At 42.0% G+C, this 144,179-nt stretch overlaps 5 protein-coding genes across 10 annotated transcripts in view; 3 read left to right on the top strand and 2 right to left on the bottom strand.

Annotated features, from left to right (window-relative positions):
• Positions 1-1,811: 1,811 nt before the first annotated feature.
• Positions 1,812-66,094, top strand: mia2 (MIA SH3 domain ER export factor 2). Of its 3 annotated transcripts, XM_068039265.1 has the most exons (29): positions 1,812-2,129; positions 4,992-5,180; positions 6,396-6,529; positions 8,550-8,636; positions 11,400-15,801; positions 17,443-17,847; positions 17,943-18,046; positions 29,376-29,519; positions 30,033-30,054; positions 30,160-30,248; positions 32,290-32,367; positions 44,137-44,247; positions 44,395-44,466; positions 44,554-44,658; positions 45,498-45,620; positions 45,702-45,768; positions 46,932-46,987; positions 49,175-49,265; positions 51,269-51,407; positions 52,613-52,714; positions 52,792-52,852; positions 53,769-53,804; positions 54,497-54,564; positions 56,776-56,888; positions 58,078-58,209; positions 58,458-58,610; positions 60,705-60,775; positions 61,011-61,239; positions 65,366-66,094. In XM_068039265.1, the coding sequence occupies exons 2-29, from the start codon at positions 5,066-5,068 to the stop codon at positions 65,533-65,535; spliced, it is 7,479 nt and encodes a 2,492-aa protein (XP_067895366.1). In that variant the 5' UTR covers positions 1,812-2,129; positions 4,992-5,065; the 3' UTR covers positions 65,536-66,094. The 3 variants fall into 3 exon arrangements, with proteins under 3 accessions (XP_067895366.1, XP_067895367.1, XP_067895365.1); XM_068039266.1 differs by lacking the exon at positions 1,812-2,129 and having other exon boundaries at positions 4,834-5,180; positions 45,498-45,614; XM_068039264.1 differs by lacking the exon at positions 1,812-2,129 and having other exon boundaries at positions 4,835-5,180.
• On the bottom strand, positions 66,028-76,819 carry LOC137373834 (F-box only protein 33). The gene is made up of 3 exons (XM_068039267.1): positions 76,175-76,819; positions 70,251-70,942; positions 66,028-69,485 (listed from the first exon to the last, which is right to left on the bottom strand). Exons 1-3 carry the CDS (start codon positions 76,609-76,611, stop codon positions 69,214-69,216), a joined length of 1,401 nt encoding a protein of 466 aa, XP_067895368.1. The 5' UTR covers positions 76,612-76,819; the 3' UTR covers positions 66,028-69,213.
• Positions 76,820-85,198: 8,379 nt separating this feature from the next.
• fam177a1 (family with sequence similarity 177 member A1) lies at positions 85,199-96,869 on the top strand. The gene is made up of 5 exons (XM_068039273.1): positions 85,199-85,418; positions 90,955-91,131; positions 91,222-91,288; positions 94,223-94,320; positions 96,356-96,869. Exons 1-5 carry the CDS (start codon positions 85,335-85,337, stop codon positions 96,560-96,562), a joined length of 633 nt encoding a protein of 210 aa, XP_067895374.1. The 5' UTR covers positions 85,199-85,334; the 3' UTR covers positions 96,563-96,869.
• ppp2r3c (protein phosphatase 2, regulatory subunit B'', gamma) lies at positions 96,827-135,850 on the bottom strand. Of its 3 annotated transcripts, none has more exons than XM_068039269.1 (13): positions 135,696-135,850; positions 123,624-123,751; positions 115,708-115,812; positions 110,776-110,888; positions 109,969-110,066; positions 109,797-109,867; positions 109,555-109,687; positions 108,191-108,246; positions 108,016-108,091; positions 107,781-107,917; positions 106,746-106,883; positions 99,009-99,068; positions 96,827-97,143 (listed from the first exon to the last, which is right to left on the bottom strand). In XM_068039269.1, the coding sequence occupies exons 1-13, from the start codon at positions 135,805-135,807 to the stop codon at positions 96,955-96,957; spliced, it is 1,416 nt and encodes a 471-aa protein (XP_067895370.1). In that variant the 5' UTR covers positions 135,808-135,850; the 3' UTR covers positions 96,827-96,954. The 3 variants fall into 3 exon arrangements, with proteins under 3 accessions (XP_067895370.1, XP_067895371.1, XP_067895372.1); XM_068039270.1 differs by lacking the exon at positions 135,696-135,850 and adding an exon at positions 118,399-119,069 and having other exon boundaries at positions 123,624-123,708; XM_068039271.1 differs by lacking the exons at positions 123,624-123,751; positions 135,696-135,850 and having other exon boundaries at positions 115,633-115,720.
• Positions 135,851-135,899: 49 nt separating this feature from the next.
• prorp (protein only RNase P catalytic subunit) overlaps positions 135,900-144,179 on the top strand; it is a 120,194-nt gene continuing 111,914 nt past the window's right edge. For both annotated transcript variants that reach the window (XR_010975713.1, XM_068039268.1), the window contains exons 1-2: positions 135,900-137,126; positions 139,820-139,867. Coding sequence is in view for 1 of the 2 variants with exons in the window: in XM_068039268.1 (XP_067895369.1) it covers positions 136,150-137,126; positions 139,820-139,867 (1,025 nt within the window). In the remaining variant the exon portion in view is untranslated. The remainder of the gene's footprint in view (positions 137,127-139,819; positions 139,868-144,179) is intronic.

Here is a 144,179-nt window from a genome sequence, read left to right on the forward strand (position 1 = left end):
GCATCTTTTTATTTTTGCCTGTCTAAACGTCTCACTTGTGCAATAATGATTAGAATGTATTGCAGGCTCAATATGGCGGCACAGTGGCTAGCACCGCAGCCTCACAGCTCCAGCGAATGGGTTCAGTTCTGGGTACTGCCTGTGTGGAGTTTGCAAGTTCTCCCTATGACTGCGTGGGTTTCCGCCAGGTGCTCCGGTTTCCTCCCACAGACTTGCAGGTTGATAGGTAAATCGGCCATTATAAATTGCTCCTAGTATAGGTAGGGGAATTGAGCGAAGGTGGGGATGTGGTAGGAATATGGGATTAATGTAGAATTAGTATAAATGGGTGGTTGACGGTTGGCACAGACTTGGTGGGCCGAAGGACCTGTTTCAGTGCTGCATTTCAAAATAAAAAATAGTGTTTTATAACAAATTAAACAATAAACTATCCAAAAATCAGTGATACAGTTAGTGTCGCAAAACTGTGAATAACTATCAGACCCACCCACCCGTTCGATAATCCAATTCAGTTTTTGTTGATGTCATCTTCTTCCCAGAAGATTGACTGCCATGGATCTCCAACTCTCTCTGTCCTGTGGTGCCTTCACACATTTCGCATAGATCAACTGCATCTAATCCATTATATCCGTCTCCATTTTCTCCTTTGCTTCCCTCTCCTATGTTTTCCGTTGATCTTTCCTTCCAATAATTGTCTCTGTCTACCTTCTGCTCTAATAATGACCGAAATATTGCTTTCTCTCTGATGTTATGCACTAATATTTTCTTTTCTGCAGCCATTTCCAGCACTTCCTCATACGTCTTTCTGTCTGTGTAGGATATGCGGAACATCCTCCTGTATATTCACATCTCGAATGCATTCAGCTTATCAATAGTCACTGTTTGTTGTGCATGTCTTTAGGTATATAACATAGATGACAAAATGTAACACCTCAGCATCCTTAGATTCATGTTCAGTTTCTTTGATGTTAACACGTCCTTCATTCTGACAAAGCTTGTCTTGGTTATCTCAATTAAAGGCCTTCTCAGGTCAGGGGAAAAAAAACCAACCCGAACCCGGCAGAACCACATCGGACCTGAGCCCGACCCGGCCCAAGTCCATCCATTTTTTCCCACGCCCGACCCAACCCAAGCCCGACCCGATCCAAGCCCGACCCGACCACCGGAATGTTCACCTATCTTCCAATTCTGAATCTGTTTATTTTTAAACAACCTTTCAAGTCCAATTAATACTGTGCATGTCCGACCCAGACCCAGCCCGACCCGAGCCCGGAAGCCGGACCTGGAAGAGTGACCCGACCGAACCCGACACATGTAGCAGGCCTTTAATCTCAATTCTCCTACAGATCTCATAATCAAATCTCCCGTGGTCTGTGATAAATCTGCCCAAGGGATGTGAACCTTTTCACTTGTTCCAGGACCTGTCCATTTACTTCAATTTTCACTTCTGGGGTTAAGCCAATTGGGTCTTCCAGAATGAAAGGAAATTTGCACACCCTTTTTATTATTTAAATCAGAAATAGTAAAAATAGAGTGGATCTTGATCTATCTTTTAAGATGCAGACGATTCCGAAAGAAGGCTGTGAGCGTGAATTCAATGGCATTTGAGGGCGATGACCTCACTATCAGCACAGGTCTGCATCGTCCGATCGTGGACTGAGGCACCTCGCAGGTCCGCCTTCAAGCACCGCCCAGTTGATTGATAATCAACAGTGATTGGCAGGAGTTCGAGCCCAGCTCTTCTGTGATTGGCTTATCCGCACAAAGGTTAAGCGTCCAATTGAAAAATAGCATTCTCAACTGTGACGGATGGAAGCCAGTCTTGAGGGTTACAAGTCAATGTGAAAACATACTAGAGAATTTTATTTTTCCGGACCATCTTAGTTTGAATATTTTATTCTGAATGAAAATCTTTGTGATAGAGCCCAGTTGCAGTAACTGTTTAGAATGTAAATGACTTCAACTCGCTCAATCCCACTGCGATATTTGCATGTTGCTGCTTTCCGGAAATACTGAGGAGTTTCCCTGTGGTTCACCTACAACGATTTAACCAGAAGCCCGTTCAGGCAGAGATTTCTCCGTATTTGGCAAAACAAAACCTATGCTTGTGATTGGACACGAGAGCTTCTGTAAATCTTTAAGTATAATAATTAGCTGTTAGAGCAGAAGCGACGGATTTGCTGAGAACACTTGACAGTCCGAGGTTACGTTTGACAGTAAAATAAAAGCAAAATACTGCAGATGCTGGAAATCTGAAATAAAAACAAAAAATGCTGGAAATACTCGGCAGGTCTGGCAGCATCTGTGGAGAAAGAAGCAGAGTTAACGTTTCAGGTCAGTGACCCTTCATCAGAACTGGCAAAGGTTAGAAATGTAATAGGTTTTAAGCAAATAAAGCAGGGGTGGGGCAAGAGATAATAAAACGGAAGGTGTCGATAGGACAGAGGGTCATGGAGAATAACTGACAAGAAGGTCATGGAGCAAAGACAAAGGGTGTGTTAATGGTGTACTGAAAGACAACGTGTTAGTGCAGAGAGGGTGTTAATTGACAGAAAAATGAAAAGCCCTGTCCAAAGCACAAACATGAAAAAAAAACAGTGGGCAGGCACATGGTAAAAAAAAAATGATGAAACAAACTAAAATAAAATAAAGAAAAAAGAAAAAAAATAACTAAAAAGAAAAAAGGGTGGCCTGTCATGCTCTGAAATTATTGAACTCAATGTTCAGTCCGGTAGGCTGTAGTGTGCCTAATCGGTAAATGAGATGCTGTTCCTTGATGTTCACTGGAACACTGCAACAAGCCCAGGACAGATGTGTGGGCATGAGAGCAGGGGGTGTGTTGAAATGGCAAGCAACCGGAAGCTCGGGGTCATGTTTTCAGACTGAGCGGAGGTGTTCTGCAAAGCAATCACCCAATCTGCATTTGGTATCCCCAATGTAAAGGAGACTGCATTGTGAGCAGCGAATACAGTATACTAAATTGAAAGAAGTACAGGTGAATCGCTGCTTCACCTGAAAGGAGTGTTTGGGGCCTTAGATAGTGAGGAGAGAGGAGGTAAAAGGGCAGGTATTACACCTCCTGAGATTGCATTGGAAGGTGCTGTGGGAAAGGGACGAGATGTTGGGGGTAATGGAGGAGTGGACCAGGAGTGTCAAACACTCCTTTCAGGTGAAGCAGCGATTCACCTGTACTTCTTTCAATTTCGTAGACTGTATTCGCTGCTCACAATGCAGTCTCCTTTGCATTGGGGAGACCAAATGCAGATTGGGTGATTGCTTTGCAGAACACCTCCGCTCAGTCTGAAAACATGACCCCAAGCTTCCGGTTGCTTGCCATTTCAACACATCCCCTGCTCTCATGCCCACACATCTGTCCTGGGCTTGTTGCAATGTTCCAGTGAACATCAAGGAACAGCATCTCATTTACTGATTAGGCACACTACAGCCTACCGGACTGAACATTGAGTTCAATAATTTCAGAGCATGACAGACCCCACTTTTTTATTTTTAGTTATATTTTTTCTTTTGTTATTTTATTTTAGTTTGAGTCATCATTTTTTTTACCATGTGCTTGCCCACTGTTTTTTTCATGTTTGTGCTTTTGGTCAGAGCTGTTCATTTTCCCGTCAATTAACACCCTCTCTGCATTAACACTTTGTCTTTCAGCACACCATTAACACACCCTTTGCCTTTGCTCCATGACCTTCTTGTCAGTTATTCTCCGTGACCCTCTGTCCTATCAACACCTTCCCTTTTGTTATCGCTTGCCACACCTCCGCTTTATTTGCTTAAAACCTATTACATTTCTAACCTTTGCCAGTTCCGATGAAGGGTCACTGACCTGAAACGTTAACTCTGCTTCTCTCTCCACAGATGCTGCCAGACTTGCTGAGTATTTCCAGCATTTATTTTTTTCTATTGTTACGATTGACAGTGTTCAGTGACATACATTGAGCTCTAACATGAAAGAGAACACTGGAAATTCAGTGAAGGACCATTGACGATCTTTGTGAGAATGTTGTCCTGCAAAGTCAGTTTTTGACGTAGTCCGTTCTTTGAAAACAAACGATTGTTTAATGACTGAATTAGTGTTATTTTCCGTCATAATCGCCATCGTATTAAACTTGTTATAGTTTAGTTTTAGTTTAGTTTAGAGATACAGCACTGAAACAGGCCCTTTGGCCCACCGAGTCTGTGCTGACCATCAACCACCCATTTATACTAATCCTCCACTAATCCCATATTCCTACCACATCCTCACCTGTTCCTATATTCCCCGACCACCTACCTATACTAGGGGCAATTTATAATGGCCAATTTACCTATCAACCTGCAAGTCTTTTGGCTGTGGGAGGAAACCGGAGCACCCGGAGGAAACCCACGCAGACACAGGGAGAACTTGCAAACTCCACACAGGCAGTACCCAGAATTGAACCCGGGTCGTTGGAGCTGTGAGGCTGCGGTGCTAACCATTGCGCCACTGTGCCGCCCTATCCATATTCATAATCAGTGATCTGCGCACAGTTTCTGTCAGATTTGCAAATATTGCTGTAAAAATGAAAAGAGCTAGTCATATAAAGCTCCGAATCTGTAACAATTCTTACCATTTTGTAGCCTACAAGGGAACAAAATCCAATAATTTAATCACAGGAATGATGGAGGTAAATGAAGATCAGAATAAATCAATAACTTTGACTGTGATTTGTATAATGATTGTTAAATCTAACCTAAGTACCTTGAAGTTGTTGAAATGGACAAATCACAAGGTATGTTTCTGATTACAAATACTCCCCATACGTTCGAGGTTTGCTGATTTACCTGACCGATACAGTTTTTAGAGTTAATCATTAAGCTCTTTACTGTGACCCACAGTCCACGGACACGTTGCGGTTTTCTTTACAAATAAAGACTGTAGCTTGTTGAAGGACAACGGGGGCATTGCCTTTTTGGGGAAACTGGTTGGCTGTAGAATGAAGTTTTCTTTTTCTTAGTTCCAATGCTGTGGAGGCCATTTCGACTTCTTAGTGCCCAAGTTCTGGAAAGTAGATTGGAAAGGTAGTCCAACATGGCGCAAGCTGCAGAATTCAACATTTTACTTTTGCTACTTCTACAATTGATTCCAAGACACATGGGTTCAAAAATATCTGACCTGAAAATGTGTGGAGATCCTGAATGTGAAAGTAAGTGACTTTCGACATAAACTGTTGATGTTAACCAATGGAGTACATCTAGTTTCAAAGATTAAATAGAGATTCGGAAGGCCACTTGACAAATTTTAGCACATCTAGCAATTCCACGAGTTGATTGTTGTTTATGTGATGAACTTCCTAATATCAGTCTTAAATTTGCCTTTTTCTGATTTGAGCCTGTGTTCCCTTGCCCTATTCTCATTGTTTTGAAGTTGATCTATCTTCTCTGCTATTTATATATCTCTGTATGATTACCTCTTTGCTGTCGCCTTTCAAGGTTGAAAAGTCTAAGATTCTCCAGTACTTCAATCCCCTGATGCTAGAATCAGCCTCATATATTTTCCCTGCATTATGCTCCGTGCTTGAATTTCTGCCATGACCAACGTGGATGAACTTCCTTGAATCTCTCTCAATGTTGGGGTGGGGGAGGGTGGAATTTCATTGGAGCTTCTCTCGCAGCGTTACTGTAATTTAGGCTGAAATCCTGCTTGCACATGTAAATGCAGTTTCCACTGAAGTTACGGCAGTAGAGAGAGAAAAGCTCAAGGAAATTTACTATCAATGTGGAGTTTGACTAGAATTTCAGCTCGACTTCCTCCTATTTTGGCTTTAGAGTTCGGCATCCTATTGACTAGACACGTAAATCTTTCCCATAGCCCAAGCTTTCTTTCAGTTTAGGCTTGGCTGTTATGGCACTACTTATGAAGGATTTATGTCACCCTCTTTCTCTTTCTATATCCAGTACTTTGTATTCATATTCCTCTGTGAAATGCTTTGGGACATTTTTTTATTTTTAAACTATCTATATAAATGCAGGTTGTTGTAATAAGTTTAATCGACTATTCTTCCATCCACTTATATATTTTGTCTAAATTACTTTGTATTTCCTAAACTACTAGATTCAAATATCCTTTCTAGTTTTGTATGGCCAGATGTACTGCCAACTCACATTGGTTACTTTGTGTAACCATTTTATTATAAAATTCCTTAGGTTAAGATAGGTGCTCTTCAGTGAATTATGAATTCATAAAGCATGTACCAGGACAAGTTTCCTTAACTAACAATTTGTATTGTAAAAAATTAACAATTTAAACAGTGTGTACCTTTTAGATAATACTAAAAGAACAAACTATTTATGATTTATTGAGGGAATTATTTTGTCTATTTTTTACTTTTTGATCCAATCTGCTCTTGGTGTTTATACAGGGTACCTGAGTAGAGTAAAAGCTACAATGGACTACACAGGACGTGATTGTAGATTCCTTACTTTCAAGTCTGGAGACTCCATATTTGTTTATTTTATGTTGACTGGGAAAAGAGATGATTTATGGGCTGGAAGTGTAAGTATTGAATTCTGTGATGCATTGTTTTGTTTCAAAATATATTCTCGTGTTCCATTTTTGTGGATTAACAATCTTTGCATTTGTTTCATTATGCTCCCACATCCTCAAGTCATTTTTCTTTCTTGATTGTCCTATTGATAAATGCATGCAGTGCATCACTTCATGGCCTCACCCCTTCCTCTCTAACCTCCTCCAAAACAACAACAACATTTATCTAGCACCTTTAATGTGGTGTAACCTCCCAGCAATTCTCAGAAGCATAATCTGACAAAATTGACACCGAGCCAAAGAAGGAAATATTAGGATGGGGTACTAAAAGGTTTGGCCAAAGAGGTAGGTTTAAAGGAGGGAGAGGTGGAGAGGCAGAGAGGTTTAGGGAGGGAAATCCGTGGCTGAAGGCATGGCTGCCCATGGTGGTGTGAAGGGAGTGCTGAATGCACAAGAGGCCAGAGTCGGAGAAAAGCAAAGTTTATAGAGCTGGAGAAAGTTACAAAGATAGGGAGGGGTGAGGTTATGTAATGATTTTAACAGACGAATGAGAAGTTTAAACTCAAGGCATTGGTGGAACAGGAGCCAATGTAGGTCAACGATCACAGGGGTAATGGGTGAATGGGATTTAATGCAGGTAAGAATATGGGCAGCAACAGCAGAGTTCTGGATACGCTCAATATGGAGGGTGGAAATGGGAGGCAGTCTACAGCCTCCGTTCCTCTGACTTTGGTCTGTTGTGCAATCGCTTTCTTCCCTTGACGGCCATTCCTTCAGACACATACCCCTACGCTCTGGAATCTCTCCCTAAAAGCCCTCTATGTCTGAAGCTCCATCCTCTTCAAGATCCTCCATAAAACGACCACTTTGGCAAAAGTTTTGGTCACCCCTCCTTTTAGCTCCCTCTTTGCTCAGCCTCTTTTCTGACTACATCTGTCCCTGGGATATTTTCTAAGTCACACCTTCACCTCAATCTTTGATTCTCTTGTCCTCAGTGAAACTCTTACTTTCTCCCACCCCAGTCAATTCCCCAAGGTATGGCCCCCATTTTCACTCCCTTAAAGCCAAGGGACTCAGATCTCAGATCTGAACATTTATAGCTCACACTGGTTTAGCCCTTCATTACCAGATCTGGTTGAACCACATCAAACATTATTGGGCTCTGCTTTCCTCTGCCAAAACTGCTCACTATTCCACAGGATCATTCTGGAATGCAAAGATAACCCCTGGCTTCTTGTCACCACTACTAATCATTTCCTTAAAGCCCTTTCTCAGACTCCCTCAACCCTTACCTTTTTGCATCCTCATGTTAAAATCCCTCCTGTGCTTCCCTATCTATGTAAGCTCCTCCAGCCCTCCAAGAACTCTGCATTTCTCCAACCTTGGCCACTTGTGCTTCACATACTTCATTCGCCCCACCGTTGGTGACTGTGCCTTCGGCCAGCAAAACTATGAGCTCTCAAATTCCCTCCCTGAACCTCACCATCTCTCCATCACTCTGTCCTCCTTTAAGATGTTCCTTAATACCTATCTCTTTGACCAAGCTTTCAATCACCTGTCCTAATATCTTCTTTGACTCATTGTCAATTTTTATTTGATCATGTTCATCTGAAGCAATGTAGAATATTTTACTACATTAAAGGCATTATATAAATGCAAGTTGTTTTTATTAAACAACATGAACCTGATAGAAGTCCTTCTTGCTGTTACTTACCAATTCAGTGGACTTAAATAATACCCAGGTGAATTTTAATTCTTACGTAGGTCAGATTTTAAAAAAAATTGTACTGCTTTGTTTATACAATGTTTTCAGTAACTAGAAATGTGTTGCTGAGCATTAACTGAATTTGGTAAGTATGAGCCTAAACTACAGTACATGTCACACAATGGGACAATAGATGTATGACCATCTCTACTGTGTGATTATTTTTGGTCACCAATAGAGTGCACACACAAAATGCTGCTTTTCCAATATGCAGACCTTTATGATGCTCCTAAGCTAATTTGTAATGACTTTGTTCTATTTTAGATAGGAAAACAATTTGGGTATTTTCCGAAAGATGCAGTTAAAGTTGAAGATGTCTTAGTATCAACCGTAATAGAACTGCCAACCAAGGTAACTTATGAATTGATGTTCTTAAATGTAACTTCATGTTTGATCATATTCAATTCAGGGGGAAGGTGGCATAGTGGTAATATTACTGGACTAATAATCCAGAGGCCTAGACTAATGCTCCAGAGACATAAGGCTGGAGTTTACCATAGGTAGACGGGACTTCGCCACTGACCTAAAAGTTGGTGGCGAACCCACTTCCACCTAGCCCAGGACTCCAACCCGTATTTTACGGGTCCCCGGGCTTTAATTGTCCCGAGGCGGGACTTCTACCTGCTTGAGGGAGTAAGTTCCACCTCAGTGAGCTGCCAGACAAACACCGGGAGCAGTGGCCACTGCTGGGACTGCAGCCCAGTTGATGACATGGAGCCAGGGGTGAAGGTAAGTTGGACATGCCTCACCAGGGGGATCGGTCGTGCCCTGGTGAGGGTAATCATTTGGGGGGGGGTGCGTCTTGGATCCCGGGGGTGAGTTGGAGGTGGGGGCGGCCCTCAATCAGGCACCCTGTGCCTGACTGCCATGGCACCGCCCCCGGCACATGGAAAGGCTGGCATCTATCGCTGGTCAGCGTTTCACGTCACCTGTACGCCCGCTTGCCATGGGTAAAATACCCGTGGAGGCATGTTAAGTAGCCACTTAAGGGCCTCGATTGGCCTGGGGCGGGCAGGCGGTTCCCCCCCCCCGCCCCACCAGCCCCGCGGACTGCAGTAAAGTTGGCCGGAGGCGAAAGCAGGGCGGGAAGGTCTCCCGGAGCCTCCCGCTCAATTTTACACCACCCCATCCACCCCCACGCCACGATCCGACCTGCTGGGGCGGCGTAAAATTCAGCCCATAAGTTCAAAACCCACCATAGCAGCTGGGGGAATTTAAATTCAATTAATTGATTAATCTGGAATAAAATGCTAGGCTCATTAATAATAATAATCATGAAACTACTGGATTTTCATTTAAAAATCCATCTAATGTCCTTCAGAGGTGGAAATCTGCAACCCTTCCCTCGTCTGGCCGACATGTGACTCCAGACCCACAGCAACAGCCCTCTGAAATGGCCTATCCAGCCACTCAGTTGTATCAAACCACTACAGAAAAAAGCACTGTGGGTGTACCTATACCACATGGATTTGAGCAGTTCATGAAGGTGTCTCACCACCATCTTCCCAAGGGCAACTAGGGATGGAAAATAAGTGCTGGCCTTGCCAGTGATGCTCACGTTCCAAGAATGAATAAAAGAAAAAATTTTCATGACAATAATCTGTTACAAAGAATCAAAAAAAGGCAATTTTTAGTTCCACCCAAATAACTTTTAATTGTGGTAGAATATGGTTTAGTGTGGAGAAGAAATATTTGAGAGTTATTAAAGTAACCTTGGTTGTCTATTTTGGAATGCAAAACTAAAAGAATATGCTACATAAGGAGGCTACAAAGTGATATAGATAGGTTAAGTGAGTGGGCAAAGATCTGGCAAATGGAGTATGATGTGGGAAAATGTGAAATTGTCCATTTTGACAGGAAGAATAAAAAAGTATATTATCTAAATGCTGAGAGATTGCAGAGCTCTGAGATGCAGAGGGATCCGGGTGTCCTAGAGCATGAATCGCAAAAGGTTTGTATGCAGGTACAGCAAGGAATTAGGAAAGCTAATAGACTGTTATAATTTATTGTGAGAGGAATTGAATACAAAAGTAGGGAAGTTATACTTCAGTTATACAGGGCATCGATGAGACCACATATGGAGTACTGTGTACAGTATTGATCTCCTTATTTAAGGAAGGATGTAAATGCATTGGAAGCAGTTCAAAGAAGGATTACTAGACTCATACCTGGAATGGGCAGGTTGTCTTGTAAGGAAAGGTTGGGCAGGCTAGGTTTGTATCTGCTGGAATTTAGAAGATTAAGAGGCAACTTGATTGAAATATATAAAATTCTGAGGGGTCTTGACAGGGTGGATGTGGAAAGGATGTTTCCCCTTGTGGGAGAATCTAGAACTAGGGGTCACTGTTTAAAAATAAGGGGTTGCCCTTTTAAGATAGAGATTAGGAGAATTTTTCTCTCTCACAGGGTTGTGAGTCTTTAGAACTCTCTTCCTCAAAAGGCAGTGGAAGTAGAGTCCTTGAATATTTTTAAAGCAGAGGTACTTAGATTTTTGATAAGCAAGGGGGTGAAATGTTATTGGGGGTAGGTGGAAATGTGGAGTTAAGGTTGCAATCAGATCATCCATGATCTTATTGAATGGCGGAGCAGGCTCAAAGGGCCGAGTGGCCTACTGCTCCTAATTCGTATGTTCGTAATTCTGAGCACTTAACCCTGAAACTGATGGCAGGACAGGGAAGTAGCAGGCTCCCTGGGCAAAACTCATTTACATTTTTCAGTGGACACTGAAACAAACACTAATATCGCAGAAATAGAAATACATTTATTTCTTATCAGATCTAGCTTTTTATTGTAATAGTAATCCTCACAATACAAACATACGATTTTTCCTATTTTATATCAGTTTTCATTTTTAATTTTTTAATCCAATCTATATTTGTAGTATTATTCAGAATATTCCTTCTCAAAATAAATTCTTCAAATTAGAATTTCTTAAACGTCCAACTTCAGCACATATTTTCCATCCTTTACCTTTACCTCAGATGTACTTATTCCACTGTCAGTCCATACCTCCAAATTAAAACAATCTACACGCAAAAAGTACAGAATAACAAAAAGTTAACTATAGATCCTAAATCAGAAATGTAAACTTAACACTGTGAATGTTTCTTTCAGGAAAGTGATTTCCTTTGCCTTGATGGAAGTGATTATTACATTGAAAGTGAAGAAAGTGATTCAGTTAGTGATGAATATGGAGAACATTCATTTTCAAAGCCAGAAGAAATAAAGGCCTCATTAGGACATGCATCTAAGCCTAACAAATACAACCAGGATTACAAAGGTAATTCTGCTAAAGATGAACCCATGGACCATTTAATTAATCTTTATAAACAGCAGTTTCAAAGAACACGTCATACTACAGATGATGCTGAGTTAGAGATGAATTCTGGTAAAGAACAATTTCAACAAAGTCTAGCAACTGATGAGATTGCGCAAATAAATGAGTTTCTTTCACCAGCTGATCACCTGAACCAATTAAGTGAAGAAAGTGTCTCCAAACATACAGATAATGAATTCAACTTAGCCACAGGTCCTGAATCTCTATACAGTGAACATATTGGTAAAAAAGATGAACATGCAGGGCAGGAAATCAGTGAAGACACTGCTATTGAATCTGAAAGTAATGAAGAATCTAAATTTGTGCAAGAGGAATCTAATTGGATTGGATCTAGAATTAGCAGGTGGTTTGGTTTGGAAAGTAATCAGGATAAAAAGGTTGTGGAACCTACTGACCAGTCTTTACAGCTAAATTCCTTTAAAAGTCGAAAGATCGCATTAGACTATGGTGAGTACACTGCAATGTCTGAAGTGATTGAAAATCAAAATAATGATGTGCATTATAAGCACAAAGAAAACCTTGGTTCTGAAAAGTCAGGCTGGATTGGAGGTTTGTCAAAATTGTTAAACTTCATCAGTGATTCACCAAAAGATGTTTTATCCACCAATGATGATAAAAAAGATAAGCATGAAAATGTAAAATCCTATTCTGTTGATGACTCAACAGACCCAAGTAAAACTATGGTAACTAAGTTGGAAAACAAAATGTCTGAGCTTTCAGTTGGCATATCCGAAGAAACAGAAAACGTTGGGGAAGCGAATGCAATGGATAATGATGAGTCAAAAATATGGTGGTTTCATTTTAATAAATTAAGTGACACATTCAGATTTGGTGAAAACAGTGGAGATCAGACTTCCAGGACATCAGAAGAAACACAAAACATTGGTGGCGATAATAAAGATTATACAAGAGACACAGATGGATCAAAATCGCGATGGTATCACTTTGGTTTAAGTGAGATATTAGGTTTTGGTCAAAGCAATGAAGATCAGGCTTCTTCCTTGCCAGAAGAAGTCAAAGAAAATATTGATGAAACGAAAGAAAATACACTGGATAATGATAGGTCAAAATCCCAATGGTTTCATTTTGGTTTAAGTGATATATTAATGTTTGGTCAAACCAATGAAGATCATTTGGCTTCTGATCCACTAGAAGAAACAAAGAAAAGCACCATTAAAGATAATGAAAACACAATGAACAGTGAGTCGGGAGAAAGTTCTCCCATACTTGTAATGAACCAGGCTCCAAGGGAAGAAGATGTATTGATTGTTGATTCATTAATAAATGAAGAAACAAGCCAGTCACCAGAACTGAGTCTATTTACAACAGAGAATGATATTAGTTGCCAGTCTGAAGGCTTGCAACAGTCTGCAAAGGAAAATAGGGAAATGAAAAGTGAAAACACACAGTCAGTATTTTCCATAAATGGTTTAAAAAACAGTTTTGGTTTTGATGGCATGACATCAAAGTTAGAAGATGGTCGGGAATTAAAAGCCCAAAATTTACAAGAGCAAACTTTAATGCCAGTTTCAAAATTCATGGGCCATAATAAGCCTTTGACTCAGGAAAATCTCCATGAAGAACAAAATTTGCAAGAACATTTAAAATTTACTTCAGAAATTAAACAACCTAGTTCAGGTTACACGAGATCTGTGACACATGAAAGTCTACATATTGAAGAAAAATTGCATGGCGAACAGGAAGTTTTGCACAACCAGGATCTAATCTCATCAGTGCAACAATTTAGCATCATGAGTAAAGATGAACCTTTAGTACAAGAAAATTTGTACGAGGAAGAACAACATTTAACATCGGATTCTGAATTGACACCTGCTAGAGATCCAAATTCAGAAACTACACTTCTTACAGTAGCAAACACTGCAGAACTTCCAGCACGGGACAAATTACAAGCTGAAGAAAGTTTACAACATAATTTAGTATCCAGATTGGAATCAGAACAGCTTATTTCAAATGCTACTGATTCTATGCCACTGAATTCCTTACAGAATAAAGAAAAGTTTTCACAAGAGCACCTAGTAATAAAATCAGACCTCCAACAAATTAGTATTACAGATAATGATCAATTGCCAGAGGAAAAATTGCACCATGAGCAACAAATATCACAACAGCAACATGTTACATCAACCATGGAATTTGAACAGCTTGACATTTCAGATGATAGGCTTTTATCCCAGACACAAACTTATAATGAACAGCAAAACTTTAATTCTGAATTTCATGAACTTACTACTTCTGGTCAAGTTATCCATTCTTCACAGGATGGATTGGGGAACAAAGAAGCCATCACACAAGGACAATATTTAACATCAGCAAAGCAGCAAATTTTAGATCATTACAATCCTTTTTCAAAGAAGGATAAAGAAGAAGTTGTAGAGGAAATGTATCTGTCAAGTTTGAAAGATGAACAGATCAAAGTTACAAATACTGATGATCCTTCATTACAGAAGCAACTGTGTGATGAAACCCAGAGAGTACAGACCCTGCAGCCTCCCTCAGATCATACTAGGGATCTGTTACAGGAAAAATTATACAGTGACAGAAATGCCTTGCAACAAGCCCTAATATTAGACTCTGAATCCAATCAGCTTACTTCGGATCCTAGTGAAGCCAAATTACAGGAATGCTTACATGGAGAAGAACATGTTTTCAAAGAATGTCTGCTCTTACAAGAATCTAATCAGGCTGCTCCAGATGCTGATAAATCTTTTTCACTGGAAAAGCATGATGGAAAAGACTTGCAAGAACACCAAGCAACTTATAGTTCTGAATCTAACTGGCTTGCTGTCTCAGATCATAGTAATCATGCTTTGTCTGAAAAATTGCATGTCGAAGAAGAAATTCTCCAGGCAACTGTTTTGACACTTCTACAGTCTGAGCAACATACTGGTTCAGATAAAGATAAACTTCTGTTAAAGGAAAAAATGAATGAGAAGGACAGTGACTTACAGAAACAATGTATAACATCAGATTTAGCATCAAAACTGCTTACAATAACAGACAACACTGAATCCGTACTGCAGGACAATCTGAAAGACAAAGAAGAAACTTTATCAGATCCTTTATCAAGTTCACAATCTGAAGAGCTCACTGTTTCAAACGATGGCAAAACCTTGACTCAAGAAAACTCTTTCTTTCAAGATAAAAACTTAGAAAAAGTTAAAGAGGTAATTTTAGAATCAGAAAAACAATCTGTTGCTTTAGGCAGCACAGAGGATTTGTCACAGGAAGAAACAATTGTAACCAAAGTCAGTATCAACACCATAAATACTGAAAAAAGAAACAAGATACATAGATCCATGGAACCTGAATCTCTGGTAGAACTTGTGAATTCACTGCTTTCTGAGAATATGAATCTTACTGGAGTGCATTTTGTTGGAGATGAAGATACTGATACTAAAATTGAACCACAGCAGGTTGTCAAAGAAACAAGAAATAAAATGAATGACAATTATAGAGAGACTAATAACATAAATTTATGGAAAGATGAAGCACAGAGTAATTCTGAAAAGCTAACAGTGACCTCCACTCATAAAGGCCAAGACACAAGCCAGTTAAGCACAGAAGTTAAGGCTGGTCCAGATGCTGCCACTGAAAATATAGATGAAGATACTTCTAAAAGTACAGAAAATAAACATGAAACAGGAGATGTTGCTGATAAAGAAATGCCAAAAGCAAGAGATATTGAATCCAATGACCACCAAATTGGCAATTTCTCATTCTGGGGAATAGGGCCCCTTTTAGACGAAGAGAAAAACCAGTTTGAGAAGCTCAGAGTAAAAGATACATCATTTGACAGTACAAACTTTTACAGTAATCTTAAATTCTTGAGAAAGCACATGAGTATAGCCCATCTGCAGTATTTGGAAAGATGCTTTGAAAAAGCCAAGCTCTTATGGTTGGAAGAAACTCTTGAACATTTAGAGAATGAGAATAGTAGCAATGGTTTTAATAACATTCTCCAAAAAGTAATCACTTTTGAAGAGAGTTTCTGGCAAAACAAAGACTTCAGATGTGACAAGAATGATGCAAACATTGAATATAGAAATATTGAAAGAAAACATACTGAAGATACAGAGATGTTTCAAAAAGTACAAGATATTCTAACTGCTATCAAAATGAAATGCACCTCAAATGTCTCTGGTTCAAGCACCATCAAAGGTATTGGATACTGAGTTAATGGGAGTAATACATGTTCCAACATATATGTGTGTATTTTTAAAGAACAAGAACACCCACTTTTTATAATGTATATTTAGTTTATATTTTTGCACATTCCACTTGTGCAATGATAGCATTGTGAAATGAACCCCTTCTCACTTTGTTCACAGTGTCAGCATCAACTCCAGATCAGGTATAACACAACCACTTACAGTGCTCCAACAATGTGCCTTAAGCACAGTATCAGAAGACCTCCCTTACTACAACAGTGACTTTTTTTTTCCAGTTTTCCAAATCAGGTGTTCTTGTATCTTCTCTGAGTAATTCACTTGCCAATTCACTCCTGTAGATCAACAAGCAACAAGAGCTGGGTTGCACACCATTGTCACCAGTTCAAGCACCATACCCTATTTCAGGTACTGACTTTGGATTTAATGTGATTTCTTTTTACTTCAATCCTCTCCCCTCCTAAGCTGGTGACTCTTGCTGGTATGGTTCCATTGGTACCACCGACCATTCTTGATGTGTGAGCTCAAATTGTGAGTGAAGACAGGCTAGTTGACCATGGAAGTGATCACAGCTAAGTCTAATCCTGTTCTCACACAACATCCAGCACATTGGTTCTGTTTACAACATAAGCAATGATCAAGAACAGGAAACTTGGAAAATTTTTCCCCAGCCTCGCGCAGAGACTTGAAGAAAATGCCCCCATTGCCTGCTCAACAAAGATCAACCAACAGCACAGTCTAGCAATTGGATCTGAGACTTTCATTTTTAAGGCTCAGTAACACTACCGGACACTTACCTATTGAGTTTGGGAGAAGCTAATGACTTACTGTAATCCAAGCCAATATGAAAATATTTGGTATTTTAATTATTCAGGAAATCCAAATTTAAATAACATTATATTCAATAGAAGGTACTGGTCTGGCATGGTGTCATGGCACTGGAGCAGTGACGTGCAGTGGTGTAACACAGGTCTGATTTTAAACTGCATGAGTACTCAGTGTTGCCATGTTTCTGTAGAGAGGTCGAAAGGACAATTGCTTCCCCTTTTGGGATAGACGATAAGTCAGAGATGGCATTGCCCAGGCCACTCTGATGCCTGATTTGGAGTGGCATTGGTAGAAATCCAGTAGAGGGCCTTGCTTGATCTCTCATCACAGAGGTGATAACTGGCTTGGAGTCACCTCGAGGAGAGAAAACTCAAAGTATAGAAGATATGTAGTCTTCAGAAGAAAATAGAAATGGAAATAGTATATTAGCATAAGAATTAAGTCTTCATGAATCAACATAACAGTAAATTTTGAAGGGTAGATTTTATGGTTTCATGTTCCTTACAATGATGGATGCCCTACCATTTTTTCCTGTATTGATGTTACAATGCATCTACTGGAACTGTATGTTTTCTTTGTTGTTCACCTCAAAATTTCTATCCAAAAACAATGTTTATCTTTAATTCACCACATCAGTATCAGAATGTATTATGCACTACAGGATTAACTGTGTTGATACTTTCTCTGCTGTTTTTTGCTATCAATCTTCAGGCCCTCAAAATCAGGTTGAGCATCCAAAAGCCTATATCATTACATCACTGCAGATAATTGGAGACAACAAACATTTTAATTCTTTATTTTGCAGGTGCTTTCAGTTCAGGAGACACTTCAGAGGCTGGTCTTACAAACAATGAACAAAGTTCAGAAATCTTTGGTAAGAATGGTCAAATGAGCAAAGATGTGCAGGAGCAGAAGGGGACCCAAGACATTATTTCAGAAGTAACAGAGCACCAAATACTGGAAATGCCTACCTTAAACCTGTCAGATAAAATGCCTGATTTAGAGAAAGCAACTATCAAAGCTGTGGAGGAAAGTATATTAGGAAATCAATTACAGAGGGAGGCACATGATATAAACAACAAGAAAACAAGTTACCTCAAGACAGAAGAGAAAGTAATATCCTCAACGTTAAATAAAGATTTTGATGAGGTTAATAAACAATCAGTAACTGCTGATTCAAGAGTTGAAGTTGCAACTGAAGATAATAATGGTAAGTATAAATGATGAAACCTGTTGGCGTGCATGGTTTTAGGTAAAGTCTAAAGCCTGTTTGAATTTTTTTGCTTTATTATTTATTCTGAACAGAATGTGAGATGAGTGTTAAGGAAATAGCTGCCCACAAAGTAGGCAACAGCTTTGACCTTGATTTACAAACCATCTGGACACTAGCTGATCATTTCATCAAAAATGTAAGTAACACTTTATATTGTAAAGTAGAAAAAGTTGGAGCTACACTTTCAATACTTCTGTTGCACATTGTTTTAGTCACATGAACACAATTTAATTTATCGAATGTTTGACTTATAGGACTTATAAACTTTTCTTCTTTTTGATCTTCTCTCCTTCCCTGTTTTAATTTATACTCGCATAAGTTCCATGGGTGCTAGTGACTCAATAACTCATTCAATTACTCATTTATCCCATCTGAGCCTTGATACTTGTTAACAGATTCTTCAGACTTTAACTCGAATGTAATCTGTTCTCATGACATGCATTCATTTCATGGCCCTTGTGATGGAATATTGTTCTATTTAAACCTGAGCTGAGCTTCCAACCCCATATTCATTCCATTACCAGGACCTCCACTTCCACTTCCAAAATATCGGCTTTCTCTGCCCCTGCATCAGCATATCTGTTGCTTAAATCCTCATCTGTGCCTTTAAACTTGATTATTTCAATGGTCTCTTGGCTAGCCTCCTATCTTCCACCTTCATAAACTTGAGTTCAGATAAAATTCTGCTGCCCATATCCTAACTTGTAACAAATCCCATTCACCAATCATTGACTCACAGTCCAAAAACGCTTCAATTCTAACCTTCTTCAGCCCTACAATCACCCTGAGATATCTGCGCTACACCAATTCTGGTCTCTTGTGCATCCTCGATTTTAATTGCTTCACATGTCTACTAATTTGTGGCTCATGTAGCTGTTGCTACATCTTTACAAACAGTATCCAAACTGCCCATGTTCTTTTCATGCTGACCTTACTGTTCAGTGTACCGAATAGGTGCTAGCCTTACCAACCTGCTTCCTGACCCGCTCACTCCACCCACTATTAACTCCTTGGATTTTGCCAGCAGATCAACAGTCACCGCTTGTATCTGCAGTTCCTCCAGATTATCCATTCACTCACAAGAAAGGTCTTTGTCTTCACCAACTTTATTGTGAACATCCTAGCTTTGAAATTTGGCTGACTGGTAGCGCCACTTTGTCCCTTATGAAAGCTTCCTTGTCTGGCTACACGTCCACCATCTTCTTTGGCCTCCTTGTCTCGAGAGGATGGGTAAGTGCTTGGAGGTGGTCAGTGGTTTGTGGAGCAGCGCCTCCACCACCACCCCGCCCAACCCGGCACCCTCTTCTCCTCTGTCGCTCCCCCCCCTCACCAGCACCCTCTTCTCCTCTGTCGCCCCCAGCACCCTCTTCTCCACCACCACCCCACCCAACCCGGCACCCTCTTCTTCTCCACCCATTCCCACCCACCGCACCGCGACACCTTCTCTCTCCCCCGCACCTGACACCCTCTCTGCCCCCCACCCCCACCTGACACACTCCATGCTCCCCCACGACCTGACACCTTCTCTGCCCCACCCCACCCACCTGACCCTCTCTCCCTTCCCTCCCCGACTCCCTCTCTCCCACCCCTCCTCAGCCTGACACCCTGTCTGTATCACACCCTCCTGCCATCCCGAGGCCTCTGGGACCGGAAGGTGAGGATGCAATGATGCCCTTTGACTCGGAGCAGATTCTGCGATTTAAAGATGGCGCTTAGCTCAATGCAATCGGCAGCGGCTCCGATCCCCGACTGACCTGAGAGGAAGAGACCGGGACACGGAGCAGTCCCCAGCCTCAGCCAGCCCGGGGTACGCGGTTAATCGCGACAAGCGGAAGAAGTGTGAGCCGCAGAGGATCAAACTAACCCGCGGTACAGTCAGTGTTAACCCGGGGATTACAGTAATATCACCCGGTACAGTCTGTGTCAGCCCGGGAATAACAGTTATATCACCCGGTACAGTCCGTGCCAGCCCAGAAATAACAGTTATATCACCCGGTACAGTCTGTGTCAGCCCGGGAATAACAGTTATATCACCCGGTACAGTCCGTGCCAGCCCAGAAATAACAGTTATATCACCCGGTACAGTCTGTGTCAGCCCGGGAATAACAGTTATATCACCCGGTACAGTCCGTGCCAGCCCAGAAATAACAGTTATATCACCCGGTACAGTCTGTGTCAGCCCGGGAATAACAGTTATATCACCCGGTACAGTCCGTGTCAGCCCGGTGATTACAGTAATATCACCCGGTACAGTCCGTGTCAGCCCAGAAATAACAGTTATATCACCCGGTACAGTCTGTGTCAGCCCGGGAATAACAGTTATATCACCCGGTACAGTCCGTGCCAGCCCAGAAATAACAGTTATATCACCCGGTACAGTCCGTGCCAGCCCAGAAATAACAGTTATATCACCCGGTACAGTCTGTGTCAGCCCGGGAATAACAGTTATATCACCCGGTACAGTCCGTGCCAGCCCAGAAATAACAGTTATATCACCCGGTACAGTCCGTGCCAGCCCAGAAATAACAGTTATATCACCCGGTACAGTCTGTGTCAGCCCGGGAATAACAGTTATATCACCCGGTACAGTCTGTGTCAGCCCGGGAATAACAGTTATATCACCCATACAGTCCGTGTCAGCCCGGGAATAACAGTTATATCACCCGGTACTGTCCGTGTCAGCCCGGGAATTACAGTAGTATCACCCGTACAGCCCGGGAATAACAGTTATATTACCCGGTACAGTCCGTGTCAGCCCGGGATTTACAGTAATATCACCCGGTACAGTCCGTGTCAGCCCGGGGATTACAGTAATATCACCCGGTATAGTCCGTGTCAGCCCGGGGATTACAGTAATATCACCCGGTACAGTGCGTGTCAGCCCGGGAATTACAGTAATATCACCCGGTACAGTCCGTGTCAGCCCGGGGATTACAGTAATATCACCCAGTACAGTCCGTGTCAGCCCGGGAATAACAGTTATATCACCCGGTACAGTCCGTGCCAGCCCAGAAATAACAGTTATATCACCCGGTACAGTCCGTGTCAGCCCGGGGATTACAGTAATATCACCCGGTACAGTCCGTGTCAGCCCGGGGATTACAGTTATATCACCCGGTACAGTCCATGTCAGCCCGGGAATTACAGTAATATCACCCGGTACAGTCCGTGTCAGCCCGGTGATTACAGTAATATCACCCGGTACAGTCCGTGTCAGCCCGGGGATTACAGTAATATCACCCGGTACAGTCCGTGTCAGCCCGGTGATTACAGCAATATCACCCGGTACAGTCCGTGTCAGCCCGGGAATTACAGTAATATCACCCGGTACAGTCCGTGTCAGCCCGGGAATTACAGTAATATCACCCGGTACAGTCCGTGTCAGCCCGGGAATAACAGTTATATCACCCGGTACAGTCCGTGTCAGCCCGGGGATTACAGTAATATCACCCGGTACAGTCCGTGTCAGCCCGGGGATTACAGTAATATCACCCGGTACAGTCCGTGTCAGCCCAGGAATTACAGCAATATCACCCGTACATTCCGTGTCAGCCCGGGAATTACAGTAATATCACCCGGTACAGTCCGTGTCAGCCCGGGAATAACAGTTATATCACCCGGTACAGTCCATGTCAGCCCAGGAATTACAGTAATATCACCTGGTACAGTCCGTGTCAGCCCGGGGATTACAGCAATATCACCCGGTACAGTCCGCGTCAGCCCGGGAATAACAGTTATATCACCCATACAGTCCGTGTCAGCCCGGGAATAACAGTTATATCACCCGGTACAGTCCGTGTCAGCCCGGGAATTACAGTAATATCACCCGGTACAGTCCGTGTCAGCCCGGGAATTACAGTAATATCACCCGGTACAGTCCGCGTCAGCCCGGGAATAACAGTTATATCACCCATACAGTCCGTGTCAGCCCGGGAATAACAGTTATATCACCCGGTACAGTCCGTGTCAGCCCGGGAATTACAGTAATATCACCCGGTACAGTCCGTGTCGGTCCGAGGATTACAGTTATATCACCCATACAGTCCGTGTCAGCCCGGGAATAACAGTTATATCACCCGGTACAGTCCGTGTCAGCCCGGGAATAACAGTTATATCACCCATACGGTCCGTGTCAGCCCGGGAATTACAGTAATATCACCCGTACAGTTCGTGTCAGCCCGGGAATTACAGTAGTATCACCCGTACAGCCCGGGAATGACAGTTATATCACCCATACAGTCCGTGTCAGCCCGGGAATAACAGTTATATCACCCGGTACAGTCCGTGTCAGCCCGGGGATTACAGTAATATCACCCGGTACAGTCCGTGTCAGCCCGGGAATAACAGTTATATCACCCATACAGTCCGTGTCAGCCCGGGAATAACAGTTATATCACCCGGTACAGTCCGTGTCAGCCCGGGAATTACAGTAATATCACCCGGTACAGTCCGTGTCGGTCCGAGGATTACAGTTATATCACCCATACAGTCCGTGTCAGCCCGGGAATAACAGTTATATCACCCGGTACAGTCCGTGTCAGCCCGGGAATAACAGTTATATCACCCATACGGTCCGTGTCAGCCCGGGAATTACAGTAATATCACCCGTACAGTTCGTGTCAGCCCGGGAATTACAGTAGTATCACCCGTACAGCCCGGGAATGACAGTTATATCACCCATACAGTCCGTGTCAGCCCGGGAATAACAGTTATATCACCCGGTACAGTCCGTGTCAGCCCGGGGATTACAGTAATATCACCCGGTACAGTCCGTGTCAGCCCGGGAATAACAGTTATATCACCCGGTACAGCCCGGGGATTACAGTAATATCACCCGGTACAGTCCGTGTCAGCCCGGGGATTACAGTAATATCACCCGGTACAGTCCGTGTCAGCCCAGGAATAACAGTTATATCACCCGATACAGTCCGTGTCAGCCCGGGAATTACAGTAATATCACCCGGTACAGTCCGTGTCAGCCCGGGAATATCAGTTATATCACCCGGTACAGTCCGTGTCAGCCCGGGAATAACAGTTATATCACTCAGTACAGTCCGTGTCAGCCCAGGGATTACAGTAATATCACCCGTACAGTCCGTGTCAGCCCGGGAATTACAGTAATATCACCCGGTACAGTCCGTGTCAACCCAGGAATTATAGTAATATCCTCCCAGATACAGTCAGTATTACCCAAGAATTACAGCTATGTCCCCCTGGTATAATCAGTATGCCCCAGTAATTACAGTAATATCACCCCACTACAGTCAGCGTTACCCTTGGGAATTACAGTAATATTCCCCGAGCTCGGTACAGTCAGCGTTACCCAAGGAATTGCTCTAATGTCCCCCATTGCAGTCAGTGTTACCCAATAATTACAGTAATATCTCCCCCAGACAGTTACTGTTACCCCAGGAATTACTGTAATGTCTCCCGTCACCCCGGGAATTACTGTAATGTCCCCCAGTACAGTCAGGGTTAGTCCAGGAATTACAGAATCATTACAGTGCAGAAGGAGGCTATTCTAGTCCATCATGTCATTGTTAGCCCGGGAATTACAGTACTGTTGCCTAGTACAGTCAGCATTACTCCAGGAATTACAGTTAAATGCCTCCCGGTACAGTCAGCATTACCCTGGGAACTACAGTAATAACCTTCAGTACAGTCAGCATTACTCCAGGAATTACAGTAATCTACGCCCTCAGCACAGTGAGTATTACCTTGGGAAATACAGTAATATTCCCCCCCCCCCGTGCTGTCCGTGTTACCCGGGTATTACAGTAATATCCACCTGCGACAGTCAGTGTTACCCCAGGAATTATAGTAATATCCCCTCATAAAGTCATTGTTCCCCTGGGAATTACAGTAATACCCCCGGTACAGTCAGTATTCCCCTGAGAATTACAGTAATATCCCCTGGTACTGTCAGTGTTACCCCGGGAATTATAGTAATATCTAGTCAGCTACAGTAGTGTTACCCCAGGAATTACAATAATGTTACCCCCAGGTACAGACAGCGTCACCCCAGGAATTGTAGTAATGTCCTCCAGGCACCGAGTGTGCCATCAGACACCTTCCCGCCTCCAGCCCATCCCCAAAGGGCCGGTAAAATTTAAGCCGATGTTTCCATGTGTGGCGGAAACCAGAATTAAGGGGTCATAAATTTAAGATTGTTACTAATTAATCCAAAGGTGAATTCAGGAAAAACTTTTTTACCCACAAGGGGCTAGCAAAGGAACTTATTATCAGAAGGAGTAGTTGAGGTGAAAAGTATTGATACATTTAAGGGGAAGCTAGACAAACATGAGGGAGAAAGGAATGAAAGGATATATTGATGGGGTTAGGAGGAGAGAAGGCTCAGTAATGTCTTCACAGTCTGACATACTAAGGATTAGCAAATCCTTTTATGCTGGGCTGTACGACATGAAGCCCATGGAAAGCACAGCCTCCCAGTCCTTCCTGTCATCTATCATGGAGGTCTTAGATGATAGCATGAGGGAGAGACTGGACAAACCGCTAACTCTGGACGAGCTGACAAAGGCTGTCAGGTCCTTCAAGATGAGTAAAACTCCCGGAAGCGACGGCTTACCGGTTGAGTTGTATTCAGCTCTGTGGGACTGGATCAGCCCAGACCTGCTGGAAGTATATGAGAGTATGCTTCTGGCTGGCAGCATGTCAGAATCCATGAGGAAAGGCATCATCGCCCTCATCTACAAGCGGAAGGGGGAGATGGCGGAAATTAGAAATTGGTGGCCCATCTCTCTGATTAATGTAGACTACAAGATTTTGTCAGTCCATTTTGCCAGTGGCAGGAAGGCTGGCAGACAGTCCACTCACCTGGAGCTCAACTGAGCTATTTAAGTGTATCAGCTGTGGCTCAGTTGGTAGCATTCTTGCCTCTGAGTCACAAGGTTCTGGGTTCAAGTCCCACACCAGAGCTTGAGCACAACAAGCAACACTGACATTCCAATGCCATACTTAGGGAATGCTGCACAGTTGGAGGTGCTGTCTTCTAGATGAGATATTAAATTGAAGCCCCATCTGCATGCTCTGGTGGATGTAAAAGATCCCATGGAGCTATTTTGAATAACAGCAGGGGAGTCCTGGCCAATATTTATCCCTCCACATCACAAGAACAGATTACCTGGCCATTATCACATTGCTGTTTGTGGGAGTTTGCTGTGGACATACTGGCTTTTGTGTTTCCTGCATTGCAACAGATACTACACTTCAAAAAAAAAGTACATAATTGGCTGCAAAGTGCTTTGAGATGTCTGGTGGTTGTGAATGGCGCTATATAAATGCAAGTCTTTTTTCCCACCTCTGCTGGCATTTTACTAGTGGGTGGGGGTGGTGGGCTGCCTGTCGCCACCTGGAGAGACCGCCAGATCAACCCCCGTTGGGCTCCGGTGGGCGGGGTGGGGGTGGCTCCTTTTCCGGCACTGTTTGGGCCATGGAGGGGCCCCCAGGTGTCGGTGGCGCTGCCTGTGTTTCAGCGATCCCCATCCGCAGTCCCCTTTGCCTGGACCTGTCAGACTGGCCCTGGTGCCCCCAGACCCCACTGACCTGACTTTGAGATCGCACAGCCATTGATGCAACTTCATCCTCCAGGTGCAGCCCCTGCTGTGACCACCGCTAGTGGTGGCACTGCTGAAGCTGCTGGCTGGCTGATTGGTCTGGCAGCTCTTGGGGGCGGCCCACCATCCTTAATAGCGACAGCAGCCCTGGTGGCAGTCGCTAAATTGGCTGCCACTGGCAAAATGCAGTTGTGGGTCCCGCTGCCTTCCAAAGCATTGTTGCCTGCCCCCAACACATACCTCCGCTTTCGGCTCTGGTGGCGGGGCCCCTGCTGCCTCCGCTAAATACAGCCCATCTTCCCTACACCTATCTTATCAAACCCTTTCATCATCTTAAAAATCTCTATCAGGTGCTCCCCTCCAGAGAAAAAAGCCCCAGCCTGTTCAGTCTTTCCTGATAGATATAACCTCTTAGTTGTGGTATCATCCTAGTCATTCCTTTTTTTTACAGCTTCTCTAGTGCCTGCATATCTTTTTTTAATAATTTGGAAACCAGGACTGTATACAGTACCCCAAGTATGTTCTAACTAAAGTTACATGCATGTTTAACAGAACTTCTCTGTTTTTCAATTCTGTCACTCTCGCAATGAACCCCAGTCATTTTTGTGTCCTTTTGTGCCCTATTTAAGCTGTGTTACTACTTTTAGTGATCCCTCTGCTCCTGTACTCCATTTGGACACTTATGTGGCCTCCTTATTCTTCCTACCAAAATGTACCACCTCACATTTATCTGTATTGAAGTTCATTTGCCAGAACAGACCCATTCTACAAGTTTATTTATGTCTTCATGTATTTTGTCTCGGTCCTCCTCTGTATTAACCACACACACAATTTGGTGTCATCTGCAAGTTTTTAAAATACACTTCCGATTCCCAAGTCGAAATCTATTATAAATGGTGAACAACTATGGTCCTAGGACTAAACCCTGTGGATCACCACCTCCCACCTTTTGCCAGTCTGCGTAACTTCCTTTAACCTTGGTAGTATATTCATACCCAAGTTCTGTTGGTAATATCAAGCCCTCTGGTATGATTGGTAATATTATCCCTGTTGATATTATCATCTCCACTGGTACTTTTCATTAAATGAACCTCTTTGGTACTGTTAGTAACATCATGTTCACTAGTGCTGTTCATGTTATTACTGCTCTTGTGAATATCATGCTGACTGATCCTGTTGGTAATATTTCCCCCTCTATAAAGTAGTATTTATCCCTGCTCTAGGTATTACCTAGTTGCAACTGTTGGTAGTATTGTCCTTACTCTGGATCCCATCTTTGCTGTTACTTTTATTAATATACTTGATTTGGCAATTACAGCTACTGTTACTGTTGGTAATATTACCTTCTCTGTTACTGTTGATAATATTACCACCCACTCTGGGTATTATTGCTGCTGATGCTGCATGTAGACTGGGTAAACCTAATGAACACTAATGCTGTGGAGGACGAGTTTCTGGAGTGTGTTAGGGATGGTTTTCTACAGCTGTATGTTGAGAAACCGACTAGAGAGCAGGCTATTTTAGATCAAGTATTATGTAATGAGAAAGGGTTAATTAATAATCTTGTTGGAAAAGAACGATAATATGACAGAATTTTACATTATGTTTGAAGGTGAGGTAGTTCAATCTGAAGCCAGGGTGTTAAATTTGAACAAAGAAAATTATGAAGGTATGAGGGGCAAATTGGCTGAGGTGGATTGGGAAAATACATAAAAGGTATGACAGTACATAGGCAATGGATAGTCTGTAAAGAATTATTACATAGTTTACAGCAACTATACATTCCTTCAAGGCACAAAAACTCCATAAGAAAAGGCAGTTAGCTGTGGCTAACAAAGGAAGTTAAGTATTGTAAAAGATTAAAAGTAAAGGCCTATAAAGTTGCCAGAAATAGTAGTAAACCTGAGGATTGGGAGGATTTTAGAATACAGCAAAGGAGGACCAAGAAACCAATAAAGAAAGGGAGAATAGAATATGAATGTAAGCTAGCAAAAAACATAAAAACGGACTGTAAAAGCTTCTATAGGTACGTAAAAAGAAAACGTTTGGCTCAGACAAATGTGGGTCCATTACAGGCAGAGTCAGGAGAATTTAGAGCGGGGAATAGAGAAATGACAGAGAAGCTAAATTATTACTTTGCATCTGTCTTCACTGAGGTAGATACAAGAAATCTCCCAGAATTTAGAGATCCAAGGGACTAGGGAGAATGAGGAATTGAAGGAAATTAATATTAGTAGGAAGATTGTATTGGAGAAATTAATGGGGTTGAAGGTTGATAAGTTCCCGGGACCTGACATTCTACACCCTAGAGTGTTAAAACAGGTAGCTATGGAGATAATGGATGGATTGGTGATCATCTTCCAAAATTCTATAGATTTTGGAATGGTTCCTGCAGATTGGAAGGTAGCAAATATCACACCACTATTTAAGAATGGAGGGAGAGAGAAAACAGGGAACTATAGACCTGTTAGCCTTACATCAGTAGTCGAGAAAATGCTAGAATCTATTATAAAGGATGTGATAAATGGACACTTGAATAATAATGGTCTGATTATGCATAATCAACACGGATTTATGAATGGGAAATCATGTTTGACGAACCTGTTAGAGTTTTTTGAGGATATTACTAACAGAATTGATAAAGGGGAGTCGGTGAACGTAGTATACTTGGATTTTCAGAAGGCTTTTGATAAAGTCTCCTACAAGAAGTTGGTTCGCAAAATTAAAGCACGTGTGATAGGAGGTAATGTACTGGCATGGATTAAGGATTGGTTAACAGGCAGAAAACAGAGAGTAGGAATAAACAGTTCATTCTCACTTTGGCAGGCTGTGACTAGTGGGATACCGTAAGGATCAGTATTTGGGCTCCAGCTGTTCACAATATATTTCAATGATTTGGATTTGGGGACTAAATGTAATATTTCCAAGTTCGCAGATGACACAAAACTAGGTGGGAATGTGTGTTGTAAGGAAGATGCAAAGTGGCTTCAAGGGGATTTGGACAGACTTAGTGAGTGGGCAAGAACATGGCAGATGGAATATAATGTGGAAAAATGTGAGGTTATCCATTTTGGTAGGAGGAACAGATGTTCAGAGTATTTCTTTAAATGGTAAGAGATTAGAAAGTGTAGATGTACAAAGGGACCTGGGTGTCCTCATCAATAAATCACTGAAAGCTAACATGGAGGTGCAGCAAGCAATTAGGAAGGCTAATGGTATGTTGCCCTTTATCGCAAGTGGATTTGAGTACAGGAGTAGTGAAGTCTTGCTTCAGTTGTATAGAACCTTGGTTAGACTGCACCTGGAGTACTGTGTGCAGTTTTGTCCCCTTACCTTAGGAAGGGTATTATTGCCATAGATGGAGTGCAACGAAGGTTCACCAGACTTGTTCCCGGGATGGTGGGATTGTCCTATGAAGAGAGATTGGGAAAACGGGGCCTGTATTCTCTAGAGTTTCAAAGAATGAGAGGTAATCTCATTGAAACCAACAAAATACTTAAAGGGATAGACAGGGTAGATGCAGCTAAGATGTTTCCCCTGATTGGGGAGTCTAGAAACATTTCAAAATAAGGGGAAGTCACTTAGGACCGAGATGAAGAGAAATTTCTTTACTCAGAGGGTTGTGAATCTTTGGAATTCTCTACCCCAGAGGGCTGTGGAAGCTCAGTCTTTGAGTATGTTTAAAGCAGAGATTGACAGATTTCTAAATATCAGTGACATAAAGGGAAGGGATATGGGGATAGTGTGGGGAAAAAGGCATTGAAGAGGATGATCAGCCATGGTCGTATTGAATGGTGGAGCAGGTTCGATGGGCTGAATGGCCTACTCCTGCTCCTACGTTCCTATGTAGTCTTGTCCCTGCTCTGAGTGATGCCATTGTTTTTTTTTCAGTCATACCAGAAGGTGATGGATACCTTATCTGAAGATCCGGGAGCTACTTCAAACCTGCGTGGTGCTTATACTGAGTTGTTCCTGATTCCGGCTTTGGTGGGGGTCATTACCACATTGCTGTTTATGCACAGAACCTGCCAAGCAGTAAGTGTGTTTGTGTGTTGCAGTTACTTTAGTTTAGTTTAGAGATACAGCACTGAAACAGGCCCTTCGGCCCACCGAGTCTGTGCCGACCATCAACCACCCATTTTATACCATTCCTACACTAATCCCATATTCCTACCACATCCCCACCTGTCCCTATATTTCCCTACCACCTACCTATACTAGGGGCAATTTATAATGGCCAATTTACCTATCAACCTGCAAGTCTTTTGGCATGTGGGAGGAAACCGGAGCACCCGGAGGAAACCCACGCAGACACAGGGAGAACTTGCAAACTCCACACAGGCAGTACCCAGAATTGAACCCGGGTCGCTGGAGCTGTGAGGCTGCGGTGCTAACCACTGCGCCACTGTGCCGCCCTTACTTATTTAACAATAGCAAGAGAGTTAGATACAAAATCATTGCATCAAAAGGCCCTGAAGATGGTGATGCTTTATGTGATACTTACATTCGGCTGCACGTTAACTGATACGGTGATTGCTTTCTTTTTAGATAAAAAGCAGAAGGTATTTGGGTAAGTCACTTAGCATTTCTATATGTAACATTCTAATGCAGGCAATTTATATTTGTAATGTAATTAGTCAACCTTTAAGATCTATATTTTGTATTATTTTCTTAGGGAGAGAGAAACTACTTGCAGGAAGAGTTTCTCAACTGCTTGATGAGAAGTGCAAAGTTCTTGAGAGACTTAGTGATTGCACACAAAAGGTATGTGCAGCGGTTTCTGCTGTTTGTTACCATTTGCTGAGTTGTCACTCTTGTTATATAATACAATATAACAGATACCATCAGAAATTATCTTACTGTAAGTAGCATGTTTTTTGATTTGAACTTGCTCACAAAACTGTTCTTAGTGGAAAAAAGCATCTTCCATAGGGAAGCCTATTGAACCACTACGATTTGGAGCTTAACCTTTTGTGTTTGGTATACAGGAAATAACATGACACTAGTGAAACACTTCTCCCTTTGATGTTCTACTATGTAGCATTTCATAGCATATTTTTTCCTGTTAAGGTGCCATTTATCTGTCACATCCAATGACATACACCATAAGTTTTTATTTCTTTCTTTCTTTCTTTTGGGCCTCCTTATCTCGAGAGACAATGGATACGCGCCTGGAGGTGGTCAGTGGTTTGTGAAGCAGCGCCTGGAGTGGCTATAAAGGCCAATTCTGGAGTGACAGGCTCTTCCACAGGTGCTGCAGAGAAATTTGTTTGTTGGGGCTGTTGCACAGTTGGCTCTCCCCTTGCGCCTCTGTCTTTTTTCCTGCCAACTACTAAGTCTCTTCGACTCGCCACAATTTAGCCCTGTCTTTATGGCTGCCCGCCAGCTCTGGCGAACATGACACTAGTGAAACACTTCTCCCTTTGATGTTCTACTATGTAGCATTTCATAGCATATTTTTTCCTGTTAAGGTGCCATTTATCTGTCACATCCAATGACATACACCATAAGTTTTTATTTCTTTCTTTCTTTCTTTTGGGCCTCCTTATCTCGAGAGACAATGGATACGCGCCTGGAGGTGGTCAGTGGTTTGTGAAGCAGCGCCTGGAGTGGCTATAAAGGCCAATTCTGGAGTGACAGGCTCTTCCACAGGTGCTGCAGAGAAATTTGTTTGTTGGGGCTGTTGCACAGTTGGCTCTCCCCTTGCGCCTCTGTCTTTTTTCCTGCCAACTACTAAGTCTCTTCGACTCGCCACAATTTAGCCCTGTCTTTATGGCTGCCCGCCAGCTCTGGCGAATGCTGGCAACTGACTCCCACGACTTGTGATCAATGTCACACGATTTCATGTCGCGTTTGCAGACGTCTTTATAACGGAGACATGGACGGCCGGTGGGTCTGATACCAGTGGCGAGCTCGCTGTACAATGTGTCTTTGGGGATCCTGCCATCTTCCATGCGGCTCACATGGCCAAGCCATCTCAAGCGCCGCTGACTCAGTAGTGTGTATAAGCTGGGGGTGTTGGCCGCTTCAAGGACTTCTGTGTTGGAGATATAGTCCTGCCACCTGATGCCAAGTATTCTCCGAAGGCAGCGAAGATGGAATGAATTGAGACGTCGCTCTTGGCTGGCATACGATGTCCAGGCCTCGCTGCCGTAGAGCAAGGTACTGAGGACACAGGCCTGATACACTCGGACTTTTGTGTTCCGTGTCAGTGCGCCATTTTCCCACACTCTCTTGGCCAGTCTGGACATAGCACAATTTTTATTATAGTACGATTATATCACCACAATTACACAATTTGGCTGCCAATTTTTAAATTAAAATTTCTACTGTGCAACACCTGTTACGACTAGGTAGTGCTGATATAAGTATTTTCAGTGACACTCACATAGAATGCAGACCAGAGTACCACTTGCTATCCTTATTCCCTTATGGGAAGTGTGATAATGCTTTAATGAATGTATCTCCAGTCATATGACATAATTGGATCAACCCTGATAACATAGGCTACGGTCACAATGTGGATGAAAACAGATATAAGGAATGTTATTTTAAAGATAATATTTATTTAGAAGCAGTATTACCAATAAAGTGCTAGACAGTTAAAAATTTCCATTATGAAAACCTCACCTTTTAATGTTACATCTAATTGGAGTGCTGAAGTATTTTTAACTTGGGTTATTACAATTTAAAATCCAGAATTTATTTGAGCTGTCTCAGAATTTTTATATAGATATAAAAATAAATTAAGATCTATCTAAATGATTTTTTGGCCATAATTTAGCACAATTGTCCTCATTTTTAGTACAAAGAACTTGAAGCTTCTGTAAAGAATGTTGCTGACTTAAAAGAATCCACAGAAACAAGAACTTTACATCTTCAGGTAAGCATTACTGAGAAATAAGGTTTCAAGAAAAGTATTTGGTTAAGATTGCTGGAAGAGTGAGTATGAGGGATGATGATTTGAAATGGAGTCTTTAGAGCTATGACCCAAAAATCTACTGACAACTGGAGTTCTGTAGGGATTGGTTGTGTGTTCCTTTCTGTTTACGTTTTCTGTGAAGAATAATGGAGGATTCATATGTCTATAAAATTAGAAGATCTCTTGCAGCTTAGAAGAGGTGGGACTGTGTTTCTGGCAGGACTACAGCAAACATCTTTTTTAAAAGCTGATTTCATTGCCTGGGACATACAGAATTAGAGCGTGGAGGGACTGAGGTTCAAGTCTGGAATCGGCAAGAGGAGTCTAACTAGAATATTTGGGGTGGGGCTGCAAGGGAGGTAACAGATGAGGATGCAGATGGACAGTGATGTGAGCAAGAAAGTAGAGGTGCAGTAAGAGTACAAACTGATTGGGAACAGGACTCAAGCCCAAGGATGTAACTAGCAAGGTAGGTAAGAGAGAGCCAGTGGATGAAGTATATTTGGATTTTCCAAAGATATTCGATAAGGTGCCACAGAAAGGTTGTTGCACAGGATAAGGGCTTGTGGGGTTGGAGTAATATATTAGCATGGATCGACAATACAACATAAGAATTAGGAGCAGGAGTAGACCATATGGCTCCTCGAGCCTGCTCCGCCATTCAATATGATCAGGGTGATCTTCTACCTCAAATCCACTTCCACGTCTGCTCCCCGAATCCCTTGATTCTCAGAGACCTAATGTCTATTTCAGCCTTGAATATACTCAACGATGGAGCACCTCTTGTCTACCTCTTGGGTAGACTATTCCAAAGATTCACAACCCTCTGAGTGCTGAAATTTCTCCTCCATCTTAGTCCTAAATGATCAACTCCTTATCCTGAGACTGTGCCCCTATGTTCTAGGTTCCCCAGCAAGGGAAAGCAACCTCTCAGTGTCCACCCTGTCAAGCCCCCTCAGAATTTTATATGCTTCAATAAGATCACCTCTCATTCTTCTAAACTCCAGGAAGTATAGGGCCAATTTACTCAGCCTCTCATCAACAAGCCTCTGATCCTAGGAGACAATCTAATGAATCTTCACTGTACTGCCTCCAAGGCAAGTATATCCTTCCTTAGATATGGAGACCAAAACTGCACACAGTACTCCAGGTGTCGTCTCACCAAGGCCCTATACAATTGTAGCAACTTCCTTATTCTTGTACTCCAATCCCCTTGCAATAAAGGCCAACATGCTTTTTGCCTTCCTAATTGCTTGCTGTACCACTTGCTAACTTTCTGCAAAAGCAAAATACTGTGGATGCTGGAAATCTGATGAAAGGCCATAGACCTAAAACATTAACTCTGTTTCTCTCTCCACAGATGCTGCCAGACCTGTTGAGTATTTTCTGTTTTAATTGTTGCTAACTTTCAGTGTTCCTTGTACAAGTACACCCAAGTCTCTGAACATCAACATTTATAAGTTTCACACCTTTTAAAACATATTCTTTTTTATTCCTGCTCCCAAAGTGGATAACCTCATACTTCCTCACATTATACTCCATCTACCAGCTTGTTGCCCAACCACTTAACCAGTCTATATCCCTTTGCAGCCTCTTTATCTCCTCCTCACCGCTTACATTCCCATCTAGCTTTGTATCATTAGCAAACTTAGATACATTTTTCTCTGTCTCTTCATCTAAGTCATTAATATAAGTTGTAAATAGCTGAGGCCCCAGCACTGATCCTTGCAGCACTCCACTGGTTGCAGCCTGCCCATGTGAAAATGGCCCATTTATGCCTACTCTCTGCTACCTGTCTGTTAATCAGTCCTCCATCCATGCTAATATATTACCCCAACTCCATGAGCCCTTATCTTGCATATTAACCTTTTGTGTGGCACCTTATTGAATGCCATTTGGAAATCCAAATATACTAAATCTAATGGCTTTCCTTTATTTACGCTACTAGTTATGTCCTCAAAAAACTCTATAAATTTGTCAAACACAATTTCCCTTTCTTAAAACCATGTTGATTTTGTCTGATATTGTTAAGAGTTCCTTACTAATAGATTCCAGAATTTTCCCGATGACTGATGTCAGGCTAACTGGCCTGTAGTTCCTTGTTTTCTTTCTCCTTCCTTGAATAGAAATATTACATTTGCTAACTGCCAATCCACTGTGACCGTTCTAGAATCTAGGGAATTTTTGGAAAATCATAACCAATGCATCCAATACCTCTGCAGCTACCTCTTTTAGAACCCTAGGATATAGGCTATCAGGTCCGGGGGATTTGTCGGCTTTTAGTCCCTGAAGTTTCTCTTGTTTGCCGTCTATTTTTGGTATGTAATTTGTATCTTCTACTCTAAAGACAGACACAAAATACTTGTTCAGTGTCTCTGCCATTTCATTATTTTCCATGAAAGTTGCTCCTATCTCTGCATCTAAGGGACCAACATTTACTTTAGTTACTCCTCCTTATACACTTGGAAAAAGTGGATTGGTTAAAGGATAGAAAATAGAATAGGAATAAATGGATCATTTTCAAGTTGGCAGGCAGTTACTAGTGGGGTGACACGAGGATCAGTGCTGAGGCCTCAGCTATTTACAATTTATATTAATGACTTAGATGAAGGGACCAAGTGTAATGGATCCAAGTTAGGCGATGATAGAAAGCTCGGTGGGAAAGTAAGCTGTGAGGAGGCCACAAGGGGTCTGCAAAGTGATATAGACACATTGGGCAGAATTTTAACTGCCAAGGGGGGAGTGATTAAATCCCCGGAAAATGCTGGCATATCAGAAAGCCAGCATGATTCCAGGGTGTTCCGAGGTGAGCAGGAAATTCCCATGGAGCTGTCGGGTCAGTCATTTAAATATCCAATTAATTCTGCCATTAACCCAGAATTATGACTTTAACAGCCAGTGCACAGGTTTCCCAAGCTGTGTGAAACTCGCCAGGATCAATAAGGCAAGAGCACAGCAGGGAGTCAATGATTAATGAAACTGATAGGTTGGAAAGCTTTTAAAGTGTGAAACTGCATAACTACTTTCCTGTCGATGTGAAAAGCTTGTGCTAACTGAAACTGTTCTGAGCGATTGCATTCAATGCTTGGTGATTTCCAACTATTTGGAAGTCATTTCACCTACCTTGGAATTTATTCACTTTGATCTGCACTTCCCTGCTGTCAGCTTTCACTGCAACATGGGAGCAACTTGTGCAGCCCTCCCATGAACCTCTGACAAGGAACAAGAGAAGCAGCAAGAACAACTCCAACAGCAGCAGGAGCCACACTAACTGCAACAACAACAACAGTTGTCTTTTCCGCAGCCACAGGCGTTATAGGATGGACACAGAGCTCCAGATCAAAGGAGGTGTTACCTCCAGCACAGGTAATACAGACAGAGGATCAGCTTCTTTGACATGAAGGAGCAACTGTGCCTCAAGAGGCTCAGGCCTTCGCTGCAGTTCATTGCTGACATCTGCAGCCTCCTGGAGCAAGACCTCCTTCAGGGTCAGGTGGGCGTGCATTGCCAGTGACGCTCATGGTCACCACAACCCTGAATTACTTCATCTCTGGCTCCTTCCAGGGATCTGCTGGTGACATCTACAGGATTTCACAATTTGTTGCTCGCAAGTCTATCTCACGTTGACTGATGCCATGTTTGCCACTTTGACACTGATGAGGCCAGTCAGACACAGAGGGCTTTTGCTTTTGCTGCAGTGGCTGGATTCCCACAGGTCCAACGAGTCATAGACTGCACACATGTGACAATCAACGTGCCTTCAAATCATACAGAAGTATTTATCAATCGGAAAGGATTCCATTCTATCAACGTTCAGCTTGTTTATGACCACAGGAAAATTATCATTCTTGTCTGTGCAAAATATCCTGGTAATTGCCACGATGCATTCACGTTGCACCAATCACATCTCCCACGGGTGTTTGCACCTCAAGTAGAGTCAGCAGGTGGCAACTTGGAGATATGGGCTACCTTCTAAAGACCTGGCTGATGACACTGTGAGGATCCCTACCACTGATGCAGAGGAAAGCTGTAACAGGAGCTACATGAAAACAAGGGTGCTCATAGAACAAACCATTGGGTTATTGAAAATGCTATTCGGGTGCCTGGTCAGATCTGGGGGTGCCACTCAGTTTTCCCATACCAAAGACTGCCTCACCTGATCGGGGTAGACTTGGTCATCAGGACAGGAAGAAGCATGTGGGACTTTTACTGAGGGAAAAGGGTGGGGGGGGGCGGGGGGGGGTGGTGGTGGATGCGGGACAAAGGATAAGAAGTGGGAGCATCTTAAGCAAAGTCCCCACTTTCATGTGCCTTTTCTGCACCTTCTCTTTCACAGCCCTCCAGCACTTCCCCCTGTTAGCCAAGAGTTGGAGAGCAGTTTGTTGCACTTCAGTGAGTTGCTGAACTGTCAAGGCGAGGCATTCCTCCATCTGATTTAAACTGGCAGACTGAGTGTGCAGCCCATTGTTGAGGGCCAGCATGCCTGTCTGCAGCATCTGATGCTGCATGCAGGTGGCCACTCTTTCCATAGAGGTGGACATCAGTATAAACGCCTGAGAAATTATGACACTCATGTTTGAGATCAGCTCCTCCAACCTCTCTCCAAGGATGTGTCGTGTCTCTGGAAACTATGGAAGATCGTCACATATTTTCTGCTACTGCTCCAGAATAGTCCTCTTCATGGATGACACTGAGGCGTAGCATCTGCGTCTTGCCAAGCAGAGCTTGGAGAGTCCTGCGGTCGCAGATGGGGTCTCTACACTGCTAGACCTGTCTCCAGCACCTCCTGCTGCTCCTTTGTGGTATGCGCTTCACCGTGTGATAACCCACCTTATCTCCTTTAGATTACACACTGTGGTGTGCATATCTGAGCTGGTGGAGGGTGTGCATAAGTCATGTGAGTGCTTTCTCCGTGCACAACTTCCTTTGTGGACTCCTGTCCTCCTCCTGCTCAAGCTCCTGTGTCATGCTTGAGGATCTTTGGGAGATGAAAGACATGAATTAAAACTGCCATGGGGAAAGGATAAAACATCAATATTGTCCAGATGTTCACATTCCCGTTAACAGTAACAGGAAAGTGACATTATTGGTTGTGATGTGCCAAGTGGCAGAGTGATTTCTAATTCTGTCACCAATTATATGGGAGATCCCATCACTCCATCGTCAGTCGTCATCGGCTGTCCCTCGATTCGAGGATGAAGTCTACTCAAGGTCACTACTTTCGCCGGGGCCTTGCAGCAAATGGGAATGTGCCGTGCAAGGGACAAATAGGCCTCACACAAGCAGTGGTCCCTTTAAGATGCGAGCATGTGCAACTGTGCAGCAATCTTAAAAGAACCATGCAGTGCAACAAACAGACTGCACGGCGAAGGGAAGTTAAAGGGAACATTAGTTATGAGTTTGAGAAATGGAATGTACTTATTATGTTCTGATCAAGGCTGTGTTAGACAAGTTATTGATCTACAAGGGTCCAGGGTTATTGGCGGGGTGGGGGGGGTTGGGGCAGGCAAGAAAGTGGAGTTAAGGCCACAATCACATCAGCCATGATCTTATTAAATGGTGCAGTAGGCTCAAGGGTCGAATGATCTACTCCTGCTCCTATTTCTTATGTTCTTATGTATGGAGAGGATGGAATGACAACATTTGTGGAGGGTGACTTTAAGGGGTGGGTGCATGATGGAACTAAGGTGAAGGTGAATGTGAGTGTTGGCTGTTCAGATGGGGATATGAGGAGGTGCTTGGAGAGAGTGGAATGAATGGAGCTGCAAGGTGTTTTGGTTTGAGGAGTGCTGTGCAGGAAAATGCTGGGGAAGTCGAAAGTGTGGAGGTTGACATCTGAAAGAGTTATGTTACTCACCATTCCTGCCCTCATGAGATCATTGAACCTCTTGCGGCACTGAATCCAGGTTTGAGGGACCACAGTCCCGCTGCTCATTTCCTCGGCTACTTCCATCCACGCTTTGTTGGTTTAAGAGGCTGGCCTCTTCCGCCCTTCCGGTGAAAACAGTACTTCACTGCAGTCTGTCTCAGCTCACAGGAGGACCTCCAGGGCAGAGTTAGAGAACTGGGGCAGCCTTTTCAGATCTTGCTTCCATCCATTCCTTTCTGTGGTTGCTGAAGCCTACAGAACAAATCTAGAATGCAACCACTTTGACCCGTGCCGGGTTCCTTTAACTAGAAATCCTTCCATTGACCAATGCAGGTTGTCATCACATCCACGCTCTGTGATTGGTTGGGAAACACAAAGGTGTTGGATCCCTGCTGTGAGTGGCTCATTTCCATGAAAATTATGCCCATTAAGTGAATGGGCAAAAAGGTAGCAGATAGAGTATAATGTGGGCAAGTGTTGTTCACTTTGGTGGGAAGATTAGAGAAACTGAATTTTTTTAAATAGTGTGGAACTATTAAGTGTTGGTGCTAGGAAGAATTTGCTTGTCCTTGTCCATGAAACACAAAGTTAAGATGCAGGAACAGCAAGCAATTAGGAAGGCAGATGGTACGTTAACCTTTATTGCAAGGGGATCGAAGTACAAAAGTAATGTAATCTTGCTGCAATTGTCCAGGGCTTTGGTGAGACCATACCTGAAATACTGTATGCAGTTTTGGTCTCTGTACCTAAGGTAGGATATACTTGCCTTAGAGGTGGTGCAGCAAAGGTTCACTATATTGATTCCTGGGATGAGTAGAATGGGCCTATACTCTCTGGAGATTAGAAGGATGAGAGGTGATTTCATTGAAACATATAAGATTCTGAGAATCTAGAATTAGGAGGCATAGTTTCAGAATAAGGGATCAGCAATTTACAACTGAGATGAGAAATTTCTTCACTCAGAATGTTGTGAATCTTTGGAATTCTTTACCCCAGCTGTGGGTGCTCAGTCGTTCAGTATATTCATGGCTGAAATCGATAGATTTTTGGACTCTAAGGGAATCAAGGGATATGAGTGTTGAACAGGCAGATGTCCAGTCACCAAAATGAGGAAGTCAATGATAGTCTCTGATCCACAACTGTTTTATTGGCAATTCATAGTTCAGTCCAAATATCAGTTCCCACTCTTTCCTTCTGGACTAACTCTCTGTCCAGAGGCAACTCCCCAACTGGCCAAAAACCCAGCCTTTAAGTACAAAACTATAATGAGCATCACCTGCTATCTATTAACACTGAAATTAGTTCTGTTTAATTAAAGGGACCAGCATTTTCAATATTGTTAATGAGGATTGGGTGGGAAAGTGGAATTCAGTTCGAAGATCAGCCATGATCCTATTGAATGGTGGGGCAGGCTTGAGGGGGTCGTATGGCTTACTTCTCCTCCTATTTCTTATGTTCCTTAAAGCAATCACACTTAGAATATTGCGTGCAATTCTGGTCGCCACACTACCAGAAGGACATGGAGGCTTTGGAGAGGGTACAGAAGAGGTTTACCAGGATGTTGCCTGGTCTGGAGGGCATTAGCTATGAGGAGAAGTTGGATAAACTCGGATTGTTTTCACTGGAACGACGGAGGTGGAGGGGCGACAAGATAGAGGTTTACAAAGTTATAAGCGGCATGGACAGAGTGGATAGTCAGAAGCTTTTTCCCAGGGTGGAAGAGTCAGTTACTAGGGGACATAGGTTTATGGTGAGAGGGGCAAAGTTTCGAGGGGATGTGCGAGGCAAGTTCTTTACACAGAGGGTGGTGAGTGCCTGGAACTTGCTGCCGGGGGAGGTGGTGGAAGCAGGTACCATAGAGACGTTTAAGAGGCATCTTGACAAATACATGAATAGGATGGGAATAGAGGGATACGGACCCCGGAAGTGCAGAAGGTTTTAGTTTAGGCAGGCATCAAGGTTGGCACAGGCTTGGAGGGCCGAATGGCCTGTTCCTGTGCTGTACTGTTCTTTGTTCTTTGTTTGTGGCGGCCCAAGCACACCTGCATCAATGGTTTGCAAAGGAGTTTCAGATTTGTGTGGGTGATTTGCCCAACATTTTAGGCACATAAGATAATTCAGTCATTGGAGAATTTGCAACATTTCAAGCAACATGATTGTCAAATGCTTTCCTTTGTGTAGGCTGGATAGGAAGTATCATTGAGAACTGCATCTTGGAGATTTGTTTTTGCTGCAATATGTGTTTGCTACATTGTAATAGGGCAAACAATTTTTGGGAGATAAGGTTTTGGGAAATATGATTGGTCAGTTTCTACTTTATTTACTAATTAGAGGATTGGAGGTCTGCGAATGTTGTACTATTGTTTAAAAAGGGTGTGAGGGATTGGCCAAATAATTATAGGCCGGTCAGTCTGACCTCTGTGGTGGGTAAATTATTAGAATCAATTCTGAGAGATATTTTAAACTGCCACTTGGAAAGGCTTGGATTAATCAGTGATAGTCAGCATGGATTTGTTAAGAGAAGGTCATGTCTTACAAACTTGATTGAATCTTTTGAGGAAGTAACAAGGAGGATTGATGAGGGTAGTGCAGTGGATGTGGTCTACATGGATTTTAGTAAGGCATTTGACAAGGTCCCACATGGCAGACTGGTCAGAAAAATAAAAACCCATAGAATACAGGGGAATGTGGTGAGTTGGATCCAAAATTGGCTTAGTGACAGGAAACAAAGGGTAGTGGTCGACAGATGTCTTTGCGAATGGAAAGCAGTTTCCAGTGGTGTTCCACAGGGCTCAGTGTTGGGTCCCTTGCTGTTTGTGGTATATATTAATGATTTGGATTTAAATGTGGGAGGCATGATTGGGAAATTTGCAGCTGACACACATTAGCTGTTTAGCTGATAGTGAAGAGGATAGCTGTAGATTCCAGAATGATAGCAATGGTTTGGTTGAGTGGGCGGAAAAGTAGCAAATGGAATTCAATCCGAAGAAGTGTGAGGTAATGCATTTGGGAGGGCAAACAAAGCGAGGGAATACACAATAAATGGGAGGATATTGAGAGGGGTAGAAGAAGTGAGAGACCTTGGAGTGCATGTTCACAGGTGTGTGAAGGTGGCAGGACAGGTAGATAGAGTGGCAAAGAAGGCGTATGAAATGCTTTCCTTTGTTGGCTGAGGTATAGAATACAAAAGCAGGGATGTCATGCTGGAACTGTAGAAAACGCTGGTTAGGCCACAGCTGGAGTATTGCGTACAGCTGTGGTCACCACATTACAGGAAGGACATAATTGCTCTGGAGAGAGTAAAAAGGAGATTTATAAGAATGTTGCCAGGGCTTGAAAGTTGCAGCTATGAGGAAATATTGGATAGGCTAGGGTTGTTTTCCTTAGAACAGAGGAGGCTGAAGAGTGACTTAATTGAGGTGTACAAAATTGAGGTGCCTAGATAGAGTAGACAGGAAGGTCAGTTAACAGGGGGCACAGATTTAAGGTGATTGGTAGAAGGATTAAAGGGGATATGAGGAAAAACGTTTTCACCCAGAGGGTGGTGGGTGTCTGGAATTCACTGCCCAGATTGCTGGTGGAGGCAGAAACCCTCAACTCATTTAAAAGGTACCTGGACATGCACCTGAAGTGCTGTAACCTGCAAGGCTATGGACCAGGTGCTGGGAGATGGGATTACATTGGGCGGCTAGTTTTTTTAGCCGGCACAGACATAATGGGCCGAATGGCCTCTTTCTGTGCCATAACATTTCTATGGTTTCTAAAGGACTTAACTGATGAGGAGGAAGAAAATTGACATGTTCAAAACTGACAACGCAAATATAGGTTTGCTGATAATACCATGGAGTTAGATCAGTTGACTAGTGAAAGGACAGTTGATAGTATTTAAAAGAATATGGATAAACTAAAGTACATACACAGATGGAATGTAAGGTTTAAGAATCAAAAGATTCACATAATGAATAAGACCATTAGAAAGGAGAAAGATTTATGTGGAATTCTCCACCATACATTAGAGTAATCAGTTAATCCAAGAATAGTCCCTCTAACCCAGTCATGGTAGACACTGAAACATGAGCACAGTGTCTTATATGCAACCTTTCAAGGAATGCTTTCCAGCAACTGGTGCCCGGGTCAGAGTGTTCTCATCAGTGATACAGCTCTTATCTTCCTTCAGCATCATGGATTGATTTAGACAGTACAGGTTGTGACCTGCCAACCACCCTGATATTCTAAACTAAACATTCTGAATTGTTCATTATTTGAAGTATATCTAACAGATTTTTTTTTTTACATAATTAGCATTTTCACACCCTCTTGGCATTTTTAAAAATTGAGGTTTTTCCTTTGTGTTTCTCATTTCATTATTTAACCATTTATTGCCAACTGATTTCCTTTCTGTAGAATGATGTATTTCAGCCCATGCCAACAATAATCAAAGAGAAATATGTAAGGCTGCGTTTTCTAACAACGCAACCACTAGGTGGCGCTGTAGTAGCACATGCGCAAATGCAGCCTGTTCCACTGAAACATCACTGTCTGAGATTAAAGATGGCGCTGCTCAATTTATCACAGAAAAACATCAACCCAAAAATCCCCTCAAAGATCGCCGCCTCCATCCCACCCTCAACAGTCCCCCGCTCCTTCCTGCACATATACAGTTATATAGTACCTAGTCATCTTAATTCACCTAAAGTGAATTACTTTAGGAGCAGTGACTGTTGTTTCATAAGCAAATATGGCAGCATACAGTGGACATTTACTCGGAGAATGTTGCGCTGTTTAAAGTCTCATTAGAAGGACAGAGCCACTGACAGTGCTGCACACCCAATGTAATTCGGTGAGGTTTCAGTGCCATCCTGATCTCCGGCCGCTCGTTCCCTGCTTCCCCACCCCCCCCACCCCCCCAATCCTGCTCTCCAGCTGCTCACTCCAGTGCAGTGAGGAACGATCGAACGTCGGAGCGAGTGGCTGAGAGGAGGGAAGCAGCGCAGCCTAGAGCTAGCATCTGGGGGGAGGGGGCGGGGGGGAAGCTGGGAGAGAGCGGGATGGCGAGGGGGTAACGGGGAGTGAGCGGCTGGAGAGCGGGATGGGGGGGAGCAAGTGGCTGGAGAGTGGGGTTGCGGGTAGAAGCGAGAAGCGAGCGGCCTGGAGTGAGTGGCCGAGGCGGGAGAGCGTTTTCCTGCGCATGCGCCAGTTAGTCCTAGCAAGATGTAGGCTGTGCATGCGCACCATCTCACCGACAGCAGGGGACCGTTTGCGCATATGTGCAGCTTGGAGCACTCTGATGATGTCAGCAGGCCACTGCATTGTGAGAAGTCACTTTGAATATGCAAAGTGAGTTGGAAGTGTTTAGTTTGTGATATAAATATTTGATTAGGAATACCAATGTTATGTTTTGTGGATTTTTAATATGGAGATTTTAAAATAATCGCTCTCCCCTATTGCTGATTTTTTTAAAAAATGATGTTCCTATTGCTGGTATAGTTTAGAAGAGGCTCAGCTTTGTATGCTGGATGTTTTTGTTAAGGAGGGAGGAGATCTGATTGCACTGAGAGGAATGGTAGATACTGATCTGACTTGGATCTTTTTATGTTTCTAATTCCAATTGAAAGGTATTATTCGTATTTTCAGATGGTGCCAAAATGAGGTGCAATAACATTTTGAGACCAAGTATTTTTTGATAGCCTATTCTGTACAGGTGAGATTATATTTAAGATCAGTTTCATATATAAAAACAGAAAATGCTGGAAATACTCAGCAGGTCAGGCAGCATCTGTGGAGAGAGAGAGAAACAGAGTTAACGTTTCAGGTCAGTGACCCTTCATCAGAACTCATATATATATAAAACTTTTATTTAGGACACATATACCAAGCTGAATAAGTCAAATGGCGATCTTAGAGAAACCATTGATCGGTTCACGCAGGAATTAGAGGAAGAAAAACAAACAAGATCACAACACAGCAATCTGGTATGTAATAAATGTACAATTACATTTTTATTTTAACCCAAAGTTAATTATGTTTAGCTTACAGTGGTATTAAAAAGTCATCAAATAAATGAAGAAAAATAGAAGTATAGGTCCTGTGCAGGTTTAATTGCAGTTTACTCCTTGCAGATTACAGAAATTCAAGCAAATTTAAGTGCCCTGGAAAATGAAGCACAGAATCTCAAAGTCCAAGTAGAAGAGGTAAAGGGTACAACATGTGATTAAATAATGCTGCTGATTTGTTTACAGTGTAGCAGAAAACACCTCAATTTCTGTTTGCATTTCAAGGCTAAAAATGAATTAAAAGGAATTCAGATTAATGATGCAAGACATCAAGAATCCTTCCAAGCTGCACAAGAGGAAAATTATCATCTCAAACAAAGCAAAGACCAGGTGTGACTGAAATATTTCTCCCAAACGTTTTATATCAACTCCTACACTATAAAAACTGTTGTCACTGATCTTTATTCCCTGAACGATGCTTGCTGATATTGTGTTTGGAGTGGCAATGAACTATGGCAAATGATAATGTAATGGCAGTGATCAAAATCTTTTTGTTCATATGATTCTTTTTCCTTTTATGATATTTTATTTTTAAAAAATGTTCTAGGCCATCTTGTTCCATAAACTGCATTCCATGCAAAACAGTAGCCAATTCAATCTTCTCCCAAACAGCTCACCACATTGTGCAGCATCTAGTGGCTAGGAGATGCTGAGGGTGACTTTGCTACCAATTTTTTTCTCCCTCTTTTTATGGGATGGCATTTAGCTTTCAATATACAATTCCTCCTAGATGTTATGACCAAGATTGGGAATTTGGTTTGTGCAATTATGGTTATTAACCTGTGGCCGACCAGTTCACTGCATCATGTCTTTGACCAAAATTACAATATATTCTTACCGGCTTTTTTTTTTAGCAACAGTGTATTGCTGCATATTTTTTTCTTAGTCCCATTTTGCCACCTATGGTGCTTCCTGCTTCTTTAGCTGACCGCAAAGAATTTGTTGAGAGAGATATGCTGAACTGGTGGATCAGGAGACTTGTCTAATGTTGCTTGTATTTTATAACTACATGGACAGTTCTGTTCCTTAGAATTGATATAAGGATCCTTGATGAGATAAAATGTTTTGAATGTATTGATAATGCCCCAGTATGTAGAGAGTGTCTATGATACATTTTTGCAAAATAGATATAATGCTTTTACAACCCGTTCTCCTAATTACATTCGTAGCTATTGCAAGAATCAGAAGGGTGGAATGAGCGATACAGTGAACTTACTGAACACATTAAATTATGTGAGAAGTCTCAGAAAGATATGCGGGGAGTTCTTGCAAGTAAAGAGAATGAGGTGAAGGTAAGATTGTTTCCTGTGAAATAAAATAATAGTGCAAGCATTACTAAAATATGTTCATTAAAAAAATGTCTTTACTTACAGTCTCTGACGGACTGCCTTCTAAAGATGAAATTGTGGAATCCAGCAGAAGAGGATAATCCTGCAGAAGGTAATTGCTAAGACAAAATGGATATTAAAACTGAAAATGGGCAGCACTCAGGTAATGAATCAGTGAGTTAATATTAAAACAAATATCTTTATTTAGTTTTTGAACATAATTTCTTCAATCAGATATCATCTGAATTGCTAAATCTGGGTGCTAATGTGTATTCTGCTGGATTCAACGACAGTTTGGGAAGAGGCAGTATGTAAATAGTGGATGGCAGGGACGTCCAACTTTTGAGCAGTGAGCCACATTCATGTAGCACAGCAAGCGAATGTGCTGGCAGGTGAATTAGGATTAGTTAATTGAGCAAATGAAGTCTGTAAGGTGTGGAATGGTGCAAAGTGTAAATATATGAAAATCAACAAGATGTAAATTGATAGGGAATGGAAAGAGAGTATCAGCTGACACCATTCGGATTTGGATATCTAGGTATTCAATCCAATAGATTTATAATGGAGAAAACTGAAGGAGAGAAAAAAAGCCGATAAGTTCTGTAGTGGGTGATGCAGCTACAGAATGATGGAGCATTAGCAGGACTGCACAGAGATGCTACCATGCTGTACCAGCATGATCGTTAGTTACAGTTGCATTACGGTTGCAGTACATAATATAATCTTGTTCTAGAGAATTCCTTTAAACTGGCTGTTCTTGTGCTATGAATGAAATTGGTAACATTGTTCTGTCAGTTCAGAAGGCCCTCGTACTAAACCTGAGCCCATCCAGATGTACTGAAGGTACCCCCTTCTCAAAACAAGTAATTGTACAGTAGTTTTATTTCTCCTGGCAGCATTATTGGCTTACAGCATCAATGAATAAGTTTGTTTATTTTAACACAAGTGATGCCTTTCATAACTTCCTGATGCTATCAAATGCCTTCCTGCATAGAACCCTGTGTAGATGACTCTATAGGGTGAGGTCGTTCAATTTTCATCTTTTGAACACAGTCCTAAGTTCTAATTAGAAAGAAATGGATAAAGTAATTCTGGTGAAGTTGCTGCTCACTAATTTGTCACACACATGCTTTGTATATGTGTTCTTGTAATGTAGCTACTCACTGTTTTCAAAAAGATTGGTGTTGAACTCAGTGTCTTATTATGTATCTTAAGTCTCAGAATCTGAGAAAGCCTGCCTCTGTGTCTAAAAAGTATTTTTTTTTTGTATTTCAGAAATGTCTGAAGAACAACAGAAGCAAAAAATTGAAAAATTGATTTATGTTGCGAAGGTAAGTTACAGTTTACGAGCATAATCCCCATGCTATATTACTTTCTTTCATACTTACTAACAAGAAGATTCTGGCAGAATTCTATCCTTTTGAAGCTCCACTTAATGGTACTTGCATTGCAATATGTGGTAAGCCTGTTATGATTGACAGTATACCAACATACTCTAATGCCTTGTTCATACTGAGGGAGAGAAGGTGATGCAAGGGGAAAAACAAATACAGGTGGTATGAAACAGTTTCCTGTTTCTTCAATATATTGCATTTTGTGCAAACACATTGGGGTACTGTTGAACTGCTGCTTCCATTTTTGCTTAGCAACAAAACAAAAAATCCTCAGCAAGACAGGGCTTCTTCTTTATTCCCATTTACAAAGCAGGTTTCACATAGACAAGTTCCCCAACTACTTCATAGAGGCATAATCAGACACAAATGGAAGCAGAGCCTAAAAAAGAGCAAAGCTATGGCAGTTGGAGTTCACTGTGGGGAAATGTGAGGTCATCCACTTTGGCCCTAAGAAAGACGGATCAAAGTGTTTTCTAAATAGTTAAATGGCCTGGCTTGATAGTAATGGCAGAGTGAGGGATATACTGGGCCATGAGGTTACAGATTGTGGTGGAATACAATTCTGTTGCTGCTGAAACTGTTCAGAAATTATCCCATTTAGTCCATTTAAAAACATGTTACATACACTAGGCTTGTATATCCTTAAGTATAGAAGATCAAGGGTGATCTAATAGAAGTGTTTAAGATGATTAAAGAATGTGATAAGAGAGAAACATTTCCTTTGGTGCGGGGGTCCAGAAAAAGGAGGAATTAGCTTAACGTTAGAGCTAGGCCATTCCAGAATGATACCAGGAACCACTTCTTCACACAAAACGTAATGGAAATCTGCAACTCTCTCCCCCAAAAATCAGTTGCGGATAGGTCAATTGAAAATTTCAAAATGACATCGTTAGATTTTTGTTAGGTATTTTAGATTTAGATTGTTAGATTTTTGTGAGGGTATTAAAGAATATGGAACGAAGGCTGGTAAATGGAGTTCAGATACAGATCAGCCTTGATCTGATTGAATGGCAAACAGGCTTGAGGGGCTGAATGGCCTACTTCTGTTCCTGTCTTCTTATGATCTGCTTTCTTACTGCATAGATTGTCACACTATCAATTGATGGTAATATAATGGTTATATTCTTTCTTGTTGGAAATGGTCATTGCTTGATACTTGTGGTGATGCGAACGTCACTTGGGCTGATAAGTGGCAAGTAACATATCTCCCTTTGGCATTCAATGCCATTACCATTGCTGACTCCCCCACCATCAACATCCTGGGGGTTACCATTGACCAGAAACATAACTGGAACAGCCATATAAAACTGTGGCTACAAGAGCGGGTCAAAGGCTGCGAATTCTGCAGTGAGTAACTCACCTCCTGACTCCCCAAAGATCTGTCCACCATCCACAAGGCACAAGTTAGGAGTGTGATGGAATACTCTCCACTTGGCTGGATGAGTGCGGCTCCAACAATTCTCAGGAAGCTTGCGCCATCCAGGCCAAAGCAGCCCACTTGATCAGCACCCCGTCCCACCACCTTAAACGTTCACTCCCTCCACCACCGACGTACAGTGGAATCGGTGTGTACCATATACAAGATGCACTGCAGAAACTCATCAAGGCTCCTTTGACAGCACCTTCCAAACCCATGAGCTCCACCACCTAGAAGAAAAAGGACAGCAGACACATGGGAACACCACCACCTGCAAATCCCCCTCCAAGTCACAGACCATCCTGCCTGGGAACTACATCGCCCTTCCTTCACTGTAGCTGGGTCAAAGTCCTGGAACTCGCTCCCTAACAGCACTCAGGTTGTACCTATGCCCCATGGACTGTAGCAGTTCAAGAAGACGCTCACCACCACCTTAAGAGTAATTAGGGATGGGCAACAAATGTTGGCCTTGCCAGCGCCACTCACATCCCAAGAACGGATAAAAAAAATGCATTGAATCATAAAATGATACAGCACAGGAGGCAGCCATTCTGCCCATCATGCCTGTGAGAATGACAATTCTCCCCATTTAATTTGACTAATAATTAGTAACTTCTTTGAAAAAACCCTTTTTGAAAATTCGTTGTAACACAAAAATCTGATTGTTTTGAGCCTTGTTTTTGAATTCTTTAAAACTTTTTTTTTAGTTAAATGCTGGCTTGAAGTCAGTGGAAGAAGAAAGAAATCAGATTCACAGCAAGTTATCTGATGAACTCAAAGCAAAGCAAGAGCTGATGGGTAAATACAAAGAAGCTGCCACATTCATACATTCATTGTGGAATATTACTATACCATGAGTCAGTTCTTTTAAAGAAGCAAGACAACTTCTTGGAACTATTGCAGTAGTACATGATCACAATTCCTAAATTAAGTGCATTAATTTTTGCTGTTCTCAATGGTTCCATATGGGGATTCTCTTTGTATTTAGGATGAACAGCAACTGATATTTCCACTTAATTATCTTTCTTAGCTATGTAGTCCTGTCACTGTGATCTTCTTAATTCCAAATGATCAGGAAGATCAGAGGATAAGTATGAATGAGAAAGATGATTACATCATCCATCTCAAAAACCTTTCAGTCTCTGGATTAGAAACTCTAGCTCAGTTAAGCTACTCTTCTTTTGTCTTCACTGTCCAGTTCACAGTCCATTCTTAGTATTGATTTCTCCTCTGTGAAGCAATTTTTAATTTCCCTTTCACCAGTTTGAGGTTATCCTTCTTTTACTACTGCCAAGGTTTACTTTCAGTAATGTTCCAGATTTACCTTTTCTATATTTTTGGCATCTCGTATACAGAACTGAAATTCAGTAATTCAGAAAATCGGATCCCATTGACTGATGAACAAGCCTACCTAGATAGCCTGGCCAGAAATGCTGATGTAGATGTAAGAGTGGAATGCTGAACAATCATTGAAAAGTAAATAGTTCTTTAAAAAAAAGTTCTTTGATAGTATAAGTGCAAGCAGCCATGAAGGCCAGAAGCATTCTGAGTTTTATAAATAGAAGCATAGAGTATAGGAGCAAAGAAGTGATAAATTTTCACAATAGCTACTCTTCATTTAAATCATTGGATGCAGTTTTGGATTCCTTATTATAGGAAGGACATTAAAGCAAGAGACAGTGTACAGTGAAGATTCACCAGTTGAGCCTAGGGTTGAGAAATTATACTATAAGGAGATACTTGAGGGACTCAAATTATTTCTGCTGGAACAAAGAGATTTAGTCGAGGTATTTAAAATCATGAAGGGTTTTGTTAAGGTGAATAGGAAAGTACTATTTTCTACAATTAGGGAGTCAGTGATATGGGTCATCAATTTAAATTTGTTAGTAATATTTTATTTATTTTTTATTTAGAGATGCAGCACTGAAACAGGCCCTTCGGCCCACCAAGTCTGTGCCGACCAACAACCACCCATTTATACTAATCCTACATTAATCCCACATCCCCACCATTCTCCTACCACCCTACCTACACTAGGGGCAATTTAAATGGCCAATTTACCTATCAACCTGCAAGTCTTTGGCTGTGGGAGGAAACTGGAGCACCCGGCGGAAACCCACGCAGTCACAGGGAGAACTTGCAAACTCCGCACAGGCAGTACCCAGAACCGAACCTGGTTCGCTGGAGCTATGAGGCTGCAGTGCTAACCATTGCGCCACTGTGCCACCCTCAACATGAGAAAAGTTAGGATAAATTTCTAAAATAAGAGTTGTTGGAGCATGGGATGTTTTGCCCAAAAGGTGGTTGAGGCAGAAACTTGCGTGTTTTAACGGGGAAGTGGTTAAATAATTGAAGTGTGGAGAGAATATAGGGCAGTGGGCTTATTTTTGGATTGCTATAGCAAGTGCCAGTGAATGGCCTTCTTCAGCACTGTAAACTTCTATGGTTCTCTGGTTCTTCTGCTAAAGTAACAATCTCCTTCTTTTGTACTTATCAGTGAATAGCCTGTCTCACTTGGACATCATGCACCATTGATTTACTGGCCCTTTCTTGATACTCCGTCTGAGAGTCTCCTTCACACACTTCTGGTTTCAGTATGCTTACACTGGCACATTGTGTTCTATTTCACATCAAGTTTCTTTGTGTTGAAACCTTGATTCACTCCATATTTAATATTGATATAATACTCACAACTCTCCTAAAATTCTATTTTATGACCATCTTGTATTATGCAGGCATTAAAATAAAATACTACGTAACTTGCAATGTATTCATGAACAGTTTTTCTTTCCATTTGGCAGAGCGAATTGAAAAACTTCAATTAGAACAAACTTCAGTACAATATGAAACAATTCAATTTGAGACTGAATATAAGACCATTCAGCAGAAGTTAAAGATCATGACAGAATTATACCATGAAAAAGAAATGGAGCTCCAAAGGTACAAAGCTCAGGCAGAGGCAGAATTTGATGAAACAGAATCTCGTGGGGAGTACAATTGTAATTGGCAATCAGTTGGTCTCAGCGCAGTTTTTTGGGTGTTTTTGGTATTACAGGGCTGAATTTTGCTAGCCCTCCGACGTTGGGGGTCATGGTGGGGGGGGCCTGGAAAATTCTTCCAGGAGAGGTCTGCCCTGACTCCCGACGCCGAGAAGGCCTGTCGCATTTCACCAGCGACAGCAGGGCCTCGGTGCGGCACCACCACCTGCTCGGCGGCGGGGCCTTTATTTGAATATTAAAATTAATTGAAACGCATGCGAATCAACTTATCTTATCCCAGCGGTCTTCCCACGCCGATATTTTTATTTAATTTTTTGAAGTCAATGTAAAATAAAGTTCCTTTAAAAATTCAAATTTCTTCTGAGGACTTGAAGCCCTTTAACAATGGCGCCAGTGCCTGTGCAGTGGTGCTGGATGCTATTGCCGGGGAGAGAGCGCTGCCCCCTCTACTTCATCGGGGGCAGCTGTTCCGCCCCCTCCATTTAAATGAGCCCCCGTGCGAATATCGTGGGGGCTCAGTGGCGGCTGCTCCATGTGGGTGGACCACCGACTTCAAAGCACGCCACCGTGATTTGCTGCACGCTAGTAAAATTCAGGCCACAGTGTTGAATTTGATGCTTACACTTAGTCCAGAACTCAACCCCGCCACTGGGGAAGGAACAAGGTGAAGGCCAGGTCCTTTCCTAATGAAAGAGGGGAAAACTTAAGGAAACATTGCCTTGCCCTTGCAAGCACATTATGTTTACTCTTCAACCATTTATATTTGAATTATGTATTCAAAAGAGCACAGATGTCTAATTGTGATCAATGATTTCGAGATCATTATGATTTAGAAAGCCAGATTTAATCTGCAAAGTTTGCTGTTGTTCAGCCACCAATTAACCATGGTGTTGGCTAGCTAGAGTTAAGAGGAGAAACAAGTTTCCTATACTGAACATAATCCTTTTCTCCTGAGAAACTGCTGAAAATCCCCATTGAAAATTCCTAAATCAACTGGTTGTGGTTGCAAGATATTAACCCATCTACTGATAGCACTAACCCTTTACCTTGTGAGGCTTTGTTAAGGGCTTTATATCCAGTTAGTTTAAGAAGAAAAGTTGTAAGGCTGTGAATAATTCTTGTGTATTGTGGTTGCATTGTCCATAGAAATCTGACTGTGGAAGAGCATCAGCGTCTGCAGAAAGAAGAGAAGCTTTCTGAAGTTGATGAAAAGATTAATCAAGCTACTGAAGAACTCAGTCTCTATAGGTAACTGAAGTTTGAAGTTAATTCATCTATCATTAATTTTGAATTCCGATGCCATAACTGTTTTTCTTTCTTTGCAGGCAACGTGCTAAAGATCTTGAAGAAGAATTAATTAAAACTATACAGTCGTATAAAAATCAAGTACGTAAAAGAAAATTGTTGCTTTTTACTCCGTTCTTATCAGATTCAATAATCTGATTTTCTGCTTTTTATCTTCCTGGTACTACGTACCATCACTGAGATTGTCTATTGCTAAAACCTCAGTACATCTTTGTCGCCTCCAGACTCAATTATTCCAGTATTCTTCTGGCTGACATCCCATCCTCCACTCCCCATAAACTTCAGTTCATCCAAAGCTCTGCTGCCTGTACCATATACCACACCAAGTCTCAATCACACATCACTCCTCTGTACTCTGACCAGCATTGTCTCCTGGTTCCCAAGGCCTCAAATTTAAAATGCTCATCCTTGTGTTTAAAACCCTTTGTGGCCTTGCATCTTCCTACCTCAGTAACTTTCTCTAGCCCCACAGTTCTCCAAGAACACTGTGTTTCTCCAACTCTGCCCACATGTGCACCCTCACTCCTTTCATCACCCACTACCGCCCCCCACCCCCCAATTGATGGCCATGTCTTCAGTTGGCTTGGCTCTATGCTCTAGAATTCCCTTTCTAATTCTCTTTGCCCTTCCACCTCTCCTCCATTAAGATTCACCTTAAAACCACCAGCCCCCTCCCTGTCACCCTCCCCCGCCTACCCATCCCCTGGCCAATATGTCATTCTTTCACTTGATATTGACTGGTCTGATCATTTTTCTATGAAATACCTTGGGACATTTTCTACATTTAAGGTGCTATATAAATGTAAATTGTTGTATGTACACATTATTTTGCCATATTCAAAACAAGTACAAATAATATTCGCATATTGATTGTTAAATTGAAGTTTGGGAAACAGGATCCGTTCATACAGTGGACACTGTTACTTGAAAATTGGGCTTAATGTTTTGTTTGGACAAACTTTAATTCAACAGTTTTCTTTTATGTTTGCATTTACAGATTGTATCTCATGAGAAAAAAGCGCATGATAATTGGGTGAGTTTCAGATGTAAAATGCAGTATTGTTTGTTTAAATTTTCAGTTTATCCTAGACAATTAAAATGTCTTGCACCACGGTAGCATGCACTTCCTGTCCACAAACCTTACTTCCAACATTACAACAGTTACTACACTTGAAAAGTACTTGATTGTAAAGAGCTTTGTGACATCCTGAGGTTGTACAAGGTGCTATATCAATGCAAGTTCACTCATATATTTGTTCTTTCTTTCCTGCTGTCACATTTTTGGTCCCATTCTTATGCCAGCAAAATCAATATTTCCTATTCAATTTTGCTATCTCAGCTGTCAGAATATGGTAGGAGCATGTTTCAGAAGTGTCTCTCCCATCCTGCCATCATCTTGTATATAGAAAAAAGCTTAAATTCAACAACTGACCATTGGGCAATTTACTCGTCGTTATAAAATATTCAGTTGCCTGCAAGTGCACAGTACTCAATCTTTTGAGCACTGAAAATATTCACATAACTTTCCTAAAATAATTTCACATTTTTAATGAAAAATATAAAGCAGAATCAGGCAAAATAAAAATCGCTGAACATGTAACTTGACGCCTAGAATGTGCCATGGATGAAATCATTTTGATGTAGAATTGCTACAGTAATTTTCAGAGGCTAATGTTTACAGTATCCATATTTGCAACTTTAAAAAAAAAATGTTTTGATTTGTAGCTGTCAGCTCGCGAAGCTGATCGAGAGCTTGGCAATATTAAAAGAGAGAACATTCACCTTCGGCAAAAGTAAGTTTCTATCTGTTCCCAAATATTTCAGTCCAATCCAAAGTGACTTCCTTATTCCATTTGTATACAGTAACAATGTTTGCCTAACTTTTTTGAAGATTGCAATATTAAAAGGAGCTATAAATCTTTTGACATTCTCAGATACAATAGAAGTAAGTTATTTAGCTGGAAAATATGATTTGTTTCAATAAATAAATGTTTAAATGTTGCAGTTTAAACAACTTAACATTGAATGTTCCTACAATCATAATTTATTTCATGACCAATATGGATGCAAACAGATATGTTGATTGAGGGTAATATGCATGATGGTAAAAAGTGTCAAACATTGTTGGGTTCAAGATTGACTGCTGGAATTACCCTCAAAGTTTGCAATTTCCTCCAATTTTTGGTGTGGTGGAGGGAAGGACATAAAAACTGATTTCAATAGAGACATTGAACTTTTTTTTAACTCTTAGATCTGCTGAAGTATATCTGGGGATTCTTTCTTAAATCTGTTCCATTTGACATAGTAAGAAATTTAAATCTGCGGAATCATTATTTAAAAAGTGCATGATAAAAAAAAACTGATAACTTGCCAAGAAAAGTTTTAGAAAATTACTTATTTGCAAAAAGGTATTGCTAAAGACTATCAGAAAATGATCAGAATGTAGAACTCACGACTATATTATGGAGTGGTTGAGGTGACTAGCATAGATGCACTCAAGGGGAAGCTAGATAAGCATGAATAAGAAAGGAACAGAAGGATATGTTAATAGGGTGAGATGAAGGCTCAATGGGGAAAGACCACAGTGTAAGGTCCCCCCACCAAGCTGAACTGAGGGGCTGGATCCATGGGAAACCCCTCGAACTGTATTGCGAAAATTTTGTGTGCTGTAAATGTAAAAATGTAATTGGTATGACAATGAAATGGAAGGGTTGTGAGGCAACTCATGATTGTATAGAAGGACACTGATCACCTTTGCACTGTTTGTATTTTTTGACTTGATGCTGTTTTAAACTGTTTGGGAATGTAATTTTTACAGATTTTTATGAATAAAGTATATTTTGGAATTTAAAAAGAAATAGGGTGAGATGAAGTAAGCTGAAAGGAGGCTCATTTAGAGCATAAACACTGGCATAGACCTGTTGGCTAAATGGCCTATGTCTGTGCTGTAAATACTCTGCAAATCATATCAGTGGAGTAGATTAATAATTTCCTTTTTGAAAAAAGGTTTGAACCTTGTGCTTATTTGCATGCTGTATTTTGCCAAAGTTGTTTTTAAAGAGGAAATATAGGTTTTGGAATTTCTCCACAATCCTAAATATTGAAAAGATCTGTACAATTAGCCATCCGTTTTTACAGTTTTATTGTAGATCTGCTGACTTGACGCACTCGTGAAAATTTTCATGGTTGCAGTTCACATTGCTGATGGTTGGATTGTACTTCTTATTGCTAACCATTCACTTGAGAAAATAAATAAATAAAATGGTGCCAAAAAACCTGTTCAGTACAAAATATTTGCTCCCATGTTGCCTCAACAGAGACACTCAGGAACCGACATTGGGTGCAATACTGCCTGACACGTGACCTGAAGTTCTGTTCTAGTAGTGAACAAGGAAAATAGTCTGTGGGCAGTACTCTGAGATATTTATACAGCACAGAATGGGCTATTCAACCCAATTGAGGATGGGAATATTTGTGGAGCCTCCTCCTCCTCCTCTTAGTTGTTTAGTTGTCCGACACCATTCACGACTGGATGTGGCGGGACTGCAGAGTTTTGCTGTGATCCATTGATTGTGGGATCACTTAGCTCTGTTGTATGCTGCTTCTGCATTTTGGCACGCAGGTAATCCTTCCTGTGTTGTAGCTTCACCAGGTTGACACCTCATTTTTCAGTATGCCTGGTGCTGCTCCTGGCATGCTCTCCTGATTGAACCAGGGTTGATCCCTTGGCTTGTTGATAATGGTAGAGTGAGGCATATGCTGGGTCATGAGGTTACAGGTTGTGTTTGAATACAGTTCTGCTGCTGCTGATGGTCCACAGCACCTCATGAATGCCCAGTTTTGAGCATTTATATTGGGGTCTGCATTTATACCCATAACCTCTGGATGATGTTGCAGGCAAACTCTGACAACTGATTTTAAATACAGAAGAATCGATTTTCCAATGGAATAGAAACCCATCCGTGTGCTAGCTTTAGGTATGAAAGTATGTATTCATTTTACAGGATAACTGAAGCAGAATTCAAAATGGATATAGCATTAAAGGATCCACTTATAAATGATATCTCTGGAAGGCCAGCATTACTAAGTCCTTCAACATTTGTCTCACCTCATCAAGGTACTGCAATCTTTCTCATTGTTTTCAGGACATCTTGTATCACAATTGTTATGACTGACCGCTCAAGTCAAAGCCCCCAATTAAAATATACGATTTTAATTGTGGTGGGAGAAACGCACCGTTGATTCAGTCCCATCCCTCCACAGATCACCGAACATATCATTTTTAAACTTTCCAAATTAAAGAAAGACCCAGCCAAATTGTACCATCTATTAACCCCTGAATGAGGCTAACCAAACTAGGTGTCTTTAGATCAACAAATTAACTGTTTAATTAGAAAAACTAAATTCTTAAACATGACGAAGATATAAACAACATATAAAATAGAAAAAATTACTGTCCTTGCATATTTACACTCCTGCCAATGTGAAATCTTCCAAGGTTGCTTGAAGTCCTCACAGCTGTCCGATGGGGGAAGACAAAGGGTTCTTCAACAGTAGGATAGTCAGTGGTCTAGTTCAGAAGTTGAAATGATTCTCTTCTTCCAACGATGAATTCAACAAATACAGTTCAGTAGATAAAGGAATTGGTTATTTTCTTTTAAGAAATTAATCTGGCTTGACATCAGAATTCTGAGAGTATAATAAATAGGGTTTAAATAAACCAAGAGAGAGCTCTCATTTCCTTCAGTATATGCTGGTCCCAGCTCTCTCTCTCTCTGTCTCTGAGAGTTAGAACAGTCTGTTTCTCTTAACTGTCTCTCAATAGCCAATTTTTCAACTAGTTTCAGACGTCAATTGGCAACAATGTATCTCTCGATCCTCAGACTCTGAGTGGCTGTATTCCGGGCAACCAGAATGTACTCTTTGAATCACAGTCTCTGAGTGGCTAGTTCTTTGAATGACAACGAGAATGCATTCTTTGACTCAGTCTCTGGAGCTTGTTTCCTTAAAGCAGTACTGCTCCATTTCCAGCCTTAAAGGTGCACCACATTCTTCCTGGAAAAAAAAACTACAGGATCATAACACAATAAACTTCACATGAATCTAATCACGTAGTTTAGGTAAAACCTTTTGAGGGATGTGGTTTATATATTAATTTCCTTTCGTTGTATATTACTGAGAATGTAGTTCTGTGTGAATGAGCTTATTAGTTACGCTATTTTGATTTGTATAGGCATTAATTTAAAAACCTTTTTATTTCATGCATAGAATTAGAGGTGTTTTGTGCTTTGTCTATTATATTGCAGGAAGAAGTTCTCCATATGGTTCTTCTCCAGCAGGTCGACCTGGCTCTGAACCCGTGGGTTTTCTGTCACCTCCATTACTAGATGGACCCTTAAGGTTTTCACCTTTGTTTCCTGGAAGACCAGATTTCAAAAGTAATGTTATCTATTGTAATAGTTCAGATTAAGTACAAAGCAGTCAGGTTGTGAGCTGTATTTGTTAGCTTTCTGAACAGTAATGTTAATGTAAAAGAACTTTGTGAGCAAGAAAAGGGATGAAGAAATTGGGTTCGATTGTGAGCTATTCTACAAACTGTAGTTCTATAGTATTTGTTATTAAGAATTATTGGCCACAATATCTAAAATATATTGTAATTCATTTTGATGTATCATATTGTTTATAGCAAAAGGTACATCAGTCCATCCAGACCACATCCCTAATGAAAATGCAGATTCAGTCTCTGACCGAATGTCTGATCACCACGGTCCACAGTCTGATAGTGGTTCGCTCTCTCCAGTCTGGGAAAGAGAACGGAAGCTATTGGAGGCATCATCAGGTATGTAAGGATCTCTACGAAGGACTTACCTGTACAATAGATCTAATGTGGCGAATAGTTAAGTTATAAGACTGGGATTTCTTGATGATATAGCTTAATAAATCTTATTCTTTAAATACTTTTAGAGAATTAAGGTTTTGGAGGAAATCTTTGATTATGTGTTTTGTACATGCATGCAATTTCACAACGCTGTTGATGTGTTCTAAATATACAATAGGATGCCCTATTACTACCTATCATCAGACATCAGACAGAGGTTACCATATATCTTCAGGAAGATTATCTGGACCCGCAGAACTAGACACTTACTTTATAGCTAGAACAGGTACAGTGTAGCATTGCAGTCATCATTTTAGTATAACAAAAGTGAAGTGGAGAAATTAAGCAAATTGCTGATATGCCTGAGAAATTTGTGGAAAGGTAATATAATTATGATTGACCATTTTTAGATTTTGACTAACCTCAATTGATAAAGACCACTAAAGCAATTTTAAAATTAAATTCAAATAGACCTAAACTTTAACGAATGCACTATTAGTGATGGTTTACAGTAGACAAAAAGTCACCCACAAAATTACTCGAGCATTTTAACTTGAAAACCACTGGTTCCTGCCTTGGCTTAGACTCCAGAGACTTGAGTACAAAAATCTAGGCTAACACTCCACTGAGGAAATGCTGCACTATTGGAGGTGCCATCTTTCAGATAACAGATTAAACCAAGACCCCATTTGCTCTCTCAGGTGGACCTTAAAGATCCTGTGGCACTATTCTGAAGAAGAGCAAAGAAGTTATCCTCGGTGTCTTGGCCAACATCCTTCAATGTTGCCTGGGCTGGAGCATTTCAGCTATGAAGAAAGGCTGGATAGGCTAGGATTGTTTTCCTTAGAGCAGAGGAGGCTGAGGGGAGATCTGATTGAGGTATACAAAATTATGAGGGGCACTGATAGGGTAGATAGGAAGAAACTTTTTTCCCTTTAGTGGAGGTGTCAATAACCAGGGAGCATAGATTTAAGGTAAGGGGCAGGAAGTTTAGAGGGGATTTGAGGAAAAACGTTTTCACCCAGAGGGTGGTTGGAATCTGGAACACACTGCCTGAAGGGGTGGTAAAGGCAGGAACCCTCAACATTTAAGAAGTATTTAGATGAGCACTTGAAATGCCATAGCATACAAGGCTACGGGCCAAGTGTTGGAAAATGGGATTAGAATAGATAGGTGCTTGATGGCCGGCACGGACACGAAGGGCCTGTTTCTGTGCTGTATAACTCTATGACTCTAATCAAGATCACAAATACTGTTGTGGGACCTTGCTGTGTGCAGATGCTGTGTTTCCTACATTACAACAGAAACTGCACTTCAAAAGTACTTAGTTGGCTGTAAAGCACTTTGGGAAGTCCTGAGGTTGTGAAAGGTGCTTTATAAAATGCAAGTCTTTTCCCAATGAAAACAAAAGGCACTGAAACAAATAGAAAAATCCAAAAAATACAAAGTCTAAATATCAGTGAAAGAAAATATTACATTTTCTCTTCCGTTAAAACCAGGTTATAAACTAGTTACATTTTTAGCATGCAAAATAGTTTTATCTGATTTTCAGATTTGTCCACACGTTACATTTCTAAACTCGATTTTTCATGTACAATTATTCACTGAGAGAAGAGAATAAACACATTGCATTTGTAGGCTGCTTTTTCACTTGTTTCCAAAGCTGTTTTTTTTTGGCAAAGATAGTTGGTTTACTACTTAATAGCTTCTATCAGTTTCTTAAAGTTAAATAAAAAGTTAATTTCTTTCCAGCACATGCTATGATTTGTCCTCATTGCTTTGATCATTCCCCATCATGTTTTAGCAAAGTTGGCGATTGTTATAAATTGGTGTGCTGCTACATTGAGTATTCTGGAGTAGTGAATGTACTTTCTATCTCTCCATACCTGCGTACCTTTCCATTATGTGGAGTTTACAATTGCATACCTTACTCAAGAGAAATATAAAACAGTAGTAAGGAAGAGTTGAAAATCAATTAAGATATTATTGCATTTATAATTATCTTTGACAAATGACAATAATATATTGACCTCATTCTAACTTTGATTTGTACAGGAGAAAACCCAACACTGGGAAATAGCATGCAAATTTCAAATTCTGCTCCAGAGAGTCACACCCAAGACCGTGTAAGTCTACTTCCTTTGTTATTGCTGTTCCAGTATCTACATGCTTATTTCTTCATTGCTTTTTACTTTTTAAAACCATGAAAGCTCAAACCATTTCAACTTACAAAATCGCTAGTTCCAACGAGTTTTAGAATTATTGGAAAATTGTGTTTCTTTTGATTACACTGCTCATTTGATTTTTTTTAAGTATGTGATTTATTATTAGTGATTAACCAATGAACGATCTTTCCTACAGGATACATTAAATATATCTTTAAATCAATCTCTTCCTGCTGAAGCTGAATTTGGATTTGGACCTGGTTTTGCACCTGCCTCTCCTAAGCAAGTCCCCTCCTTACCTGTTGATCCAAGAGGTCACTTTCTACACAGGGGTCTTCCACTTCGTCCACGTGGTGGAATCTATGGTCCTCCAGAATGTTTCCCTCTAAGAACTTATGGCTTACCACCTCCTCTTCCCATGGGAAGTAAGTATACACACCTATTTATCTGTTTGGTGGCATATACAGTGAGATTGTTTATATGCTTTAGGTCAAGCTGTGAAAAATCATATAGAAAAGCTAATGAAATCTCTTTGTACGATTGTGTTAAGTCTTCAAATGGAAGCAACCAACCTCTGTAGGTGAGATTTGATTGGTAGCACAAACACCATTTTATACAAGAGATGTGATTCTGTCCTGCACCTGGGGAAATCTATGTTCCTGAGCCTCAAGAAAAATGGGGTACAGATCACCCCTATTGTGCTACCCCAGGATTTGTCCTCAATGCTTTGATCATTCCCCATCATGTTTTAGCAAAGTTGGTGATTGTTATAAATTGGTGTGCTGCTACATTGAGTATTCTGGAGTACTGAATGTACTTTCTATCTCTCCATACCCGTGTACCTTTCCATGATGTGGAGTTTACAATTGCATACCTTACTCAAGAGAAATATAAAACAGTAGTAAGGAAGAGTTGAATATCAATTAAGGTATCATTGCATTTATAAATATTTTTGACAAATGACAATAATATATTGACCTCATTCTAACTTTGATTTGTACAGGAGAAAACCCAACACTAGGAAATAGCAAAGCATAATTCTACAATGCATAATTGGGTCTTTGCTTGTAGTATGCATAAGCACAGTGTTTATAAATTAGAAGGGGGTGCATGGTCCTGCTATTCCACCTCTACTTCCTCGAACATTGGACGAGGACATCAGAGGAGGGCCTGGCCATGAATCAGAGGGTCTGCAAGGATACCGTGGACAGGCTGAAGGCAATACAGCAAAAATGGAGAATTGCATACTTTTTCATGAATGGGGCAAGTTGTTAAAAGCTAAAGTATTGTAATCCCATTTACTAAACCCAAAGTCGTGGGACCCTGCTGTTAATTTGTGATCAGGTTAAATTTGTTGTGTAAGAAAAAAAAAACTCACTTTATCCATCCTGTCGCCAGGACCTGATCTGGGGTGTCATTATGGAAGAGAGGATTTATTGTTGCTTGTTGATAATCTGGACTACTATAGTGTTCATCCTTAGGCCCTACAACCAATTTGGAATAAAGCTACACTCATTTAAGGCTTTTGCTGCTGAAATCAACTTCGCCCAAGAAAATCTAGTTGGAGGATATCTGTTATGTTGTAATAGTTTGTCTCTGCTAAATTGCCTTGAACCACATTGGGCCTCTCAGTGGTTTAATATCTTCCCAAAGTCCAGGCAGTTTTTCCTCAAACAAGTATTTTTGTTTTGTCTTGATGATTTAAGGATGGTATCCATCCTGTACTGTAAATGTTTATTAATGTTCAGAATAATTTTTGTGTTCATTTTTTTCCAGAACATATTCTTAAGGAACTCAGTGAGCTGGTGTATTTCATTAATGGATTTAGTGTAGGAATATGAACATTGTGTAGGAATAGGGAGATGTTCTGCTTTGGGATAGGGGAAACTTCAAATTAGTCACAAGGTTTGCACTACTCCCTACAAAAGCAGGGAGGTCATGTTGGAGTTGTATCGAACTTTGATAAGGCCACAGCTGGAGTACTGTGTGCAATTCTGGTCGCCACATTATCTCAAGGATGTGATTGCACTGGAGGGGGTGCAGAGGCGATTCACCAGGATGGTGCCTGGGATGGAACATTTAAGCAATGAAGAGATGTTGGATAGGCTTGGGTTGTTTTTGCTGGAGCAGAGAAGACTGAGGGGTGACCTGATCGAGGTGTACAAGATTATGAGGGGCATGGACAGGGTGGATAGGGAGCAGCTGTTCCCCTTAGTTGAAGGGTCAGTTACGAGGGGACACCAGTTTAAGGTGAGGGTCAGGAGGTTTATGGGGGATTTGAGGAAGAACTTCTTTACCCAGAGGGTGGTGACGGTCTGGAATGCACTGCCTGAGAGGGTGGTAGAGGCGGGTTGCCTCACATCCTTTCAAAAGTACCTGGATGAGCACTTGGCACGTCATAACATTCAAGGCTATGGGCCAAGTGCTGGCAAATGGGATTAGGTAGACAGGTCAGGTGTCTTTAATGCATCGGTGCAGACTCGATGGGCCGAAGGGCCTCTTCTTCACTGTATTATTCTGTGATTCTGTCTGATTCAACACTCATCAATGCTAGGGCTGAAAAGACTTTAATTTTGGGCACAAAGTGGCAACATTGAGCACTTACGAGTCAGGTATAGCACCATTGGAATAAGCTCCTTCTCTGCCACAATAATGTTTCTCAACTGCATCTTATTTTCCCACATTCCTGTGATGTCTCGAAGTGAGATTCCCAAATTAGGGGCAGTTTTATTTTATAAGACCATGCACACCAGCAACTGGACTGAATCACTGTCAAATTAATTTCATGTAGGACTCGTACAACCAACAATGGAGATTGTCATCCTATTTTTCTGGGCTGGAGATGAAGCCAAAAATAAGGGCAGTGTCCAAACCTCTATCAACTTGCCACTCCAACTTTCACTCCTCACAACACACACTTACTCCTACAGCATATCTATATCCAAATGCAGATATTCACAATATTTTCCATGAAAAAAGTGAACTTCTAAACTGTACAAATTGGATGAATGTTTGACAATGCCAAAGCTACAGACAAGTGTGTGAGCTTTCATTTAGCTCAGAAAGGGTCACACCAGAATGTTGTCATTTGTGACTTGCTTATCATGATTTCTCCAGAAATACAAATGAAAAAACACATTACGTGGGGGCTTGCATTATCAGGACATTGGTGGAAATGTGCTTATATTGTTCAGTGCAAATTTAACAATTTATTACAATAGTTTTTATTTATATTATACCAATATAAAAATAAACAAGATATGCTGAAGGAATACAAGACATTTTAGACCACAGAATGGAATATTACATTTGGTTCTGGACACTCCATTATAGGAAATGTATTAAAAGCCCTGGGAAGAGCAAAATTAACTGGAATGATACAAACAATGAGAAGTTATGGATTTGAGGAAATGCTCCAAAGTTGGGCTTTTTTGACTAACCCAAACCAAGTCCCACTTAGTCATCACCTCAGTGCTCGTTGACCTATATTGGCTCCTGATGAACCAACTCCTGTTTGAAAATTTACATGCTTGTGTTCAAATCCCTTCATGGCATTGCCCCTTCCTATCACTGTAACCTCCTTCAACCCTCCAAAAACAGTGTTTCTCGACCTTGAGATTCTTGTCCATCCCCCATTCCCTTCTCCCTACCATTGATGCCCGTGTCTTCAGCTGTCTAGGCTATAAGCCCTGGAATTTGCTCCCTAAAGCTCTTTCCTTCATCTCTTCTATAGGATCCCCCCATAAAACTTATATATTTTACTGAGATTTTAGTCACCTGTTATAATATCTCCTTTGTCCTTCATCTTATTACACTTCTGTAAAGTGTCTTGTGTGTTTTTCTATGTTAAAGGTGCTATATAAATGTAAGTCATTAAAGGGAGATCTAATATAGGTTTCAAAAATAATAAGGGTTCTGAGAGTAAATGCTGACATCTGTAAAGGTTGGTGGATGGTAATCGGGTGAATAGTATTTCAGAATTATCTGCATATGGTTAGTGAGCTGTGACTTTTTACAATAGCTGCGGTCTATTACTGGGGTCCAGAATACATATGATATTAAACATTTTTTTTAAATGAATTTTTCCATCAAAAACAAAAGTATGATGTTACTGATGTTCATGATCAAATTTCTTCCACTTTCATTTGTTGATTATAAATGGGGGACATCAGAGAGTTGGAAGGAATATCAGTATTGTTTTCATCAGAAAAATCTATTTATTTCTTGTAAAGGTTTAGTTTCTTGTATATCGAAGGTGTGTGCTGACTGAATTAAATGACTGGAGATGAAGCCAGTCTCATTAGAAAACACAAAGCTTTAAGTAAAAATAATATGCCTGGAAAGAGGAGCATATCATAAGATAGACAGATAAGGAAGACCATTCAGTCCATCAAATCTTAGAGAATAGAAATTAAATCATAATTGTAAGAGTTCAACTTTCATGTGTGGGTACTTATACAATAAGTAAAAATAACAAAATTAACTGCTACAAGTTGTATGGTTAAAAAATGCCACATTAATAATTCCAAAATAACTTTTCTATACTTTTAGTGAGAGATCCAGTACAACCAGGAGCATATCGGAGTCATTTCCCACCACCTCAACCTATATTTCTTCCACATAGACAACTTTCAGATGTTACAAGTGGCCTTCCCCCCAATCGACTTCCTCTACCCCTGTTTTCTGCAACCGAACACCCACCACCTTCGCAAGAAAAATGAACGTGATGGACAATAAACTATTGTCATGTGTTCAGTTTAAAAAGTACATTAGGATGTGAAGTGCAAGTTAGAACAATTTTTAAATGGAATTTGCTATAAATAACTGGTTGAGGTATTTAATATTAGTAACTATCCAGTTTGGAATAAAGGCACAGGTTTTCTGATATGGTGTTTGATTAGAAGAGTACACCTCAGGAGTCTTACATGGAATTTATTATTTTTATTGTGCAATACTGTGAGATTAGCTTGCCATTGTACAGCAGGGTTTACCATGCACTATTTTAATTGAGCATTGTTTTTAATCCAGTGCATTGGATATATAGAATTTGTAAATGCTTAATGACTTTTTAAAAAAGCAACAGTATTTGAACTGCTTGTACCTTTGTAACTTGGAAGTACCACCATATTGTGCATGTCGATAGTGATGCTGTGCTTGGTTCCACTGATGTAAATGCAGATTTATAATAAGATAAAAGGAATGTTTGAAGAACATTTAGAATATATAAAAATGTTTATTGTAAAATACTGAAAATAAAACAAGTGTTTGATTTAAACAAAATGAACTTTAGATGTGTAATTCTTTTCATACAGACTTCTGTACATAGAAATGAAGGTAATCAGTTGTGGGATTTTACAACTTATTGTTTCTGATGACCAGTTCTGTGAATCACTTTCTGCTTGAACTAGTCTTGGCATATTTAATTCTTTGACATATCAAAGCTATTAACATTTGAGGACTAATTTCACTCCATGACAGTACAGTTGAAGTACCTAAAGCCAACTCTGGCACTCCTGTACAAAAATGCTCATATTACAGCTACAATTCATTTTCACATGTATTTGCAACTGTTGTAATAGTATTGTAAAGTGGAAAAAAATATTTTGGGTGAGAATTTGTCCATAGAAAAATGCTGGAGCTACCTGTCACCGTCTTAATAAAAGCAACTATTATACTTGCCATACAGGTATGATAAATACCATACTGAGGAAACCCAACAAATGGTGTTATTGCATTTGCATGCTATTTCCATTCATATGCCTAGATCAGAAACAGAGCACAGTACAAGTGTCAGCACAGAAGAAAGCCAAATAATAGACAGTAAAATGAGAAAGGAGAGCAAGTATAAAAATGTGAAATGCCAGTAATGATTTACATTATATGCCTATATTTTGGTCTAATGGTTACATTGTAGGTAGATACGGTGATGTAGTGGTTATGGTACTGGCCTAGCAACCCAAATGTCATTAGTTTTAAACTAAACGACAAATTGTAAAATATTAGAGCTGGTAAATTACTGGGCTAGCAAACATCATGGAATGTAAAAACCCAATTCAAAGGGGTGGTGGAGAAATGACTAGGCTCTGCAACCTTAATTCTGGTGAGCTGCCCCACATGCTTGTACTCAATGACAGGTAGGAATAGCCTTAGAGTCCAACATTGGCTTCAGGCCAAACAAGGCCTCAACTGATAAATCAGGTTGGATGCCCTTTGGAGGAAGCATCAAATGAAACATGGACACAATGGGTGGATAAACTTAAGTGGTTCAGCAAAAATTGTAAAACACCAGCAGCCCAAAACTGAATACATGTGAGCAATCAGCAGAATTCTCTACCACTTGCTGTTGGCTCAGAGTATCTCACCTCCAATACCATTAAATGGAGACCCAGGAGTGTAAAAAGGATGTAGTGGGCCTATTAGAATGATACCACACCAAAAGAAGGCAGCTAGATAAAGAGCTAAGCAATCTTATAAATGAATAAATCGAAGCTCTCACACCTAACTGCATCCATTTACAAATACTGGTGGATAATTAGGCAAACAGGAAGAGGATCCAAGAAAGTCACAATCTTAACCATGGTACACAGCTTAGTACAACTACACAACGCAAGACTCAACTGTAAGCACATTCAAAAGTGCTGACTGGATGATCCCATTTGGTCCAAGGTCCTATTACAGGTGCCAATGTGTGCTGCTACTTCAATTCAATCCAAGCTGTATTAAGTAGCTGAATGCACTGGATACAGCAATGGAAGTATGTAACAAGGGAACTGGCATCCCCACACCAATTCTAAATCCACAATAGATATTTCCCCACCATCTATGCACTGCAAAAACACATTTTGCATCCATACTGTCTCAGAGGTAGTAGATTCCTCAATAGCCGCTAATGCAGACTTCTTGCCGTCAGCCAGAACATCCCACTACATAAACTTTCTAGCAAAACAAGCAAAATAGTAAAAATGCAAAAATCTGACAAGCTATTTGAACGAAGGTAAAGCCTGGGACTCACTTGATTTAAATCTTTCACCACCAGGATTGCAGTTAGGAGAGGTCTGTATCAGAATGGAATGTATTGTGTGATTGTTATGGTAACCCACTGTATAGGGTAACTGCAATTTCATATTTGAAATGTAAGCAGTTCAGGAAGCACATTATACAAATTTCCAGCATGAAGAACCATGGTGTAAGGAACAGAAATCAAATGTTTAGTTTGTAACGGCACTTTACTGCAAATACTAATACAGTACTGTGTATGTAAAAGACTAGACTTTTGAACCAATTTGTATTTTACTGTCAGTACATGCTTCTTTTGCAAAGTGTACATGATATAGCTTAAAACGTCATTGTAAATTCCCAAAACTTTAGTACTAAATATTACGTAAATAAGACATTTGAATGCTTTATTGATAGATTAAAACAATCAGCAGTCAACACAAACTTTAAACATTAATTTAACATTCAACGGCTTTCCTCACATTTTCTGTCAGTATTTCATATGATCTCATTCAATGATAAAATCTCACCACATCTGGCATTTTCATACATTGCACCAGTGGATCCACTCTACAGATGTACATATAAAATCCGCATGGTAAGTGCATTAATCACTGGAGACATGCAACATAATGCACACCTGTCAAAACGCATCATCTTTGACACAAGTTGGTAAAACCATTTGAAACAATCACCACTCACACTTTCTTCATAAATAGAATCTTGACATATGTTGCATACAGTAAATTTGTTTTACAAGCTTATACAAAGCAGCCAGGTCACAGCACTGCTGGGCAGCATGATGGCCACACTGAGTAATACTGGCTGTCCTTTACATTAAATGCACAACATTCGTACCACTTAAAACTGGGGTCAGGTGCTAGTCTCACAGAGACCACGACTGTACCCGCGGTTGCCCTGAACATTGCGGCTTTTAAAGCCTCTTGCTTTAACAAGATTTTAAAAGTTATCCTAGTGGAATGTTCTCAAAAATCATAGCAGCAGCTCATAGCTTTGTTAGAACTGATTTTTTGTATTCACTATTCAGTGAACCAGGTGCACGTTCGTTTAAGAGCTGTAAAGTTGTTGACTGAGCCACAGCACAGCTGTGTACCGCAGGTCGAAAATTCGACCTTTTAATCTTGTAGGTTCTGGCTGACCAGCCATTGGCCTGCCCCTGCCAGCATGTGGGCACTTCATTCTGTTTTCTTTGGCAGTTGACACAGGCGCTGACAGAGAAAATCCAGTGACTCTTGCCACATCTACTTCTAAACCAATACCAACTACATTTACAGATTAAGCAGGATACACACATGTATATATAACTAATACTAATTAACAGCACATGTAAATGTTAAATTATTGAAAAATGCAGGGCCCTCTAATACACAAATTTTGAAATGCTAAATGCCTTCACTGAAGCGCTGCATCTCCTTGTAAAAATAACGAGTGGTCTCACTGAAAACATAAAGGATTTCATTTTTCATTACTGGATGCCACCGCTTTCCTAAACCTAAGGATACTTCTTCAATGAGATTATGCACAGGATCTCCATCCAGGTCAGCCATCGCATCTTCATCAAAATTAATGCTCTCCTCAGTGACTTCCAGGACTTGCAGCTCTGGTCCACGAAGCCGAGCGATAGCAATGAGATTGTGGGCCCAAACAGCATAGCCTAGATTGCAAATTGAAAACTCAATGTTACAGAATTCAAGAACATAAAAGGTTTATACAAAACCTCGCCACTTATTTACTAAATTCCAAAGAGAAACCCAGCTGCTATGCTAATTTGCACCCCACCTCTTTAAAAAAAGTGTCTGTAGTGTGTCTGTAGTAATAAAAAGTCTCAATATTCTTGAAACCAATTTAAACAAATATACTTCTGCAAGAATCCCAAATAAAAAGCTTTCACATGTTCAAATATAAAGCAGTCAATGTGCGACCTAACTGAAAAGAATTTGACTAGTATTAATCCAATCACTTGTGGCCACATGGTTACATCACAGAACAATCCATAAATCAGCACCAAGACAATCACAATAATAAAAGGTGTTGTTAAAATTTCACACTGGCGCAGTCTCCAAAGATTAGAGTTTGGCAAAGTGCTGTGGAAGCATAACCCCGTTACCAAAACACATAATATATTCAACAGGAAAAATGGTCCAAAAAGTATGTGTTCATTTCCCACAAAATCTGGGTCCAGTGCTGCAGCATATGACAATTTCTCTTCGTAACACCAAAAATAAAATCTAACTTTGGACTGAACTTCTACTTTATTCCTCAACCTATTCATGACATTGGTTATTTCTTTTCTGTAATGGTTATTGCACTCTAAGCGTCAATGTACAAAATTTGAAAAATTCAAGCCTATTGCCCAAGTCCTAAGGAAATGTATTCAATCTACAATATTAATACAATGGAATAATCACAAATGGCTTACCATGGATTGAGAGATGAGAGAGCTTTGTACACTTCCACGCCAAAAGTACCAAGGGGTCTTCATTTCGGTTGTCGCTGAGATCTGGAAAACCATTGATGCCTTGCTCTACATCCTTTATTAGGAGGAAGTGGGTAAGGGATTTGTCATACTGTCTGGATATAAGATCTACCACGGCACCTGAAACACCATTAGTTGAGCTGTCAAAGTGAATTCTCTCTAAAGGTATGCTTGGCTTCAGAATTCTTAGCAAAATGTCATTCCTGACATTAAAAGCCATGATGTAAACATGAAGATTTGCACAGTGCCTGGTAAGCACCTTCCAATCTGCATCTTGTGGCATGTTATCTAAAACATGTATGTTGGACATCGAGAGATGATGTATTACTAGAGACAACCTATGCAAAGGCACATGGTTGCTGTTGGCAAGTACTCGTGTTACTTCAGCAGTAAAATCACAGAAATCCAATGCAAGTGATCGCAGGTTTAAAAAGCGCTCCAGCTCAACTGCTTCAATAACTGGGGATTTATTAATAAAATGGGTATCCAGGAGACTCAGATGTTCAATGCAGTTGGCACTGGACTGAGGCAAGGCTGCTAGTGTTGTGGGAGTTACTACCTCCAGCATAAACCCAAGGGAGAGCCATTTCAGATGTTTGGAATTTCCCAATACCTCTTCAATCAATTGTTGGATTCTGTAACAAACAAAAGCATTACATTTGCTACATTTTTAAGTATAGTGGCAATTAATTAGATTTGCAAGTCCAAAGCCCCGAAAATCCTCCAGCAAATCTCTTCAAAACAGGCTGTTTGGGATGGAATGCATATTGTACCAAAACACGAATGGAACAAGAAAAAGCCATTCATCCCATCAAGTGCAGCAAATCATCACTGCAGGTCAATTGGGATCTGCACTTTTGCTTAATCCTTCTTTTACCACCTCAAATTTATAGCCAAATCCATTTTTACTTTAAATTTGAGCTTTTACTCATCCTCAGACCAGGATCCAATTTGATTTATTAAAAATGCAGTTAACTCCATGATAAACTGCGTTGGTTACATTATTTCTTTGTACACTTAGCTACTGGCTTCCAGGCTTTGAACTTTCCCTCATGTCACACACAGTAATGCAGTTTAAATTAACAGCTTCCATTTTATCTGCAATGCAATTAATTATAAATTCCTGAACCATACTCTTATTGCTTCCCTAAAGAAAGTAACACATTGTTCTGTTAGGTTACTGCTATAAATACATTTCAAAGCCAGGTTCTTGCGTTACTGTTGAGATCAATGTCCCCTGTGAAGATGTGGTCTATATCTTGTATTTCCTCAACTTCTATTCCCTGTATATTCCGTCATAACTACCTTTGGGGAAGTCATAAGAGTTATACAGCACAGAAATAGGCCCTTCGGCCCATCGTGTCTGTGCCGGCCATACAGCACCCAACTATTCTAATCCCATATTCCTGCACTTGGCCCATAGCCCTGTATGCTATGGCATTTCAAGTGGTCATCTAAATACTTCTTAAATGTTGTGAGGGCTCCTGCCTCCACCACCTCTTCAGGCAGTGCGTTCCAGATTCCAACCACCCTCCGGGTGAAAAAATGTTTCCTCAAATCTCCCGCCCCTTACCCCAAATCTATGCCCGCTAGTTCTTGACCCCTCTGCTAAGGGAAAAGGTTTCCTCCTATCTAACCTATCAATGCCCCTCATAATCTTGTACACCTTAATCATGTCCCCCAATCAAGTCATAGCAATCTTTGAAAACTTCTGTTAGTTAAAAGGAATGACAGCAATCGAAACAGTGTTCAGATCCTGCACTATGTTGTACTGTTCTAAGAGTGCAGCTTCAAACCAACCATTAAAACATATGCAGAGCAAAGGAGGGTTTGGAAATTTCCTCAAAAAAATCAGTGCTGCACACAAGATAGCAAAGTACATTCACTCAAAATAATGCATCTCCCAGTGTGTACTCAAAACGTTCATGGATCAAGTGATTTACATTGCACTGCAGATTTTTTTTTTTTTTAAATTTAACATTTCATTATTTACTAAGACACTGTTACTTGGAGTTCAACAATTCTCAGTTGTGATATCTCAAAACAAACCAATTCTGTTTAATTTCCAGAATGCTACTTACCAGTAATGTTGATGAAAATAACATTGTTAAGGCACATCAAGACAGCTGTCATTTTTACAAACATCAACAAACAGTATTTAACTGGTTACAGGCAGTTATTTCTTTTCAAAAATACACAACGTACGTATATACTTACGTCATATTTAAAGGTGAAACTCAAAGATGTACCAATTAATTCTTAAATTGATCTCCTCCCTTTTCAGAACCACCATTACCTTCTAATGCTTAAATAAGCTTAAACCCACTTACTTGCAGACAGCTGTCAAAACCACTCTAATGTGCAGTTACATGGTAGCGATACCAGCCCAAATGCTGCTTCTGGTAATTTTCCAACCTCCTGAAGAAGTGCCTGGTCTCTACCTCGAACCTCCCCAACAGTACAAGAAAAACCAGGAACACATCACAAAAAAAAGTGGTGCAAATTTCTATCATACCACTTGGTAAGCCAACAGGTTGCACAATCAGGCAACCTACCAAGACAGATTTCCTATGTTAGATGTAAATTCCACAAGGAATCTTAAACCACCATAATGTGTTAACTGCACAGTATTATGAGAAGTTACCATTTACACTGCCTGCAGCATGGCCACTCACTGCAGTAAAGCTGCAGACATGCGACTGAGCAAATCAATCCATGCCACACACCCCCAAACTAACCATAGCAACAAACATACACAATAGCCCTATCAGAACACACAAAGATCTGGTCTTCAACCTGCCTACGACCTGCAAACTAATCATTTTACACATTTTTTCCATAACTCCAAATTCTATTCCCTTGCTGTTATAAGAGAAGGCAGTCTCTAACTTAAAACTACCGGCTGTGGTTCTTTCACTCTTGCAAAAGTGATGACGCATCAGTGAGCAAGCCCAAAGTTCTGTAATTTTGATTTGCAAACAATTTTATTGCTAATCCTTCCCAACCATATACATCACTTCTTTTGGTCCTATTTTAAAATAAGAATGATTTTACACTTGGGTATTGATTGTTTTACAAAGGGTGTTCTGCTTCTCGACAGCCACTTCAAAAGATGCCAGCAAACATTCCCAAAAACCCACTTCCTTTCATGTAGTGGGTAACCAATTTTATATATTTTTAAAAATATGAGTAATACAATTTGTTTCTGTTCTACAAGCCCACTAGCATATAATATCCTAGCAAACCTTACCTTTAACAAAGAGACAAAAACTCCACTGGTACGAGACCTACAATTTTTTTTTAAAAATATAATCTGGACCAGCAGAAAATATTCCTTAGTATACCAAAGAACCAATGGATGCAGACTGGCAGGGGGGGTGGGGGGAATAATCTGCTCAGACTTTTTGTTTTAAGTATCGATCTAAAAAAATAGAAATAAGAAAAAAGAAAATAAATTGGAAGAGAGAAAAATAAAATGAGAAAAAACAATTTAAAAATTAATAAAAGGATAAAGATAAAGAAAAGGGCAAAAATACAAGTCATCCAAGAAAGCCACAGATTTTCTACAGGTTAAAATTTTCTAAACCTAATCCAGTAGTTTTTAAATCAGAAATCCATGAAAATGATTTGATGCTAAGCAAATAAAATGAACATTTTTATTTCAGAATACAGAATGAAATGCTAAATGGCTCCACTCTTGTGATCCAATATAGATAATGTTGATTGCTATATTACAGGATGACTTAGTAAAAACAATTATGATTAAATTGTTGGCATTTTTCATTAGGATTGTTCAATAGAAAAACTCTTCCTAACAATGTTTTCATGTTTACAGTTTTGCTAGAGATAAGAGTACATTTAGGTGGGAAACAAGACTTGATGAAACAAGATTTGATCCTTCAAGTACATAATCCACAGAACTCAAGGTAATAAGTGAGTTACAAAGTTTTTAAATTTTAAATTCAATAAATCCTGATCAGAGATGTCTACCTGGGACAAATGTATGATATCACAATCAATGCTACTTGCCTCCCTTGATACTACTACTGCAAAGTGCCACAAATAGCACATCAACAGAAGTAATGACTTGAAGCCTTGAATGTACAAAGATGTAAAAGCACCTTTCCAAATAACCAAAAATAGGAAATTGGGATGACTGATGAGAGCAACATTCAAGCCTCAGTGCTCACTGTTTAAAATACTTAAATCCCATCAATTTTCAAATTGGTAGCCAGTTATTCCTGAAGCAAAGTGAAAGGTCAATTAGATGGCACAATGACTAAAATTCTAGGGGCAATAAGTACTGCATCACAGTTTACATAAGCTGGCTTTAAATGCATTTTGAAAGTTGGTCAACCCAGCAGATACAAACAGAACAGATATCCATTTAAATCCTAGGTTAATTTGATGGTCACATTCCAGCTTTTCCATCTCATTGTCAATCTACAAAAAGAAAATATGGTGTCCTTTCTGCACTGTCCCAGAAATTAACACATTACTTAAAGGGACAGATCCTCAATTTCTAGTTAAATTTCACCCAATGATCCTGATCTTCAGCCACTCAGTAAATTGAGTAGGTCTGTTCCTGGACCTGACCAAAACTATCACCCACAAGTCTAGGATGTAGAATCTATGGGAAGGGTCGCACTGACTGCCTGCTTCTCTTCAGCAGTCTTATGCACAGAGATAACTCAGTAGTGTCAATTAGTACACTTGAAGCTTTCTCTTAACCAATGGGTGCTACAAGGTACTAACTGCATCATTGAGTGAGATTGTGGTTTTGTTTTTGTGCATCTTTCAGCTCAATTGTACAATCTGCAAGAATGTTTTATTAGAATGTTCTGGCGAAAGGTCCTGAAACGTTAACTGTTTCTCTCTCCACAGATGCTGCCAGACCTGCTGAGTACTTTCAGCATTTTCTGTTTTAATTTCTGATATAGAACACCGAAAGTATTTTGGCTTTGTATTAATGTTTTATTAGTAGTGCCCGACTTGGATTGAGGACCTTTGTACTGTTTTCATTCAGGTGACACTGGGTTACCAATTGCCACAGTTTTTGATCCAATTAAAATATGCTCAAGCAAATTAGCCCAACAACAATCATACAGTCCCAAATTCCCAAAGACGCAGTGAAGTAAAAGAATGAGTTCTTTTTGAATAAATGAAAATGTATTAAAAATCTAAAGGTTAAATAAACTTAGCCAGAAGGGTGGAAGCAGCGCTACAACTGGCCTAACTGACCTTGGGTTGGACTTTTTTTTTTAAAACCTTTCAATAGGGCTTGCTGCGTAATTGATAAATGTGCATGTGAGGACACCAAATGAAATTAGTCTCATGTTGGACAATAAAGCCACTTTGCGTCAAATTGTTTTCCTGGATATTCGCACAACAGCAGGCACTTGTGGAAGACACGGTGTCCCTGAAGCTCGAGCAAGAATCGAGTCATGAGGGACAGATGAACGGACAAAAAATGTGGTGGGAGGGGGTCCGGTGAAATTCTTCAAAAACGGATTATTGCACTAGCCGCACCGCTCACATCACCAGCTTGATTTTTCCTGCAAACATTAAATGTAAATCATCTGGCAGCCGTTATTCCAGCAGCCAAGGTCTGCAACATCACTTTACAACAACAAATTCCTATCCAAGAAATTATGTAACTGAAAGAACGACGTTAGATCCATTAATCGCACTGCGTATGTTGTAAAATGGCCTGAATAACCTTCCTCCAACACCGAACTTTGGCCTTCATTTCCCCCTCTCTCCCAATCTTGTTGGCTCACAGGGGATGGAGAGAGGTCTATGACCAGCCCGGAGATATCATTCACCCCACCCCCAGCTCTAACCCTGCGCTATACCCGGACACCTACTCGTGCGACTGCTTCTCCTCCTGCTCCTGCAGGTAGATGTCCCCGAACACGCTCAGCTTCTGCAGGTTGCGGTTGCTCCTGACGCTCTTCAACACACACACCACCTCCTCCATGTAGGTCTTGAGGGTGTCCAGCCCCCCGCCACCACCGAGCCCCGCCACGGCCGCCGCACTCTCGTAGCCGCCGCTCTCGAACTCCACCCGCAGCTCCCGCACGAACGAGCCGCACTTCTTCATCAGGAAGTCGAGGCGGCAGCGCTCGGCGGCCGAGCCGCGCAGGCGGAGCCGCAACTCCGGCCACAGGGACGGGTAGAAGAGGCATTCGCGCCACTTGGAGCAGACGGACGAGGCCCGCAGCCGGTCCCAGGGGGACAGGAATGAGAAGATGTGCACGATGACTTCGCACGGCAGAGCCGCCGCCGCTCCGCACAGAGCCATCGCCCGGCAGCCGCTCCGCCGCCAATCTCCCGCCTCTCTCTTTCTCTCCCTCGCTAGGATTTCACTGGCACTTTAGTTTTGTCGCTGCCTGTGTCTCTCCCCGCAATCAGCAGCCCAAGCCACGGTACCCTCGTCCCTGCCTCACCCAGCGCCACCGCTGCTTCAGCGCGTCTCCGCTCCCGGCTCAGGGCCTTCCACCGGAAGCCGGGTGGGTAGCCTCCATCTCTCCGCAGCGGCGGGGGGGGAACACTTCAGTTACCAGCAGGGAAACCCTATACGTGTACATAAAATGTGTCTGATTTATTGATTCTTCCTATAATCCTGATTCCAAGTTAAGATGAAGCTCCAATGATCCGGTTGTTTTGACCTGCTGATTTAGTACAACCTCTTTCTTTCCACGCTCCCCCCCCCCCGGTTCTGTCAGCTGCCCCGAGCCTGTTTACAGAATCCCGAGCACGGGTCAGGTGACGTCATCCCCTCTCCCCCTTCCCCGGGCCGAGCTTGTTGACACTTTTACCAGAAGTTTCTGTCTGTGCAGAGGAGAAGGTGTTACTTTGCTGGAGTATAAACTGCTGGAAACACTCAATCTGTGGAGGTCGATGACTTTTCATCAGAACTCACAGGTCTTAACGTAAACTCTGTCTGTCTCCATGGATGCTGTCTGACCTGCTGAGAATTTCTAGCACTTTCTGTTTTTATCTCAGATTTCCAGCAACCGCAGTATTTTGCTTTTGTCACCCCCATTGCACAATGTCACTTGGTTACTGAACATGTATGTTATTATTATTATTGACTGTACCTCACAGGCAAAGATGATTATCTGCCATCAGTCTGAAGATAGCTGATGAGGCTAATTTGGGATCTACAGACTTTATGGTACTTAAGGCTTTTGTTGTCATGTGGGATGTCCTTGTTCCAGTCCTACTTAGGCCCGCTCCCCCAATTATTCTTCTGGTACATTGATGACTTTATCAGTGCTGTTTCCTGCTCTCGCCTGTAACTGGAAAACTTCATCAACTTTGCTTCCCATTTCCACCCTTTTACCTTCAACACTACCCTTTTACCTTCAACACTTCCCTTTTCTCGACACCCTGGTTCACTGCTCCTTCGCCCCTGACACCTCATCCCCTTCCCACGGCACCTTCTTATGCAATTGCAAGAGGTATACACCTGCCCTTCTACCTCCTCTCCTCACCATCCAAGGCCCCAAACACTCCTTCCAGGTGAAGCTGCAATTTACCTGGTCTCACCAATGTGCTGCATAACTGTCACAAAACTTCCTTATTTTTATATTCCATTCCTCTGCAATAAATGACAATGTTCCATTTGCCTTCCTAATCACTTGCTGTACCTGCATCCTAACTAAGGAGAAGTTGTTCAATGTGAGAACACTGTTATACTAGGCTTATATTATTAGAAAATTTAAAATATCCAGGGTGATGACTTCTGTATTTTCCAAGAACATCTGTGTCCTGGTTCCTTTGTTATCTTATCCCCACCATGTTGATAACAGTCTTAGATTACTTTCATCAAACAGACATTATCCTCAATAAATCATGTATATATATATTTATGCATGATTTATTGAGGATAATTTCTGTTTGTGTGTAAACACACTGTCGTTATTTGTTATTTAGACTAAAAGGATTATGATATTTTAGCATGAAATATATATTTTTCATTTCACGGTCTCACTGTATATTTTGTATGTCAGTGGATTTGCTGTGGAATTTGTCCATCTACAAAAATTAAATTAGCATAGCCTTTACAGTGACAGAATTACTGATGTCACAGATTTACTGCCCCCCTCTCAGCTTCAGCAATGAAAGTTCCATGATGGCCTGCTGCCAATATTTATATATCACAGGTCGGTACTCTTGCCATATTCATCAGTAGGGTCCTTAACAATCCTTTTTGTTAAAAATAAATACTGTTCACAAAAATTGTTTTGAACACTTGGAGAGTGTAGAGTTTTTCTGATAAATAATTCCACTAGATAGTCTGCAGAATTGCAGGCACTCTGATTAGGAAGATTAAATGATTATGCCATTAAGTCAACACTAATTTTAACCAAGAAAAATGACTGAGATGACCAAATGGACTTAAATAAGTAGTACAGTGTGCTCTGAACTGAGAATAAAGAAAAATTGGAAAAGATTTCAGCTTAAGTTTTAACTTTTTTTAATACAATATGCTACACTTGTGACCAACCACTGAAGCCATATCTAGCTTTGCAATTCATTAAGATCTTCCACCTCAATGTTAAAAATAGTTTTATGAAAGTAGAGTATGTAAAAGAAAAGTCTTTATTTAAAGGATTGTTATAGCAAATATGAACAAGGATACAATAGTATAGTGGTTAAATTACTGAATTAGTAATTCAGTGGCTTGGATTAATCCAGAGATCATGAATTGAAATTCCACCATGGCAAATTGAGAATCTGAATTCAGTTTTTCAAAATGAAAAGCTGGTATCGGTAAATGTGCCCATGAAGCTGTCAAATTGTTGTAAAAACCCAACTAGTTCACTAATGTCTATTAAGGAAGGAAACCCATGGTCCTTACCTGGTCTGGTTGATCTGTGACTCTAGCCCCACACTTCAGTGCCCTCTGAAGTATCCTAGCTGGTCACTCAGTTGTTCAAGAAGAAGACCCACTAACACCTTCTCAGGGTAACTAGGGATAGTTTGTACTTGTGGCTGTTCAATTTTCAGTCCATTAACACCCTATTGTACTAATGCTTTGTCTTTCAACACACCATTAACATATTGTTTGCCTTTGCTCCACGACCTTCTGGTCAGCTATTCTGTGACCTTGTCCTATTTACACCTTCTCCTTTGTTATCTCTGCCCCACCCCCGCTTTACTTGCTTACAACCTTTTACATTTCTAATATTTGCTAGTTCTGAAGAAGGGTCACTGACCTGAAACGTTAACTCTGCTTCTCTCTCCACAGATGCTGCCAGACCTGCTGAGTATTTCCAGCATTTCTTGTTTTTATTTCAGATTTCCAGCATCCATAGTATTTTGCTTTTATAACTAGGGATGGTGATGGATCCTTGATTTTTTTTTTTTCTTTCTGCCTGGGAAAAGAACACTAAAGCCAAACATACTGCCATACCACTAATCCAGCTAACTCAACACAAACTAGAAATCACACCTGGGACCTTCTAGTAAGTACAGTATTTTATGAAACCAGATAATAAAAAGAAAAAAAAAGAAAAAATAACCAGATAGTAGTGCATTTACTCACTGCACTATCAGGGTCACTTGAATAATTCAGCTAACAGGTAATGAAGTGATTGGACATATTTGTTCAGCCACTGTTTTGCATCAATGTTTTCTTCACAAAGTACATCTTAAAATGTGCTTGGCTGGTTTATGCTTTCACCATCTGCTGGTTTTCATCAGCTGTTTCAGGTTTTTGAATCCACTTATATGTTTTAAGTCATTTACCTGAGTTTAAATTTTGACATCTGGACACGTGTGGCAAAATATTACACAAATCTTGACGGGTTCAGATCAAATATAGTAGAAGAAAATATCCACTACCAGGTCTGTGCCTGATATCAGACAAAATTTCATACTGAGCCACATAGGAGATATTAGGACTGATGACAAAAGCTTTGTCAAAGATGTAGGTTTTAAGGAGCAACTTAAAGGAGGAGGGAGAGGTGGGAGATTAACGGAGGGATTTCCAGAACTTAGAGCTAAGACAACTGAAGGCATGGCCACCAATGGAGAGGTGAAGGAAATTAGGCAGTCACAAGAGGCCAGAATTGGAGGAGCACAGAGGTCGTAAAGGATTGTAGGGCTGGAAGGGGTGAGGCCATGGATGGATTTGAATACCTTTAAATTTGGTTGGTTGGCAACCTTCCATCCATGAAAGATGACAGACATGCAGCAAACAATCGATTTAGGTGGGGTGTCATCTCTTGGTGCACCTTTGCTGATGGCTGTGAAGGCCAATTCTTGAGAGGCAAGTGCTGCATGTGATGCTGTGAGTTGTTCTTTTTGGTGTTGGTGCCTGTTGCCAAGCTGTTGTAGTCACTGGTCGTCATGGTAGTGCACACCAGTCCACAGGATGTGTTGCCATTTCCCTCTTTCCCCAGCTAACCACTCCCAGGTGTGATAATCGACATTTCGGGCCTTCATGTTTGCAAGCATCCTCGAAATGGAGCTTTGGTCCCCCCATTGGTTGTCTGGCCCCAGCTACCTCACCATACAGAAGGTCCTTGGGCATGCAACCATCTTTTATCCAGCAGACATGTCCAATCCACCGAAGCCGCCTCTTTTTGATTAGTGTCAACACACTTAGGAGCTCTGCCTTTGAGAGGACTGCTGCATTTGTGATTTTATCCTGCCAGGATATACCCATAATGAGCAGCAGACAGCGAAGATGGAAATTATTGAGCTTCTTTTCCGGTAGCTGTAAGTCACCCATGTTTCACAGCCATATAACAAGGTGCTGAGAACACAAGCCTTATAAACCATCAGCTTGGTCCTAAGAGTCAGCTTGGTGTTATCCCATGAGTTTTTTGCGAGTCGGCCAAAGGTGGTAGCTGCTTTCCCTATGCATGTATCGTGCTCGGTATCAAGGGATAGATTGTCACCATGGACCCAACGTAGCAGAATCTGCTAACCACTTCCAGTGGGGCGTTACTTAGTGTGATCAGGGCAGAGATGCAACACCTTGTCCCATAATCATGGTTTTCTTGATGCTTATAATCAAGGAGAACAAGTTACAGGCATGGGAGAAGCAGTCCATGAGTCTTTGTAGCTGAGTTTCCATGTGAACAACTAGTGCAGCATCATCAGCGTAGAGGAGTTCTCTGATCAGGATGTGATGTGTTTTTGTGTTCACTTTCAGCGTTGATAGATTGTAGAGCTTGCCATCTGACCTAGTGTGCAAGTAGACTTTCCATATCTGCAGGGAAGGCGAAGGTCAGGAGCATGGAGAAGAAGATGTCAAACAGAGTGAGGGCTAGGACACAACCCTGTTACACTGTGTTCCTCACTCCAAAATTGTCAGAAATGGAGCCATCAAACTGTACAGTGCAGTGCATGTTGTCATGGAAGGGGTGGATGAGACTGAGGAGCTTCGGTGGACAGCCTGTTTTTCCCAAAATCTTGTACAGCTCTACTCTGCTAATGGTGTCGAATGCCTTAGTGAGATCTATGAAAGTAAGGTAAAGGGGTATACTCTGTTCCCTACACTTCTCTTGTAGCTGGCATATGGAGAAGATCATAACCACAATACATCTGCCAGCATGGAAACCACACTGTGCTATACTCAGTCTGCAAGTAAATAGAGTCTTTTGAGTATGACCCTAGCAAAGGCCTTCCCCGTGATGCTAAGGACTGAGATGCCCCTGTAGTTGGTGCAATCTCCTCTGTTGCCTTTGTTTTTGTATAGTGTGATGATTTTGGCATCACGCATCTCCTGTGGAACAGAGCCTACTTTTCATAAAGGTGTGGCAATAAATGGGACTTTCCGTGGTTGAGCAGTTCGGCTGGGATTTCGTCCTTGCTGGATGCCCTTCTATTCACTCAGCGGTCTTGAGCTCCAGTGATGAGGGTTCTTCATCTAACTCATCCATGACAGGAAGTTGTGGAAGAGCGTCATGTGCAGACTGAGAGATGTCTGACTCACAGGAATACAGTTCACAGTAGTGTTCAGCCCACCAGGGCATCTGTTTACTTCTGTCGGTGAATACTTCACCATCTGCTGACTTCAGTGGAGCAACTTTGGCAACGGCAGGGCCAAACACCCTCTTGATCCCTTTGCACATAGTTTGTCGATTTCCTTTGTCGCGTGCAGTTTGGATTTCTTGACATAAGCTGAACCAGTGTTTGTTTGCGCAGTATCTCCCTCTCCTTTGCACAGCTGTCTTGGCTACTTTCGAGTCATGCAGTGTCTTAGCTGTTGAGTTTATGTTGTGCATCATGTAGGTTTTGTATTTGCATCAATGACAGATATCATCTCAGTTGAGTAGGTCTCGAACCAGTCCTTGTTGTGGGTTCCGCTTTTTCCAAATGATGTTTTTGCTGCTTCATAGACGATCTGAATATCTTTAAAGTTGAGGTGTTGCTGAACTGGGAGACAATGGAGGTCAGCAAACACAGGGGTGAAGCTCAACAGTACTTGAAACTTTAAAAATAAGCACCTGGAATGACAGTGCAAGTTAAAGAAGTATCAAATTAGATTAATTTAATACCATACATGCATGACTAATGCATCTAGATTAAGACTGTCAAATCACCCAGGCAGACCTACTGTTTCTGTATTGAACTGGAAGGTTACAAACTCTGTGAAAGCAACATGGATCTTCAGATTTGCCAATGACATCAGCACCACACTTATCTGCCTGATGACATCATCCAAACAGGATATCAGATTCCACATGGACGCTGACGACACCCAGCCTTAACTGATCACCCCTCATCTTGACCCCTGCAATGGCTCTGATTTTTTAAGCTGCTTGTCTGACACCCAGTATTAAATAACCAAGAATCTCTTTCAGTTAAATACTGGCAAGTTCAAAGTCATTGTCTTCGGACCGCACCACAAACTCTGTTCTCGAGCCACCAACTTCATCCCTCTCCTTGGTCACTGTCTGAGAGTGAATCAGATTGTTGGCAACCTTGGAATCCTATTTAACCCTGCGATCAGCTGCCAACCCCATAGCTTCTCTATCACAAGGCCACCTTCTTCCACCTTTATTTTATTCGTTCAAGGGATGTGGGCATCGCTGGCTAGGCCAGCATTTTTATTGCCCATCCCTAATTGCCCTTGAGAAGGAGGTGGTGAGCCGCCTTCTTGAACCACTGCAGTCCATGTGAGATAGGTGCTGTTAGGAAGGAAGTTCCAGGATTTCGAACCCAGCGACAGTGAAGGAATGGCAATATAGTGCAAGTCAGGATGGTGTGTGGCTTGGAAGGGAACTTGGTATTCCCATGCATCTGCTGCCCTTGTCCTTCTAGGTGGTAAATGTCACAGGTTTGGAAGGTGCTGTCTAAGGAGCCTCCATAACTTCACTTGTCTGTACCCATGCCTCAGCTCCTCTGCTGCTGAAACAATCATCTATGCCATTGTTACCTTCAGACTTGACTATTCCAAAGCTCTCCTGGCTGACCTCCCACCTTGCACCCTCCGTAAATTTCAGCTTATCCAAAGTTCAGCTGCACCAGGTTCCCTCACCCATCACCCCTGTGCTTGCTGATCTCCATTGGCTCAATTTTAAAATTGTCATCCTTGTTTCAAATCCCTCTATGGGCTTGCCCATCCCTAGCTCTGTAATCTCTTCTAGCCCACAACCTTCCAAGATATTTGCACTCCTCCAATTCTGGCCTCTTGCACATCTCGCTCCACCATTGGCGACCATGCCTTCAGGTACCTAGGCCCTACGCTCTGGAATTCCCATCCTAAATCTCTCTGCCTCCCCACCTATCCTTCTTTAAGATGCTTGTTAAAACCTACCTACCTCTGTGACCAAGCTTTTGGTCCTCTGTACTAATATCCCCTTATGTGGCTCAGTGTCAAATTATGTTTGATAATCACTCCTGTGAGGTGCCTTGGGACGTTTTACCATGTTAAAGGTACTATATAAATGCAAGTTGTTGTTATTGCTGTGACAGAACAGCACAGTGACTTTCTTACTTTTATTCCTCATGTAGCAGCATGTTATTGAATATTGGTGTTCTGACAGCTCTCCAAAAGAACTGTTAACGTTCTCGTTATCAAACTGGTGTAAGAGATCTGGCAGGGATCTTATCCAATAATCAGAGATTTCAGCGTAAGCTGTAGTCTTTTCATTTTAAATGTCCAGAACTGGCACGTTTTGGGATTTTTTTTGGGTCACTTTCCATTGAAAGGATTGGGAAATGTTATTTTTAATTTTGGGTTTTAAGAGCAGTGTATTCAAACAAGTTACAAAAAAGGAATAAGGGGTGATTGTTAATTTGCTAATGAGATACCTTAGACTGTAAATAACGAGCATCTTGCTAGCTTTTCTTGACAATCAAAATTCCCCTCACACCCGATTGTATAGGAAATTCTTTTATATCTTTTTGGCTGAAAAAAACTCAGGGTTTTGAACGATATAGTTTTTTCGTGAAGACAAAAATGTTCAGAAATGCCAGAGGAAGTTCAGTCATCTCGTTGAAGTGAGACGAATTCGTGACGTTGAGACGTCTGCCATGTTCTTTATTATTGTATTTTTGTGTGGAAACAAGTCGCACCAGTTGAACTAAGTTATAATGATCAGATCTGTTGATGTGTACATTCACTTATTATGAATAAAGCAGCCTAACAATTAAGAACATGAATGGCCGTTCAACCCCTCTAATCTGTTTCTAGCCGTCTCGGTTTCATAACCTTACTTAACAAAAATAAGTTTTGAAATTTTACATTGACGCACAAGTTCAACAGCTTTTTGAAGGGGCAGATTTCTACTCCCCTTTGTGTGAACAAGTGAATGGCCTAGCTCTCATTTGATGAGGTTATGCCCCCTTGTTCTGGACACTGTTAACTTTTGCAGCATCTCCTGTACCATCGCTCCCGAGCACGAGCTCCCTGTAACCCTGGGAACCCCGGCGGGGGGAGGAGCCGAGCTGGGCCGCTCTGCTCCGCTCGGCTGGGCTCTGGGTGTAAACTGACTCGGGGCGTTCCTTCTGTCAGACAGAGGGTCTGCTGTCTCTTTATTCGGCAGTGGAGAGCAGGGAATGGCGGAGAAACTACCGGGTCTCGGCCTGTATCTCAGCCCTGGCAACGTAATGCTGGCTGGCGCCAACACGGACGCAGAGAAGGTGAGAAGTGAGTGCCGGGCTCGGAGTCGCGACCGGGCCTGCCCCGCTGTTAGCGGGCGGGGCGCTGGGAAGGCCTCAAGCCCGACTGCGGGCGCAGTTACCGCCGGTTACCTGGCAGTGGGGGCATGGAGCGACCGAAGGCAAGCATCCCGAGCAGGATGGCACCGTCCCGCCGGGAGATCCCAGGAATTGGTGCCCGTTCCGCTGGGAACGACTAGGAATAAGTCACCTATCACCAGGACAGTTTGGAATATATCACTGTCCCACCAAGACAGACTGAAACATAGAAGCGATCCCTCCAATCTGTTCCTGGCTGCTCCATTATGGAACATTAAGAGTCCCAGCTTTTACAGCCTTTTGGAGAAAGTCGATCCAGATTTTGACTTACCTTTGTGTAAAAAAAACTTCCTAAATTCATTCCTAGCTTTAATTTAATAATGATGTCCCCCTGTTGTGGTTTCCCCCACCAGAGACAAGATGTTTTCTGTATCCATCTTGTCAAATTCCTTTATCATTTTAAACACCTTGATTAAATCATCCCAGAACCTTCCAAACTCAAATAAATTGAAACCAAGTTTATGCAAGCTGCCTTCATAATTTAAACCTTTGAACCCTGGTGTGATGATTATACCCACTCTAAGACTAAGTGCAGTTCCCAAAATTGAACTCAGTACTCCAGATATGGTCTGATTAAGACTCTGAAGCTTCCTCCCCTTTGTATTCCAAATCCCTTGAGATGAAGGCCAACATTTCAGTAGCCTCTTTGATTACTTTATGTACTGTGCACCAGTTTTTAGTGATTGTGTATATAAACACCATAATCCTTTTGCTTTTCCACAGCTCCTGGTCTGTCACTTATTTAAAAAAAAATCCGATTTGTCTTTCTGAGATCCAAAGTGGATCATCTCACACTTCCTCACATTAAATTCCATCTGCTGTAATTTTGTTTACTCTGTCTGAACTAACCATGCCTTCGAACTTCATTTCATCTACAAACTTGGAGATACAATTCTCCATTACTTCATCCAAATCATTCATATATTGGTGAAAAGCTGAGGCTTTAATCCCTGTCCCATCAGGACAGAAGGGTCAGTGTCCCACTAGAATAGGCTGGGAATTACTGACTGTCCATCTCGGACCACCATCACTCTAGGATATGTGGGAATGGGCTACTGTCCCACCAGGATAATCTGGCAATTGGTCACTGACCCTCGAGAATGGGCTGGGGAATAAAGATCATTTTCTTAAACACTGAGAGTTGCCTTGGTTTTGTTTTTTATAGTAATTATGATGATGAGTAGATAAAATAGAAATGAGCAGATTCCTCTAAAATGGAATCAAGGGAATAAGGTTTCAAAATTAATAAACAGTTGGCCTAATGAAAGGTTGGAAATAGATACGAACTGCCAGGAGTCCACTGAATGCTAGGTCTGTTGAGGATAAGGCAGGGTTCGGTACAAGATAATTAAAGCTTTAAATTTAGGATAAGATGAAATTGCTATTTGAGGAAATCCAAGTGTAACCCAGGCCAGGATGAATCAGCATCTGGTTTATGTGGTGTATAATTTAGCTCTGGCTGCTTTCACAGCTCATTTTTGAGAAACATAACAATGTATTTCTGTAGCATTCACTATGTCCCATTCAAGTTTCCAGATGAACTAAGTGGGGAAGCAGTAAGAACCTTGAAAAGGAGTTGCCTAGAAAGTGCAGAACAGCTGCAGGTGAAACTCAAGCTATACATGTAAGATACATATTGGAAGAATAAATGGCATAATAGGTTGTAGGATTTCAAATAAGGAGTGTGACAGGAAGGGACAGAGCATACAAACATAAGAGTGCACGAGCAAATATGATCAGAGTAGGGAAAATGACTTTAAACTAACAGGCGGGAAGGTGGGTTTCAGGTGAAAGATAAAAGCTGAGGCAAGAAAAATGTACATTGATTTGGGTAAAGACAAGTTGAGTGGGACAGGAAGGATCAGAGAGTTTAATGATAATAGTGCATCAGAGAGTGAGGCCCATACGGGGATAGTATTAAAAAAAAATTGAAGTCCTTTTATCTGAATGAGCGGAGCATCTGCAATAAGATAGATGAATTAGTGGCACAAATAGAGATAAATGGGTTTACAGAGTCACGGTTACAAGGTGACCAAGGATGGACAATAAATATTCCAGGGCACACAATATTTCATATAGATGAGACCAATCAAATTCGCAAAGGTGGTCTGGAAGATGAATTTATAGAATGCTTTTGTGACAGTTTCCTGGAGCAATATGTTGTGGAACCAATTAGAGATGAAGCTAAAAGTGCTGGAAATACTCAGCTGGTCTGGCAGCATCTGTGAAGAGAGAAGTAGAATTAACGTTTCAGGTCTGTGACCTTTCATCAGAACTGGCGAAGGTTAGAAAAGAATTAGGTTTTAAGCAAGTGAAGGGGAGGAGGGTGAGGGAGAGAACAAAGGGGAAAGTGTTTGACAGGGCAGGAGGGATTAAATAACAAAGCTGTTCTGGGACAAAGGCAAAGAGTGTGTTGATGCTTGTGATGAAAGACAAAGCATTAGTCCAGAGAGTGTTAATAGCAGAATAATGAGCAGCTCTGACTACATGAAAAACAGGCACATGGTTAAAAAATAAAATGTTAAAAAAAGGCCAGTCATGCTCTGAAGTTATTGAACTCAATGTTGAGTTCGCAAGGCTGCAGTGTGTCTAATCGAAAGATCAGGTGCTGCTCCTCGAGCTTGAGTTAATGTTCACTGGAGCATGCCAAAGACAGAAATGTTGGCATGAGAGCAGGGGGGGAATGTTGAAATGGCAAGCAACTGGAAACTCGGGGTCACGCTTTCGGACTGAGCGGAGGTGTTCCGCAAAGTGGTCACCTAATCTGCGTTTGTTCTCCCCAATGTAGAGGAGACCGCATTGTGAACAGCGAATACAGAATACTAAATTGAAAGAAGTACTAGTAAATTGCTGCTTCATCTGAAAGGAGTGTTTGGGGCCTTGGATAGTGAGGAGAGAGGAGGTAAAAGGGCAAGTATTACACCTCCTGCGATTGTGTGGGAAGAGGATGAGGTGTTGGGGGTAATGGAGGAGTGGACCAGGGTGTCGCGGATGAAACTACCTCTTCGGAATGCTGACGGGAGGGGAGGGGAGGGGAAGATGCATTTAGTGATGACATCGTGCTGGAGGTGGCGGAAATGGTGGAGGGTGATCCTTTGGATGTGGAGACTGGTGGGGTGGAAAGTGAGGACAAGGGGAACCCTGTCGCGGGTCTGGGAGGGAGGGGAAGGGGCGAGGGTAGAAGTGAGGGAAATGGGCCTGAAACAGTTGAGGGCCCTGTCAACCACAACGGGGGCGAATCCTTGGTTGAGGAAAAAGGAAGACAAATCAGAAGCGTTGTTGTGGAAGATGCGTCAGAGACGGAGAAACTGGGAGAATGGAATGGAGTCCTTACAGGAGGCAGGGTGTGAGGAAGTGTAGTCGAGGTAGCTGTGGGAGTCGGTGGGCTTATAATGAATATTAATGGACAGCCTATCCCCAGAGATGGACTTCTGTCTCCATCTGCATTGGAGGCAGTACATTTCACAGGATTTGTCCCTGGGATGAGAGGGTTGTCCTATGATGAGAGAGACTGAGTAAACTGGGTCTATATTCTCTGGCGTTTAGAAGACTGAGAGGTAATCTCATTAAAGCATTCAAGATTATGAAGGGGCTTGATGGGGTAGATACTGAGACATTGTTTCCCCTGGCTGGGGAATCTAGAACAAGGGGGCATAGTTTCAGGTTAAGGGCCGATCATTTAAGACTGAGATGAGGAGAAATTTCTTCACTCAAAGGGTTGTGATTCTTTGGAATTCTCTACACCAGAGGATTGTGGATGCGCCGTCATTGAATATATTTAAGGCAGAGGTAGTCAGATTTTTGGATCTCAAGGAATCAAGGGATATGGGGAGCGGATGGGAAAGTGGAGTTGAAGGCCAAGATCAGCCACAATTAAATTGAAAGGCGGAGCAGGCTCGATGGGCTGTATGGTCTACTCCTTCTCCTCTTTCATATGTTCTTCAGTCAGTCATCTCACTGTTAAAATTTCACTTACTCCTGAATGCACATGCCCTAACTTTTTCTGGCACCTTTAGTGGGGAACTAGTGTACAAGAACTCCTATTTCATGCCATTGCATTAATTTTAGTGCGGAGTCTATCGGTGAGGACTGTTACATAACACTCTGTGCAGGAGCAGGGTGTCTCTGACAGCAATATCCGGATTTCGGTGTTTAATTGCGCATGTGCAGAAGCCAGACATTGCTTTCTGATTTTCTCCCTAATAACAACGAGCAAAATCCAGGCCATAATTTCTGTTGCTGTGTGCCAATAGAAGTGACTTATTTTGGTAGTTGCTACTGTCTTTGACAACACACAGCAGGTCAGTTAGCATCTCTGGAGAAAACAGAATGGTTAACATTTCTGGAGCAGACCCTAACACATTTTTTCTGTTCTTTCCACCGATCTGCTGAATGTTTCCAGCCTTTTCTGTTTTTGTTTCAGATCTCCAACAACTGCAGTATATGGTGTCAGCTTTGGCTCAGTGATAGAACTCATATCTCTGAGTTAGAACATTGTGGGTTCAAGCCCCATTCTAGAGAAGCACATAATCTAGGCTGACACTTCAGTGCAATGCTGAGTGCTGCATTGTTGGAGATGCCAGCATTCAAATGAGACATTAAACTGAGTACACCCCATTAGCCCTCTCGTGGATGTAAAAGATTCCATGGCACTGTTCAAAGACGAGCAGGGGAGTTCTCCTAGTCTACTGGCTATCGTTAACCCGTCAACCAACACCACTATAAACAGATTATCTGGTCATTTATCTTATTATTGTTTGTGTGACCTTGCTGCATGCAAGTTGGCTACCACACTTACTTATATTACGAAAGTGACAACATTGCAAAAATGTTTCATTGGCTGTTAGATTGTGAAAGCTGCTATATAAATCCAAGGTCTTTCTTTTGCTTTTTACCTGTCGTTACAAATCATAACATAGAGTCCTTAGGAATGTGTGTGTTGCAACTGAAAAAAATTACAAGTTACAGACCGACTCTTCCGTGTAAATGTTAAAGCGGTGCTGAAATTGGATAGAATTACGCACAAATATAAAAGTGTTTTTACATTGTAGATCATAGAAATCCCTACTCATAATAGCATCAATAATTGCGCCAATACAATGCTTGTATTTCCTACATCAGTTATCTTAGTAAACTGAGTGAATTTGCCTGTTAGCTTGTAGGCAGTCTTGTGTGGTGGATGGGGGAAAATCGACTAGAAACTGTGGACTGCCTATTTTATTCATTTGGGATTCCTTTACAGATGAGAGAACTAGGAAACTCCATTCATTGATGTAGTTTGAATTCAAACCCACATGGCAAAGATGAAGGAGCAATGTTAACCATGTCACCCAGTCCTTCTAAAGATAAAATACTGAATTCCTTTTTGTATGCCCAATAAGCATTAATCTGGATGGTTTAATTTATTTTTCTCTTAAAGTTGCAGGCAAATGGAAAATCATTTGAGAATGTAGAACTTGGAGATGTGAGTATGAAAAAGCAAAAGCTTCCTCGGAGAATCATTCATTTTGCTAGTGGTGAAACTATGGAAGAATACAGCACAGATGAGGAGGAGCAGGAAGAAGAAAAAAAAGACTTATTGCCAATAATTGATACTGTAAGACTGAAGTTCATCAAAGTTATTTTTGTGAATTGGAGGAGGAAATGAATGTCCAAGTGTATAATATGAAACATATTTTGTTCCCAGAGCAAACTCCCTTGGGGCCCATTCCTGTGGTTCTACATGCTAAGAGTTGCTACAGGAACACTGTCAGGTATGCATATTATATATGTATTATCATGGATTATAATCATAATTTCTGTGGAAATTTTGCAGTATTGTGTACAATATTTACAAGTTACAAGTTGTAAAAATATGTAACTTTAGAAATCCACAATTACAACCTCTTGAACTTATCAAATTAAGGGTTGCAAAAGGATCTCTGGAGAATCATTTACTTTGCTAATCAAGAAATTATGGATGGATATTTGAATATGAATACAGGACGAAATAAGAGGAGACAAATGCTTCTGTAACTTAGTACATTTGTCACTCTTTAAAATATCTGCAGTGTTCTTGTATTGTCAATATAGAAACACAGCTGCAAATACATTTCCCAGTAGAATGATTGATAAGACTATATGTTTATGTTTAAGCTTACAGCTTCCCACACTGTAAACTCCTAACTCTAATTGTCAACTGGAGCTAAGCAGAGATTCATTACCTCTCTGTAGAGTGAGGTAAAAGTTATTGGGATCATTTTCACACACATCTGGCAGTGATTGATGGCATGCAGGTTTCTCCTGTTATATTTCTAAATTTTGCTAGGTTCTATGTATGTGCCATCAAGTGGATGGGTAGGTACCTGCTCTAAGATCACTCAGTGCTTGGCCTGGCTCACTGCAAATTGAGCATAATCAGGATTGTACATATCTCATCTATCTCTTTGATGCTATATATTGCTACTGCAATGCTCAATGTGCAGCTGAAGCCACTTTGGTTTTCACCTATATTATGGTTAGGTTGAGCAGTCTCCTAACAGCCTCTGATTCATTTCCCAGCATGTCCATATTTTGAAATTGTACTTTATCTTCAGTTTCCTTCTACTTGCCTCAGTTGAGTCGCAGTGTTTGTAATCACCTTCCTCTATGTTATTCCCAGGTATGCAGCATGTGTTGAGCTTCCTTTTTTTGGCTTGGAGGAGGGGAGAAGTAAGCTAGCTTCTTAAAAAAATGAATGTTAGAGAAATGGTGAAATAGCAATAATATTAACAGTGAAAAAAGGCATCAGTTACACACTACCTTGAGCACTAATGCTTTAAAATTGGTAGAGTTGATTTAAAATTCCTTTTGTGTTTATTTTCTAACTTTTCTTTTTACTCATCTTCCTTTTTCTGAAGGCATTGATTATTGTTGAGCTATGGTTCCCTGGGTGCTGGTGGCTCAAGTGAGCATTTTTCAAGTGCAAGTCTCGCCAGTCAGTGTTGACAGGCTGTTCCCTCATGGAGGGAATCGCAGCCAAGCTTATCCTGCTCTCACTCACTTCAGCAGAAGTCACTGCCAATTAGGAGTGGGAACTGTGATTGATTTTATTTTTCCATCCTCCCTAGTCAAGAAGCACAGAGGCCAAAGGCAGCAGCCCAACTGTTACCCCAGAAGTCAGGGAGGGGTGCTGAGTAGGAATAGAACAAAAATGAACAAAGAATGTTACAGAAAGGTAGGCATAGCTGGGACCCAGGCAGGTTTTTATAGTGACATTAATTGTTTGAAGGAAGTGAGTGGAGTTAAAGGAAGAGTTGATCAAAGTGAGAACAAGTTCACCCAGGCAAAAGAGTGATGGAAGTATTGAACATCCATAGTGAAAAGGAGATGAATAGGTCCAGGAAATGGGAATTGATTAAAGCGATTAACAGTGTTCGAAGAATGGCTGATGTATGCGTATAGGGACTGGACAAGGGAGAAAAAAATTAAGTCAAGCTATGAGGAAATAAGTTCCATTGGACAGGATCAAGTTGCAATTATAGATCTACTGGGACAGTCCTGTTTGTGAACCTTGGGGAGGAGGTAGAATCGGGCAATGGGGGACTTTGGAGACGAAATGAAACTGAGAACCAGGACAGCTATGAAATTAAATTGAATAGGTGCTACTGGAGAGAAAGGCTGAGATTGGTGGCTCATGATAGATCATGAAGCAGCGAGAGGAGTGGTTAGAGTGATGCAAAATACCATGGACATATCTGATCATGGGTGGATCTGAAACACTAATATTTGAATTTAAGCTGCTATCCATGTATTTATTTATTTAGAGAGATAGCACTGAAACAGGCCCTTCGGCCTACCGCGTCTGTGCTGACCATCAACCACCCATTTATACTAATCCTACATTAATCCCATTACCCTCTCACATCCCCACCTTCCCTCAATTCCCCTACCACCTACCTATACTAGGGGCAATTTATAATGGCCAACTTACCTATCAACCTGCAAGTCTTTGGCTGTGGGAGGAAACTGGAGCACTCGGCGAAAACCCATGCAGTCACAGGGAGAACTTGCAAACTCTGCACAGGCTGTACCCAGAATCGAACCCGGGTCGCTGGAGCTGTGAGGCTGCGGTGCTAACCACTGCGCCGCCCACTAAGTGAGTCAGGGCCGGACAAAGTTGCTGAGAAAAGAGAGGTGGATTTGAAAGCAAGTTTTAGTGAACACGTGATCAACATAAGGGAAACAGATACCAATGAAGATGAACAGGGTAAGAGAAACAAATGAAATGAAATCAAAGCAGAACTTTTTTTTTAATGTGGGCATTCCAAGAAGAGAAATGGCAGTGAATTAAACAACAAAACATAAAAGAAAAATACAGATGCTGGAAATCTGAATAAAACAGAAAATCCTGGAACCACTCAGCAGGATAGGGAGCATTTGTGGACAGAGGAAAGGAAGGTTAATATTTCAGGTTGATGGCCTTTCCTCAGAAGTTGGTTCTGTGATTAGAGAGGATTAAATGAAGGAAATATTGACAGAAAATAGAGAAATGTGAGACTGGGTGAATGGTTACAGCAAAATAGCAGAGGAGAATAGAAGCAAGAAAATTCTGCAAAAGAAAAAGTGTGGCAGAATAAAGAATGTGGGTTTTTGGCACTGTCTTGTTCTAGAGTTTACCATAAAATGGAACTTTCAATAACAGCTTTGTAATTTTTTTTAAAAAATAGTTTGTGACTTCTTGGGAGAAAAGATAGCTTCACTTTTTGGTATAAATGCTCCAAAGTACCAGTATGCTATTGATGAGTACTACAGGATAAAGAAGGAGGTAAGCAGCTTGCATATGTTTATTCAATAAGTTACTTATAATTCAGCAGGTTTTCCTGAATCTCACTTCAAGAATTGTGTTTGAAAAATGAACAATAGGCACATTTGATAGAATTTTTAAAAACTAACTTGAAACACAAGGAACTACCTTTAATTCCCAATATATTCACACTCTGTGGCTAATTTATTTACATGGAAACATTCACCATCATTTTGCCAGGAGGGGAATATATTGAGTGGTGAGTAGAATGGGAAGGAGTTACAATCAGATTTAGTGGCTGTTAACAGTCACACTGCAAAATAATTGGTTTTAGCATGACACCTATGTTGTGAGCTCAGGATGGACATAATTACAGCAAAATCAGAAGTACCTCCTTGTTTCTTTGTGCAGAATTTCAAAACTAGGTTATCAATATATTAAAATAGATCTTTCGATTTTTACATATGAAATTCAAATTGTATTCTAGTGTATCTAAGTTAATTATGATTCAAATATTTTATAATATGCAAGAGTTACCAGAGGATGTCTGGAAAACATGCAACCATAGCCAGCCAGGAGTCAATGCTTACAGACAAGAGAGCAGGAATAATCTGGCACCACCACCCGCCCAAAAGAATGGGCTGGAGGCGGGGGGGGGGGGGGTTGCTGAGGGGGCCCCTTCCTAACACGCTCCCGCCTCCGCTGCCAATTTACGCGGGGCAGCAGCAGCGAGAAAAGGCCCGCCCGCCCCAGACCTATCAAGGCCCTTAAAGTGGCCAATTAACTGCCACTTAAGGGCCTCCGCCCACCACCAGGGGGATTTTACCTTTGGCTGGCAGGCGGCTGAGCCCTCAGAAAACCTGCCTGATTAAAGTCGGTGGTATTCTGGCTGGCTGGGAGAACCCTCCTGATCGGGCAGTCTGTGCCCACAGAGAACTGCCCCCAAAGCCCCAACCACCCGCAACGTACAACACGCCTCCCGCCCCCCCTAGCCTCGCCGGGGCCCAACCGATTGCCCTCGGCGAGGCCTCACAAACATCTCTTGCCCGGGGCCATCCTTCATCTTCGTTCCGTTGGCTGGGTGTAGTCCCAGCAACTCCGTTTGGCGGGACCTCCTGCCTCAATGAGGTGCAAGACCCTCCCGAGACCGTAAAATCCAGTCTGGATCCCCAAGCCCGGCAGAGGCGGGCTCACCACCGACTTTTAGGCTGGTGGACGGCTCTCAATCTGCCCACCACAAAATCCAGCCCATCCAATCTAAAAACAAAAGACCTAGCTTATCTACTTCAGTGGAATCATCACTTTTCCTCCCTACTCTGCAATTCTGTATCATGGAAGCAGCACATTGTCACTGAATATTTGTATACTAACACTCTGTGATACATAGTAGAGATAGATGTGTTTTGGAGTAGTGCATCAGATTAGAAACTGAGGAAGGAGGAAGATAAAGAGTCACTACATGGCCTACAAGAGACACTGTTGCAGTATGGATTTTTGCCTTGTTACTACAGCTATCGGGTCTGGCAGATAGAACGTGATTTTCTAAAGTAATTTGTATAAATACGTAAAATTAGACATAACTAACTCCTCTGATGGCTTTGGGAATTGATATAATAGATAACTGAGCTAAACAGATCATAAAGGTCTCTAGTTTTGAGGAGTTTACTTTGCTGAGTTAGCTGGTCACAGTCAAGGCAGCAAGTATCTCTCTACATTAGGCAACTGAAAATTGATCAGTATCCAGTGACCAGCGCTGTGAATGCATGTTTACATGTCAGGTAAGAACAGAATATTCCCTATGGTAGAACAGCCTGCCTACACATGCTATAACAGTTCAGCTATACGTAATGAAGCCAGTGCAAGGTACCAGAAAGTGTCTGATAATCATGAAACTGCAGTCAATGCTTATAGAAGAGGAGACAGCAAGGAATTGGCATTAGAAAAATTTCTAGTATAGAATTGAAATATGTAACTTTATAGGATATAGAAGTTTGTACAAGAATCACTATTTTAATTCGGCTAAGATTATTTATACATGAAAATGTAAATGTTACAGGAGGAGGAAGAGGAGGAAGAAAACAAAATGTCAGAAGAAGCTGAAAAGAATTACCAAGAACAAATGGCACAGCAGCAAGATGTGGTTAGTGCGCATGATGGCCTGCCAGTAGTTAATGCATCATTTGTGAATGTAAGCTTTGAAATGGAAAGTGATCCTACCACTCTAACAGAAACCAAACAAAGAGATGATCCGATTCCAACTTAGAGGAAGCTATTCTATGGAGGATGATGCAAGGGCCCAGCTCTGCCCTTTCCCCCCCCCCCACCCCAAGAAGAAACCATGCCTTAATTTACTGATTGAAAATGCAGTTGTGCCTTGCAGTATCATCCACCTTTCATCTAATTTGATTTTCAGATCATGCACCTGCTGTAATTTATCACTAGAATACTAAATCAGAATGTTGTATTGTTTAACCTATATAATTGCGTTATTTATTTGTAGTGTTTTTGTTCTTAATAAAGACGATCATTTTTGTACACTACAAAACTTTAATAAAAATTTCTGCAAACTATTTTTACATGTACAATTTACATAAATTCAGTCCAACTGTTTATCAAGTACAGGTGAGGGTCAAAAAGAAAGCTCGACTGATAGAATCATGAATCATCCAGATCAGCACTACCATCATTGTCATTTGCAACAAGAAGTTCTCGGTTTTCATAAGTCCAGAAACCATTTAGATCAATTAGAATGCTGCTGACGGTGTCACCTTGTCCACTGCTTATTAAATCTTGAAGGGTGATTTTATATGGATCTTTAGGCTTAACCATGTCAAAGATTTCATCCTGTAAGATCAAACTGTTTTTCAGTATGATTTCTAGATTATGCATGAAGGATAGGTTTGTTTTTTAAAAAGTGCATTTTCTAATTTTTCCTCTTTAAAAGAATTCATGTAACATCTTTTCATTCAGCCAAAAGGATGTAATAGTTGGGACAGGAGAACACAAGAAGTAGGGGTAGGTTATTTGGCCCTTAGAGCCTGCTCTGTCATTCAACAAGAACTTGGCTGATCATCTACCTTAACTCCACCTTCCCACACTATCCCCATATCCCTCAATTCCCTTACTACATCTATTGACTTCTGCCTTGAATATACTCAACAACTGAGAATCCACAGTTCTCTGGGATAGAGAATTCCAAAGATTCACAACCCACTGAGTGAAGAAATGTCTCCATCTCAGTCCTAAATGGCTGACCCTTTATCTTGAGACTGGGGGCAGGTCAGCATATGGATGGGCTGTCTGCTGTAAAGTGGCAGGCAGCCAGTTTGTATTAAGGCCCCATTAGGGGCCATTTAGAGCACTTGCTGGCATTTTGTCAGCGGTGTAACAGCCCCCTGCCACATGTGGAGGCTGCCAGTTTAAAGCAGGCAGCCTCCCTGCAGCAGTCCGGAGGAGCCATTGAAGCCAGAGGCTTCATCCTGCAAAGAGGCGCTACTGGCAGCAAAGGCTGCAAACGTGGCCCAAACACTTCTGTCACCTCCATTTTGAGGTGCCCTCGCATTCTTCTAGCTGTCTCCGCAGTGCCAACCTCTCTCGGTGGGGTTGCCAAGGATCTAGTGCTGCTCGCTCCGTGATTGGGCTGGCAGCATCAGCAGCCCACCTGCCATCCGCAATTGGACAGTGAGCTTGGAGGTGGCCAATCAGGAGGCTGCCTCTGGGAAAACAGCTCCCCTGGTCTGGCACCTGGCAAGTGTGGGCTTGCCCCCCTCCCTCCAAATTTGGTCTTGACGCGGAGGTCTTGAAGCCAGCGGGAAAATCCTGCACAATATCTTGCCAGTTCTCTGTGCCATTTTATAGGGGAGGAGATACCTTAAATGAGTCCAGCACATTTCTTGCCAGAACAATAGGAATATCTGAAACAAATCTGAAAGTGTTACATGGAACAGGTACACTCATATTTGACTAAGTGTTATAAACAACCTATTCCTTTCTTACTCTATTATGCAGATCAATGGACAAATTAAGGGGAGCTAGGAACTTGATATTTGAACATTCTATACACTAAATCAGTTGTCTTCAGATTGAGTTCTTAAATTCTACCTTTCATTTTTGAAATAGTTTCAGTCCAGGCCCGAATATAGATTTGAATCTTCTGCCCAATAGGTCTTCAAGGCAAGAACTGAAATTAGGTCATTTCAATCTATCACTTGTAAGTGCAGTGAACTCACATCTATTAATAGTGGATTGAGAAGCCTTTTAGTTCTAACCCGGAAGAATCATAGCTACTGTCATTATTTAACCTGGAAAGTGGTTTATGACAGTTTTGTTGGATCAGAAATGCATGTCCAGAGAATCAGAATGAAACAAGAATAGGGCTGTTCGCATATAAAAAGCGTTGCTGTTGCTGCAAGATTGAGTTGTACAATTTACCTGGAAAGGCCGTAGATTAAGAAGTACTGGATATCAAGTGATTGAAATAAATTGCTTGCTATTTTTCCAGCTACATTTCAACATTGTAATATGACTGAAATTTTGCAAAAACATGTACACATTTGCAGGCAGGAGGGGTCTTTTCTGCTATAATTCTTGGAGACTAATACAGAACATAGGTTCCTGTATAACTCATGGAAATTCAACATGTACCCTCAAAAGTAGCTGTATTTCTAATTTTATTCTTTAGCATCAAAAACCTCAAAGTTCCAAGGTACCTTGACATCCTGAAAAGAAACTGGCTCCTGCCCATGAAGTTTCATTTGCTCCTGAATAGCCTGTATGAATGAAAACAAATTACAGAACTACAGTACGATCATTTGGATTACAAATAATTCAGTAGAAAGTTTGAGTACTTGTCAGTCTGTTAAAATTAGGTTGTTAGTTTTTAGGTTGGCAAACAAGCAAAGCATCGTGTGTTAAACAGTACATTCCGCCTTTAGCAGGATAATAAAAGGCCAGTCCAATTACAACACACAAGAACACTTCAAAGTTGACAGTGGACATTCCAGATACTCTGGGTGAAAGTAACAGGCAATTGTTTTCATTCAAGGAATGAGAGGAGGGAAAGGAAGTACTATAATCAACATTAAAATGCTTTTTAATAGGTAATGTGGTTGTGTTACTAAACTAATTTAGAGGACTGAACTAATAATTCAGGGAATGAGATCAAACATGGCAGTTTGAGAATTTTAATGATGCAAGCGTGTCAGGCATACTGCAGATCGATGACAGAGGTTGCAGTGGCCTTGGTTCTGGACTGGAGGCGACGTAGGTTAAATAGTTTCCCACTTGTCCTGTCGAGTAGATCTACTCCGGCAGGGAGCTTCAAGGTGATGAGGTGGAGTGTTGCAGTGAGGAAGATGGAGAAGAGCATTGGTACAATGACACAGCCTTGCTTGACCCTAGTTTGCACTCGGATTGGGTCAGTTGACAAGGATTACAGCTTGCATGTCGTCGTGCAGCAGGCGGAGGATTGTGACAAATTTCTCCGGACGGCCAAATTTGAGGAGGATGTTCCATAATCCCTCCTGGTTAACAGTCAACGGCCTTTGTGAGGTCATATAAGGCCATGTATAAAAGGTTGCTGCTGCTCCCTACATTTTTGTTGGAGTTGTCTTGCCGTGAAGATCATTTCCACTGTGCCTCTTGATGGTCAGAATCCACATTGTGATTCCGGTAGAAGCACTTCAGCCATGGGGAGGAGGTGGTTGAGAATGACTCTTGCAAAGACCTTCCATGTGGCGGACAGCAGGGATACTTCTCTGTACTTACCACGGTCAGTCTTGTTGCCTTTTTTCAAATTGGTCACAATAACAGTGTCTCGAAGATCCCCTGGCATGCTCTCCTCCTTCCAGATGAGGGAGATGAAACCATGTATTTGTGTCAGGAGGGCCTCTCCGCCATATTTTAGAATTTTAGCCTACACTAGCGGCCTTATTGTTTTTCAGCTAGCAGATGGGTTTTTCGATCTCGTCAGACTGGGGTTGTGCCGAGGTCGTGGCGGGTAGCATGCTGTGGAATGTGGTCGAGGGTGCTTGCATCAAGGACCGAGAAGATTTTCAAAGTGCTCCTTCCAACAAGTGCGGACTGCCCCACTGTCCTGGATCAGCGCCACTCTATTCTTTGCTTTCAGTGGGGTAGGTCCTTGGGTACTTGGGTCTTAAATGGTCTTGACTGCGCCGAAGAATCCACCATGCCGTGGCTGTCAGTGAATTGTTGCACTTCCTGCACTCTTTCAGCCCACCAGCTGTTCTTTAGGTCACAGGTTTTTTGTTGAACCTCGGCCTTCATTGTCTGTATACCTGCTTTTTTCTCCCCCTTGAATTTTGGTGATGCTTCCCAATTCAGGAATGTCTTGCGCTTGCAATTTAGTAGCTCCTAGATCTCCTGGATGTTCACGTCAAACCAATTTCCTGGTCAAGAAACCAAGAGTATCTTTTCAAGCGCTGATGATGGTAGCTTTGAGAGCAGACCAGGCATTGTGGACATTCTGGTAGTTCCTCTTCGTTGAGCGTCACCAAGTTGCTTGTAAGAACCTGCCTGAATAGGTCTTTCTTCGCAGAGTCCTTGATACCATCAACATTGATTTTCCTGCGGCAGTGCTTCTGCTCCCGCTGCCGTTTTTGGACTGGGTTTATTGAAATAGTAGCTCAGATTAGGCGATGGTCAGTCCAGCAATCATCGGCTCTTATCATGGCATGGGTGATGCGAACATCCTTGCAGTCCTTCACTCAGGCGATGATATAGTCAAGCAAATGCCTGGAGTGAGGGTGCTGTTGTAATATCTTGTATTTGTCTCTCTGACGAAATAGGGTATTCGTTATGAACAGGCCATGTTCAAGGCATTGTCAGAAGAAGGACACTGTTGGTGTTAGCCCTTCCAACACCTTCCTTGCCAATCACACCTTTCCAAAGGTTTGTGTCCCTCTGGCATTGAAGTCTCCGAGTAGGATCAGCTTGTCTTCCTTGAGAACATGGGACAGCAAGTGATCAAGGCTGGAGTAGAATTCCTCTTTGGCCTCATCTGTTGCTTCTAGAGTTCAGGTGTACATTCCGACGGCTGTGGCATGCTGTTTCTGGGTTGGGGTGACCCAGAGGGTCATGAGACGATCGCTTAATCCACAAGGGGGCTCAGTGAGGCTGTCGGCTAATTCATTTTTTAAAATGACGAAGCCAACCCCATGGAGTCGGCGCTCTTCTTCTGGTTTACCTTTCCAGAAGAAGGTGTATCCACCACCTTGTTCCTTGAGCTAGCCTTCTCCTGTCCACCATGTCTCACTGAGGGCAGCGATATCAATGTTGTAGCGGCTGAGTTCTCAGGCTATGATAGCGGTGCGACGTTCAGGTCTGTCGCTACTGGGGTTGTCCATAAAAGTCCTGATATTCCAGGTACCGAAGTTCATTTTGAGGGGGTAGAAGATGCCTGTGCGTGGGTTCTTTGAATGTGGGGAGCCTGTTGCACACCAATCACAACATGGTCTGAGTGAACCAAGGCCTTTGCCCAATGCTAGGGATGGCTGAGACGATTGGAGACCAGGCCCTGCTACACAGACAAGGACTAATATGCTAATGGGGTTAATAGACTAACTCTGTTCCAACTGCTATATCACCTATTGGCTTACATCACTTCATGAGATGATGCATGTTAAACTATTTACATATTCAATAGTTAAAGCAATATCACAACATATAGGGTCTGGCTTCAAAGCTGGAAGAGCTACAGCCAGAGATAGATATTACTGTGTGTGTACGACTATCAGTCAATGTCCCAACCCCCTCCACTATATTCCCAGAAATGGGCACACAGTGTTATACATTCAGGGGGAGTGGCCCAGGCAGTCCTCAGCATTGACTTTGGACTCCATGAACTCATGGCTTCAGGTCAAACAAGGGCAAGGGAACCTCTTGCTAATTACCACCTACTGCACTCCCTCAGATAGAGAAGAAGTACTCCTCAATGTTGAAGACCACTTGGAGGAAGCACTGAAGCAAGGGCACATAACGTATTCCAGGCAGGGCAGGGCACTTCAATGTTCATCACCAAGCATGGCTCAGCAGTACCACCATGTGGTCGAGTCCTGAGGATATAGCTTCCATATTAGGCTTGTGGCAGATGCTGAGAGAACCAACACAAAGGAACAAACTACTTGACTTCATCCTCACCAATCTATCCATCACAGATGCATCTGTCCATGGCAGCACTGGGAGGAGTTACCACTGAAGGGTGTTTGTGGAGACCAAGACCCATTTTCACATAGAGGACTCTCCATCGAGTTGTGTGGCACAATCACAGTGCTAAGTGGAATAGATTAAGAACGGATCCAGCAGTTCAAAAGTGAGTTGCAATGAGGCACTGTAGGCCATCAGCAGCAGCACAATAGTATACCATCACAATCTGTAATCTCATGGACCAGTATATTCTTCACGCCTCCATCACTGTCATGCCAGGTGACCAACCCTGGTTCAATGAGGAGTGCAGAAGAGGATGCAGAGAACTTCAGGCATACCTGTAAATGTGGTGCCAACCTGGTGAAGCCACAATGCCAGACTTCGTCTTTGTTTTCTCTGGAACAGAGGAGGCTGAGGGGAGACCTAATTGAAGTGTATAAAATTATGAAGGATCTAGATAGAATGGATAGGAAGGTCCTATTCCCCTTGGTTGAGGGGTCCATAACCAGGGGGCACAGATTTAGGGTAAGAGGTAGGACATTTAGAGGAAATTCGAGGGGAAATTTTCTCACTGCCTGAAAGGGTGGTAGAGGCAGAAACCTTCATAACATTTAAAAAGTACTTGGATATGCACTTGAACTGCCGTAACCTACAAGGCAATAGACCAAGAGCTGGAAAGTGGGATTAGGCTGAACAGCATGGACATGATAGGCTAATTGGCTTCCTTCCGTGCTGTAAATTTCTATGATTCTATGACTACATGCACACTAAACAGGAAATCAGACCAAAGATCTGCAGTCCTTCCATATCTAATTGTGAATGGTACTGAATGGTTACAATTAAGTAACTACTGGAAGGAAGAGGTTCCATAAACTTCCGCATCCTCAATGATGGCACAGCCCAGCACGAGTGAAAAGACAAGGCTAAAACGTTTGCTTCACCATCCTGACTTGAACATCCTGCCTTTCCTTCTTTGTTCCTTGGCCAAAGTCCTGGAACCCCCAGCTTAATAGCATTGTGGGTGTACCTTCACACACAGACTGCAGCAGTTCAAGAAAGCAGCCCATCGCCACCTCTCAATGGCAACTAGGAATGGGCAATAGATGCTGGTATTGCCCATGCACCCACATCCCAAAGAATGATCTTCATAAAAGCAGTCTTGTTTAACCCATTTTAAAATCCTAAAAATACTCCCATCAGGTTCTCTCTGCTATGTAACATTCTCTAAACCACTGGGAAAAAGAAAGCTTAGTCACAAGCTATCATTATGCCTCTGGTTGGCAAATGAGTAAGAAGGGCACATTGACTCAAATTACCAATAGAAGAATGAAAAGGAGAAGCTAGAGGGATTTTTTTTTTTTTTGCAGAGGATTATTAGAGTATGCAAGGCTTTACCCAAAGCAGCTATTGGGCCAGAGGCTGTAACAACATTTAGAAGTAGTTGAAAAGTAATACAAAAGGATAATATGAAATGGGATTAGTGTAGATAACACCAGTTCAAGGGCAATCACACAGATGGACGGATGCTATGAGTTGAATGGCCTCCTGTACTGGGGCAAAGTAAATGGAGCTTCACTGCACTCATGTGTCTGTGCTCGGAATGCTTTTTTAAAAATTAATTTATGGGATGTGGGCATCGCTGGCTAGGACAGCTATATTGCCCATCCTTAATAGCCCTTGAGAAGGTGGTGGTGAGCTGCCTTCTTGAACTGCAGTCCATGTGAGGTAGGTACACCCACAGTGCTGTTAGGAAGAGAGTTCCAGGATTTTGACCCAGCTACAGTGAAGAAATGACGATATCGTTGCAAATCAGGATGGTGTGTGGCTTGGAGGGCAACTTGCAGGTGGTGGTGTTCCCATGCAACTGCTGCCCTTGTCCTTCTAATTGGTAGAGGTCGTGGGTTTGGAAGGTGCTGTCTAAGGAGCCTTGGTGCATTGCTGCAGTGCATCTTGTAGATGGTACACACTGCTGCCACTGTGTGTCGGTGGTGGAGGGAGTGAATGTTCGTGGATGGGGTGCCAATCAACTGGGCTGCTTTGTCCTGGATAATGTAGAGCTTCTTGAATGTTGTTGGGAGCTGCACCCATCCATGCAAGTGGAGAGTATTCCATCACATTCCTGACTTGTGCCTTGTAGATGGTGATGATGAAAATATTGATGTTGCATTGCCCAGGGCTAATACCCCTAAGTTGATGAGCAGAAGAACGATCTTAAGGAGCTGAAGTTACAAAGAAAATGCTGCTTCACTGAAGCTGAAGAGGGAAAACATAAAAAAGTCTAATTTGACAATATAATCCTTTAACTGGGGAATTCCAACTTCAGTTTAGTATGCACAATTTTAAAATAAAATTCTTGGGATGTGAGTGGGCATGCTGGTAAGACGATTGATTGAACTTGGGACTTACCTGGTCTGAGTAGTTCAGTACCACCCACAATAAATATTTTTTAAACATACACTATAGCTAGGCATTTACAGCTAAATTAATGAAATAAATTAGGACCAAAAGTATTCAGATACATTATGCTACGAACGTTTAAATGACAGAAAAAGGATTGAAATTAGGATATGTAACACGTAAACATATATTTGTGTGTTATTGTATGCTGAAAAATACATTTATTAGCTATATATCATTAAATTACAGAAATTATGGTACATTAGTTAATGGGATACATTTGGGGAACTGGACAGCTAAGCACTAATCTTTTACCTCTGGGGACTTGGGAGTTTAAATGTGGGCTAGACTGATGGAATAAAATTCTCCTCTGTCTGCTGGCTGCAAGGGTCCTCTGTACTACTACTACGACTACATCATCACCATCAACATCTGCATTTATTTAGCATCTTTAGCATACTAAAATGTAACAGGGCACTATCAAACTTTGACACTAAGCCATAAGAAGATATTAGGACCAGTGCAGTCAGTTTTAATAGTGCCTTAAAGGAGGAAAGAGGTGGAGAGGTTTAGGGAGGGCATTCCAGAGCTAAGGGTCACGGCACTTGAAACTACAGCTGCCAATGCTGGAGTGATTAAAATGGAGATAGTCAAGAGGCAAGAATTGGAGAGCACAGCTATCTCAGAGGGTTGTAGGGTTAGAGGAGTTTAGGGAGGGGTGAGACCATGGAGGGATCTGAAGACAAGGATGAGAATTTTAAAATCAAAGTGTTGCTTAACTAGGCGCCCAAGTAGGTCAGTGAGCATGGGGTAACGGCGAACGGAACTTGGTGCGAGTTAGAACAGAGTTTTAGATGACCTCAAGTTTATGGAGGGTAGAACATGGGGGGCTGGTTAGAAGTGCATTGGAGTAGTCAAGTCTAGAGGTAACAAAGGCAGAGATGAAGGTTTCAGCAGCAGATGAGCTGAGGCAGGGTCAGAATCAGGCGATGTTAGAGGTGGAATAGGTGATCTTAGAGATGGTGCAGGTATATGATTGGAAGCTCATCTTATGGTCAAATATGGCACCAACTTTGAACAGTCTAGTTCAGCCTCAGACAGCTGCCAGCAAGAGGAATGGAGTCAGTGGTTAGGGAACAGAGTTTGTGACAGGGACCAAAGACAATAGCTTTGGTCTTCCCAACCTTTATTTATTTTATTTAGAGATACAGCACTGAAACAGGCCCTTTGGCCCACCAACAACCACCCATTTGTACTAATCTTCCATTAACCCCATATTCCCTACCACATCCCCACCATTCTCCTACCACCTACCTAAACTAGGGCAATTTACAATGGCCAATTTACCTATCAACCTGCAAGTCTTTGGCCGTGGGAGGAAACCGGAGCACCCGGTGGAAACCCACGCGGTCACAGGGAGAACTTGCAAACTCCGCACAGGGACAAGCAGTCTGACAATTTAGAGACAGGGGAGGGGTCAAGAGAGGTGGTAAAATGACTTAAGGCAGTGGGCATGGGCCTACAACACAAAAAATTTCCCCTAATTTGGCACCAATAGGTAATTTTGCTCGTAAAGCCCACAGCATGGCTAGCATGGTAAATGGAAACAATGGTACAGTAGAGGGTATCATCTTCAGAGGTTGGTATTGAGGTAATTTTTTTGGGACAGACTACAGCAAGCATTGTTCTGCATCAGCATTGGACCAGAGAATGCTCAATACTAACACTAGGTGCCTGAAATGGGAAGAGTTCCAATCCTAGAACGGACATCCCTCACCTTGATGTATATTTCATCAATACACAGACAAAAAAATGTATTCAATGATTTCTAAAAACGTACATTGATCTCAACACAAGACTGTTAAAAAAAACACACTAATGCTTACCCTGAAGAAGAAATTGAGGGAGAAAACATTAAGATAACCCTTATTTTCCATATCCAGTAATTTAAAGATATACTGGAGAGCAGCAGGTTCCTTTCGGTTCTCCAAAGCAAGAACAAAGTCCAGATACGTCTTGTAATCCTTAAGAAAAGATGGCAGAAGGATAAACTTCAAAAGTATTTATGTTTTATTTCAGGAGCATTCAAAAATGTTCTTGGCATTCTGGATTGCCAACATGATAAATGACCAAATAACCTCTGATTCACAGAAATATAATTTTACTTAAGTTGGTATGAACTATGGTATTAACATGGTGGGCAAAAATCTGTCATTTTTTGTTGCACACATAATTTTTATCCCCTTCTTTACAGTTACTGAATTGGTATATCTTTTCCTCATTTTCCATTTTATTTTTCTGCAGCAGTAGGAAAGTCTGACGCTTTAGTCTAAGCTTATTTCTAACAGTTAGAAAGAAACATTAATCATCCTCTTGCTTGAAACAGATCCCTTTCCTTGATTCTAGCATAAAATAGGCAAAGATGAACTTGGAATGGCACAATATAACTTGTATGAGAACACCAAAGCACTAAATATGTAGGGTTTTAACAAGCACTACATTCTGCTCCACTGGGCAAAAAGCTCACTTGATTATAGTCATTTATCTTCTAACAATTCAGTCAGACAAAATTACTGGGGTTAAACATTATAAAGTTTAATTAAGATTCTTTAAGATATGATCAAAGAGCAATGGTGGGATTTACGTATGTTAACCTACCAAACTGAGGCTAGGCTAAGTATTTAAAAACTACACTGCAAGCATAACCCTTAATCTGGTTTGCTCCAAATCACGAATATTCTATGTAGCAGTAGGAAATCTTCAGACATTGTGTACTACAATGAAAACTCCTTCGAAAATAGTATTTTGAAATGGATGGAACCAGAAAATTCAGTTTCGATGAGAGGGGGAAAATTAAAATGAATTACGTTTTCTCAACTTTACAAGAGTTTGTAGCAGGTCATTTATTTTTAGGCAGTTACCATTTCTCCATCATATGTTAGGCACTCCTGAAAAACCCTATCCAAAAACACGCCTGTAAGTGTTCCAGTACCATAACGTGATAGTTCTTCTTTGCTGAGCATTCCATTGTGATCTTTATCTAGATTTAAATACTGACCTAAGAGATAAACAAAATAATCACAACAATAGAAAACCATGTGCTATAACAGATATGCACCACAAGCTACAAAGGTTCTGTATGCATTCAATATATACCATAGACTCTCAGTGCAGAGGGAGCAGAAAACCAGTTTGACTCTTGACTTTCCTTAGACAGTTCCTCATCTCTGAGCTACAAATATAAACACACAGGCAAAAAGAGTTACCGAAACATTTAACAGATATCAATAGATCTCATTTAAAATTCAAACTCTCTCAAATGGCCAATTACCTCTAACAAATCATCCAAGAAGCTGCAGGCCAAAATATCTTGGATTTTTATCTTTCCTAGAAAAGTATTAAGATATGAGAAACAGGTTATTTGGAACAATCATGTAAGCACATATACATAAGATACTGTCCTATATTGTAATGACGAAGGGCATGAACTAACAGTCATCATATCTCTAGAACTTGAGTTCAGATTGATTCTATCCACCGATGGCTCAGATTGTAATATTTGAAACAGGTTTGAGTAGTCTCAACCCAGTTTCCAGCAGGTGTGGAACCACTGCCCATAATTCAACATAAACTGGCAATCTCAAAAAGGATACTGATGAAGGAAGTAGAAATTCATCCTGGTGCTGTAGGATTGCTCTTTTAAAACAGAGGTTGGGTAGCATTATTAGTAACTTAACTGTGTTTGATGATCACTATACTTGACCTTAAAAGTATTCAATGTCAGCAATGTGTGCCAAAAGTGTTCCAGTCCTAGCACTGATATCCCCTTGCTATGATAAGCATAGTCCTACTCCTAAAAAAAATAGATTTATAAAAAGCTACAAGAATAGCTTTATATTCTGAATATTGCTACAAGACAGTTTTGGAAAATAACACTATAACAGAAGAACCATTTACTGCAGATCAATAACTTTTGCAAATATCTAGTAGGATTTTGAGACTAAATTTTAAATGTTTATTTCTATTGCTGGTACACAAAAAGTTACCTTTCTCTTAAAAATAATTTGTCCATTATCCACAAATGTGGGGTAATTTTACCAATTGCTTAAAAACATGAAGAAACTGCTGATTTGTACTACTGTTATTTATTTTCTTAATTTACATGAAGCTCCATTTCCCAATAGCAAATAATAATCTCATAAATCACACAAAGTAGCTATTGTCAAAAAAATTACACATTTGGGAAATCAACACAATTATCAAAACTTTAGGTTATTATTTATTTACGCACAAAACATACTAGATAGAACTTAACAGAAGGCTACTTTTATTAGTTCGGTAGGATAACTCTGAACTTCCAACCAAAAGCTATGCACTTGAAACCTGGTTCGAAGAATGATGTCAATGCCATTTGCTCCCAACAAGTAGGTTTCACCATATTGTGCATGATTTCACCAGATAGGGCATTGTTGCAACAGCACAGAGGCACACATATCTCAGCACCAGGAAGAAGAAAACTAAGAAAACAAACCTTCTCAGCTAAATCATAGAATGGCACTGTCAATGGCCACAGAGAAGGATCCTGTCTAAAGTAAAGGAGGTTGCAATGGATAGCCTAAAATAACAAAATGTTTTGATAGCTAGGAGTGTTAAAGGATACTGGGTTTATAATTTAGTGTGAAAATATCAACTTGCCTGTTCTGAGTGGGTCAAGGAAGAAGAAAAATTTTCTAACAGCAGTGCACACGTAGAATGAATAGAAGGACTTTTCCAAGCCATCAAGCTGTGGTAAGGTGGGAATCAACTCCAAAATGTAATTCTCCAAATCCTGTTGGCATAATTTGGTGTGGCATTAACATACCATAGAATGCAGCATAAAATGAGATTGAAGTGTAGAAAAAAAACTGTCAGATCTGAACATAAGATAGGACACTTACAGATTCACGAAGATATCCTTGACCTGCTACATCATATAAACTGAGACCTATTCTTGTTTGATGTAGCCAAACTAAAATTTAAAAACATTTAATATGGTTGTGTTATAAATAAATACTTTGTAAAAAAAAATTTAAAATTTGTCGAATAGTTTGCATTACAAGATTCTACTACCTTTTCGCATGACATAATTGAAGAACTGCATTATGGAGATCCTTCCATATGGGTCATTGTGCAAGAGTTTCGCAAAGATCTTAGCTGCAAAGAACTGCCTGTTACATAACATTAAAATGCAATTATCTATAGCAGAGAGATCATGGAAAAATATTCACTATAGCATTAAAAAGGAACACCATAGAATTAACATTTAAAGTATGTTTTTAATGGAATACATGATTGGCAAGGAATATACTTGTGTGTTTCTAACTTCCCTTGCTTACTGCTGTAACATGGCACAGAAATTGTTATTTTTAGCCTGACATCACAGTCCCGATAGACAGTTTTGGGATTTACATGAGAAATCTCATTCAGCACAAGTACTTGCACTGCAATGGCAAACTGAGCAAAAATATTTTGCTATTTTCAGGTTGGCGAAGAAACAAAATATGATCTTGCATTTTAATTACCACGATGAAATTGCATACTTCTCCAGACAAATCACATTGAAATTTTGGACTATTGAATACATTAAACAAGATGCTACTATTTTGAGTGCTTACTGCTGGAAAGATGTAGTTACTGTTTAGCCAACTTTACCTAGTCAACTCAAGTATGTCTCTTGATTCAGTTTAAGCCAGGTTAAGTTTGAGAAGAGTTCTATGATCTATTGTTTGTCAAAAAAAAAGCACACCAAAATAGTTTTCATTGTGCAATTCATTACAAGTACTGGACTTAACAGTCTGCATGTAAGAAAATTGTATTAAAAATACCTGGAGTTTCTCTTTAGTCTCACTTGAAAAGATGCTTATAAATGACACTTACTTGCATTTCTGTCCTGCTTTTTCTTTGACCTCCAGAAAATTTTCATAATTTATCATTGCTTCCTCTCCTATCAAAGGAGGGGTTTGATGTTTGTCTAGTAAAAACCACAAATTCTATAAAACAAAAACAGAAAGAAATATTATGCATACACATCCACACGCCCATATTAACTATTTCAGACTCAAAGCATGCATTATAGAACCCAAAACACAAGTGTGAGTTAACAGGTACCTTTATTGACTTGCCAATTTCAAAACTACTGCTAAAATAATGTTGACTTGCAACAGCACCTCCATAAACTATCACAACCATAATATATTTTGCAGGTCTGATTTAATTTGCGTCAACAATCTAAATTATAGATTCTCTCACATCTGCTGTGTCTAAACCACCAAATGCTTCAGCGAGTCACCCACGCTGCTATGGCCTTGTAATATCTGGCCCTAACTGCTTTAGCTCCTATCTGTGTCTATGACACAAAAAATAACTCCGAGTATTGGTGGGAAAAAATGGGGGAAAAGAAAGCACAGAAAAGTAGACAATGATTCCAGCCTTGATATAGTAATCGCAGTCACAACAGCAAATTGAAATAAAAAACAATCTAAGATTGTACCTTAGAAGCTCTTGTTTGAACTGGTTGATGACAGACAGAGGGGAAGAGACAGACAGTGGTGGGGGGTGGGGGCTGGAGTGGCATTCCTGGTTCTTATTTGTTCTGCTCTGACTGTATCTGAATTAACTTTCAATTTCAGTTTGCCTGTGTCACTGAATACAACAGCAGAGGCAGAGTTGTTCAGTGTTTCACTCTGATTTTACCTGTAAATAAACTAAACTAAACTGTTTTGTCATTACAAAAACCAAATCACTAGGGAGTCATGAATACTGGGATTTTATCTCATTACTGTCAAAAAGGGCATTTTTTTTTAAATGTAAAAAGAGGGTTCTAACAGGATATTCATCAATATTGTACATCAAAAAAATTATAGTAAGTGTATTGTTCTTTCAAAATTTCATTTATCTCACATTCTGATTGAGCAACAGGATGCATGCATATCCATGGCTCCTAGCAGAAAGTAGACTGCTGTGTAAAGAGTTCTCTTTTCTCCCAAACCCCCACCCATCCCTCTACATGCATAACTGCTGAAATTTAAGTCCACAGGATGGAAGAGAGAGATAATATTTAAAACTTTTTTGATGCATGGAACTAAACCAATACTTAAAAAAAATAGAAATCTGGATTTATTATAGCAATCAAAACTTTTACGTACGTTTAGTGGTGACCTAATTTGCGTTTTTTGTCTTTTTCATTTTAGTCAGTTTTGCTGTGCTTATGGTAACAAAAACTTGTATTTATATATATCACCTTTAACATAATAAAACATCCCAGGTGCTACACAAGGACATTATAAAACAAAATATGACACAAAGCCACATGAGGAGATATTAGGGCAAATCACCAAAAGCTTGACCAGAGGTAGGTTTTAAGGACCGTCTTAAAGGAGCCAAGTGAGGTAGAGGGGTGGACAGGTTTAGGGAGAGAATTTCAGAGCTCAGGGCCCAGGCAGCAGAAGGTGTGGCCACCAATTAAAATTGGGGAGAGGCCAGAATTAGAACAGCACAAATATCTCGGAGGGTTGTGGGGTGGAGGAGATTACAGAAATAGGGAGGGGCGAGGCCATTAGAGATATTTGAAAACTAGGACGAGAACTTTAACGTCAAGGCATTGCTTAGCTGGGAGCCGATGCAGGTCAGCAAGCACAGGAGTGATGATGGGTGAACAGGATTTGGTGCGAGTTAGGACACAAGCAGCAGAGTTCTGGATGACAAGTTTACGTAGGGTAGAATGTGGGAGGCCAGCCAGAAATGCATTAGAGTAGTCATGTTTAGACTTAAAGGCATAGATGAAGGTTTCTGCAGCAGATGAGGTGTGGCAGGGGCAGAGTTGGGCAATGAGGTGGAAGTAGGCAGTCTGAGTGACAGTGTGGATATATGGTTGGAAGCTCAACTTGGGGTAAAATGTGACACCAAGCTTGTGTAGAGTCTGGTTCAGCCTCATACAGTTATCAGGGAGCAGGATGGAATCAGTGGCTAGGGCGCAAAGTTTGTGGTGGGGACCAGGACAATAGCTTCAGTATTCCCAATATTTAATTGGAGGAGATTTCTGCTCATCCAGTACTGGCTGTCTGAAAATTTAGAGACAGTGGAGGGGTCAAGAGGTGGTGGTGAGATAGAACTGGGTGTTGTCAGCATCCATGTGGAAAGTGACATGTTTTCAGATGATGTTGCAGCATGTAGATGAGAAATAGGAAGGGGCCAAGGATAAATCTTTGAGGGTCACCAGAGTTAAGTGTGCGGTAACAGGAAGAAAAGCCATTGCAGGTGGTTCTCTGGCTACGTTTAGATAGATAAGAATGGAACCAGGAGAGTGCAGTCCCGCCCAGCTGGATGACGGTGGACAGGCGTTGGAAGAGGATGATGTGATCAACTGTGTCAAAGGCGGCACACAGGTCAAGAAGGACGAGGAGAGATAAATTACCTTTGTCAGTCACATCAGATGTTATTTGTGACAGATTAGAGGGTTTCAAACTGTTCTGGGAATGATGGGCACAGATTTGGGAGAAGGCAACATATTTGAGGACTTTGGAGAGGAAAGGGAGGTTGGAGATGGGGCAGTAGTTTGCAAGGACAGAGGGGTCAAGGGTTAATTTTTTGAGCAGAGAGGTGATGATGGCAGAGTTGAAGGAGAGGTGGACAGTACCCAAACAGAGGGAATAATTAACAATATCAGCCATCATGGGAGCCAGGAAGGAAAGTTGGGCAGTCAGTAGTGTAGTGGGAATAGGGTTGAGAAAGCAGGAGGTGGATCTCATGGACAAGATGAGCTTGTAGAGGGCATGAGGGAGAGAAACTAGAGAAAAATATACAAGTTAGGGCGGGGGGGGGAGAAGCTTAGAGAAAGTTTGGTCTGGTGGGCGAGGGGAAGTTGGGGCAGTGGGGGTGGGGGGGGGAGTGGCAGCAGCTGATTGGATGCTCAATGATAAAGAACTCAAAGAACTCCATGAACTCCTCGCACATATTGGAGGTGAGGTAGAGGAGATAGGGGTAAAGGGGTTTAAGAAGACCGCTTGCAGTAATAAAAAAAAAAGCCGGCGGTTACCTTTGCATTTCAGGATGATCCCAGAATACTGAATAGTTTTTTGCAGACAAGATAGTGCTTTATATGGTCCAGCCAGATCTGGCAGTGAATTGCTAAACCAATTGTCTGCCATATCCGTTCAAGTCTGCATCCCTTGAACTTAAGGGGCAGAGAGGAGGGCTGTACCAGGGAAACAGCCAGGGTAAGAGAAAGTAATTGTGTTAATGGGGACTGGATACAGAAATAGGTAGGGTTTGGAGATGGAAGCCTCCAATGTGGGTGGAGAATACAAGGAAGTGATCAGAGATGGCCTTATCTGTGATTGATATTATGGGAATGGCAAGACTACCTGAGATGGGAAAGTCAAAGCAGTGGCCATGAATATGGGTTGGGGAGTTTACATGGAGAAGAGATTAAGTAAGGATAGGAGGGCAGTGAACTCAGCGGAGACAGAACATGATGAATTGAGATGGAGGTTGAAATTGCCGCGGATGAGAAGTCAATTGGTACAGAACCTGAGGGAGGAACATAGTAGATAGCTCGTTGAGAAAATTGGCGTGCTGCGTGGGTGGGTGGTAGAGAATGAGGATTCTAAATGCGAGGTGAGGGGGTGGAACAAGGTGAGATGGTCAATGGAGGAGAAAGTCCCAGAGGAGTAAGGTGTGATTTGGTGTTAACAACCAAACCATCACCATGATGGTCTTGACAAGGCAAGTGGTGAAAGATATAGTCAGGAAAGAAGGCTTCAGTTCGGAGGAAGATGTCAACACCCCTCAGGCAGGATTTAGTCAAGGCAAGATGTCGATGCAATCATCCACAATAAACTCAATAAGCAAGGGCCTTGTACAAGTGTGAACAGATATTCTGGAGGGGTGGTGATAGCTGAGCCGTTGGCAGAGTCCACAGGGTCATGGGTGAGAGGGCCGAGCTGGACAAGGAGGAGATTAACATGCTTAGCCCCAAGTCCCAGTTGGAGCCTAGGCAGAAAGACTGGGATGGGGCAGTTGGGTTTGCTGCTCACAAGGAGGCAATGACAAGTGCCTCAATGGGCCCTACGGAGGATGCCAAGAGAGGCATAGAGGGAAGCAAGCTGTAGGCTTATCTAAGATAGAGTCAAGCCTGGATGGAGGCAGGAAAGTAGGAAGGTCAAGGTGTACTGAAAGGTTGGGGTTGGGTTTTGGGAGGGCAGAGTACCTGACAGGGGAAAAATAAAAGGAGGCATGATGACAGGAGAGAAGGGTCTAGGAAAATAAAGAGAAAATAAGTAAAAAAGGGGAAAAGAAAAGTGGAAATGGAAGTGATGGGCTTGGGTTCACAGCGAAGGCCAAAATGCACATGCAAATGGACACAGGGAAAACTCAAGTTATATAAGCCTGGTTACATAGCAATTATTAGGATGATTATATTCTGGTAGGAAACAAGGAATAGACAGGAGCCAATAGGAGTAAATCCAGAAAGTCAGAAGTCCCATGGTGGGATAAAGTCGATGTAGGTGCACACACCCTCAGGTAATACAGTTCAGTAAATGAGCAGCATGAAAAGCAACTACACCCTCTGTTAATGGCTTAAGGCAATTCTTCTACCCATTTCCCTCCTTTCTTGCTGGAAAAATACAAAATTACTACTGAATATGCAAATGTATGCAGAGATGAAATATTTATCACATATTGTGGGCACAAACCCATCTGAAGTTCATTCTGTGGCAACATGCAACAGCATACCATGATATTGCAATGCCAGACATAGAAGATTTTTGATCATTTTCAATACTACGCAAAAGTTTGGAGTTTTCATACTTGTAGTTCTTCATTATCCAGCAATTCTCTACTTTTCCTTTGAAGAAACACTGCCCTGGATTCTTCTCTTAATTTCTGTAACAAAATTTCATCTTCTGCTGGAAGCTGATATAGGAAGAAAGTTTAGAAATTTTGTCAGTTTACTAAAATATATACCCAGGTTACAACATATCATTTAATTACAAATTTTTATTCTAGAGAAACCAGTGCATAAAATACCAAAGACAGAGCAAACACGAACATACTACCAAAATTACCAATTCTGATGCACTGTAAAACAAAATTTTGCTGGAGATGGTCACTTCAGAATTGCTGAAGTTCAAGCAGGCTGTGGAATCCCAAAATGTACTTCTGAGCTCACAGCATTTAAAACAACAAAGGAACTGTTGTGGTGCTGACTTTTACTTCACGTTGGTGTCCTAGCTCACCCATATCAGTTTTAAGTTTAAATTTCGTCAGAGTCACGGTGGGGGGGCGGGGGGGGTGAATTTTATGCAGTCCACTGCGACAGATTTGGTGGCATGCAGAGTGATATAATTAGGCAGGAGGTTTTTTTTTCAGATTCCGGCAGCAGGATATTTTAGAGGAATTAAGTTGGCAGCGGGTTTGCGGCCTTCCCCCTGCGTGGTGGCGGATTGCAGCTTGGCATTCATTTAAATAACATGAATACTCATTACCCTATGCACAGTTACAATTTAGTCCTACCTGCCAGATTAAGTGAACTGTGAGAGATAGTCTTGTGCCACCCGGTTTACGAATGTTTCAACGTGGCATGCAGCAGTTGGATTCGTGTAGTTGAGTCTCAGGACCGTGCTCTTCTCTCTTTCACTCAGCCATTAAACTAATGCCAGCACTGGAGTGGATGTTTGCCTCTAGGCTCGGCACCAGCAAGGGTGAATCACCTCAGGGAATGGCGACGACGGCCTAAGTGGAGGAGCTGGGCAGGATTGTCAGGGAGGGAAGAGTGGAGCGGATCGTATGCATCGAGCAATAGGGCAGGGTGGAGTGGAGTGTCCAGGTTGTTGAGTGGCTGATGTTGATGGTGAAAATGCATTTTGTGCGGGAGTGGTAGCTGGATTAGATCAGTACTGCGTGAAAATATTTGGCAAGGATCTAAAGGGAGGGATGAGTCCTGTCGACGTTGGGGAGCTGTGGGGCAAATTGAGGGTACTGGCTATCAGAGGGAACGGTCACAGTCAATGGAGGTAAATGGATTCTGTGGGGTGGTGGGGGTGGGAAGGTCAAGGTGGGTATTTGACAGCTTCGTATGGAGGGGAACAGGACTCGGCAATAATGGTCAGTTTGATATGAGGAGGTTCAAGGGCAAGAGTCGGCACGCTGATAGTAATGGGAGTAGGAATGGGGGTGGGGTGGCATGAATATATTGCTGATTATAATGTGCACGGTAATGGGGGGGGGGGGGGGGGGGGAGGCTCAATGGTAACAGACGGAAGGGTAACAGTAACATTGGGTGGATCAAGGGTGATTGGTTCAAGTGGATGGTTGCGGGAGGTGGTTGGAAGGTGGGGAGACTTGCCCTGAATTGCACACGCACCATCTTCTTCAAGGGTAATGGAAACCATGTGGACGCTCATGGATTGCAAGAAGAGTGACAGGAGGCAAACGACAGTAAGTGTTGTCTTCTGCCTGGCTGCAATTTGAAGGCAGATATAAGGGTGCTGATGATTGCACCGATGTTTCCGCTCACTAGTAAAACAAAAAGGGCTGAATCGCCACGCTCTGCATATTCATTGTTCAGAAAAGCCACAGCTACATGGGTCTCATACACCCAATTTGTCTGGTACCACTGGAAGAAGCACAAAGAGAGAGACTAAGGAGGGCTCTTTTCCCTCAACTCATGATGCCAGAGTGCCAGCAACAGGCAGAACAGGAAGGTGAGGATGCTCCAAATGATAACATCCAGGAACGTCCTTATCTAAGCCAGGAACTGGCACGTCGTTGCATCCTGAGGACAAGGTCAAATTACCTTCAAAATGTCAGAGAGGCAATGCCACAAACACCCAAGGACGTCAAATGATCACAGAAATTTGTAGGATCCTGCAGCATGACCTGCAGCTGCTCGGCTTCGGTGGGAATCCCATGGCAGCTGCCCTCGAGGTGACTGCTGCACTCAATTTTTTCTCCAGCCACTCCTTCCAGGGATCCACGGGTGACATATGTGGCACTTCGCTGTCTACGGCCCACAGGTGTATCAAAGAGGTGACCAATGCCCTTTTTCGACATGCCAATGATTTCATCAACAAATCTGTAGATGAGGGCAGCCAGACAGCAAGGTCTGCGGCTTTTGGTTCCATTGCTGGCTACCTAGAGTGCATGGGGTGATCAACTGTACTCGTGTGGCAATTAGAGCTCCCTGGGACCAGCCTGCTGTCTTTTGTCAATTGCAAAAGGCTTCTACTCTTTAAATGTACAGTTGGTTTGCAACCACAAGAGAAAAATCATGCATGTTTGTGCACATTTCCCAGGGAGCTGTCTTGACTCCTATATTTTGAGGAACTCCCAGCTGCCACCAGTTTTCAAAGAACCAGCCGAAGTGGACAGATGGATCCTGGGTGACAAGGGTTACCCACTTTGTTTATGGTTGACGTCACCAGTACATCATCCCCAAAGTGCTGCTGGAGACAAGTATAATGTTGCTCACACATCCACCAGGGCCATCATTGAACATACCATTGGATTATTGAAAGTGCGACTCCGTTGCCTTGACCAGTCTGGAGCGGCTCTTCAGTATGCGCTGCAGAGGGTGTCACAAATAATCATTGTCTGCTGTGCCTTGCACAACCTTGCAATTAGACACGGCAACATTCTGCAGGCGGAGGAACAGGAGGAAGACCATTCCTCCTCAGACGAGGATGACTATGAAGAGGGTGAGGAGGATAACAACAATGACAACTATGCCGTCATCGATATGAGGGCAATGGAGAGACATGCAAGACACGTCAGGGAGAACCTAATTTATGCACGTTTCAGCCAACAATAAGCCATATCATCAAGGAATGTTGGAAGGAGAAACATAATTCCCCACAGAAACTGCCTTCTGCACGAGGTCTTATTCATCTCTGCAATCTTAACAAAGCATTGCTGCACTTTTGTGTGATTGGCATTTGAAATCATCCATGGGCTACGATGAATGCGACTCCACACCACTGCAAGCTGCATAAAACAAAAGTAAGGCATGACAGTATTGGAAAAAGTTATTCATCATCAGTAGGAAAACAGCCATCATTGAACAGTGAAGGTTCAAATTCCAATGAGATATGGACACTGGACATTTCCTGAGATGCTTTGTAAGTATCATTGCGGTCACGCCATAGGCCTCCAAAAAACTTCTTTGTATCCATCTGTAACCAAGCAAAACATTACCGAGTGGATCAAATTTTGCATGAAATAAAAATGTTTTAATACATCTTTGCAATTGTGAACATTTCTACATCACCCATGCCACCTTCGTGCTCAAAACTGTTTCTATTTTGTTTTCCTGCCACTAAGCTAGGTGCTACCCTGACATTAGCAGCTGAGGTGGAGGCAGTCTGCTCAGTGTGCTGCCCTGTTGCCATGGATGACCGTGGCTGGCATCCTTTGGAGGAACGGGACCTTGATGGCTCCATCCTACTGGGGGTCTGCAGCAATGGTGCTCGAGTATTCCCCGTGTGCTCGCCTGCTGGAGATAAGGGGGTCAATGTCGGGGCGTGGGGGGTGGAGGATGAGACACCACTTACCCTGGGTGTGTCCTGAGAGGAAGGCCCCAGGGTAACTAGCACAGACTCCTCCTCCATCTGTGTGCACGATGGCACCTGCTTGTCTCTGAGGGGAAGGAACACCTGGAGGGAGGTCCAAGTTACTCATCCCACTCTCATTTAAGACTCTGCTGCGTGGAGCCCATGGCAATAGCAATGGAGTGCAGGTCAGATCACATATGGTTCAAATGCTCAACCAGACTCAACACAGAGCTCGCCAGACTCTCGACTGAGGAAGCCATATGCTCAAATGCCTGTGACATGGCAGTCATGGCTTGCAGGACTCCTCCATGGCACGCGCAAAGCCACACATGACCTCAGACATCTGAGACATATTTTTCACATGGATGTGCAGCAAAGCCAGCAGATTTCTCATAGCAACAAATAGAGGATCATCATGAGCGTACAGCGGAGCAGGGGCCTAGTCCTCAGCAGTCCTCCGACTGTCAGGAGATCCGCTGGCACATGCTCCCTCAGCTGCTGGGATGGGTCTGTCGTGCACACCAGCTTGTGACTCTGATTCTAATCTTAAACACCCCAGGGATCGTGTGGATGTATCTGTGCAGGCGGAGGTGGAAGAAGAGGTCGGTGACGCTATACCCTCTGGGCATTGGCTTCTTCTTCCTCCCCAGAGAAGGATTCTTGGGCCACACGGCGTTCTGCAGCTCGAGTCCAGGCACCTGCAGTGGAAATACAGAGAGAGGCACTGCTTCACTGGAGTTCAAACTATTTCCTTCAGTTTCCACATATGGCTGCAAGAGCACAGATGACACTTCATCCTTATGCCTTGTGGCTCCAGCTTTGCCATCACCCTGCCTCCCTCCTCTCTCACAATCTCCGAAGCCTCCTCCTCAGCCATGGTCAGCAGCCCAATGTCAGAGCCCCTCCTCCTGTCTTAGCATGCTCGCGCTGGTTGTGGATTCGTTTATCCTGCAAAAGACATTGCAGATTTAATGACATGGTAAATGATGCATTACAACTATTGCATACATGCATCAACATCACTCATTCTGCTTTGGCTTTCACATGACACATCCAATCAATGCCAATCTTCATCATTTAGTAAATGGCACCAAGGCTGCTCACACATTCCACTGCATTCCTTGCATACCCTCTGCCTTAAAGACAGAGAGCCATGGAAGAAATCAATGGAGCAGCTTCGCCAGGACCACCTTCCCTTGCAGATCTGAGCAAGTCATTGATTTGCACTGCACACATGTTCTAAGAGTTACCCTACAGTTTGAGACCTCCTTCGCTACCTCCATCCAGGCCGTCTTGGTGAGGTGGGAGGGTCTTTGTACTGCACCTACAGGGAAGAGGACCTCCTGCTTTTCCCCGACGGCCTGGAGAAGAACCTGCAGGGAGGCATTACTGCACCATGGGATGGGACGCTGTCTGTTGGCTGCCATGTCCTTCGCTTTTCTGTAGGGAAAAAATGATATGAAGTTGATGGTGACTTTCACAAAGTCAGGAAGGAAAAAACATTTTGATTTAAGTAAAAGCTTCAATTTAAGTTAGTCTCAAGATACTTACATGAAAGGAAGGCGGCTGATCCTTGGGGCTGCAAGCACAGGATGTGTGATCGTGATGCTTGGGGCACCATGCTTTTGGACAGAGCTTGTTTATTATTCTGCCAATAACACTCACTCTGGACTAATGCTTTGTCTTTCAGCACAAACATTAGCACTCACTTTGCCTTTGTCCCATGACATCTTTGTCATTTAATCTCTCCTGCCCTCTGCTCTATCACACTCCTTCCCTTTTGTTCTCTTCCCCCATCCCCCTCCCCCCGCCCCCCTCCCCCCAACAACCTATTACATTTCTAAAATAAAAGCAAAATACTGCTGATGCTGGAAATCTGAAGAACTGACGAAGGGTCACTGACCTGAAACGTTAACTCTGCTTCTCTCTCCACAGATGCTGTCAGACCTGCTGAGTATTTCCAGCATTTCTTGTTTTAATTACATTTCTAATCTTTGCCAGTTCTGATGAAAGGTCACAGACCTGAAAGGTTAACTCTGCTTCTCTCTTCACAGATGGCACCAGACCTGCTGAGTATTTCCAGCACTTTGTTTTTATTTCAGATTTCCAACATCCACAGTATTTTGCTTTTACTGATGTTAAACTGGCCTGTAGTTGCTAGCACTCTTTCACCCTTTCTTGAATAAGGGTGTCACATTTGCTACTCTCCAATCCTCTTGCACCTCCCCAGTATCCAGAAAAGATTGGAAGATTATGGCAAGTCCTTCCGCTATCTTCATTCCTATTTCCTTTAGCAACCTGGGATGCAAGCCATCTTGAACAGGTGACTTATCTACCTTAAGCATAGCCAGCCTTTTTAGTACCTCCTCCCTCTCAATTTTTAATCCTATCCGTTGCCTCTACTCTCCCCACTTCTACAGATATTTTGTCAGATGCCACTTCCTGAGTGAAGACTGATACAAAGTACTCATTAAGTATAATAACCTTGCCCTGCGCATCTAAGCATCCCTCTTTGTCTCCAATTGATCCAACTCCACCTCTCACTACTCACTTACTATTTACATGTCAGTAGAAGATTTTTGGGTTCCGTTTTATGTTGACTGCCATTCTATTCTCATGTTCTCTCAATCAGTCTAATTTTCCTCTTCACCTCTCCTCTCAACTTATTGTACATGGCCTGGTTCTCACCTGCAGAATTCACCAGATACGCATTATGCACCCGCTTTTTTTGTTTTGTCATAATCTCTATCTCCCTTGTCATCCAAGGAGCCCTGTTATTGGTTCCCTTACCCTTTGCCCTTGTTGAAATGTAGCTAGCCTCGACCTGAAGCATCTCTTCCTTAAAGATAAGCTATTGTTTTGATACAGCTCTTCCTGTCAGTCTTTGATTCCATTTTACCCTGGTTAGATCCTTTCTCATTGCATTGAAATTAGCCCTCTTCCAATCACCTCATTTATCAGCACCACATCCAGAAATGCCTCCTTTCTAGTTGGACTGAGAACAAAATGATCAAGACCTCCTGAACACGTTTTTGAAATTCCTCCCCCTCCTTACTCTAAAATTATCCCAATCAATATTTGGGTAATTAAAGTCCCCCAATACCACCACTCTATAGTTATTGCATATCTGTGATTTTCCTGCAGATTTGCTCCTTTGTGTCTCTCTCTCACTATTTGGAGGCCTATAGCATAACTCTAGTAAGGTGATCATACTCTTTCTGCTTTTCAACTCTAACCAAATGGATTCTCTCCTTGCCCCTTCAAGGATAGCCTCCTTTTCCAAAACTGCAATGTCTTCCCTAATCAGTACTGCCAACCCATCTCCCTTTTCTCCTTCTCTATCTTTTCTGAACACTTTAAGTGTCCAGTCTTCACCATTTTTAAGCCACATTTGCGGTGTAAATTGAATAAAATCTAGATTCAAAACAAGGTTGAACAATGTTAAATATTTTCTGGTGTGCACCAACCATATTTGTACAAAGCCAATTTCTTTAAGTTATATTTAACCACTTCAATTCACATATGAAGAGGAGATTGGAGATGCTATTTTAGAAACCTGGGACTCCCTCAAAGATTCCATCTGCAAATGCATCATTCAATGTGCTACTGAGCCATGCAGATCAGGAAAATTGGAGTTTAGATCCCTAGTACGTGTTGAGTTAGTTTACTTCAGTGGGACACAGAATTGATTATATCTCCAGGTTAAGGGAAGAAGTAAACAAGTCTGCCAGGTTTCCTGCTCTTGGCTGTTGTGCAGTGACACCTGCTGGAATATATACAGGTGTAGCATTCGGTGAGCACAAGAACAGACTCAGCTGTAATATTGTCCGGGGTCAGCTAGCCTGTTAACACACATGGTCCAGGTCACACTCAAGAATGACCACTTGTGGAGGAGGTGGGTGGGGATCCTGCTGGCACTCTTGGAATTTTACCTTCAGAAAAAGTCACCCTTTGGGAAACCAAGAGGGGGGAATTTAAAGTTTTCTAGGTGGAGAAAACTTTTTAAAAAGGTACTTTAATTGCAGTAGAACAATAAAAGTTGAATTTCATGCAAAAGCATGAATTAAATTTATTTAAAATTATCAGATTTGAAAAATTAGATTGCAATTTTATAGCTTTTATACAATAGGAACAGTGTGATTATTCATTTGCGAGTTGAAAACAGAAGATACCTACCCTATAATAAAATCTTGGGATGCTTTTGCAGGATAGATTGTTTTTTTCCCCGCCTCCTCGCCATTCAATATAGTATTTGGTGAACAGATCCATCTCATTATCCTTTAGTTCTTGGTCTGTTTTTTTAGCTGTTTTATTTGAAAACAAATAGGACCATTAACATTTCTTCAGGAAGGATCCTGTTGCCAACTTCAACAAATTTTGCTTTACTTGTTTTATTCAATTTTAATGAATATCCTACATTTATTTTACATCTAGATATACCAGGAGAGAAACATTTATTATCCCTCTTCTGCAAAACACATAAAAAGCATTTGAAGAAGATTATAGATAACCTAACATGAACCCAGAGAGTCCACACTAAATGATTTGTTTAACCAAGTTCTTCTTTTGGGCCTCCTTATCTCGAGAGACAATAGATACGCGCTTGGAGGTGGTCAGTGGTTTGTGAAGCAGCGCCTGGAGTGGCTATAAAGGCCAATTCTGGAGTGACAGGCTCTACCACAGGTGCTGCAGAGAAATTTGTTTGTCGGGGCTGTTGCACAGTTGGCTCTCCCCTTGCGCCTCTGTCTTTTTTCCTGCCAACTACTAAGTCTCTTCGACTCGCCACAATTTAGCTCTGTCTTTATGGCTGCCCGCCAGCTCTGGCGAATGCTGGTAACTGACTCCCACGACTTGTGAACTGACTCCCACGACTTGTGATCAATGTCACACGATTTCATGTCGCGTTTGCAGACGTCTTTATAGCGGAGACATGGACTGCCGGTGGGTCTGATACCAGTGGCGAGCTCGCTGTACAATGTGTCTTTGGGGATCCTGCCATCTTCCATGCGGCTCACATGGCCAAGCCATCTCAAGCGCCGCTGACTCAGTAGTGTGTATAAGCTGGGGGTGTTGGCCGCTTCAACGACTTCTGTGTTGGAGATATAGTCCTGCCACCTGATGCCAAGTATTCTCCGAAGGCAGCGAAGATGGAATGAATTGAGACGTCGCTCTTGGCTGGCATACGTTGTCCAGGCCTCGCTGCCGTAGAGCAAGGTACTGAGGACACAGGCCTGATAGACTCGGACTTTTGTGTTCCGTGTCAGTGCGCCATTTTCCCACACTCTCTTGACCAGTCTGGACATAGCAGTGGAAGCCTTACCCATGCGCTTGTTGATTTCTGCATCTAGAGACAGGTTACTGGTGATAGTTGAGCCTAGGTAGGTGAACTCTTGAACCACTTCCAGAGCGTGGTCGCCAATATTGATGGATGGAGCATTTCTGACGTCCTGCCCCATGATGTTCGTTTTCTTGAGGCTGATGGTTAGGCCAAATTCATTGCAGGCAGCCGCAAACCTGTCGATGAGACTCTGCAGGCACTCTTCAGTGTGAGATGTTAAAGCAGCATCGTCAGCAAAGAGGAGTTCTCTGATGAGGATTTTCCGTACTTTGGACTTCGCTCTTAGACGGGCAAGGTTGAACAACCTGACCCCTGATCTTGTGTGGAGGAAAATTCCTTCTTCAGAGGATTTGAACGCATGTGAAAGCAGCAGGGAGAAGAAAATCCCAAAAAGTGTGGGTGCGAGAACACAGCCCTGTTTCACACCACTCAGGATAGGAAAGGGCTCTGATGAGGAGCCACCATGTTGAATTGTGCCTTTCATATTGTCATGGAATGAGGTGATGATACTTAGTAGCTTTGGTGGACATCCGATCTTTTCTAGTAGTCTGAAGAGACCACGTCTGCTGACGAGGTCAAAGGCTTTGGTGAGATCAATGAAACCAAGTAACAACACTATAAATATTGAAATGTGATCAACAAATCTGGAATAACACAACTTGCAATTTATATAGTGTCTTTCACAAAGAAAGATGTTTCAAGAGACTTCACACAGGCACAAGGAACAAAATAGATGACGAGCTGAAGGAGGAGAGATTAGGAGAGGTAATCAAAACTTTGGTCAAAGGTATGAGTTATAACCAATGTCTTAAAGGAAGAGAGGAAAGGAATACCAGAGAGTGTGGGCACAGACATCCAAAGGCACAGTTGCTAATGGCGGAGGAAAAAGAAGCAGGCAATAAGCATGAGATTGAAATCAGAGGAACAAAAGGCGCAAACATCAATAGTCCCTGAAATCAAGTGCAGGGAATGCTATGCAGGACTAACCGCGCCTATTGCTTCCGATGAAGGAAGCATGACAACTTCATGCTGCCTACAATTAACAATTGTAGCATGCAACCAGTGCTAACTGCACTGTTGAGCAGCTGCACACCTCAGCAGAGGGCCCAAAATCATGAGAGGCTCACACCAGTTAAAGCTAGCCTGTATTACTTAAAGCCAGCTTGTACTGCTTAAAAGGGGAGGTGAATTGAGGCTGAACCAGGTGCTGGGTGCCATTTTCTAACTGATTCTGACCTGAAAAACACTCAACAATGGCAGAGCATGAGAAGAGTGGACTCCAAGATTTTCTGATATTGCACTGACAGTCTTGATTGAGAAGCTGCAAAGGAGGAGTGATGTACTTGATCCATAGGGAGCCAGGAACCCCCCTGGACAAACCCTCTAAAGGCAGTAGTACTAGATAGTCATGGCAGCCAATGCCAGGAGTCAAACCCCAAGCACCTGGATGCAGCACTGCAAAAAGTTCAATGACCTCCCATTAGTGGTCAAGGTCAGTGACTGCATCTTAAAATGCCATATTCCACCAACTGTACCACTATCTATAGATGATGCTCAGTGCAGCACACTCCCATTACTCACCTACCAAAAATCCTTAACAAACAGGATCATAACTTAACATTCATTGCTTCACCCCACCCTCACATACTTAGTAATTCTGCAAACTTCACACCCACATCACACTGTTAGCTATTCAATCATGGCAGCCATATCAATCAAACAGATTGCAGCACACTTTCCTCTCTCTTGCAGGACAAGGTGACATGCAACTGGAGGCAGCAGGTGCTAACTGGTGAGGGACATGTGCAGCTGCATGTCCTTATCCCCATGGAGGAACAGTGCTCACCATCTTTAGAGTGGCATTTGCCAAGACCGTGGCCAACATAGAAGATATATTAGATGGCAGTTTCCTCATACCTAATCTTACTTCTCACATCCCACTTGCCCCTCATTTCACAATTTCTTCTCATTCAGAAACTGCAGATGGTGTAAGCATGCATCTCTTACTTTCCACCCCTCTCTTCACCACAATCCTACCCTTGTGCCTTTTTCCTTTCAGATATCCAGGAACTACAACCTGTCCAGGTAGTGGTGGAAGGGGAAGACAACAGCGATGATGAAGATGTACCATCATTTGATCTTACACTCTCAGTCACCAGTTCAGATGGTCAGACCGAGCATATATTAGAGGATAGCTTAGAGGTGAGATATGCACATGGTGAGTAACCAAGAACAAGTGGCAGGCAGTCAGGGCAGGGGACAAGGGTAATACAGATGCCATCTCGTCAGAAAGAGCCTAGCGCATGGGTTCTGCTGCAGAGGACACAGATGAGCACTTCAATGGGAAGGCTGGGGCAGAAGACGACTGATGGGTATACACTATGGAATCCTTAGTGCATTAGCAGGCTTTCGCCTGCACGCTAAAGGCCTGCTCAGGTCAGAAAAAAATAACCCGACCCGAACCACATCGGACCCAAGCCTGACCCGGCCCGAGTCCTTCTATTTTTTCCGCGCCCGATGCTACCCAAGCCCGACCTGACCACTGGAATGTTCACTTTACCTACCTTCTGATTCCAATTCCATTTTTCACTTTTTCAGTTTATGCAGATAAGCAACAAAAATTGTAATTGGACTTGAAAGGTTGTTTAAAAAGATGAAGATTGGAGTCACAAAGTCAGTGATTGTTTGGTCACGAATTAAACAGAAACCCATGGAGTTGTGCCCAGACAGGTTGTGCCACACTGTACCAGTATCTGTATTGCTTAAAATAAACTCAGCAATTGCCCGAAGGTTCAAAAAATATTATACATTACCTGGACTCCTGCTTTACAGGTTGAAATACGTGCTGCAAGTTTGTCCAGTGAGTAGCTGAGATGCAGAGACCAGGAAGATTCCGAGTGATTAATTATTATAATATACAGTATTTATATAAAAAATATAAAACAATCACAGTCAAGACGCTAGTCTATACACATACAGTACTGTACTAGACTAGAGTCCTGACAGTGATCATTTTATATTTTTATATTAATACTGTATATTTTATAATAATTAATCACTCAGGACCTTCCTGGTCTTGTGCAGCACCTTATCAAATGCCTTCTGGAAGTCCAGATATACTACATCTACAGGATCCCCATTATCCACTTTGCTTGTTACAGCTTCGAAGAACTCTAGCAAATTAGTCAAACACAATTTACCCTTCATAAAACAATGCTGACTTTGATTGATTGCATTTTGACTTTCTAAATGTCCTGTTATTACTTCCTTAATAATGGATTCTAACAATTTCCCAATGACAGATGTTAAATTAACTGGTCTATAGTTTCCTACTTTCTGCCTCCCTCCCTTTTTGAATAAGGGTGTTATATTAGCTTTTTCCCAATCCCCTGGAACCTTTCCCGCATCCAGGGAATTTTGGAATATTATAACCAATGGAGCCACTATCTCCACTGCCACTTCCTTTAAGACCCTAGGATGTAGGCCATCAGGCCCTGGGGACTTGTCTGCCTTCAATCCCAATAGTTTGCTCAGTATTTTTCCCTAGTGATGATGATTGTTCTAAGTTCCTCCCTTTCTATAACTTCTGCATTGCCTGTTACTATTGGGATGGTACTAGCGTCCTCCACGGTGAAAACTGAGACAAAATACTCATTTTGTGTCTCCGTCATTTCTGTGTACTCCTCGACTAACTCCCCAGTCTCATCCTCCAAAGGACCAACATTCACTTTAGCTACTCGCTTCCCTTTTATATACTTATAGAAGCTATTGCTATCCATTTTTATATTTTGCACTAGTTTTCTTTCATAATTTACCTTTGCTCTTTTTAATACTTTTTTAGTAACCCTTTGTTGATCTTTAAAAGTTTCCCAATCTTCCAGCCTGCCACTGGCCTTTGCAATATGGGATGCCTTACTTTTTGTCTTTATGTTATCCTCAACTTCCTTGCTTAGCCATGGATGTTTTTTTCCCCCTCTTACAATCTTTCTTCCTCTCTGGAATATATTTTAGTTGGGAGGAATTGAATATCTCCTTAAACATCTGCCACTGCTCAGCAACTGTTCTACCTTTTAATCTTCCTGCCCAGTCCACTAGGGCCAAATCTGTCCTCATGCCTATGTAATCACCTTTGATTAACTCCAGAACGCTAGTGTGGGGCTCCAGTTTCTCGCCCTCAAAACTGAATCTGAAATTCTCTTTTGCTATGATCACTCTTCCCTAGAGGATCCTTAACTATGAGATCATTAATTAATCCCACCTCATTACACAATACCAAATCTAGAATAGCCTGCTCCCTGGATGGTTCCACAACATATTGCTCCAAAAAACAATCTCTAATACATTCAATGAACTCTCCCTCCCGGCTATCCTTGCCAATTTGATTAATCCAGTCTATATGCATATTAAAATCACCCATGATTATTGCCGTAGCTTTCTTACAAGCCCCCAGTATTTCCTGGTTTATACTGTGCCCCACTGTGGAACTACTGTTTGGGGACCTATAGATTACACCCACCAGGGAATTCTTTCCCTTGCTATTTCTTATTTCTACCCAGACAGATTCTACGTATTGATCTCCAGTGCCTATATCGTTTCTCACTACAGCACTGATCTCTTCCTTTACTAACAAAGCTACACCACCTCCTTTTCCTTCCTGCTGATCCTTCCAAAATACTGAGTACCCTTGGATATTCAATTCCCAAACCTGGTTTCCCTGCAATCACGTCTCAGTAAGCGCCAATAAATCATACCCATTCATCTCTATTTGCACAGCTAACTCATTTATTTTATTCCGAATGCTTTGTGCATTCAGATACAAAGCCTTTAAGTTTGTTCTATTATCAAATTTTCCTACTCTTGTACGATTCCTTGGTGCAATATGACGTTCACATGTTCTGTCCTTTCCTTTCATTTTCTGACAACAATCAGCCTCATCACTAACCGCACTCCTACCTTCTCCTTTAACTTTGACGTCCTAATTTTCCATGCAACTGAACCCTTCCCCCCACTATTTAGTTTCAAGCCCGATCTACAGCCCTAGTTATGCGATTCGCCAGGACTCTGGTCCCAGCATGATTCAGGTGGAGCCTGTCCCATCGGAACAGCTCCCTCCTTCCCCAGTACTGGTGCCGATGTCCCATGAATTCAAACCCATTTTTCCCACACCAATTTTTGAGCCACACATTTACCTCTTTAACCATATTGACCCTGTGCCAATTTGCTCGTGGCTCAGGTAGTAATTTGGAGATTATTACCTTTTTGATTTTGCTATTTAATTTAGCCCCTAGCTGCTCATATTTCCTCAGCAGAACCTCTATCCTCGTTCGTAAGGGCTGGAAGGCTAGGAACAGACGAATCCCTTGAGGAATATAAAGACAGTAGAAAGGAACTTAAGCAAGGAGTCAGGAGGGCTAAAAGGGGTCATGAAAAATCATTGGCAAACAGGATTAAGGATAATCCCAAGGCTTTTTATACATATATAAAGAGCAAGAGGGTAACCAGGGAAAGGGTTGGCCCGCTAAAGGACAGAGAAGGGAATCTATGTGTGGAGCCAGAGGAAATGGGCGAGGTACTAAATGAGTACTTGGCATCAGTATTCACCAAAGAGGAGGACTTGGTGGATGATGAGCCCAGGGAAGGGAGTGTAGATAGTCTCAGTCATCTCATTATCAAAAAGGAGGAGGTGTTGGGTGTCTTGCAAAGCATTAAGGTAGATAAGTCCCCAGGGCCTGATGGGATCTACCCCAGAATACTAAGGGAGGCAAGGGAAGAAATTGCTGGAGAAATGACAGAAATCTTTGCATCCTCATTGGCTACAGGTGAGGTCTCAGAGGACTGGAGAATAGCCAATGTTGTTCCTTTGTTTAAGAAGGGTAGCAAGGATAATCCAGGAAATTCTAGGCCGGTGAGCCTTACATCAGTGGTAGGGAAATTATCAGAGAGGATTATTCGGGACAGGATTTACTCCCATTTGGAAACAAATGAACTTATTAGCAAGAGGCAGCATGGTTTTGTGAAGGGGAGGTCGTGTCTCACGAATTTGATTGAGTTTTTTGAGGAAGTGACAAAGATGATTGATGAAGGAAGGGCAGTGGATGTTATCTATCTGGACTTCAGTAAAGCCTTTGACAAGGTCCCTCATGGCAGACTGGTACAAAAGGTGAAGTCACACGGGATCAGAGGTGAGCTGGCAAGATGGATACAGAACTGGCTGTGTCATAGAAGACAGAGGGTAGCAGTGGAAGGGTGCTTTTCTGAATGGAGGGATGTGACTAGTGGTGTTCCGCAGGGAACAGTGCTGGGACCTTTGCTGTTTGTAGTATATATAAATGATTTGGAGGAAAATGTAGCTGGTCTGATTAGTAAGTTTGTGGACGACACAAAGGTTGGTGGAGTTGCGGATAGTGATGAGGATTGTCAGAGGATACAGCAGGATATGGATCGGTTGGAGACTTGGGCGGCGAAATGGCAGATGGAGTTTAATCCGGACAAATGTGAGGTAATACATTTTGGAAGGTCTAATGCAAGTGGGAGGTATACAGTAAATGGCAGAACCCTTCGGAGTATTGACAGGCAGAGAGATCTGGGCGTACAGGTCCACAGGTCACTGAAAGTGGCAACGCAGGTGGATAAGGTAGTCAAGAAGGCATAAGGCATGCTTGCCTTCATCGGTCGGGGCATAGAGTATAAAAATTGGCAAGTCATGCTGCAGCTGTACAGAACTTTAGTTAGGCCACACTTAGAATATTGCGTGCAATTCTGGTTGCCACACTACCAGAAGGACATGGAGGCTTTGGAGAGGGTACAGAAGAGGTTTACCAGGATGTTGCCTGGTCTGGAGGGCATTAGCTATGAGGAGATGTTGGATAAACTCGGATTGTTTTCACTGGAACGACAGAGGTGGAGGGGTGACATGATAGAGGTTTACAAAGTTATGAGCGGCATGGACAGAGTGGATAGTCAGAAGCTTTTTCCCAGGGTTGAAGAGTCAGTTACTAGGGGACATAGGTTTAAGGTGAGAGGGGCAAAGTTTAGAGGGGATGTGCGAGGCAAGTTCTTTACACAGAGGGTGGTGAGTGCCTGGAACTTGCTGCCGGGGGAGGTGGTGGAAGCAGGTACGATAATGACGTTTAAGAGGCATCTTCTTGACAAATACATGAATAGGATGGGAATAGAGGGATACGGTCCCCGGAAGTGCAGAAGGTTTTAGTTTAGGCAGGCATCAAGATTGGCGCAGGCTTGGAGGGCCGAATGGCCTGTTCCTGTGCTGTACTGTTCTTTGTTCTACCTCGATCGTTGGTATCTATGTGGACCACGACAACTGGATCTTTCCCCTCCCACTCTCAAGTTCCTCTGCAGCCCAGATGTAATATCCTGAACCCTGGCACCAGGTAGGCAACACAGCTTTCGGGACTCTCGATCCTGGCCACAGAGAACAGTGTCTATGCCCCTAACTGCACTATCCCCGATTATGACTACATTTCTCTTTCCTCCCCCCACTTGAATGGCTCCCTGTACCATGGTGCTATGATCAGTTTGCTCGTCCTCCCTACAGTCCCTGTTGGACAAGGACAAGGACTGAGGCTCCTGCAACACTACCTCCTGGATCTCTCTACCTGCCTCACTCCTAATCACACCCTTCTGTCCCTGAACACTGGCCGAATTCAAGGTAGTTAATCTAAGGGGTGTGACTGTCTCCTGAAACACAGCGTCAAGGTAACTCTCCCCCTCCTTGATGTGTCCGAAGCTCAGACTCCAGCTCATCAACTCTGAGCCGGAGTTCCTCGAGCAACCAACACTTGCTACAGATGTGGTCACTAGGAACCACAATGGGGTCCACCAGCCCCTACATCATGCAGGTACAACACATCGACTGGCCCTGCATCTCTATTTTATTTAATTAGATTTTAATTTTGTTTTTTGAATTTCCGACTGGTCTTTAGTATTTTAATCCGCTTTAGTTTTTAGTTTATATACTAATAAATCGATCAAGTCTTACTCTATATTTGATTTCAATTAAATTAAATTAAAGGCTTACCTGAGTACTGACTCCAGCAGCTCTCTGTTTCCCTGCTCTCACTGTTGAATGCGACGTCACTCTGATGTCACTTTTTGATTTTTTCCTGGCTCCGCTCCTGCCGCTCCTCAGGCTGCGCGCCTCCCTCTCTGTCCTTGGAACCATTCTTGTAAATCTCCTCTGTACCCACTCAAGGAGTCTCACATTCTTGCAAAACTGTGGTAACCAGAACTGGACACAATACTCTAGTTGGGGCCGACCCAGAGCTTTATAAAAGTGCAGCATAACTTCCCAGCTTTTGTACTTTATGCCTCTATTTATGAAGCCCAAGATCTCTTATGCTTTGCTAACCACTTTCTCAATATGTTCTGCCACCTTCAAAGATCGATGCATATGACTCCCAGGTCCCTCTGTTCCTGCACATTCTTTAGAACTGCCCCATTATCTATATTGTCTCACCCTATCCTTTCTGCCAAAATGTATCACCTGATACTTGTCTGTATTAAATTCCATCTGCCACTTGCCCGCCCATTCTGCTAGCCTATCTATGTCCTCTTGCAGGCAGTTTGTATCACCCTTATTGTTTGCCACTCCTCCAAGTTTGGTATCACCGGCAAATTTTGAAATTTGTTTCTGTATTCCAAGATCCAAGTCATTTACATATAGCACAAAACGTAGTGGTCCTAGCAGTGACCCCCTTGGGGAACACCACGGTCTACCATCATTCATGCTGAAAAATAACCATTTATCACAATTCGGTGTTTTCTGTTCTTAAGACATTTTTTAATCTAATTGGACACCGACTCTCCTATTCCATGAGCCTAAATTTTGTTAAACAGCATTTTATGTGGCTTTCGAAAATCTTACCCACCACTGATGTTAAACTAACTGGCCTGTAGTTGTTAGCACTGTCCTTACACCCTTTCTTGAATGAGGGTGTCACATTTGCCACTCTGCAATCCTCTAGCAGCTCCCCCATATCTAGGGAAGATTACGGTAAACCCTTCCACGATCTCCACCCCAACTTCCTTTAGCAGTCTGGGATGCAAGCCATCAAGACCAGGTGATTTATCTACTCTAAGCATAGCCAGCCTTTCCAGCACCTCCTCCCTCTCAATTTTTACTCTTCCATTGCCTCTACTCTCTTCACCTCTATCAATATTTTGTCAGATTCCTCTTGCATAGTAAACACTGATACAAAGTACTCATTAAGTATTCTAGCCTTGCCTTCTGCCTCTAAGCATGTATAACCCTTTGTCCCTAATAGGCTCCATTCCACCACTTACTATTTACATGCCACTAGAAAATTTTTGGGTTTTCTTTTATGTTGATTGCCATTCTATTCTAATAGGCTATCTTTGCCAGTCTTATTTACCTCTTCACCTCCCCTCTCAGTTTATTGTATTTGGCTTGATTCTCACTTGAAGAATTCATGTGACGTGCATCATACACACATACATTAGGTGGATTAATCTTCTGGATTGCTAGCAGCAGTACAATTCCTGGATAACCCCAGGACAATCCAGGGGTTGGAAGCCCTAGTTGGAATCCTTTTGCAAATATTCTCCCTTTCTGGCAGAAATCCATTTCAAAGCTTGATTCTCATCCTAAACATAGAAACATAGAAAACAGGAGCAGGAGTAAGCCATTCGGCCCTTCGAGCCTGCTCCGCCATTCATTATGATTACGGCTGATCATCCAACTCAGTAGCCTGTTCCAGCTTTCGCCCCATACCCTTTGATCCCTTTACACCCAAGAGCTATATCTAACTCCTTCTTGAAAACATACAATGTTTTGGCCTCAACTGCTTTCTGTGGTAGCGAATTCCACAGGTTCACCACTCTCTGGGTGAAGAAATTTCTCCTCATCTCAGTCCTGAAAGTTTTATCCCATATCCTTAGACTATGACCCCTGGTTCTGGACTCCCCCAAACATCCTTCCTGCATCTACCCTGTCAAGTCCTGTTAGAATTTTATAGGTTTCTATGAGATCCCCCCTCACTCTTCTGAACTCCAGCAAATATAATCCTAAGCGACTCAATCTCTTCTCATATGTCAGTCCCGCCATCCCAGGAATCAGTCTGGTAAACCTTCGCTGCACTCCCTCTATAGCAAGAACATCCTTCCTCAGATAAGGATACCAAAACTGCACACAGTATTCCAGGTGTGGCCTCACCAAGGTCCTGTATAATTGCAGCAAGCCATCCCTGCTTCTGTACTGGAAAAGTACAGGGTTGGTCTTTTTCTGGGTCTGACAAATACCTCCAACCACGGGTCCAGAATGAACAGAGGGAATGCTCCAATTGCTCACTCGTCCAAGAGCATGGCACAGGATCATACAGTGTCTACTAGTTCGCATGAAGCTTTTCATGGAGCATTGCTGGACACATTGCGCATTATCAAAAATGAAAATCGAATCCTCATTTAACTGTACGTACATACGTTAATTTGCTTGGACCAATAATATTACCTCCTTGGGAGTGGTATTTGTTAGTAGTTGTTCGTGCTAGTTGGATTGCGATCATGCCTGGTGCCATTATTAGTCTAGACAAAAGGGGCACAGTTTGATCCTGGATCACATTTTAATCTATTTAAATATGCAGCGGTTTCAATAACACAGCTAAGTGAATTACAAATCAGACAGTAATATTGGTAGCTGCAGAGTTCCGAAACTCGCCTCCTGCCTCTGTTATTTACATATCCGAATATACAATCGCCCAAACCTTACAGAAAGGTCAAATCTACTTATATAAAAACAGAAAATATTAGAAATACTCAGCAGGTCTGGCAGAACCTGTGAAGACAGAAACAGAGCCAATGTTTCGAGTCTATGACCTTTGATTAGAAACTACTGCTTATTCTCAATCAGAAGGAGACTCCTTTTGTGTACACACCTTTTTGAGAAGCCACAGCATCCAGCCGACTCTTTAACGTCTGTTTCCAGTTCAAGGCCGGTGTCGCAACCTCAGCAACCGCCATACTGTCTCCATCACAACAGTCCTCCATCACACCATTGATGGTTCGCTCTCACCCCTGACCCCACTCCCCAGCCAACCAGCGTGCTTCGGCGGCCTGTTGTCGTCATCGGGAGGCGGGGTGGAGGGGGTGACGGTTGGTGGCCGGGCGCGCGGACTGATGGTTGATGATTGGGGTGTCGTTTGCAAGCCTTTATCAGTGTGATAAATGTTGAGAACAATAATTCCCGAAGCATTAGGAACTGGAATAGTATTATTGTTGAGTAGCATAGTTTTACCTTAAGTTATGTCCAGCGAAGGTATGGCGCCGAGCTGACGTTTTATCAGAGTCTGAGGCTAAGTAGACGACCTCTTCCTTTCTTCCCTGCTTATCATGTTGGTTCGATCTTTCCGGAGTTTGGGCCCCCGTTTGCAACGTGTACTCGGGTCTATGGTTACATACCAAGGTGCATCGAAGCTTTTACCATGTTACATTGCCCCACAGTTTTGCACCTCGGCAACGTTTTTACTGTTAGCTGAGTACAAACAGAATCATGGAGACAAGAGGAAAACATCAAACGCTCAACACGAAAGAACTGCTCTCAGGGGTGACACCGGCTCTTCATTTTCTTTATTTACAGCTGGGGCAGCCAGAAAAAGAGCAGAGTTCGCAAAAAGCAAAATGAGCAACAAGTTGGCTGATGCTTCAAAAGTAGTAAAAATTGCAAAACCTCCAGTTCCAATAAAGCCTTTAAGTATAGATGAATGGAAGAAGTTGAAAGCAGAATCGTACAATAAAACTCGTTTTGAAATAAGCATGATGGAAAAACTACTGTCTACTCGTGCTGATGTTGATGTAGCTAAATCACTTTTAGTTTTTGTGACAATGGAAACTGGTACTGTTGCGTATGAACTCCTTCTGAAGTACTTGGCATTATGTGTCCAAGAGAAGCGTCTGAGTGAGGTGCTTGATTTATATGTCATTATGAAAACCAGATTCAAAGTATTGGACGTTGGCGCTTACAGCCTCTTCATCAGTGGTTTTAGCAAGACGGATCATTGGAGAAAGGCTGTGATGTTTTTAGATTCAATCAAAAAAATGATTAACCCATCACCAAGGAATTATGGAGATATAATTATTTCTGCACTCCAACATAAAGAAATAGAAACTGCTTGGAGGCTGTTTAAAGAGATGGAAGGCAACAACTTAAAACCAAATGAAGATACATTAAAAGCATTCTTTGATTGTGGCAAGTCATTTTATGATGATCAATATGAAAGTAAGATGATGCATATCCTTTCCTACCTGAGAGACAATCAGATTTATCCTGGGGAACATTTAATGCACAGTATCCAGTCATGGTTTGAAAGGTAAATATTTAGTTACTATGCCTTTTTGAAAAGTTGAATTGAAGTTCATAGGAAATTTACGCGCCTGGAGGTGGTCAGTGGTTTGTGAAGCAGCGCCTGGAGTGGCTATAAAGGCCAATTCTAGAGTGACAGGCTTTTCCACAGGTGCTGCAGAGAAATTTGTTTGTCGGGGCTGTTGCACAGTTGGCTCTCCCCTTGCGCCTCTGTCTTTTTTCCTGCCAACTACTAAGTCTCTTAGACTCACCACATTTTAGCCCCGTGTTTATGGCTGCCCGCCAGCTCTGGCGAACGCTGGCATCTGACTCCCACGACTTGTGATCAGTGTCACAGGATTTCATGTCGCGTTTGCAGACGTCTTTATGGCGGAGACATGGACGGCCGGTGGGTCTGATACCAGTGGCGAGCTCACTGTACAATGTGTCTTTGGGGATCCTGCTACCTTCCATGCGGCTTAGTAGTGTGTATAAGCTGGGGATGTTGGCCGCCTCGAGGACTTCTGTGTTGGAGATACGGTCCTGCCACCTGATGCCAAGTATTCTCCGGAGGCAGCGAAGATGGAATGAATTGAGACGTCGCTCTTGGCTGACGTACGTTGTCCAGGCCTCGCTGCCATTGAGCAAGGTACTGAGGACACAGGCCTGATAGACTTGGACTTTTGTGTTCCGTGTCAGTGCGCCATTTTCCCACACTCTCTTGGCCAGTCTGGACATAGCAGTGGAAGCCTTTCCCATGCGCTTGTTGATTTCTGCATCTAGAGACAGGTTACTGGTGATAGTTGAGCCTAGGTAGGTGAACTCTTGAACCACTTTCAGAGCGTGGTCGCCAATATTGATGGATGGAGCATTTCTGACATCCTGCCCCATGATGTTTGTTTTCTTGAGGCTGATGGTTAGGCCAAATTCATTGCAGGCAGCCGCAAACCTGTCGATGAGACTCTGCAGGCACTCTTCAGTGTGAGATGTTAAAGCAGCATCGTCAGCAAAGAGGAGTTCCCTGATGAGGACCTTCCGAACTTTGGACTTCGCTCTTAGACGGGCAAGGATGAACAACCTGCCCTCTCCCCTGATTTTGTGTGGAGGAAAATTCCTTCTTCAGAAGACTTGAACGCATGTGAAAGCAGCAGGGAGAAGAAAATCCCAAAAAGTGTGGGTGCGAGAACACAGCCCTGTTTCACGCCACTCAGGATAGGAAAGGGCTCTGAGGAGGAGCCACCATGTTGAATTGTGCCTTTCATATTGTCATGGAATGAGGTGATGATACTTAGTAGCTTTGGTGGGCATCCAATCTTTTCTAGTAGTCTGAAGAGACCACGTCTGCTGACGAGGTCAAAGTCTTTGGTGAGATCAATGAAAGCAATGTAGAGGGGCATCTGTTGTTCACGGCATTTCTCCTGTATCTGACGAAGGGAGAACAGCATGTCAACGGTCGATCTCTCTGCACGAAAGCCACACTGTGCCTCAGGGTAGACGCGCTCGGCCAGCTTCTGGAGCCTGTTCAGAGCGACTCGAGCAAAGACTTTCCCCACTATGCTGAGCAGGGAGATTCCATGGTAGTTGTTGCAGTCACCGCGGTCACCTTTGTTTTTATAGAGGGTGATGATATTGGCATCGCGCATGTCCTGGGGTACTGCTCCCTCGTCCCAGCACAGGCAAAGCAGTTCATGTAGTGCTGAGAGTATAGCAGGCTTGGCACTCTTGATTATTTCAGGGGTAATGCTGTCCTTCCCAGGGGCTTTTCCACTGGCTAGAGAATCAATGGCATCACTGAGTTCTGATTTGGTTGGCTGTAACATACAGTGCTATAGATTAGATGCTATTTTCTGTGTGGAAATGTGATGTCAGGCCACCAATAGTTTTGGTTGTTAGATTGCACTTGGTGAGTTTTGAGAGCCAGCATGCAGTCATTACTAATTTATGGGATTCCTTCTTTGATCCATTTCATATCATTTGCCTGGATTTTATTACTTAAACTTGATCTTTGCTATTACTTTAACAATCAGTTCAAGAGGAATATCGTGTCCTTTAATTACTACTGTTGGCTGTTTGTAAGGAGAGACACCAGTTGGTGTATCCTTCAGTTTATCAACCCATGTTAAAATTTGACCTTGCTTTGGTCAAGGTAGGATTGTAATTATATGCTGCACTAAGAAATTGTTCTAATTTGTTTGTTTGCTGAACTGTTGAGGTAGTGTTTTTTGTGGGATGTTTGGAACTTTACCAATTCACTTCTACTAGTTCATCATAAAACATCAAAATAATGTTTATGGTATTTCACCCAGCATGTTAATCAAAAGATGTGGAATGAAATAGGCTCCATTTAACAATTGGTATCTATTCATTATTATGTTGTTGAGATTGGGAACTCGCTGTATCTGGAACTTTGAATTCTTATGTGTTTTTATATTGATCAGCACAAAATTACAATTAAAATTCTTGCAATGTGTCTTTATTTGGTTAGTCACAAAGTGCAAGATGTGGGCACCTATGATTCCTGATACTGAAGTCGCAGTTTCAGCTACATTGTAAGTGGGCATATCACCTTAGCACTGCTGTTGTGATGAGCCACTGTGGCATTTAAGAGAATGTTAAAACAGTGTGAACAAAACTTCTTTACAATGGCTGCTTTTAATCAATTTAAATATGATTTTCATTTTTTTTGTATTGCTGTTTTACTTATTTACATTTTAATTTCAGCATTCCAAGCAACAGATGGGAAGGACATATAACAACTATATTACACAGGTAGTATGTTTTTGTGATTTGAAAGTATTCAAACTATCCCTTTAGCTTCTCAGATGTTTCATTTAATTCTCTAAAGCTGTGTGGGATGTTATCATCGCTGGCAAGGCCAGCATTTGTTGCCCATCCCTAATTGCCCTTGAGAAGGTGGTGGTGAGCAAAAGGAACAATTAAAAGAAAACTACAATGCTTCTGTACTCTGTAACACCTCAGCTTTTATTCCTGATCTGTTGCCAGTTAGCTGATCTCAACTGGGTTTGTAGAGGTAATTCGGTGGGCCTCAGTGCCTGAGCTAGAGAATGGAAATCAGCTGGATACTTGCCCTAGAGGGAGTGCAATGAAGGTTCACTAGACAGGTTCCTGGGATGAGGGGATTGTTTGATGAGAGATTGACTGACTAGGCCTATATTGCTTGGAGTTTAGAAGAATGGAAGGTAATCTAATCGAAACATAAAATTCTTAAGGGGCTTGACAGAGTAGATGCTAAGAAAATGTTTCCCCTGGCTTGGGAATCTAGAACATGGGATCACAGCCTTTAAATAAGGAGTTGGCCATTTAGGACTGAAATGAAGAAAAACTTCTTCACTCAAAGGGTTACTACTTTTGAAAAGTAAGAACCTTTATCTTGATAGTATTTAGCCATTTGTTTTCCCTTCACCATCCTCTCATGAAAGCTACCTTATTGGAAAGTGTAGCTGTCTAGATGGGTGAAGACAGAATTTGCTTGTCTGATTTTTTTCCGCTAGAGTTGAATAACCTGCCACCACTAACTGTCTAGGTTTATACATGAGGAATGGGAAGCCTGGGGGAGATACCAAAAGGTGACCAGTGTCCACAATTATGGCCCAACATGAGTCATTGCTTTCAAGTGAGGACAGCGAAAAGAAAACAATTGTCTAAATACTCCACTTAACCTTTTACCTTGACAGAATTTCTTACTTAAAAAAAAAATCAGTGTTCACATCGGTACATAGAAATAAAAATCATTTTAAAGTAGATAGACTACAAAGTATAACACGTAATTTAGTTTTGAAGCTCTGAGACTGAGAGAGAAGGTAAGAAGATGAGAAATAGGAGCAAGAATAGGCCATTTGGCCCAAAGAGCCTGCTTTGCCGTTCAATAAGATCATAGTTGATCTTCTACCTCAATTACATCTTCCAGCACTATCCTCCTATCCCTTAAATCCCTTCGTACCCAAAGATCTATTGACCTCTGTCTTGAACGTAATCAACGACAGAGCATCTACAGCTTTCTATGGTAGAGAATTCCAAAGGTTGACAAGCCTCTGAGTGAAGACATTTCTCCTCATCTGATTCCTAAATGGCCAACCCCTTATTCTGAGACTATGACCCATATTCTGGATTCCCTAGCCAAGGGGAATATTTTCTTAGCATCTACCCTGCCAAGCTCCTTAAGAATTTTACATGTTTCAATTAACTCACTTCTCATTCTTCTAAACTCTAGGGAATATCGGCCTAGTCTACTCGATCTCTCCTCATAAAACAATTCCCTCATCCCAGGAACCAGTCTAGTGAACCTTCATTGCACATTCTCTAGAGCAACTATGCCCCTTCATGGGTAAGGCGACCAAAACTGCGCACTGTACTCCACATGTGGCCTCACCAATGCCCTGCATAATTGTAGTAAGACTTCTTGACTCTTATACTCCAATCTCTTTGTAACGAAAGCGAACATACCATTTACCTTCCTAATTGCTTGCTATACCTGCATCTTGGCTTTCTGTGATTCATGTACAAGGACAACCAGGTCCCTCTGCATATATTTCCTAGTCTCTCAACCATCCAAATATTTTGCTTTTTTATTTTTCCTTCAAAAGTGGATAACTTCACACTTATTCCACTGGCCATCTTCTTGCCCACTCATCCAACCTGTCTATATCCCTCTGCAGCCCCTTTGTGTCCTCCTCACTGCTTTCTTTCCCATCTAACTTTGTGTCGTCAGCAAACTTGGATATATTACATTCAGTCCCTCATCTAAGTCATTAGTATAGATTGTAAGAGGAGTTGTATAAAAACAAATCTTGTTTAAACCTTCATTATTTAAATTTCCAAGTTAGGATTATTTAAAATACTTAACAGGATAGAAAAAATAAATCCAGGCAGTTTTAAGCTGTGAAGAGTACACAGAGTCTGCAAAGGGATATAGATAGGTGAAGTGATTGGCCATCAAGTTGGCAGATGGAGTACAATGTTAGGGAAATGTTAGGTTATTTACTTTGACAAGAAGAATAGAAAAACAGAATATTTTTCAAATGGTGAGAAACAATTAAATGATGGTGTTCAGAAGGATTTAGTTGTCTTTGTGAATGAAACACAGAAAGTTAACATGCAACTACATCAAGCATTTAGGAAATGTGTGTTGGTCTTTATTGCAAGGGGATTGGAGTACACGAGTAGGAAAGTCTTGCTGCAGTTGTTCTGGGCTTTGGTGGGATCACACCTGGGGTACTGTGTACTGTTTTGGTCCCTGTGTACTGAAAGAAGGAACATGCTTGCCTCGAGAGGTTGCAACGAAGATTCACTAGATTGATTCCTGGGATGAAAAGGTTGTCCTATGAGGAAAGATTGAGAAGGATGAGAGGTGATCTCATTAAAGCATTCAAGATTCTGAGAGGACTTGATAGACTAGATGCCGAAAGATTGTTTCCCCCGGCTGTAGAGTCTTGAGCTAGGTTATTTTATTCATTCATGAGATGTGGGTGTTGCAGGCAAGGCCAGCATTTCTTACTCAACCCTAATTGCCCTTGAGAACGTGGAAGTACGCTGCTACCTTGAACCACTGCAGTCTGTCATGAAGGTACTCCTACAGTGCTGTTCGTTCAGGAGTTCCAAGGTTTTCACCCAGCGACTATGAAAGAATGGCAATATATTTCCAAGTTAGGATTGTTGATTGAATATTATTTGTGTAGGAAGGTGGTGGGCACAAACTGGAGATTCACTTGTGCCCTTATAAATACACACAGACTACATCATTGCTTAAATAAAAGCAAAATACTGCGGATGCTGGAAATCTGAAATAATAACAAGAAATGCTGGAACCACTCAGCAGGTCTGGCAGCATCTGTAGAAAGAGAAGCAGAGTTAACGTTTCAGGTCAGTGACCCTTCTTCAGAACTAGCAAATATTAGAAATGTCAAAGGTTATAAGCAAGTGAGCCCAGGCAGGCGGGGGGGTGCGGCAAGAGATATAACAAAGGAGAAGGTGTAGATTGGACAAGGCCACATAGCTGACCAAGAGGTTATGGAGCAAAGGCAAGCAATATGTTAATTGTGTGTTGAAAGACAAAGCATTAGTACAGATAGGGTGTTAACGAACTGAAGATTGAACAGCAGCAAGTACAAACGTGAAAAAAAACAGGGGTAAACAAACTGAACAAACTACAATGAAATGAAATAAACAAAAGAAAAAAAATGTAAAAAAGAAAAAAATAACTAAAAATAAAAGTAAAATGGGGGGCCCGTCATGCTCTGAAATTATTGAACTCAATGTTCAGTCCGGCAGGCTGTAGTGTGCCTAATCAGAAAATGAGATGCTGTTCCTCGAGCTTGCGTTGATGTTCACTGGAACACTGCAGCAAGCCCAGGACAGAGATGTGAGCATGAGAGCAGGGGGGAGTGTTGAAATGGCAAGCAACTGGAAGCTCAGGGTCCTGCTTGCGGACTGAGCGGAGGTGTTCAGCAATGCGGTCACCCAGTCTGCGTTTGGTCTCCCCAATGTAGAGGAGACCACATTGTGAGCAGCGAATACAATATACTACATTGAAAGAAGTACAAGTAAATCGCTGCTTCACCTGAAAGGAGTGTTTGGGGCTTGGGATAGTGAGGAGAGAGGAGGTAAATGGGCAGATATTACACGTCCTGCGATTGCAGGGGAAGGTGCCATGGGACGGGTACGAAGTGGTGGGGGTAATGGAGGAGTGGATCAGGGTGTCGCAGAGGGAACGATCCCTTCGGAATGCTGACAGGGGGAAGGGAGGGGAAGATGCGTTTGGTAGTGGCATCACACTGGAGGTGGCGGAAATGGCGGAGGGTGATCCTTTGGATATGAAGGCTGATGGGGTGGAAAGTGAGGACAAGGGGAACCCTGTGACGGTTCTGGGAGGGAGGGGAAGGGGTGAGGGTAGAGGTGCGGGAAATGGGCCGGACACGGTTGAGGGCCCTGTCAACAACAGTGGGGGGGAATCCTCGTTGAGGAAAAAGGTCATATCAGAAGCACTGTCATGGAAGGTGGCATCATCAGATCAGAGCCATTAACATATTGTTTGCCTTTGCTCCATGAACTCTTGGTCAGCTAT

The sequence above is a fragment of the Heterodontus francisci genome, chromosome 9 (genome assembly GCF_036365525.1).
Source record: "Heterodontus francisci isolate sHetFra1 chromosome 9, sHetFra1.hap1, whole genome shotgun sequence".
Lineage (NCBI taxonomy): Eukaryota > Metazoa > Chordata > Chondrichthyes > Heterodontiformes > Heterodontidae > Heterodontus > Heterodontus francisci.

Coding starts and splice junctions, on each gene's coding strand:
- mia2 (XM_068039265.1), top strand. CDS start 5,066: ATGGCGCAAGCTGCAGAATTCAACATTTTACTTTTGCTACTTCTACAA. Junction 5,181..6,395: donor TGGAGATCCTGAATGTGAAA/GTAAGTGACTTT, acceptor GTGTTTATACAG/GGTACCTGAGTAGAGTAAAA. Junction 60,776..61,010: donor AGAGTCACACCCAAGACCGT/GTAAGTCTACTT, acceptor TCTTTCCTACAG/GATACATTAAATATATCTTT.
- LOC137373834 (XM_068039267.1), bottom strand. CDS start 76,611: ATGGCTCTGTGCGGAGCGGCGGCGGCTCTGCCGTGCGAAGTCATCGTG. Junction 70,943..76,174: donor GAGGAGAAGCAGTCGCACGA/GTAGGTGTCCGG, acceptor TGTTTGTTACAG/AATCCAACAATTGATTGAAG. Junction 69,486..70,250: donor CTCTCATCTCTCAATCCATG/GTAAGCCATTTG, acceptor TTTGCAATCTAG/GCTATGCTGTTTGGGCCCAC.
- fam177a1 (XM_068039273.1), top strand. CDS start 85,335: ATGGCGGAGAAACTACCGGGTCTCGGCCTGTATCTCAGCCCTGGCAAC. Junction 85,419..90,954: donor CCAACACGGACGCAGAGAAG/GTGAGAAGTGAG, acceptor TTTCTCTTAAAG/TTGCAGGCAAATGGAAAATC. Junction 91,289..94,222: donor TGCTACAGGAACACTGTCAG/GTATGCATATTA, acceptor TTTAAAAAATAG/TTTGTGACTTCTTGGGAGAA.
- ppp2r3c (XM_068039269.1), bottom strand. CDS start 135,807: ATGGAGGACTGTTGTGATGGAGACAGTATGGCGGTTGCTGAGGTTGCG. Junction 123,752..135,695: donor TGCTGTGGCTTCTCAAAAAG/GTGTGTACACAA, acceptor CAAATAAAACAG/CTAAAAAAACAGACCAAGAA. Junction 106,884..107,780: donor TAACATATGATGGAGAAATG/GTAACTGCCTAA, acceptor TCTTTTCTTAAG/GATTACAAGACGTATCTGGA.